Here is a 144,179-nt window from a genome sequence, read left to right as displayed (position 1 = left end):
AACAAGCTAACGAAAAGGAGACAAAATATTTGAATAGCCATTTCACAAGAGGAGATGTATGAGTAATCAATAAGCACACAAGAAGATGCTTGATGTCACTAGTAAGCAAGGAAATGCACATTAAATCCACAGTGAGGTACCACTTTGCATCCCTTAGAATGGCTAAAATGAAAAAAACTGACAAACTCTGTGTTAAGATATGGAGCAACTGGATCTCTCATACATTGCTGATAAGAACATAAAATGGTCCAATCATTTTGGGAAAAAGTCTGGCGGTTTCTTGTAAAGTTATACATACAGCAACCCTATACTCTAGCACTTCTACTCTTAGATATTTTTTTCTAAGAGAAATAAAAACACATATTCTCAAAAAGAGTTGTACAAGAACATTCAAAACAGCTTTATTAATAATTGCCCCAAACTCGAAAGGACCAAAATGTTCATCAACAACAAAAAAACTGATACACAAGTTATGGTATATCTATACCATAAGATACTACTCATTAATAAAAAGGAATAAACTACTGATGTGTGCAATGACATGGATACTTCTCAAAAGCACAGTGAGTGGAAGAAGCCAGGCACTTCATGATTCTATATATATGAATATCAAGAACCAGAAAACCTAATCTGTGGTGATAGATATCAGAACATGTGCTGCCTTTGGGAGGTGGGAATTGATTGGAAGTGTCCATGGGGAAACTTTCTGGGATGACAGAGATATTTCATATCTTGACTGAAGCATGGGTTACAGAGGTGTATACATATATCAAAATTCATTTAATTGGATAGTTAAAATCTGTTGATTTCAATATACATATTGAATAAATTTTACATCAACATAAAATTAGAAGCATTCTTAGTGTCAGTCATCCAATGTCCTATCAGGTCCTTGACCCTGGCATAGTTTATCTGTCAAATATATGCATTTAGCTATCTTTGTAGCAATGGTATCATTACAATTAAAGTCTGAGTTTCAGTGCAAGATACCCTGTAGCAGCAAGAGATAAGCATCTCTCTGTATCCTGTCAGAGAGGCCGTTTGGACTGTCAAACATTCCTTGAATGGACAGTTGGTTGGCCTGAACCTGTTATTTTTTTTTCCCCAAGACTTTTGATGCTGGTAAGTAAATTTAGCATTTCCTCTGTCTTTATAATTCTGTTGCCTTCATGTCATTTATGTGCCATGGGTAGTGTGTAAAGGGGCCATGAGCATGAGAAGGAGGGAGGGAGAGTGTGTTGAGGAGAGATTTTGCATCAATTAATTGTATTGCATTACTGGAAAGTTTGCAAGCCAAGATGGATTCTACTGGTTGGGGTTGTCGTGGGCAGAAATAGAATATGTAACTAACCAGGGATTTGACGATATGGTTAAGTCTCCTTTCAGCTCTCATTCATCCCATCATTCCTCCCTGCCCCCACCACTATGCCAGCCCTGGGATATACATGTGATTCTCCTTGACCCTCTGATGCAGAGTACCATTTAAACACGTGGTTCTGGAGGCCCATGTTTATCTTAAGCATGTACATCCACTTCCGTGTAGAGAGAACAGATGTGGCTGGGACATGTGGCCTGCCGTTCTTGCTATCTGATGGCACATTTTCCTGCATGTCTATAAAGTGGATTCCCTGTAGGTGATGCTGCTTTTAGCTTTGGAGTTTCTAGATGGGAATCTTCAGCAAGGTGGAATCAGCTTTTGTGTGTGTTTCTGTGTAGAGTCTGAACATTTTCCTGATCTACTTTGAAAACATTCCACATTCAGGAAAACATCCAGGGAGTACAGGGGCAGTCCCCAGCTGGAGCAATCACTCACCAAGGTGAATGATATAGAGGGAGTTGTGTGTTCCCAGGTGGGAGGGTCCAGGTACTGGCTGGGCCTTACCTGGTGGTGGGACCTTGGGTGATGTGTGGGAGCACCCATAGCTCTGTGTCCTTGTCTGTGAAATGGACATTATGACCTTGTTCTATCCTGAGATGGCCCCCGTGTTCCCTGAGTTCATGTGCACAAAATGCTAAAAGCAGTGCTTGGCACCCTGCATTGGATCGGTGCTCGTTATTTTATTCTTTGTAACATTGTCATCTGAGATAACATGGTAGAGGTTGGAGAGGAATGGCCACCAAAATGTGACTCAGGAGACAACTGGTCTTCACTCCACCAGGGAGGAGCTGGGTGACTCGGGGAGTTATTTCTGGACTCTGTTTTACTTCCTGTGCAAAATAGGGCAATGGATTAGTGGGTTTAGCTCGGAGCCCACCCTGCTCTTTCAGTTGTACTACCTTATTCTGTTATTTCATACTTTATTCAATATCCCAATTAAAGCAGTCCTGTATTTCATCAACTGCTCTCATTTTAAGCAGACCTGAACTTTAAAAACCACAGAAGAAATTAGTAATCAATCATGTGCCTTTGAAATTGGGTGAAAGTAATCATATTAATTCAATTGAATCCCTTTCTGGCACCAGAACTTCTACAGATGTCTGCCTCAATTTCAACTCCGGGAACTGGCCGACATAACTGTGTGCCAGTTACTTTGAAGAATCACCAGCTGATGCAAGTGTGAAGCTAATTACCAGATGCTCCACTAATTAGTAGTTAAATAGGTAAGGAGAGGGATATAAAAACAGGACACTAAACTCAGCATATGAACTCACACGGGTAATGGAGAAATTGAACCGAAGCATATTTCTTGAAAAGAATGTTCCCTATATTTGATGGGTATCTATTGGCTTTAATCTCTCTCTCTGTCTCTCTCATTTTCTCTTCTTCTCCCTTACACCTTCTCCAAGAAAAGCTCACGTGCCCATCACAGGCACAGCATTATTAGTTGTAGAAATGGACGAGAGTTGTCCCGGGGCTCTGAGGTCCCAGCTTGGTGTCAGGAGCAGTGAGTGGCTGGGGGAAGCGAGCCCAATGCTCTGAACCCGATGGGCACAGGGACCTGCTGAAGGGGAACCAAGGCAGACTAAGCCTTGGAGTGACCCTGAAGTCTGGTGAGCATTAACTGAGTCCATGAGGAAAGGAGGCAGGTTCTATGGGACAGAGCTGATAAGGGAACTAAAGCCAGGGCAAGGATGCTCCCAGAAGGACAAGCCTCACCGATGAGGGTGACCAGGATGCGGGGGTCATCTAAGCCCCTTGATCCATGCTGGGGAGCTCTGCTTTCATCCTGGGGGTTGAACTCCCATCGAATCTTTTCTCCTTTTGTTTTATTTTATTTTTTTGTAAAATATGCACAATATGTAAAACCTATTTATACCACTCAAAGAATAATGCTAAAATGAAAACCAAAGGACACAAAGCCTAGCTTCAGAAGGAGAGCTTAGCAGAGCTTTTGAGCCCCTGTTGAGGCTACCCCAATTACTTCCCCTTCCCCTCCCCATGTTTTGTGTCTCTTTCCCCCTACTCTTTAGTTTTATCACGTATATATTTCTCTAAGCAAAACATTGCCTGACTTGAGTGATGATGAGCTTTTATGTAAGTGGCATCATGTTTCATGTGTCCCTCTGACACTTGTGTTTCTTTCTCAAATGCAACATGTATTTGAGATTTATCTCTACTGACTTTGTAGCTGAGATGCATTCGTATTCCCTACCTTATACTAACCATTGTGTTAACCTATCACAAGCCACTCATCCGCTGTACAGTATCTTGGTAGGCATTTGCGTGGTCTCCAGTTTTTATTTTCATCAACAGTGCTGCTCTGAATGTCCCTTAACATTGCTGCCTCTCAATGTTCAGCTATGCTAAGTAATGGAAATCATTCAACTGAGTACCACCAAGAGTCCTGACAACACCCCGTAAACGGTGATGTTGTGAGTTATTCACATTCCTTTTAAGATGAGTGACACATTGGAGAAGACCATTCTGGCTGTGGGTTGAGGGCTGGATTGGAGCAGGACCGATTTACAGTCAGGGAGACCAGGGAAGAGGCTGTTGAAGGGTCAGGCTGGGAGGCCCAGGGACCTAGAGAAAGCAGCGGCAATGGGAATAGAAGTCAATGCATTCAGAAATACCCGCAATCAGGCTTGTGGGTGGATTTATTGGTTGAGAAGTCAAAGCGGAGTCCAGAAGGATTTCGAGATTTGCTACAGACACTGGCTGCAAGGTAGTGCTGGCTGCTGAAACAAGAACTCCCAGAGGAGCGGGAGAGTGAACCAAGGAAGAGGAGGTGGCATCCCCTGGACCCTCAACTCTCCTGACAGCGTAGTTAAGAAAGTTAAATATGATTTCTACAGAATTATACCCCCTTCCCCAACCACTTAGCCCATTCCCTGGAACACAGTAGGTGCTCAATAAAAATGGATTGCTGTTCTTATTCTCACAATGTCTTAGGAGCAGATACGTTGCCAGGAGTGTATACTTTAGTTCCCAGAGCTCCCAAGAAAAAATTGGGAAAATCAGTCTTTGAACATAGCTTTTTTTAAATAAAAAAAAAAGAATAATAATATTTATTTCTTCACCAGAGCTGGTTGTTCTCTAAATTAAATTTGCTGCAATGGAGTTTATGAAAAGTGGGGGAGTCTTTCACTTTAAGAAGGACGGAATGGAAAATAGGTGAGTGGAAAACCTAGCTGTACTCTTCGTAGAGTTGACTGTTCCACTTCTATTTTGCATAATTAATGACTTAATTATAAGAGGCTATATTCTGGTTATTTTCCATTTGTTCTGAGTGCTGGAAGGTTCACCTCCATGGACTGTACCAACTAGGCTCCCTTAACTTCTTTTTTTTTTTTTTATACAGCAGGTCCTTATTAGTTATTTATTTTATACATATTAGTGTATACATGTCAATCCCAATCTCCCAATTCATCCCCCCCCCGCCCCTCCGCTTTCCCCCTTTGGTGTCCGTATGTTTGTTCTGTACATCTGTGACTCTATTTCTGCCTTGCAAATCGGTTCATCTGTACCATGTTTCTAGATTCCATGCACACAGTTTTTTAAAATGCAAGTGTTTTCATTTAGAGACCAGAAATTGCTTGCAGCTTTGCTCTCTCTACACAATTCATTTCATCTAGAGGCTGATTCTTTCAAAAATGATTTAGAGTAGTTAACTGCATATTTAATCAAATACTTTGCTTGGTTGGGACACAGTCCCATGAATTTCTCACCTATTAGCTTAGCTTTTGCCTGTTTAAAATTGCTCATGGAATTTTATTATTATTATTATTATTATTTTGGCTGCGTTGGGTCTTCGTTGCTGCGTGCGGGCTTTTCTCTAGTTGTGGCGAGCTGGGGCTACTCTTCGTTGAGGTGTGTGGGCTTCTCATTGTGGTGGCTTCTCTTGTTGCGGAGCGTGGGCTCTAGGTACGCGGTCTTCAGTAGTTGTGGCTCGCGGGCTCTAGAGCGCAGGCTCAGTAGTTATGGCGCATGGGCTTAGTTACTCTGCGGCATGTGGGATCTTCCCAGACCAGGGATCGAAGCCACGTCCCCTGCGTTGGCAGGCGGATTCTTAACCACTGCGCCACCAGGGAAGTCCTGCTCATGGAATATTTTTCAAAGGCAAACCCAAAAGCACAACTCTTTAGCCTGCATTGTGAGAGGATGGACAGCTCATTTACCAACGAGTGTAGAAGATTCCTGAAGACCCAGGACGTGGTTCTGAATTAAACTCAAACCTGATGGACCGAGTCAGTCAGCCGGTCTTCACTTGCACTGTGGTCCTTCAGACCCAGATCTCATTCGAAAGCCCACGCCACCCCCCTCCCCATCCCACGCCTGTCTCTTCCTCCTCTGTCTCTTCCTCCTCACGTGTTGCCCCCTTCTCCACGGCCACACGTCCGGCTGGTTCCACCCCAGGAAGACTCGCCCTTCTGTGTCTGCTTCCTCCTGATGCCAGATGTGCTGCTCTTGGATCCGGGAGCGTCACATCGACGTGCCAACTGCTCTTCCTGCCTCCAGATGCAGCCAACTTATTGTCCCCTGTCCTGGCTGCCAGAGTCATCATTCCAAATCTAAGAACCGACTGATCACATCACCGTTATGCTTAAAAGCCTCAGGCTGTCCATCCCTGCCACCTCCCCTCCTTCCTGGCCTGCAGCGTGAAGGCTGAGATCCTGAGAACAGAAGCCCTCAGGCCAAGTACTGAGTCGGTATTTCATACTCCTCACCTGTCCTGAACGCGGGAACCCAGGCAGCAGCTTTCCACCCCTCCTGACTATGCCATGCCTCTCTTTCCCTCTGGGCTTCTGCACTGTCCTTTCTTACTCCTTTCATGCCCTTCCTCCTTCTGCCAACAAGGTGCTAACCATTCTCTAAGACCAGGTAGATGTCACCTGTCTTCCGTTGTGTGCTCAGGTCTGTCTTACTAGAGTGAGGGTCTGCAGAGCAGACACGATGTCTGATGTCTCGTTAACTTTATGTCCCTAGTGTGATCCCAGTTACCGTACTCCATGGAGGGCAGTCCTGGGTGGAAATCTCAGAGCTAACTTTATTTTTCTGTGGGTACTTGGCAAATTACATAACTCATCTTACCTACTTACCTGTAATAAGGAGGATAATGAAGACGACCACTCCAAGCCACTAAGCCAACTCAGCGGGATAATACAAATATGAGTGCATACTGTTCATTCATTCAACAAATATTTGTTAAACACCTATTTTGTGCTAGGTTGAAATCTTCCATAGAGCTTATAGTTCCCAGAGGAATACCCATATAAAAAAACATAATTCCACAAACAATCATTTCATCACATTTTTGAATGAACAATGCAGACAAGCAGAGGGTCTAGAGACATACATAAGAAGCCTACCTGACTTAGTTGGGAGGTGGTCAGAGAGGGGATATGATTTAGGTTGGGAGCAAGTAAGCAACATTGCAGTCGCTTGAAGCCCCAGAAGCGTGTTTCTCATGTGACATTCCTGGACTAGTGTTCTGGTCGGCAGCCATTCTCTTCCATGTGGTCACTCAGAAGCCAGGAGGGCCACTACTCTCTCATTTCCAGTGTGTGACTTGCCTGTTGCTGTGGGTATCACCGCCTCTCAGGAGGGGATTGCAGGACCCAGATGAAAAGAGTCACCATGACTGCTGCTCACATGGCATTTGCCAGAACTTCATCATCGGCCACTCTGGGCTGCCAGGGACGCTGGGACACGGGGCTGAGCTGTGTGCACTGAGAAGGAAGGGAACATGGGTTTGGCGCCCATCCAGCGATGCTGATGCAGAGGATGTTCCTCACCCCTGCAGGACGCTTGGAAGTTGATGGACGAGAAAGGTGGAAGCATGCTCTGGCAGAATCAGTTGTGCCCATGAGTCTGAGCAGAGTGGAGCCTGGCTTGCAGTGGAGTGCAGAGGGCAGTAGGCTTTCACTTACTCCCTGGTCTCCAGGTGGCCTTGTGGGGTCAGCCAGTGCTACAGCCAGTGCCTGGAGAGCAGCTGTGTGCCATTGACACTTGTCTGAAGAGCAAAGTTTTCAAAACAGACATTTCCGTGGGTAGATTGCTTTCGTATGACCCCTCTTGGTACAGGATGAGGAATCTAGGGAGAATCTCAAGGTGGCAGTTCTGCAGTGAGACATGGCAGGTACTTGGGGCATGAGGGCAGCAGGTGGTGGAGGGGTTGGAAACACTGGCCCGTCCAGGTGGCGGGCTGGTGCACCCACTCTGGGCATCACCACAGTGACTGCAACTTTCGTGAGCCATTTATATTATACAAGCATTTCATCCTAGGATGCATTCCAAGTAAAGTGAGATGTGGATCAATTAGAACATGAAGGAAAGACTGTGAAATATGTTTGAAGTAGTCTTCCTCTGGCTAGAGCAAACTTTGAAGAAAGGCAAAACTTTTGAGTCCTTATGACTGTTCTGTGATTTTCTGTGAGAGAGGAAATGCTTTTACAGAATGATTTGATAATAGAATATGCCTTCATGTACTACTGACAAAAGGACATTAGAATAGTCAGTGTATCAAAAAGATATTTTCCAAATAGCTTTGAGTGGAAAATGCTCATTTTCTCTTTTTCTCTCTCCACCCTGTGCAGGCTCTCCCTCTGTCTGATTAACACGAGCTGTGTTTTACGTTTCCTTCCTCAAGAATCACCCTGCTGGCCCCCGTGCAGGTCCTGCTGGGAAGGCTCACTTCTCATCAGCTCAAAAACCACAAGAAAGAGCAGTCGTTCATTTTTTCAGTTGATACGCCACAAAAATGCTCTCTCCCGTGGTAACTGGGTTTACACGCAGATGGCTGTGGCAGAGAGCCTCTGCTGGGGAAGAAAATGGATTTTTCCATTTAGGCTTGTTGAAGGCTTTGGAGACTCCTTCAAAGTTAGCGTTTTGGCTCACAACACAACTACTGCAACTTGGTCTTAAAACTGTACAGATTGTCATTCATCCTTTTCTTTTGTGCAGACTTAACATGGTTGTCAGTATCTCAGCTGGTCCCGACTTGCTGGTACCACAGCTCCGGTGATACCCACAAGGGATGAGTGAAACAGAGGGAAGGCTCTGTAAGGAAGAGCACTCCCTCCTCCCCACTTCCTCCTCTTCTCTTCTCCTCCTGCTTCTTTCTTCTGTGATTCCAGAAGTTTGGCACTTTTGTGAGCATCTCACAGTAACAGCACCCATGGGCTGTATTGTCTGCAGCATCAGTTACACAGCAGGTCAGTCCCACCCCTCCGCTGAGGTGTCCCAAGAGCAGGGAAGTTTCTCCCTCCACTGTTCCATGGCTGGCAGTCTTTGGGACTTGTAGCTCAGACGTTACCAGCTGCTGTGAATTATTTCCATTCAACCACTGACTCTCCGAGCTGGACTCACTTCTGAAACAACTTTCCAAGCCTCCACATCAGCTGTAGGGTCCCTGGGAAGGAAATACAAGTTCTTCCATAAAATAGAAGAGGAAGGCATACTTCCCAACTCGTTTCAGAAGACCAGCATTAACTTAATACCAATACCAGACCAAAGCTCTATAAGAAATGAAAATCATAGAACTAGAGCTCTCATGAAAAGTCACAGTAAAATCCTTCATAAAATATTAGCAAGTAGAATTTATCAAATTGCAGAAAGAATCATGGCCAAATGAGTTTTATTTAGTGAATACAAGATTGTATAAGCATTTGAAAATCAAACAATGTAATTTATCATATTAAAGGAATAAAGGAAAAAAGCCCTATGATTATCACAATGGATGCAAAAAATTATGTATGTATATAATTTTTGTATGTATATTATATATATGTATTTATCTATACATGTATGTAGGGATAGATAGATGATGATAGATAGATAGACAGATAGATAAACATAATTCAACACATATCCATGATTTAAAAAAATGAACTCTTGGCAGACTAGGAATAGAAAGAAACTCCCTCAAGATGATAAAGGGCATCTATGGAAAAGTTACAGCTAACATCAAACTTATCAATAAAAGACCAAATGCTTCCCTTATGAATAGGAACAAGGCTAGGATGCCCACTTTCACTGATTCCATTAAACTGGAGATCCAGGGCACTAAGGCAAGGCAAAGAAACAAAAGTCATATATTAGTAAATAGGATGTAAAATTGTTTTAACAAGTAGCATGTTTAAATTCATGGAAAGTCCTAATGAGTCTACAAAATTCTATTAAACCTAACATGCGAGTTTAGCAAGGACACAGAATACAAAGTCTCTACACAAAAGATTAGCATACATACAATAGTAAAGAACAATTGCAATTGAAGTTAAAAAAATCATACCATTTAAAATAATAGTCAGAAATATATTTAACGAAATATGTGCCAGGTAAAAAAATATTACTCAGAACAATGAAAGATGATCTAAATAAAGAGATATACCATGTTCATGCATCAGGAGACTCAACATTATTAAGATTTTAATTCTTCACTCTCCATTTCTGAGATTCGAAAAAATCCCAATTAAAACATCATTTTTTTTTGTTTTATAATTGACAAGTTGATTCAAAAATTAGAGGGGAAGGCAAATAGTATAAACTATCCAAAAAGTTTGAAAAATGTGAATGAAATTAAAGAGATCACTCCATGTTCTTTCAATACTCATCATAAAACTACGGTAACCCAGACGGTGTGGCGTTGGAGAAGTAAACTTGTAGGTTAGTGGAATAGAATAGAAAGTACAGAAATAGACCAACTTGACTTTTGACACAACTTTCAATGTAATTAACTGGAGAGAAAATTGTCTTTTCAACAAGCAGTGTTGGAAAAACTGGATAAGCATATGTGAGGATAAATGAACCTCAGCCCTTACTTCATGCCATACACAAAACTTAGCTCACAAAAGTCACTCAGAATGAGTCATAGATTTAAAGATAACAGCTAAAACCATAAAACTTCTAGAAGGAAACAGTGGAAAATTTTTTATGACCATGGGATAAGCAAGTATTTCTCAGACAGGGCACAAATTATAGGAACCATAAAAGAAATAATTTCTAAATGTGACTTCATCAAATTAAAATCTTCAATTCCTCAAAATGTACTATTAAGAAAATGAACATATATATGTATTTTTATTACCTATCTGACAAAGGACTTGAATATCCAGAATATTCAAACTCTTACGATTCAGTAAGACACATAATCTGATAAAATGGCAAAGGTTTATTTCACTTAACATAATGTACTCAAGGTTCATTCATGTTGTAGCATGTGTCAGAATTTTCTTCCTAAGACTGAATACTATTCCATTGTATGTGTATATCACATTCTGTTTATCCATTCATCTGTTGATGGACAATTTGCCTCCATGTTTTATCTGTTGTGAATAATGCTTCTATGAACATGCGTGTGCAAATATTTTCAAGATCATTCTTTCAATTCATTTGGGTATATACCGAGAGGTGGGATTTCAGAATCATATGGTAATTCTACTTGTAATTTTTTAAAAATAAATTTACTTATTTATTTATGGCTGCTACACGCGGGCTTTCTCTGGTTGCGGTGAGTGGGGGCTACTCTTCATTGCAGTGCGTGGGCGTCTCACTGCCATGGCTTCTCTTGTTGTGGAGCACAGGCTCTAGGTGCATGGGCTTCAGTAGTTGTGGCTCACAGGCTCAGTAGTAGTGGCACACAGGCTCTAAGAGCGCAGGCCCAGTAGTTGTGGTGCACAAGCTTAGTTGCTCTGCAGCACGTGGGATCTTCCCAGACCAGGGCTTGAACCCGTGTCCCCTGCATTGACAGGCGGATTCTTAACCACTGTGCCACCAGTCAAGTCCCTCTACTTGTAAATTTTTGAGGAGCTGCTATACCGTTTTCCACAGTTGCTGTACCATTTTACATTCCCACCAACAGTGTACAAGGATACCAATTTCTCCACATCCTTGCCAACACTTCTTTTCAGTTTTGTTTTGTTTCATATTAGCCTTCCTAAACGATGTGAGGTGGTATCTCATTGTAGTTTTGATTTGCATTTCCCTAATGATTAGTGATATTGAGCCTCTTTTCATGTAATTATTGGTCTTTTGTATATTTTCTTTGGAGAAATATCTATTAAAGTCCTTTACCTGTTTTTGAATCAGGGTTGGGTTTTTTTTTTTTTTTTGGAAAGTTTTAGGAGTTCTTTATATATTTTGGATATTAATTCCTTATCTGATCTGTGATTTGCAAATATTTTCTCCCAGTCTGTGGTTTGCCTGTGGGATCTCTGTTGGTAGTGTCTTTTGGTGTACAAAATTAAAAAAAATTTTTGTGAGGTCTAGTTTGTTTATTTTTTCTTTTATTGCCTGTGCCTTTAGTGTTATATCCAAGAAATCACTGCCAAATCCAATGTCATGAAGCTACTGCCCTCTTTTAATCCAATAGTTTTATAGACCTTAGTCTTATATTAAGGTCATGGATTTGTTTTGACTTAATTTTATATATGGTATTAGGTAGGAGTCCAGTTTCATTCTTTTACATGTGAATATGCAGTTTTCCCAGCACCACTGGTTGAAAAGATTGTCTTTTCTCCATTCAATGATCTTGGCAAACTTGTCGAAATCATTTGACTGTTCTTGTGAGAAATACTAAACCCTCACTAGAATGACTAAAATTAAAAAGTATTATTAGCATATATATTTTTTGAAAATAGAAAGTGGTACAACATGATGGAAAACAATTTTGCTGTTTCTTTTAAAGTTAAACATTCACTTACCATACAATCTTGAAACTCTATTTTTAGGTAATTACCCAAGATAAATAAAAGCCTATATCGACATAAAATGTATATACAAGTGTTCAAGGCAGCTTAGCTTATAATGACTCCAAACTGAAAACAACTCATGGATGGATAAACAAACTGTGGTATGGTCATACAGCAGAACACCACTCAGCTGTGAAAAGAAATATAATGCTAGAACACACAACAATATAAATAAATCTCAAAAACATGCTCGGGGGGGAAAAAAATCCTGACCTAAAAGTGTGCGTGCTGTATGACTCCATTTTTATTGAGACTGTAAGGAGAGGAAATCTTGTCTTAGTGTCACAAAGCCTATCAATAATTTCCTGGTGCTGAAATAGTTGAGCATTGACTGAGAAGGGATCTTGGAAATGTGTTATTAATCTAATGTTTTACTATTATTATTTGTGGTGGAGATCACACAGGGGTATTGTTTTGAATGTTTTGTTTTTGTAATTATACAGACTCCAGAGGAAAACTTCTAATGGGAACATGGGAACTCCTGTTGGAACACTTACATGTGTGTATACACACACGCACATGGAACCTGTGAAGATACACAATGTAAAGCTGAGAGCTAACACCACTGATTAAAAAAAGAATAAACGACTGAGCACAAAACAAGCCAATAAGGTATTACAGTGGAATTATTTAAAAATCTTTATCATTATTAATAATATTAACGCACGAGTAGCTGCTACTTCTTGGGTCCCTGTATGTACTAGCTCATTGTCACGACAACCTTGCAAGATGGATATTTTAATCCTCCTTTTATGTTTTATTTTCTTTTAACATCTTTATTGGAGTATAATTGCTTTACAATGGTGTGTTAGTTTCTGCTGTATAACAAAGTGAATCAGCTATATGTATACATATATCCCCATATCCTCTCCCTCTTGCGTCTCCCTCCCACCCTCCCTATCCCACCCCTCTAGGGGGATACACAGGGGTATTAATTTGTTTAAACACAACCAAATAATATATATATATATATAATATCTCATCACAAAATGCCTCCAAATAATATTAAAGCACTTTTTGTGTGATGTAAGACCCTTACAACAATATACTCCTATTACATGTCTCCCTACCTTTGTGCTATTTTTGGCATAAATTTTACTTCCTCTTTTGTCATAAACCCCCAAATTCATTGTTAGTGATTTGCTTACCTAAAAAAAGTTAATAATCTTTTCAAGAAATTTTATAAACAAAAAACCTTCAGTAAAGTTGCAAGATACAAAATCATATGCAAAAATCAGTTGAATTTTCATACATCAACAAAGAACTATCAGAAAGAGAAATTAAGAAGTCAATTTCATTTACGGATAGCATCACAAAGAATAAAATACTTAGGAATAAGTTTAACCAAGGAGGTAAAAGATCTGTTCACTGGAAACTACAAAAATTTGATGAAGGAAATGAAGAAGACACAAATGGATGGAATGATATCCCATATTCATGAACAGGAAGAATGAAAATTGTTAAAATGTCCATATTACCTGAAGCCACTTAGAGACTGAATGCAAACCCTATCAAAATTCTAATGTAGTAGGGCTTTAAACTCTAAATGATTTTAAGATTATGTCTAAACCGAGGGTCAGCTAACTTTTTCTGTAAAGGGCCAAATGGTAAATATTTTAGGTTCTGTGAGCCAGATAGACTGTATCGCAATTCTGTATATTCAATTATGTTAGTATAGTGAGAATCAGTCATAGATTTTATGTACATGAATGGTGTTGCTGTGTTCCAATAAAACTTAGTTTACAAAAACAGGTAGTCATGGATTTGGGACAAAATGGCATAAAGTCATCTCTCCTTGCTTCTCTCACTAAGTACAACTAAAATTTCTGAAAATAATATAGTAGAGAGTCAAAAGAAAACTCTGAAGGGTAGAAGGAAGATGTCAGACTGGCTAGTTACCCTGGGACTTGAGAACAATACAGAAACCCAGTGTCTCCTGACCTCCACCTTCTGAGTGGCAGAAGGTAACCCAGATCCAGTATCTCCCAATCCTCCACCCACTGTCAGAGGGTGGCCTGGGCCTGGGGTCTCCCAGTCCTCTACTCAGCAGAGGGAACGTCATGTTTGGCTCCTCCAGAACCTCCACACAGTGTCAGAAGATGAGCTATTAGGCATTTCCCACTCCTGATGGCATCAGCAAACTGGAACAGGAGCCATGCTGACACTGGGTGACTCAGAGAGTGGGTTTGGGGAAATAGTCTCAGACCTCTGGGCTGGCATATCCCCCTCCCCACTTAACAGCACCTCATACCATAGGGAGGGAGTTTTCACCCACATGTGTGGTACCAGCATGGATAGCCTCAGGGCTCCATATGCATTATGGGGACCAGAGGAATCCCTGGAAACATTCTCCATCCTGTGGGCTCCCACTTAGTGGCATCAGGCAGACTGGGGAGGAACTTTTCATGCATTTGGCCCAGTGACCATACCTCCCACTTAGACATATTAGGCCCAGGGAAACACAATTTGTCCTTGAAGCCCAAGTAGGGTCTGAGAGGAAGCCCCAGAAGTTCCAGGTGATTAAAACAGTACAGAATCATATTGCCAGGCATCTGAAAATTGTCATTAGAACCACAGCTCACAAATGCAGCCAAGAATTTGCATACTAAACCTAAGTAGAGTGACTGCCTACTAAAATTGAAGGCCTAAGTATGAGACAGAGTCTCCCAATATAATATGCCAAATTTTGAGGATACAAGGGACATTCATTCATGCTAAGAACCAGGAAAATCACAACTTGAATGCGAAAAGACAAGCAGCAGATGACAACACTGATCACAATCAGGTGTTGGAATTGTCTGACAAAGATTCTAAAGCAGCTTTCATAAAAATACTGCAACAAGCAAAAATTAATACTGTTGAAACAAATGAAAAAATAGCAAGTCTCACCAAAGAAGGCATAAAAGAGAACTGAAAGGAAATGATGGAAAAGAAACGTAACAATTGACATTTAAAACTTACTGGATGGGTTTGTTAGCAGGATGAATATGAAAGAAGAAAGTATCAGTGACTTTGAAGTTAGAGTAGTAGAATTACCCAATCTGAACAATGGTGTGAAAATTGTCTGTGAGACAGTAACATAAGAACTAACATTTGTATCATTGAAGTCCCAGAAGGAGAGAGGAAAGAAATGTGGGGTTGAAAGAGTAATTGAAGAAATAATGGCTGGAAACTTCCCAGATTTGACAAAGGGCATAAATCTACAGATTCAAGAAGCTGAGTTAATTCCAAGCAGGATCAACCCGAATAAATACAAACAGAAACACATCATAATTGGACTTGTGAAAACTAAAGACCAGGGGGAAAATCTTGAAAACAGGCAAAATAAATCATGCATTATTCAAATGACAGAAGATTTCTCATCTGAAATCAGGAAGGCCAGAAGGACATGACATCACATTTTTCAAGTGTTGAAAGAAAAAAAAGAAGTGTCAAGCCATGAATTTTTACATATGGTAAAAATGTACTGTGAGAATAAAGAAGAAATAAAGGCATTCTCAGATGAATGGAAATAAGAGGATATGTTGCTAGCTTACTCTGACAGAATGACTGAGGGAAATTCTCCAAACAGAAAGGAAATGATAAAAGAAGAAGACTTGGATGGCTTCCCTGGTGGCGCAGTGGCTGAGAGTCTGCCTGCCAATGCAGGGGACGCGGGTTCATGCCCCAGTCTGGGAAGATCCCACATGCCGCGGAGAGGCTGGGCCCGTGAGCCGTGGCCACTGAGCCTGCGCGTCCGGAGCCTGTGCTCCACAACGGGAGAGGCCACAACAGTGAGAGGCCCGCATACCACAAAAAAAAAAAAAAAAGACTTGGAACTTCAAAAAAGAAAGAAGAACAACTGAGTGAGTAAAATAGGAATAAATATAATATTCGACTATATAAATAGAATAGACTTTTTATGAATTTCTTAAATCATACTTGACAGTTGGAGCAAAAATGATAGCACTTACCAACGTGATGCTCAAGGCATGTAGAGGAAAAACTGAAAATCCAGCTCAAACGAAGGGAAGCATCTCGGGGCTCAGACGTTGGACTCCTGTGGAGGGAAGATTCCTGAGAGGTGCCTGACTGAGAATGAGAACCATCTTCCAAGTTTCTGAAGAACCCGAGTCCCACAAACTGATATCGAGAGCAGGGATGTTGATGGATATTCCCCAGCACCCTGACTTCCAGGGCAGTTTAGAGAAGCCCAGCTGTGTGACCCAGGGAAGGAAACAAAGTCAAAGCATAGAGGTTTCATAGAGTTGACAGCCCAGGGCCATCATCCTTCGCTATGGAAAGAGGAGTTAGCCAGTATGTTGGGGGAAAAGCATAAAGTCAGCACACATCTCAGTGCAGTTCAGAGCATTTCTAGAAAACAGATGTTTTATACATATGGTGATTGTGGCAGGTATGTCAGCTGATGTTCAGACTTTCACCAGTGCCAGAGGTTGACACGAGAGAAGCTGAAAATCACCCCTGGGGAGAACACTCTACTCATACCAAGAAGTAGGTGGCAAGCCCACCTTCTCCGGCACCAGAAACTTCAGAGTGGAGGGAAGCCCTCTGACTGTGGAGAAAACCTCCAGATACAACTAAAAACGTATTTGGCATCAGAGAATGTAGAGGGTGCAAGACCTTCTGCTGGAGTTGGGTGTTATTCAGCATGAGAGATTCCATGCTGAAAAAAGACTTCTACAAACGTAATGAATGTTGGAAAATGCTCAATGGTGGCTTCTGCTTTATAGCACAGTGGAGAACCACGCTGGGGTGGGCTTTGTGAATGTCAGAAGGATGGGGATGCGTGCAGTCAGAAAACCACCCAGGTTCAGCACCAGAAGTCCCAGCGGGAGAAACCTTACGAGTGTCGGGTGTGGGAGATAGCCTTCCAGTGGGGCTCAAGCTTCAGTTTATTAGTTTCAGAAATCACTCAGTAGAAAGAAAGCCATATACCCTGAGAAAACCATAATTCAAAAAGAGTCATGTACCACAATATTCATTGCAGCTCTATTTACAATAGCCAGGACATGGAAGAAACCTAAGTGTCCATCGACAAATGAATGGATAAAGAAGATGTGGCACATATATACAATGGAATATTACTCAGCCATAAAAAGAAACGGAATTGAGTTATTTGTAGTGAGGTGGATGGACCTAGAGTCTGTCATACAGAGTGAAGTAAGTCAGAGAGAAAAACAAATACCATATGTTAACACATATATATGGAATCTAAAAAAAAAAAGATTCTGAAGAACCTAGAGGCAGGACAGGAATAAAGATGCAGATGTAGAGAATGGACTTGAGGACACGGGGAGGGGGAAGGGTAAGCTGGGACGAAGTGAGAGAGAGGCATGGACATATATACACTACCAAACGTAAAATAGATGGCTGGTGGGAAGCAGCCACATAGCACAGGGAGATCAGCTCGGGGCTTTGTGACCACTTAGAGGGGTGGGATAGGGAGGGTGGGAGGGAGACGCAAGAGGGAGGAGATATGGGGATATATGTATATGTATAGCTGATTCACTTTGTTATACAGCAGAAACTAACACACCATTGTAAAGCAATTATACTCCAATAAAGATGTTAAAAAATAAAAAAGAAAGAAAGAAAGCTTCCCAAGGCACAGGACTGTGTGCAGGGAAGCCCCACTGTCCCATCCTGTCAACCCCTTTCCTCCTTCCAGGTCTCCTATGCACAGCTCCCCTCAGTTGCTGAAATGACCACTTCTCCACCTGCCCTCATGGCACATTTCTCTCACGACCTTGTTTCCCTAGGTCATCGCCCCTCAAACCTGAATCCTCTGTTTCTTTCCCTGGAACTTCCTCATGTTCCCAACACCATTGAGTTATCTGTGCTCCACTGGCTTCCCGACCATGTCTTTACTGATACTCTTCCTGCTTTGCAGAAGTGATTACTGCTTTCTCAACTCTTTTATAATTTCTCACATCAATGACCCTGCTTGATGACTCTCTTCTTATCCCCTGGGAAGGAAATGGCACCATTTGTCTTTTTTTTTTTTTTTTTTGCGGTACGCGGGCCTCTCACTGTTGTGGCCTCTCCCATTGCGGAGCGCAGGCTCAGCGGCCATGGCTCACGGGCCCAGCCGCTCTGCGGCGTGTGGGATCTTCCCTGACTGGGGCACGAACCTGTGTCCCCTGCATTGGCAGGCGGACTCTCAGCCACTGCACCACCAGGGAAGCCCCACCATTTGTCTTTTATAGTGTCCTCTTTTGGCCTATACTTCAGTCTACTCCTGCCTCTGGGGTTTCCGGAGTTGAAAGGGTTTGCAGAACATTTGGGTTCTTAGGGGATCATGACATTACAATGTGATGGGTCATTGAAATTGGAGAAATTGGGGGGGAATGAAAGGCCCCATGGAGGGGGTAGTCATAGAAAGCATCCAACGGTTGCTTTTGGTATGAAGGAGGACGATTTGATGGGTCGGGGGCAAGGCTCACTGTGGGGATCTGAACCTTGGGCTTTTTTTATTGCTTGATAATTTTCATTGCACATTAGGAATGTCCCAGGTGATGTTGCAACAGACCAAGTGAAAAGAATGTGAAGCGATGATCAGGTATTGATAACGAAAATGTTACGTCTTTAATTCTTGGAAAGGATCACAGTGCATCTGTTTGGGTTCCTTCTCTATTCCCAAGCAGATGTTCAACTTCAGCCCCTGCTCCAACATGTACATACAAAGAGTGGCATGGCTGGTGCATTTTGTCTCTAAAAGTGCACTTGGCGTGGGCCTGTGGGCTTCAGGCTGGGAGCATGAGAAAAAAGGGAAGAGAAACCTGACCCTGACCTGCTCAGAGGGTGTCTGTTCCTGCCCCACATACGATGCCCTTCTTCTCTCTGACAGGCTTGAACTCCTCCAGATTCCTCTGTGATCTAATATGAATTTGGGGTTGGTGGTACTGCTGAATTAACTTTATAATGAATTACTTTCATAGCACCAAGAAATGTCTTAAAGATGCTGATGTTACCAGGTGTTGTTTCCTTGCAGTGGTTAGAGACCCTGACCGTCCTGGACAGCAGCTTCTTAGAATCGCTGCATCAGGACAGTGTAGCAACATGGGAAGGTTCTTTAAAAATACATCAGGCAGAAATAGTGTTCTGAGAAGATGATAAATATGTTCTTATTATAACACCACAAGATTGTGTCTGGACACAGGACAGGACACAGGCAGACACAATAGACACAGGCAGACACAATGATTTAAAAATACATTTTGGTCCGGTTTATTGACATATAGTTCATGTTTAGTAAAATTCACAGTTTTATGAAAACATTTTGTTGAGTTTTGAAAAATGAATCTAGTTGTGTAAACAAGTTATAGAAAATTTCCATCATCCTCAATAGTTCCTTCAGTGCAGGAAGAAATTCAAACAGTTACAAATTAGAGTGGTGGGGTATTGGGGATTAAAAAAATTTTCATTCTTCAATAATGTTTGTACACTAAGCAAAATTCAGGAAAAGAAAAAGGAAAAAACAAAAACATGACCCCCAGCTGTCATCAACATTTCCAGGATGTGCAAGGTGGTCCTTATCCAAATCTCCCCTTGGGTGCCCAGAGGGGAGATATCAAATGTGGGGGACCAGTTTTGATATATATGATTTATCCAATTTATTTCCCCCAAACAACTTAGAAGAAAAGCATTAAACAGTAATGGTCTCAGGGTTTCTGCAAGGATTGCAGTTAGGAGGGGATGTAGGGGGAGGGCCTAACTGCCCCATCTTCAGGATGGAAAACCTTCCAGATGGAGTTTGGAGGAGAACACGTTATCAGAAGAGTATCCATGGGTCGGCCCTGGGCGAAGATGTGCCTGTGGAATCCTCGTCGTTAGAGACCATGGGTTTGTGACTTTGGTTACTTTTATTTCTCATTAACTTGTTCCTTTATTAATTCAATAGACATTTAGTGTGTGTGTGTGTGTGTGTGTGTGTGTGTGTGTGTGTGTGTGTGTGTGTATATAAAATCTATACATGTGTATATGTATGTATGTATTTGCCATGCTACTAAATTGTCAATATACTCCTACCACAGCACTTATGCTTTATTCTAAAAGCAGCAAAATGGGTCATTCTTTCGGATGCCTGGCCAGCCTTGTTAGTGTTTGGCACTTAAAAGATATTCAGGTATTTTTGGATAAAGGTTGTATGTAGCTCGTAGATGCGTGAAATGATGTGGAAAAAAAACCTTACATACAACATAACAAAACAGTGTGAGCAAAGAGGGAAATCTGTTTGCTTGCGTAAGTGAGCGACCCAAGGTGGTACCTGGCAAACAGGGCTGATGGAGGTGCTTCTCACGCCCCACCCCCAGAACGGCTTCTCTCAATGATGTTTGCATCCTTCTTGCCTGACCTCTCTCTGGGGTGGAAAGGAAGTCTCTGAACTGTCAGGTCTTCAGAGTCCATCCTGGAAGGAGAGGGGTGCTCTCTTGTCTTCCTCGGGGTTCCTGAATGGACCCCAGTGCAGCCCAGGTCAGGGGACCAGGGGTCTCTGACTGGTCAGTTTCTGTGGCTGTAGACGGTCAGGATTCTACAGTCTACCTGACAGGCCCCACTCCAAACTTACATGAAGAAGGAGAAGAAAATGTCCCTAAAAGCAGGCAAATGTTGGGGACTCATTACTAAATGTAGACGAGATCTTTTATTCTCCTGACTTCTCTGCTGCTGTATTTATTGAGTCAGCAGTGATTGTTTTTATTGGTAAGAATATTCAAATATAGAAAAGTACAGCAAATACTATAAACACACACATATATACATTACCCAGAATTTGCTCTGTGACACTGGATAAGTAGCTGAATTTCTGAGTTTCTTCATAGTTGAAATGAGAACAGCAGAGGCAGAGTGCCGTCCTCCCCGCCTCATATCAAGGGCCCCTGCTGTCAGTGTGACTTGTCACTGCTGATACCATCTTGATCACCTGGCTGAGGTCGGGGCCTGTCGTTTCTCCACCATAAAGTTACAGGTTTTTGCCTAGCATTCCATACTCTGTTCTTTGGCGAGACATCGCTGTGTGCAGGTCACACCTAAGGAGGGGCAGTCATGCTTTCCTCCTAGAGGGCAGAGAATCTACGTAAATTAGTTTGAATGCTTTTGCACTGATGTGTCTCTTCTCCCCCATTTATTTATTTATTCAGTCTTTGATTTTTATCAGTGTGGGCTCATGTTGACTTATTTCCTATTTTGGATTATAATCCAATATTACTTAATTTTGTTCTCAAATTGTTCCAGCTTTGGCCATTGGGAGCTTTCTGGTAGGTTTCTGTGTCCCTCTCACATAGCCCCATCATCGTGTTTGTTGTTGTTATTGTTCTTTTTAGTACTTCCTTACTTTCGGGCTCTATAAGATGTTCAGGCTCATCTTGTGTATTTCCTGCCTTGGCCCTAGAACCAGCCATTTCTCTGAGGACCCTTGGTTTCTTTTATTAGACAATTGTGTTAGAAACCAAGATCTGGATGCGAGGTATGTGTGCTTACTGTTACTGGAGTGTAGTTGCTTTGAGTTTCAGCTCACAGAGCAAGACAATATGTAAACACACTAACCCACGTGTGTTCATCTTTTTCTATAAAAACTTCTATATGTATCCATCTGTATTTATATTAGATTAAGCTAATCGTGAGTTCATACTGTAATCCGTCTCCAACTGTAATCCATTTCACATAGATTGTTTTAGGCTTCTCCCCTTGCTTGTCTGAAACTTCCACCCAACAGTGAGAAACCCAGCTGCCACCATCCACCATCCATTTACTTAATCATTCAATCCCCGTGTGCATTTATAGCTATCCAAGTTGTTCTTTCCACTCACTTTTTAAGCTCTCAGTTCTTTCCTGCTTCGTATCAGTGTTTATGCACTGGTCTTACATACAGGTTTGTACCTGATTCTTCCCTATTTTGTAGGACCCCCTCAGAAGGAGTGCTTCACTTTCTGAGGGATAAATGGATGCAAACTTTAGACTTCTGTTAACAAGAAAAGCATGTGATGATGGGTATGAACATGAGTAGGAGGCAGCTGGAGTGAAGAAGGTGTTTCCAGACTAAAGAATGATACAAAATTAGCAAGGTGGATGACATCTGGGTCATGCGTCATTTCCACATGAAACACGAGATGGCAAGTCTCTAACGCAAAAGTCCTTCTCGCCCTGTGAAAACCCTAAATGACGTTGATTGCTGGCACAAAAATGATGACTTTTCCTGGGCTCATGGGGCAGAGGAGTCTGCAAAGCAGAGAAGTGAAGCAATCACTGGGTAAGTCAGGGGCAAGGGGAAAGGTAGTAAATAAATCATGAGTCCTTTAGCAGAAAACAATTTCTAAAGGCTTGAATATATGCTGTGGCTGTTACTGTTTCCCCTTCTTTTTCTTCTAAATGGCAATATATTACGTTTGTAACATAGAGAAAATATTTAAAAGATATTTTACACTGATATATCACTCGCTGCTAGAGGATATGGTTTGAGTTCAACCCTTTAGCACCAGTGAAAAGACAAACAGACCAAGTGTGCTTAAATATTCCTCTGTGGACCCAGGTTGCAAGTTTAGAGAAGCTGCACTTTTGTCATCAATTTTAAGGCCATATGGCAATAGCTAAATTTTAGCTAAGGAAAGAGACGTTTTGTTACTTCTGAGTATTCTGTACACAAATGGAAAGAAAGAGCTCAGTAAACCCTTAGATATGGTGAGAACACAGTGCAGACCCTTAGCTTTCCTACTGACATATTCCTATGTCTGTTGGTGGAGTGGTAGCGATTATAGAACCATCCCTGCAATGGTAGCGTGCTCGACGAACGAGATATTACAATAATTGCAAAGAACATGTGGTCTGCTCAGGATGAGGCCTGAATGTGTAAGGAATGGAAAATAGAAGGCTGTAGTTGTTGGTGCCTATGCTATAGCAGCACATTATGTATACATTGCTGAGCACATGAATCACATATATGTGTGAATTGATGAAGGATGAGGAAGGGTGATCTATAAATAGGGCTGTTGAGCAGTGTGGCTGGAAGGTGCCCAACGATCTCCATAGAAACAGCTCAAAAGGGCTCTATCCAAGCTGGGCTCATGGGCAATGCTACTGAAGGTGCCAGCGTGAATAGAAATGCTCCACTTTCAAGTGTTCAGCTGGATGAGTTTTGACAAATATTACAGAGGCGAGACTACAACCCAAATCAAGATACAGAATGTTTCCATCTTCTCAAAAATTTTCCTTGTGCCTTTTTCAGTCAGTCATGCCACTGGTTCCAGCACCAGACAACCACTGACTAGATTCTGTCCCTGTAAATTGCATTCTATGTTTTAAATTTCCTAAAGATAGAACTATGCCACGTGGAGTCTCTTATGGCTGGCTTCTGTTCGGAAACAATGCTCCATGAGTGTTTTCAAGTTTTCACGTGATCAGGGCTTTTGAGGAAAATTTTCTGCCAACCAGGGTCGAAGGATGTAGCCATGTCGGGGAGGTGAGAGCCTGTGAACCTCTCCAGAGACATTCACAGTGTATCTCCCCTGGAAACACTAGATTACATTCCAGAAGGTAATGGACCTGAAGCCCTTCCCCTTCCTTCCCAGGAGAGGACCTGGCTACATCAGTAAGATGGGGTTACTCTCTCTTCTTCTTCAGAGGGGAGGATGGACAGCAGTGTCCACAGACCAAAATTATACATTTGGCATTTTGGAGCTCTTCTTCCAGGGTACTACTGATGTTACACGTTTGAACTTTGTCACTGAATATCTTGTGTTGGAGAACTTTTATTCACAGTCCTCCTCACATCACAATGTGGAGGATTCTGTCTTTTTCCAATACGTCCTATCCACGTGAGTATTAGATTTACCAACACGCAACAGGGAGGTACCACACCAGAGATGTAAGCTACCGGGATTTTTTTTCTTTTGCGAATTAACACTTCAGCAGCCTTAATCGTACTTTATGCAGACTTAGTCATAAACAAGGGTTGTTTGTTTCCAGCACATTTCAGATTTTAAATGGCTCTTCTCTTGCAATGTTGGCATCTCCCATAAATATTTGACCATTTTCAGCTCCGCATGTGTTAGGTCTTGTTTCTCCTCATGGAATTAAAGCTAGTCCATTCCAGGTAGCATGACGTGAGGCACATCATTTGGTGCTTCTGAAACTGTGGTCCACACTGTGACATGGGTGCCATGTCTCTGCTCTCTGAACTGGGCACCAAGGACAGGGATCTCTTCACAAGCAAACCTTGCAGGTGTGTGTTACTACCACAGCAGCTACCTTTTGGGAGGAAGGGCAGCTTCTCTAATGTGGCACAAAAGCAGTTTGGGCTGGTCATGGAACTGAAAGTTCTCCACTGGGGTGAATTACTATTCCCACCATGTGCTGGGGGTGCAAGGGGCCACCCCCACCCCTCGAGAGCACTGCCTGCTGATGTGCATTGCCTGGAGCAGAAACGGGGCACCTGGAGCCTTCCAGGGTGGCACCCTCCTGGTATCGCCTGCTTCACAACTAAGGCAGCTGAAACTACACAGAAACCTGCTTTTCTACTCCCCACACTCACCTGTCATTGGAGCTGCGGTGCCCCAGGCAAGAGATTAGTGGGCTTTCACCAGTTAGGCAGGGCTGGCCTTAGTAATGCTTGTTAGGGAGATTTCCAAATGGAGTAGGGAGAAAACACATGGTGCCTCCCTACCTTCCTAGGTGATCTCACCCTTGAGTAAGAGAAAGTAAGTGAGAACCTTAGGGCAAATCAACCAGGATTCCGAGGAAAGAATTTCTGCAAAGCAGAGCAGCACTTTACCCATGGTGTGGAGTCACCAGCAGGGCTCACATCTGGAACTTTCCCTGACCACGAGATCATCGGGTCCTGAATTCATCAAGGGGAACTTGTGGCCAGAGCGGGTGTCAGCTCTGCAGCACAGATGTCTTAGAGTTGGAGTCACTGGATGACTGCTCTTTCACTCTTCCTGTCATCATCCTACTTAGGAAATTTAATATTTACAAACCAACAGTATTGCAGTCTACCTGACTCACCGCGTTTCTGGGTCACTCTCTGCTGCATATGTGCATGGCACAAAATTAAAAAGACGGAGCAGACGTCAGCTTCCACCATTGTCCCAACTGTTAATGAAGTCAGGTTTGGCTGCTAATTGCTTAAGAATCCAGTACTGAGAGAAAAGTGTTGGCTAGGGGGAAAGATAGCTTTATTGAGGAAGCCAGAAATCCTGGGGAGAAGGTGGACTCATGTCCCAAAGAACTAACTTCCGTTGTTGATCAGGGGGCAAGAGTTTTTAAAAGGGAGTTTCAGGGGTGCACAGGCAGAAGGAGGGGGCTACATGCAGAACACCTTAAAATTAGTCATGCAGTAGTCTGATCAATGTCATCTTGATTGTTTTAAGTACAGTTAATCTTCAGTTCCAGGGTCAGTTTGTTCCCATTTCTTTGAGCTCAGTTCTTGGAGTTATGGCAGCTTATGTCATGGCTATATTCCAATCATTATGTAGTCAACTTCTTCCACCTGGTGGGGGTTTCAGTATCTACAGAATGGCTCAAAGGATATGACTCAGAATATTATCTATAGCCCTTGAGGAGGAACTAAAGGTCCTTGATTTTGTTTAATGACTAGACTATTATTATTTGGTCTTGTTTGACTGCTTTCCTTTACTTCTCCATTTTCTCATTACTTCTGCATTTTCTGATTAAATTTATTCTTTGACTAAAGTCTTTCTACAGGCAAGAGACAGGCAGAGGACACGGAGGGGTGGTCTGTCCTGGGAAGGTCTCATAGGGCCCTGCTCTGTTATATAACCATTGTACCCCCTTTCTGGGGACAGTCACCATTATCAGATTCCTATTTATCATTCCAGATACACAGCCCTTCCAAGGGCTCATAACCAGCCTTTCTTTATATGCCAACACTGACACATGCTTCCATGTGCCAAGAGTATATATGGATAACATGCAAGTAATAAACACACTGGACATGACAGTCATGGAACGGTAGCATTTTGTTTAATGGCTTTTTAGAATTCCTTTCTACAAACTGATTATAATTGATTCAATCATTTCCCTTTGATGGATATCTAGGTTGTTTCCTATCTAGTAGTATTGAGAAAAAAGTTGACTGTCATATGCATCAATATAGATACCTAACTTCTCATATGTGGCACTATATGTGTTGGATAAATTTTTTAGAAATGGAATTCCTGGACAAAAACTATATACATGTTTAATTTTTATAAAACAATGATATTTCATTGTTGTTTCAATTTACATTTCTCTCACTACAATGGTGGTTGAATATATCTTTTTTTTTTTTTTTTTGCTGTACGCGGGCCTCTCACTGTTGTGGCCTCTCCCATTGCAGAGCACAGGCTCCGGCCGCGCAGGCTCAGCAGCCATGGTTCACGGGCCCAGTCACTCCACGGCATGTGGGATCTTCCCGGACTGGGGCACGAACCCGTGTCCCCTGCATTGGCAGGTGGACTCTCAACCACTGCGCCACCAGGGAAGCCTGGTTGAATATATCTTTATTGTCTTTTCTCCTTTATGGGCAATTTGGTTCTTATGCCTTCATGCCCCAAATATTCATTTTTATCTTTGAAGTCCAGTCAGTTTATTAATATATTTATAGGTATGCTTTGCCCTATGAAAACTTTCCCTGAGATGGAGTGTTTTTTTAATGATTAGATTCATCTCATGTTATTTCTGGAAACTTTTCTTGAATTATGTCTTCAGTTTTTTTTTCCCTTTCCACCTATATAGTTTGTTTCTACAATTATACCAATTACATATTCATGAAACTCCTTTGTTTCTTTTCCCTTATCTAACATTTTACCTTTAGCTGTTTTAAACATTTATTTCCATTTAATTTTAGCTGCATTTCTCAGGACGCAGAGAAACGTCTCTTTTTAAAGTTTGTTAGTATTTATTTCCCTTTCGCTGCCCCCATTTTTTTTTTTTTTTTTTTTTTGCGGTACGTGGGCCTCTCACTGTTGTGGCCTCTCCCGTTGTGGAGCACAGGCTCCGGTTGCGCAGGCTCAGCAGCCACGGCTCACGGGCCCAGCCGCTCCACGGCATGTGGGATCCTCCCGGACCGGGGCACGAACCCGTGTCCCCTGCATCAGCAGGCGGACTCTCAACCACTGGGCCACCAGGGAAGCCCTGCTGCCCCCATTTTTAAGGGTTATCTTTTCTCTGTTTTATCATCATGTGCCTGCTGGGCTCTTAGGTTTTTACTTTGAGCTCTTGGACATTTTCAAAGCAATTAGTTTGTAAACTGTGACTCATCCTGTTTGTTGACTCTGGTGGGCACTTGGAAATAATTACCAATAATGAATTTCTGAGTTCACATCTATAAAACATAACTAACACATTTTATATGATATTTTAAAATTGAATTTTTAATTATATTTTCATCAAAATGTGGTTTGCAAATAAAATTCTCATTTTCTTCATTGTATTTTTTCAATTTCCAAATGAAGAAGGGTTAGAGACACAAACTCTGGCTCTTTAGAAAGGGTTAAGCATGTTTTTAGAGCACTGATTGTCTTTTTGCCCTACAGATCAAGACAGCTTGCCTTCTGAGATGAGGAGGTGGGCCTCTTACTGTTTCACTCATTTGGATAATTCACAAGATTCTTAAGGCCAAGTTTTTGGATTTGTTTCATATGGGGACACTTCACTGCCTTCTCTCACAACAGACTAATCATCCCTGTCCTAAGAGAAAGCCATACAAATCCACCTAAAGCATGAAAAAGTTTTACACAGAAAGTCCCCTACATATAAATGAGTTCTGTTCTGAGAGCACATTCATAAGTCCTATTTGTTTGTAAGCCCAACAAAGTCAGCCCAGGTACCCAAGTAACAAAATGGGCTATATAGTACTGTACTGTAATAGGTTTGTAATACTTTTCACACAAATAATACATAAAAACAAACACAAAAAATAAAGAAAACATTTTTAATCTTACAGCTCAGTACCTTGAAAAGTACAGTAGTACAGTACAACAGCTGGCGTACAGGGGCTGGCATTGAGTGAACAGGCAAGAAGAGTTACTGACTGGAAGAGGGAGAGGAGGTGGGAGATGGTAGAGCTGAAGAATCGTCAGCAATAGGAGACAGAGGGCAAGGTGCAATTTCATTCACACCTGATGTTGATGGAGCACATGTTTGCATCTTTGAAAGTCTGCAACTGGAATGTTTGTATGTAGGGGACTTACTGTACTTAGAGTTTCAAATCTGCCTTGCCTGCCTTTCTAGGTGAACCTGGGGAGGTGACATTCCTCCCCCAGGCCTCAGACCCTTTATATGAGAATGAGGTCTGGACAAGAATTCCAAGAACTGCTTAATCCTTAACATTCATGACTGTGGGGCATATTTGGTTTGTGCTGGATGTTCTCCACTGGCCCCTCTAGTCCTGTTTCCTACTGGGCTGACCTCTGCAAGTGGCATTACTGGGCACCCTTGACCTCCAGCCACTGGTTGGTTGTGGCCAGTGGGAATTAAGTCCAAGGGATGGACATTTCTCTACTGTTGGCACAGTCAGATGGGGCCTGGAAAAATGTCTCGTGGGTATCATTTAGGCGAGTCTTGATTCCGTATCTAGATCAAATAAATGAAATATAAACACCTTTCAGTTTGAAAGTTCTATGAATTATGAACATATGCAATACAAATTTTAACCTGTAATTTAAATTTCAGGGTTAATTTTCTGAGAATTATCATTCCTTCCTGTGTTGAATTCTATAAAACATAACATTGTTCCTTAAACACACACACACACACACACACACACACACACACACACACTATTTTTAAACTGAGTAGCAAAATAATGAAGATTGTTCCAGAATATTCAAGTCAGACTATACTTTGGACTTATTTTCTCAAAATCACAGTAATTCTCCCACAGTGAAGAGGAAAAACTCCATAATTTAAATCTGTCATTTGAAAGTATATTTTCTCCAAAATGTATATTCTAAGTTTTGCTTTAAAACCATTCAAATCATCTATTTATGAATATTTCTTTGATTTGTCTAAAAATTTGCTTATTTTTTCCTCTTTGGTTCAGAACACAGAGAAATAGTATGTGCCAATTAGCATGGTATATCTGCAGTGTTTATATTCAAAGTTTAAAAAATTGCTTTTCTAAATATGGAACTAGACACCAGTTATGCGAGCTTTCGTGGCCATAGAAATTGCACTCATGGGACCCATAAGGTTAGTATTACATTGGAACAGATGATTACCTATAATTCGCAGCTGTAGGGACAAAGCTTTGTCAGACCACGTAATTGTATAACTTCATTACAAACCCCCTGCAGGAAGTCTGAGGGCCAACATGGGATTCCTGAAATTTATGGACAGAAGCACGTGCAGTTTATAAGAAAACTCAAAACAGGTGGAACAAAATTGGAACCTCACGGGCTGAATGAACTCGCTCGCCCTAAACAGCTGTTGTAGATGGTCACGGTTTTGACAAATAGCAGGCACGTGGCTTCATTCTCACGACTTCATTAGAAAGAACATTGTGTCTTGATGAGAGTTGCTGCTATATTCATCAACTTTTAAAATATGATTACACAGGACAGACTACAACTCATGGGTAAAAGGAACTTTTTTAGAAGCAAATAATATTTGTCAGGGAAAATCTCGAAGAATTCACTCATTCAAATATTGGGTTGACACTGGTTATTTTGATTAGAATAAGTGGAACCAGGTCACGGTTGTGAAGGCTTTCATAAAATGTCTCTTTTTTCTGTTCATTCATAAATTGTACAGGGACCATTTGCTCAATCATATTGTCTTTTACTAGGCTAGGTTATTAACGCTTTTGTCTTAGGTCCATATTTTACCATGTTATAAATAAAAAAGAGTACAAAATATAATTCAAAATATTGCATAAAATGTATTACTTATGTTTTCTAGATAAAAATTCCATTAATCATTCCTTGAGTTTCATTCATTATTGACATCAACTTAGCAATTATTTGCTAAGTGCCCACCAAAATAAACAAACACAGAATGCTTTACAATTTACAAAGCTCTCACTTTATTGATCTCATTTGCTCCTTGCCAAACCCTGAGAGGTCAACAGGCAGGTGCTAAGATCACCCCGTGTTACAGAGAAGGCATAGGGGATGTAGAGCTTGTCTAGTGATGAATCAGGGGTAAACAGAGGAGCTGGGATGCAGACTCAGATCTTTTGGGCATAAAAGAGTTATTTTCCCCTGTACCCTGCACCTCCCAGGACTGCGCTAGAGCTATGAGGAGTGTCAAAATGGAAGATGAGAGGTCTCTTACGTAGAATTGGAGGGGCTTACAAACCAGTTGAAAAGAGGAGCAGTTGGTTAGGAAACAATCCAATGAATATACATGTTTAGAATAAATCAATGATTCAATGGAGATCTTTTAAATTTCTGCATTAAAACCTGTGAGTAAAAATAATACTGACTTTCTAGTCTACCGCTGAGTAGAAGATGGGACATGATTTTGCATTTTGGATCCAGTAACCACTTGCTATGTCTTTTTCCTCAAAGTTACGAAGTTGTACAGAAGCCCAGGTTTCTCATTTATTGAATAAGGAAAATAGTTCCCACCTGACACAGTTGCCATGAGTATTAAAGAAAGAAACTCTTATGAAACATTCTTTGTCCTGCCTGGCACAGCAGATTCCCTATAAATGGTTAGCAGGTTTGTAGTATCAGCTCTAGGGCAGGGGTGTCCCCAGATTATAAAATCTTTGAGCCCTTCGAAACTATGAAAAATGCTTGAAACTGCTCCCTAGATAATGCATGTATCTTTTTCAAAAATGCTTTTGGAGGTACACAGGACTTTCCATGTTTCTACCCCCAGTTTAAAAACTTCCTTAAAGTTTCATCTGATCCAACTATATCAATAATCACTTTGGATGTAAATAATCTAAATGCAACTTTATAGATTCAGTGCAATGTTAATCAAAATCCCATCAAGTTATTTTATGAATATCGACAAAGTAAAGTTGATATACAAAGGCAAAAGACACAGAATAGCCAACACAACTTGTCATTGCTTATAGAATAAAACCGTGCTCAACACTGAGTACTTAAAACAACATAGAAGATACTTCCTAAGGAACCTGGAGTCTGGCAGGTTGGATAGATGGGTAGGTGGATAAATGAAAGGATTCCACTTTCTCTAAACCCCTGCTAAGACCCTCAGGTCAGAACCTCTCTTCCACGGTAATGGGATCTCCACAATGTGGACAGTCATGCTCTGTAGGTGATGTGTGTGTTTTCATCCAGTCACTGGACTCTGAATTCATTCAGGGAAAGGACATCTTTATTCAGTTCTGGGTCCCAACGGATTAGCACAGTGCCTGGAATAAATGTCACCTTATTACCTGAGTCACCCTTCTAAAATGTAATATGAAAATCATTTCATGCTACTGACAAATTTGGGGATGAACTCCATGCCCTACACTGCGCCAGGCAAGGCCCTCATGCCAACTCAGGCTGGCACCTGCTTCCTTATGGACCCTTATTTCTCACCTCGCCCCTCACTGTGCCCCTGGGCCTTTGCACTGGCCAAACATTCTGCGTGTAAGGCATGCCCCTTTCTTTCATTTCCTAATCATTCTACTGGAGCCCTGGGGTCATCTCTCCTGGGAGACCTTTTCTGACTCTCATATCTGAACCCCCAAAATGATCGGGGGTGTATTTATGTCATCTGTCAGATGGGTAGTATGAAATAAACCAATATTTACTGAATGGTGAAAAGGAAATTCAATGTCAACCCTGAAGCTTTCTCCCTACTTCCAGTTTGCCCTTGCACAATTGATTCTTCCCAGCAGCCAGGGCGTCAGGCAGAAGAGGCCACTCCCCCCAGCATCCAGCCCTTTCTACCAAGAGCAGGACAGCAGCTCCCTCTGCAGCCCTGTCTCCCGGGTCCACCTTTGCTGCCTCTCAGACCCTCCTCAGTGATCATGGCGTCCTAGCTGCACTGGCCTCATTCGGCAGCTCTGTGCGAGGCCTTTGCCGTCCCCTCTGCCCGTGCTCTTCTCAGTGTGTCTGTAGGTGATTTGTGGGCTGGCTCTTGAATTCAGATCTCAGCTCCAATGCCACCCCCTCGAGGGGCTTCTCTCCCCCATGCCACCTGATCTAAAGGAGCCCTCAGTGACTGCCTGAGACGGTTCTCACAACTGCCTGAGACTTTCCCTTTTGCTTATTACTTATCCCCCAACCCCCAACCAAAAGAGTGCTGCCCCGGCAGTGCCTCTGCTCTGTCCTTGAGAAGGTGCTGTCCCAGTGCCTGGAGCACTACCCAGAATGCAACGGACACAGAATGAAGGCTTTCACATTTAGGGAACTGCTCTGAGAATATTTCAGATGAACGACTGAGATGTGCAAAGCTTGCCTACCTACCCTTACAGGTCTATACGACGTGGGCTTACGGAGCGAGCAAACAAAAATTCCCTCGTGATAAATTCACCTGTAGAAAGTGCATATCCAGTGACAAATATTCCATAAATTATGCCTCAGTGAAGGGAGAATAGACTTCTTAAATTTGGTGTGATTTGCAACTTGAGAAGACCAGTAATTACGTAGCTTCCTTTTTTTTTTTCTGTTTCTTCCTCCGGATTGATATATTTCTCATGGATTCACAAGGATAAGATAACTTTCTACAAAGGTAAAATTGCTTACAGAAGGTTTTGTCCCAAATAGGTGAGATAAAAAATCCCCCAGACTCAGGCCAGGAGGCTGGAGGAATTTGGAGGCTCGAGAGTGATGAATTCGAGTTCATAAATATGAAGGTTAAATCTGCAATGTTGCCTGCATTGAAGACAAATTCATGCTAGTAAAACTCTCCTAGGTAAGACGGAAAGATCACCTGGATTCAAGTTCCAGCTTCCTCATGTTGTACAAATTGATTTAAACACTCTAAAACTCAGCAAAATGATCAGTAAAATGTGATTATATCCTTTATTCCCAGAGTACTGTTAATATCGAATAGCAAGCTACATGGGAAAACTCAAAATGAAGGTTTATTATATTATTATCCCTTGGTCATAGCAAGTGCTATGAATCTAGTAGATGCTTAATGAATAGTTGATGGTTATTTCCTTTATCTCCTCCAAAGGGTAATCATTCAAAAGCACTTCCTAAGATTTTAATCAAACACAGTGGTGGGAGGAATAGCATTAAGTTTTGCTGGATCATCATAAGGGAGAATTTCCTTGTCTGAGGTGCCAGTGCTGTAGCCTCATCCTCGCTGTGAAGCTGCCCTTGCTTCCATAGAACTCAACGCCCCATCAGGATCATAAGTGGGATAGGCTGGGATTTGTCCTCCTTCCCACACTTCTGGCTGATGGGCTTACTTCTGGTTTCAGTCATAGCTCCACTGTCTGGGGCTATGGTAGGATGGCCAGCCTCCTTCAACTGTGGTGTGAGGACAGGCCTTCCACACCAGTGGATTAGTAGGCACTGAATGTAAACGTGTTTAGCCTGGGGTTTGCCTTTGGGGAGGGACTTTGGAACCATCTGCACTGCAAAGGGGTCAAGTTCAAGCCTAGAACTTCATTGGCTGTTTCTGCCTTTTTTATATGCTAATATAGTCTTTGATAAACTTGCTGGTAGAGTCCCTGTGCTTTAAGTCATGTCTGGGGGGCCTTGAATCACTGCCTGGGTGTATTATTAGTGTTCTGATAATCAGTGTTCTGATAGAAATAGAACTAATCTATCTCTATCTCTATCTATATTTATATATCTAATATCTACATCTATATATGAACTGGTTTTTACAACTATAGACTGGCAAGTCCAAAAGCTACAGGGTGGGCTGGCAGGCTGGACTGGGAACTTGCAGTTCTTGCAGTTCAAGTCCAAAGGCCATCTGCTCACAGAATTCCCTCCTGCTCAGGGAAGGTCAGTCTTTATTCTATTCAGGCTTTCAGTTGATTGGATGAGGCTCACCCACATGATGGAGGGCAATCTGCTTTACTCAGTCTACTGATTTCAATGTTAATTTCACCTAAAATCACTCACCGAAACATCCAGAGTTGTTTGACCACAAATCTGGGCACAAGGACCCAGCCAGGTTGACATACAAAATTAATCGCCACAGTGGGATCCTGGGAGACTCTCCCACTGAGCTGGAAGTGGTGTTCTTCCAACACCATGGCCCTTTCTCGCAGGCCAAGCTTTGACCATCTCCCTATCATATTGGAGAACGGTGTCCTATCCAGAGAGGGCAGCAGTAACTGTCACTCTGTGCCTTATTTCCTCAATGGACATGGAGAAACTGCTGCTATGTCTCCTCAAAAGTGTTCAACACATTTTCTCCAAGGCACAGAACCCTACACACAATGCTACCAAGGGTTCTGCACCCAATTCCAAAGTGTGTTGGGTTTATTTTTCCCATGCATCCATGCTGACACCAGCTGGGTGTCCTACAATTCAACTCCATTCTGATACCATCTACCTGGAGATAAGGTCAGATCCCACAAGTTAAGGACTCAGTCCCACAAGACTGCCCCCCCATTCTGATGCCAATCTCAAGTCCAGGTTGTCACCTGTGCTTCTGACTAACTGGCTATAGATTGGAGGTTCCAGTGATCCCCAATTGGGTTTGATTAACTCAGAGAGACACTTTTTAAAATTTTTTAATTTTTATTTTTTTACGGTACGCGGGCCTCTCACCGTTGTGGCCTTTCCCGTTGCGGAGCACAGGCTCCAGACGTGCAGGCTCAGCGGCCATGGCTCACGGGCCCAGCCACTCCGCGGCATGTGGGATCTTCCCGGACTGGGGCATGAACCCGCGTCCCTTGCATCGGCAGGCGGACTCTCAACCACTGCGCCACCAGGGAAGCCCTGTCCCATGGTGTTTGCTTTATGTGTTTAGGGATTACAACGTTGAATGCAAAAGTGAATGTAAATGTTGAATGTTAATTTAGTTACAATGACGAAAATATGACCTAGAAGGATTGAGGAGGAGAGTACTTAGGTCCTGTCAACAGAAAAAGTAATCTAAGAAAGAAATGGAAAATTTTATTCAAGCCAATTTGAGGACTATAACACAGCAACAGCCTCTCAGAAAACCCCGCTGGTTAGAGGTCGAAGCACAGTTATGTAAGTTTTAGAGACAGAGGGCTGTACACTAAATGACGTATTATTGACAGTCAACACCATCTAGCGAGTGGTGGGTCATGCGTCATCATGACCCCTTACAAGATAAGGAAGGAAGGTTATCGTTTAAGGGGTAGTCTTGTTGGTGCTAGAAGAATGTTGCTTTTTATGGTTGAGCAGGTATTTCTGCTGATGGGGAGGTCGATGCATAATGCAGACACACAATGTACAGTGGGGGGGGGGCAAAGGGCAGAGAACATTTTTTATGTTTAAATTTTTCATGTCTTGCCATAAAATATGAATTTTATTTCACAGCCCAGAGTTTGAATCAATGCAGTAACACACACTGGCCTTTCAATCTGTGAACTGGAATGAAGGAATAGAGTCAACGGGCCCATTCTAGGTCTTTGCCTTCTTCAACATCTGGTATCTGTGAAAGATGGCCATCTGTGGTGCAGAGTAATTTCTCTGCTACTTCAAATTTGCTTCCTTTTTTATCTGAAAATAGGCTGATTTGATTAAATTTGATTAATCTGTGGAGTACTGAAATAGCCACCTAAAATTTTTTTCCTCTAAAACCATGAGTAATACGACGAAATAAAGTCCTGCCCTGGCTTGTCCTTGGCAAGGTGGCCGTGAGCAGAGCCCTGTGTGGATGACTCATTTCTCAAGCTCAGGAGCCTCCTGCCTGCCCTCCTGCCCTGCGATTAGACTGAGGCCCTGGGGGAGGGGACCAATGCATCACCTGGTCTGAGGGCTCAGACCCCAGAGTTGCAGTTCTACCCTCCCAGGGTGGAAGGGTAGCAGGGCATGAAGGTCCTGGCAGTCAGCATATTGGTCCTGGGAGGTGGTTTAAGTCACGATGAAGGTGACATAGAACACCAAAGTGAGCTTATCACATAACAGGAACAATTTAATTTTATTTTACCTGAGTTAGTTCTTAATACACTTGAATGTTTTACAGAATTAAGCCCAGCCTCACAAGGTGGCTCTAGCTCAACACGGGGCTGAAGGAGTCCTGGACCCAGAGGTGCGGGACCACGCTCAGCTCTCGTCTGCCCTCCTGCGATGCTGGGCACCATCGCCTGAATCTCACAGTCTGTTTTCTCATTGTCACGGTGTAGACACCAAACCTCTATGGCCTCCAGAAGGGCTAAGGGAGGTGGCAAACAGCTCCTGGCCCAGGCATGGGTATCAAGGATCTCACATGCCACCAAATCTGTAGGTAATTCCTTAAGAAGAGTTCCTGGAATGTTCAAGTCCTGATTAGGGCTTGAAATCAAATATATGAAAAATTAGGCTGGAAGGAACTTATAAGTCTTATAACCAACCCTTATATCCAATACTTGAATCCTTACCCTTATCCCCACCAAGTTCTCCTCCTGACTTGGTTTTAAACTCTTTATACTGGTGAGCTCACCCACCCTCCCCTCCTCCCTTCCTTTCTCTCTTCTCCTCCTTATATATTTATTAACCACATGCTACATGCCAGATAGCATTGGCACATGGGTCCTGAAGAAAGACAGAAGGAAATACACAGACACATTTAAAAAGAAAAATAATACATTCCTCGTCTCCTGAAGTAGGGACTGGATTGGTCATGGTGGGGAGGGAGGGGAAGCTGAGGCAGAAGGCGGACCTGGACTTGACCTCCAAAAGCCTGGATGTGATCCTAGGCTGTTCGTGCTTGGAGTTGGTCCTCACACCTGGTAGGAAGTGGCCTGGCTTAGAAATAACTCTGAGAACAGGTGCTGAGTGCAGAAATTCTACTCCCAAAGACTTTTTCCTCTGCTTTTTATCACCTGGGGTCAAAGGACAGAGCCCTTGCCTGCACTGTGGTCTGATTTTCTGTGGGTTTGGGGGTGACAGGAAGCAGGCAGACTCTCTCCCTCTCACTGAGTGGGAGTGGCACCCTGTCCTCGCTCCAGAGGCCAAGTCCCGATCAAACCCAGTGGTTCTACCAGCACCACAGATCCACTGAAGCAAGATCATCCTCCCTGCGCCCTAGGCATCTCCTTTCTTCATGTTTTTTGTTGCGGACCTGCTCAGTTTTCTTTCCGTTTCAATGGAAGAGTTGCCCTTCCTTGTGTCAGAGCATCGAAGCCCTTTTCTCCCTCGTCCTTCCTCTCTGTGCCCTGCGTGTTGGCTCTTATTCTGGGCTTTCACATACAATTGGTGTTTTTTCCCTTTCACCTCTGTCTGCTGCCCTGATGCTCACATTCTGAGCCCTTTCTCTCATTTATGGCCAGTCTTTCCAACATGTGGCCTTTCAGTGGCCTCTCTTTTGTCAAAGTCTAGTTGGCTCTGAGCCTTCACTGGTTTGTTCACTGTTGTCTTCCAGCACTGAGGGGATGACAGCTGGTCTCCTGCTGAGTTCAGTAAGTATTTGTTGAAGGAATGGAGAGACTGGGTGGCAGCCTCGTAGTTGCACTGTCCACCTTCACGTCGTCTTCCCCTTCTGGGATGAAGGTCTAGGGATTTTGCGGCTGGAGCTGCTCCAGGTCTTTGCTCAAAACCTGACAACCCCCATCTTTAGCAGGAGTTAGCATGAATCTTTAGCTTAAAGGTCCAGAGAGAAGGAAGCTATAAACAAACAAACAAAAAACCCAGATGGAACCAGCTGGGACCACGATGGTGATGAATCTGACCTCCAACAGACCCTGAGTCTCATTATATGCTGATTTTACTACATTAGCATATTAAGTGACACACCTACCGGTGGCCATGACGGGGCATTAAGGACCAAAAAAGGATAAAAAGGGAGTGGTACCCCACTCCCTCAGAAAAAGCCCTGCCCCTTCCCTGGTAGACTAATGCATAACCTCCCCATCATTAGCCTCATTCCTCCTCCCCTTGTCTTTACAAGGGGACATGAGAACAAACCATGGTGAGGAATAAGCACAGATCAGGCTGGAGGGAGGCATCCTCACGGACCGGGGGTGGAGGCTGAGGGGGCTGAGCTGAGTCTTCCTGGAGCCTGGGCCTTGACACCCAGGCCTTCCTCTCTCAATGCAGCTCCTGCTTTCTCCCTCCACAGCCAGAAATAAGATGAGTGATTACGTCTCCTTACACCCTATTCATTTCATAGAATGTCCTTATACCATTTCCTAGGTAAATGGGCTCATTTGGGGCTGGCTCTAGTAAGATCAGTCCTGTTAACACCTCATTACTTGAGCTCTCACAAGGCATTGCTGAGTTCTTTGGTCTAGGACATGGCTTTGCTATGTGCGTTCCGAAGACCTTAAGCTATTTTGTCTCCATTCTTTGCTGATTGTTTGGCTTTCTGAAGGCCTCTTCCCCTGGCCTCGTAGCCTTTCATCAGAGGTCCTAAAAGTGTGGTCTCCAGACCAGCAGCCACAGGTTCACTTAGGAACTTCATGGACATGTGAATTCTTGGGCCCCTCCCCAGGCCTATGCAATTGGAAATTCTGGAGATGCCACCAGCAGCCTGGGTTTTGGCCAGCCCTCCTGTGACTGGATGCAGGCGAATCCTGAGAACTCATAAATCCTCGCAGGTGAGTGTAGGGAGGATTGGAATCTGGGAAGTACAGAGAGGGGGCATCTGAAGTCAGGAGGACCCGTTCGGAGGCTGTTAATTGTTCAGACCAGAGAACATGAGAATCTAGGCTGGGGTGTGAAAGGTGTGAATTGGTTCATTATGTATTCACAAGGGGAACGGCCCCCCTCTGGTCAGGGTCAGTGGTGTCGGCCCTGCTAGTCAGCCATGACCTTGAGTGACTTTGATCCTTCCAGGCTGCCCTGGATCCAGGCTCCAGACCCAGGAACTTTTGCCCTGCCCAGCCTGTCACTGGGTCAAGGCCCATCCTCTGGGATTTGCTATCATCTTCTTCCCCCGCTAGCAAGGCTCAGCCAACCTACCGAGAATCAGATCCTTGTCAGTTCCGTCCCCTGGCTGAAGTCTACCTGAACCCCTATAGAGGGACCAGTTTGCTTTGACTGGGTCTCAGGGTGTACCCCCAGCTGCCACACTTCCTCCTGGTCTGTGCCTCCTGCTTGGACCTCTTTCTGATCTCTTCTACCCAGCCCTGCTCTGGACTTCTCAGAGCTCTTAGAACATTGGGCTTGGAAGGGAAAGAGGGTATTTTCTAGGGCGATACTAATAACCCGCCTTGTTTTCCATTGTTTCTATTTCCACAGTTATTCAAAGGCATGTCAGGCTAACTACCTTTTATCCTTGGAATTAATTCGTAATGTATTGAGACTCAGGGTAATCTTAACTATCTATGTGACTGTCTGACAGCCGGGCTCTACTCCTGGCATCTCCATTATGGATGTATGAAAAGAGGACAGTGTGGGGTTCATTGTGCCAACGGTTAGGGGTGAAGCTGGGGTGTAGCTGTTTTCAGTCTTGACCAAGCTAGGAGGGCAATAAAATCAGGCTTTCTCATGGGGTTTCTGGCTCTGCTGTTCCAAGTTACAGCCAAATATGCTTTTCTGGGGGAGGTTTGACATTTCCATTTCCTCTCCTGGCCAGAAACCAGATTTTATTAATTTTTTTAAGGAATTAAAGTTTCTGCAGAATTTGAAAAAAAAATGGTATAATTCAACTTTGTTTCCTGATATCGGCAAATGTTTGAGAATTTATTATGACTTCATCAATCAATTATTTCATCTCTAATAAAGAAAAACAATAAGAACCATACTCTCTTCCTCAGAAACTAGATTTGTCAGCAATGAAAAGAAATGGATTTTCTTCTATAACGGATATATTTTTCAGTTGTAACCCTAAAATATATAGACATTTCAGAAAGTGGGGTAGGGAGAGAGACAAAGGTCAAAGAGCACATTTATGAAAAGAAGATGCTGGGTGGCCACCTGTGTGTTTGGTGCATGCGGGTCCAGTGATTGTGTTTCACCTTCCTGGGGCAGCAGAATGACCCGGAAGTCTGGTATTGCTGTTGTTACTATCTCCTCAGATTTTGCATCGTGAAGCCTCACCTAGAACCATGCCCAGGTTGTGTGCTGCAGGCTTGCTTCCCACAGGCCAAGTCCAGCCCACAGGAGTGCTGGGCTTACAGCATCCTTGGAGTACGCCCTCACATCCCTCCTATGGTGTAGATTGATTTATCCAACATATTTTCCCCAGGTGCCTATTACGTAGAGGTCTCTACTGGGGGCACTTAAGACACACTGCTGAACAAAAGAGATCCCTGCTTTTACAGAATTTAGGTTCGAACAGGGAAAAAACCCTCAAAAACCATAGACAGGATACGTGAGTGAATCACAGAGGAGCTGGCAGGTGCTGAGCACCAGGGCAAAAAGAAGCCAGAGCAAACTACAGGGATGAAGAGTGACTGTTGACTATTTATTAGTGAGAAGACGTGCTTAATGTCAGCAGTATGAGCTGGTCCACCGAGCCTGTACAGGCAGAAAGTCGGCAGCTCTGAGAACTGTCCAGCAAATTTGAGTTCTGGAGGCGCATCATAGCACCTTCTCTGGTAGAAGTTACTTTTCCATTCTTTAGGATTCTGTAGCATCTCTAGTTCAATGACTTTTTAAAATGTTATTCATACACACACACACACACACACACACACACACACACACAAAATCACACCACTGTCAATTTTTATTCCCTTCCTCTTCAACATTACACAATATGATTTTACTTGTTGCCATGCAGGAAGAGTTTTTAGTAACACCTGTGTCAAAGAATTCTTAAAGGGATGAAATCCATTTCAAACACAGTTAGGACAAGGGCCATGATAATTATTCACTTCAACTCAGAATTCCTTTTTCTGTTTATAAGCAATGTTGTTCCTTTTAATAATAGCCTTGGCACTTAAAGGGATGCATTTTTTGTTCAATTATTTCTGTCATGCATTCAACAGATCCCCTTTAAGTGCAGTAATGTTATTTGTTTATCTTTGGCAGCAGAAATCTTGAAAACAATAAACAAGAAACAGGAAGACTTCACTCAATGAATTATTTAAAAAGTCAACATGAATTTAGGGACTTTTCTTCAGAATTAAAGTATTAATTCACTGCTTCAGGTAAACTGAAGATTCTCTCAAGGGCATTTGTTAAAGAGAGCCAAGTGGTTTTTAAATGTAAGCAAACACTAAATGCCAACAAAGTCACCAGGGTCCTTTAGCTTGCCCAGTTTGAACCATATAAATGCTGAAGTTAGAGAACCATTCCATGACACCGACTGTGATGTCAACAGAAGAATATCAGATGCTGTCTGAGCAGCATTATGCAGAGTCTGGGAAGGACAGCCCACACCTTCCATGGAATTGTTCATGCCTTGCTTCAACTTTGAATAAACGTCGCACCTCTGTGCAAACATCCACCGAATGAAAGCAGTACCATTTTTTTCCCCCGTTAACTCATGACTCAATACGAGAATTTCTGCAAAAATTTCTATTCTATATATGAAGTCTCATCTGGAAGAGCTTTTACTCAGAATAGTCTCATAAGCAAGGTGTTGTCACAAGAAAAGCTATTGCACAAGCAAAGGGAAATTTTTCCTGCACTGTGATTTTTTTCTATCTTTGGCTATGCTTTAAACAGGTGAGGCGTTGAGATCCTTAATAATCTGTCATGGGAAATGGAGGGATTACATTTCTAATGACTGCAGTCAGTTCCACCCTGAAGTTTTCTGCCATCTACCCTGGAAGAGAAGCTTGGTTCTGAAAATATCTGGGCAGCTCTTGCTGAATGTTGAGCTTACATACAGGTAGGGCTGCACAGACCAGTGTTTGATTTTAGCCAGCTTGATTGGGGCAATCTCTTTCCGTGCTGTTATTTGGTGTTCACAGTGAGTGTTTTAACTTCTTGCATTCCATGAATTGCAGAGAGGAGAGGAGAACTAATCTGTGAGCCAGAGGTATTTTCTAATTTTCATAGCTCCATTGTCAGAACTTGTGTGTTCTCTCCCGACCTCAATGAGCTATTACACACTGCTATTACTTACTGCCCTGAGCCATCTGTGTGTTACCCACAGGCTCAGTTGGCAGGTGCTTGGGCTCTCACTGCTTCTTTCCATGCACCTCTTCACGGAAAAATTTCAGGAAAGATATACTATCTGAGCATATTAGAGAAGCTGTCACTGCTCACAGCTCAGCTTTGTTGGGAGGATCAAGGTTCCTCGCGGAGATCAAGAACACCTGCCGTGGGTTCTACATGCGTCAGCAGAATCCTCCTCTGAAGGTGAACAGTGAGTCATGGTGATGTGTTAGGTTTCATATGATCAGAGATCACGCAAGTGTTGTCTCCTGGAGATGAAAGATACCCTGAGGGCATCTAATCCAATCCTTTTCAGATGCAAGAGCCCTTCCAAGGTGTACAGTGAAGCACCACCATGATGCTTACGCAGAACCACCGGCTTGGCTACACTGTGTTCTGCACAACTCTAGGGGGTGCTGTACATGCTCTGGTATTGTGTGCTCTAAGCCTGTGTGGTCCTGTCTGACATCTCTGGTTGATATCCTCTTACAAAAGTTGAGAAGTCTGTCACGTGTATGTTTATGCCTGAGTTGATGAACACCTACCTCTATGGCTGATGTCACTCAATGGAGTGCCCATGGTCAAGTCCAAAATGCTCTGAAATAATTATTTTTATGTTTGATTTGATCATAATGGGCCAAATGGTTTCCTCGTGTCTTGAAGCCTCCAGTGATAAAGAAAACACAATTTCTTTTATCAATGAGTCCATGAGAAAGGTAGTTCGTATTGGGTCAAACACACTCTACTCTGTTATAGCTTCCCTGCCCTTTAAAGCTTGTGTTGGATCAAGTTATCCCAGAGCAGACACTGAGCCAAGGCTTCATGTATAAAATAATTATTAAGCATCTGCTCCAAGAAGAAACTGGAAAAGAAAAGGGGCTGGGGATGGATGGGGTATAGGAAGGAACCAATTAAAATCCAGGCAAATATCCAGGCTCAGGTGACACTTGGGGACTTTGGGGGAGGAGCAGTGTGTTTGCAGAAATTCTTCCCCTGAAGGAATGAGGTAGGCTTTTATTCTCCTGCTGGAATGAGATATTAACTGGGGCCACCCTGGGGATGTCAACTGCCCTGTACACTCAGTCCAGTAGCCTGAGGGCAGTCCTCTGAGGAAGGCCCCAGGTGGCACTAGAATCAGCCCCCATGGAAGCCAAGGATGGTGCTCAGAGCTGGGAAAAGGATCTGAACACACTCAAGGCCCCTTGTACAGTCACAGAGTCTAGGCTGAATACCACCTTGATTCAGCCTTTTATGTATTTTAGTGCCACTCTTATCTTGAGGTATAACATTTTGCTCAGGAATATATTATGGTGCGTGAACGTAGCATGACCAAGGTTGCAAAGTTTTAGCACTCCTGACTTGGCTGACTTCAAGTCCAAATCTAGCCCACACCCTTTGAAAGTGTGCCCTTTACAAGAGGGTGTCTGGTGTAAATGGCTGAGTTTATAAAGTGGGAATACACTTGGTTTATGAGCCAGACTTGATGTTGAGGTAGACAGAAAGCCAACAGGAATGGCAGAGTTTCACCGTAACTGTCTGTAGAGTTCTGACCAAACACTGTCCTGTTTCTTCAGGGCTGTGAGAAGTCCACTCAGACCATATAGGTGTGTCCTCCACACTGCGTGGTTGCTGTCTCCATTTCCAGGGGTCTGAAGGAATGTTACTTTGTTCTAACTTTGTACATAAATATGTACCACGTGACCCTTTAAGAATGGAGAAGACATTTTCTGTAAGATCCTATTATTAAAATGGCAGGGTTTATTTTGTTTCATTATTTGCCTCCCAAGATGTAGAGAATTACTGCAATAAAAAATTATTCTGCTCCTTGAAGAAGGCTGCATGGGTCTGGAGAGAAAATTGGATTGCTCTGGCCATAGAAACGTCCAGTTGGGAAATCTCCCACCGGGCCTGCAAGCAACACACCACGGGCAGCAGAGTACAGCCTTCCCACAAAAAAAGGAAAGCACTCAGAACAATAATTCAGTCGACCAAAGGGCCTCACAAGGAGTGCAATTCCTGTCACATCAGCCTTCCGTTTGGTTCTTTTGTTGCCCGTGTCATTTTCTCTGTTTGGAATGTGATTCCTTCAGGTTTTACTATTCTGACCTCCTCTTCCCCAGATGCTTCTGTTTAAAGTTGTCTCAACAAGCTGACTCTCCAACAGCCAATGGACAGTCACGTTACTTACCACTATCATAGAGATGTGCATCTGTGGCTTGTCAAGGCAAACTAGACATAGAATAAGACAATTTTGTTCTTAGAGATAAAAACAAAAAAGAGACTATGTTTGTGGACAAGAGGGAGGAGATATGGACAGAATAAAGTAAGCCTAGGAGGATAACTATGTACTTCAGGGAGCCAATGCCACTTCCCTGGACCTCAGAGTGTTTGTGTGTCTCATGCAGGTATAGGGAGACTTAAGGGAGCTGCAGTCTCCCCACTGTGTTGTGTGTACAACCCTTCAATGCCAAGGGCAGTGCTTGAAAGAGAGGCAACATGATACCATGATAAATAAGGTCCTATGAGAAACTATTGAGAAAAACTGGTTATAACCACGGAACAGTTATTCTAAGAGGCAATGAAAATTTGAATGACGTCATATAAGGATAAATGTTGACATTCAAGAGCTATACGATTGCGAAATATTAGTGTCTTATGTTTATTGAATCATGTTGTCTCATTTTTACAGCTCCCCAGAGAATTGAACTGGATGAGAAACAGCCCTTGAGGAAATACTCCCAAGGAGATTGTGGTATATCATTTGCGACAATATTAAATTTGACCTGTGGTATATACGACAAGAAACTTTTTCTCTCCCAATCTCTGTCTTTTACTTCTGAAAGTACATCACGTCATCGCTGGAGTTTTGTTGTTTTTCCTAAGTGTAATTTTAGCCCATTTCCAAGAAGCTTGTATTAACATTTTGGGGGGATTCTGAATATTGTAATATTGTATTGTATTGCTTCAACTACTAGAATCTGAGAATCATGTCACTGGCCACATGCAGTTATAGCCTAAAGCATCATGAGGAGGTGGGATCTGTAGGATCTTGAAGGGATGTGAAATGGGGTCTGTGGAAGGCATCTTAGGCAGGGGGGCAGTGGGTAGAAGGAGACAGCAAGTCATTCCATGAGGTCAGAGAGCAGGAAGGGGAGAGGGCAAATCAGACCACCCTCTCTCACTTAGAAGGACCTTGAACCTCATTTTATAAGGAAATCTGCATTTTGACCTGGTGTGTAGGTCAGGAAGATTACTCTGAGTATTTGTGCAGAGCTGAATGGAGGTAGGATCATCAAGAGAATAAGACCTAAGTAGGTGAGGGTGGTAATAATCTTGACAAAGTGAATGGAGACCCAGAGGGAGACTAAAGAGGAGGGGATAAGTGGATGGAAGTGAGGCTTGAATTTGCAGGCATGGTAACAAGGGAGCAGGTTGGATCTATGTATGGAGGAGAGGAAGGAATCAGTGATGGTTCTGTGGAGTATTTTCCATGGAATACTGACGCTATCCAAGGGGAAAGGACGAGAGAAGGAAGACCAGGGGCAGCAGGCACAGGTGAGGGCCATGTTGGATGTGTTGGGCTTGCTAATAACTCAAGGGGAGAGGACCCCAGGGCAGGTGCCTTAGGATCCTGGTGTTTTGGGGTTTGAGGACCATTCGCGGGCGGCAATGAAAGCCTGGACGAGCTTGGCCAGGAAGAGCATGTTTAGAGTGAATGAAAAGGGGATGAGGATTGAATTGGGTGAGTCCACATATCCAGGACATGGGCAAGAAGGGGGTTTGCCTAAGCGTGTCCAGAGAGGAATGTGTTGGAAAGGAGGGTTTCCAGAAGAAAGGTGTGGTCAGTAGGACACATTAGGGGAGGGGAGCAGTGAAGAGAGGACACTCCTGTGTCAGGCCTGGGCCTGGCAGTCCCACAGGAGGTTTGCCTGGGGGGAAGGCTTTGGATGAGGGGAAGCAGGTCACTGGCCTCGATCCATGCTCCCCCAGCCACGGGCTCAGCAGCCAAGAAAGAGTATCCAGGGCTGCTCTTCCTGGCTGATGCTGATGTGGGAAAACACGTTTCAGCTTCTTGTCACTTCCTCCCTCAGTTCCTGCTGTAGGGAACCCTGCCCTCCTGCCTGAGTGGGCTCAAAGGGCAGGAAAAAGAGTTTTCCAATGTGTTTGGCAGGAAAGGGGCACCATGCTGAGGGGAGAGCCCTGGGCAGGAGGAAGATGAGTGGGCATCGCCTCTGGTCCTCATGGCCCCTAGGAAGATGTTATAAGATTGCGGTGTCTTAATACTAACGTCTTCTGAGGAATCAGAAACAACTGAGGGATCTTGGGTGGTCACTCCTCACTGTCGGGGTGAAGAAGTGAGGTCCAGAGGAGAGCTGAGTGCTGGGCCCCGCTGCACCTTCCTGCTTTGGGTCATCTGCTTGCACTCTTGTGGGGCAGGAACAAGGGGCTTCCCAAGAGGTGCCGCGGTTGCCTGGGGGTGTGTGGAGCTGGGGTTTTGTGTGCACACACTTGTGCGCTGACACATGCTCCCTGGCATGGGGTTGCGAAGCTGGGCCTATGAACCAACGGAAAGGCCCATACCTGCAGTTTGCCTGTTAGCTCCAGGCTCTGTGGTGCTGCTTGTTCAATGTGCCTTGATGTGCAGGGCCACCTGGCTTTGGCCTCAGTCCACCACCCTGAGCCTGGTGCTGGGACCCAGGGGCATAAATTCTGGGGAGGAGAGACTAGGGATAAAGAAACCTGGGGAGCCTTCTTTCCTTTATGCCTAGGAAAACCATTCACTGTCCACATCAGAGTGAACACTATAGATGATGTAAGTACACAGCTCGTTTCTGCATTATTGTATTTATTTGTTTTTACTTTTAAAATTTAATTTTTACCTTTAAGACTTTACTCTTGGAGGGTGGAGTCAAGATGGCGGTGTGGTAAGACATGGAGTTTGCATTTCCCCATAAATAGGGCACCTGCCAGATGCTGGTGGGAGACCTTGATGCCCGAGGAGATGGGAGGAACCCCCAAGCGAACTGTTCTCTTTTTTTTTTTCCTGCCCTGCATGGCTTGGAGGACCTTTGTTCACAAGACAGGGGTCAGGCTGAAGCTCCTATGGTGGGAGCTCTGAGTCTGAACCACTGGACTAACCGAGAACCTCAGACCCCAGGGAATATTCATCAGAGTGAGGTCTCCCAGAGGTCCTCATCTTGGCACCAAGACCCAGCTCTACCCAACAAGCTACAAACTCCAGTGTTGGAAGCCTCAGGCCAAAAAAACAGTAAGACAGGAACACAATCCCATTCATTAAAAAAAAAAAAAAAAGAGAGATGGTAAAAAAATATGTCACAGATGAAGGAGCAAGGTAAAAACCTACAAGACAAAATAAATGAAGAGGAAATAGGCAATCTACCTGAAAAAGAATTCAGAGTAATGATGGTAAAGATGATCCAGAATGTCAGAAACAGAATGGAGGCATGGATTGAGAAAATACCAGAAATGTTTAACAAAGATCTAGAAGAACTAAAGAACAAACTAACATAGATGAACAACACAATAAATGAAATGAAAAATACACTAGAAAGAATCAATAACAGAATAACTGAGGCAGAAGAACGAATAAGTGAGCTGGAAGACAAAATGGTGGAAATAATTGCCGAGGAGTAGAATAAAGAAGAAAGAATGAAAATAATTGAAGACAATCCCACAGACCTCTAGGACAACACTAAACACACCAACATTCAAATTATAGGGGTCGCAGAAGAAGAAGAGAAAAAGAAAGGGTCTGAGAAATATTTGAAGAGATTATAGTGGAAAACTTCCCTGACATGGGAAAGGAAATAATCACCCAAGTCCAGGAAGCACAGAGAGTTCCATACAGGATAAACCCTAGGAGAAACACACCAAGACACATATTAACCAAACTAACAAAAATTAAATTCAAAGAAAAAAATATTAAAAGCAGCAAAGAAATCCCCATAAGGTTATCAGCTGATTTTTCAGCAGAAACTCTGCAGCCCAGAAGGGAGTGGCAGGATATACTTAAAGTGATGAAAGAGAAAAATCTACAGCCAAGATTAACCAGCAAGGATCTCATTTGGATTCGATGGAGAAATCAAAAGCTTTGCAGACAAGCAAAAGCTAAGAGAATTCAGCACCACCAAACCAGCTTTACAACAAATGCTGAAGAAACTTCTCTAGGCAGGAAACACAAGAGAAGAAAATGACCCACAAAAACAAACCCCAAACAAGAAAATGGTAACAGGAGCATACATACGATAATAACCTTGAATGTAAATGCCCCAACCAAAAGACACAGACTGGCTGAATGGATACAAAAATAAGACCCATATATATGCTGTCTGCAAGAGACCCACTTCAGACCTAGGGACACATACAGACTGAAAGTGAAGGGAAGGAAAAAGATATTCCATGCAAATGGAAATCAAAAGAAAGCTGGAGTAGCAATACTCATATCAGATAGACTTTAAAATAAAGACTGTTACAAGAGATAGGGAAGGACACTACATAATGATCAAGAGTTCAATCCAAGGGCTTCCCTGGTGGCGCAGTGGTTGAGAGTCCGCCTGCCGATGCAGGGGACACGGGTTCGTGCCCCGGTCCGGGAAGATCCTACATGCCGAGGAGCGGCTGGGCCCGTGAGCCATGGCCGCTGAGCCTGCGCGTCCGGAGTCTGTGCTCCACAACGGGAGAGGCCACAACAGTGAGAGGCCCGCGTACCACAAAAAAAAAAAAAAAAAAAGAGTTCAATCCAAGAAGAAGATATAACAATTATAACTGTTTATGCACCCAGCATAGGAGCACCTCAATATGTAAGGCAAATGCTAACAACCAGGAAAGGGGAAATTGACAGTAACACAATAATAGTAGGGGACTTTAACACCCCACTTACACCAATGGACAGATCATCCAAACAGAAAATAAATAAGGAAACACAAGCTTTAAATGACTCAATAGACCAGATAGATTCAATTGATATTTATAGAACATTCCACCCAAAAGTGGCAGTATACACTTTCTTCTCAAGAGCACACAGAACATTCTCCAGGATAGATCATATCTTGGGTCACAAATCAAGCCTCAGAAAATTTAAGAAACTTGAAATCCTATCAAGCATCTTTTCTGACCACAAACCTAAGAGATTGGAAATCAATTACAGGAAAAAAACTGCAGAAAACACAAATGCATGGAGGCTAAACAGTGCACTACTAAATAACCAAGAGATCACTGAAGATATCAAAGAAGAAATAAAAAAAATACATAGAAACAAATGACAACAAAAACACAATAACCCAAAACCTATGGGATCCAGCAAAAGCAGTTCCAAGAGGGAAGTTTATAGCAATTCAATCTCACCTCAAGAAACAAGAAGAGAAATAAGAAAAACCTCAAATAAACAATCTAACCTTACACCTAAAGCAATTAGAGAATGAAGAACAAAGAAAACCCCAAGTTAGTAGAAGGAAAGAAAGCATAAATACAGAGCAGAAATAGATGAAATAGAAACAAAGAAAATAATAGCAAAGATCAATAAAACTAAAAGCTGGTTCTTTGAGAAGAGAAACAAAATTGATACACCCTTACCCAGATTCATCAAGACAAAAAGGGAGAGGACACAAATCAATAAAATTAGAAATGAAAAAGGAGAAATTGTTGAATCCAGGAATCTAAACTGACACATCATAATCACCCAAAGCTCGCTCCTGGCATTGTTCATTCTATGAGTTTGGACAAATGTATAATGACATGTATCCATCACTACAGTACCATACCGAAGTTTCACTGCCCTAAAATCCTCTGTACTCTGCCTATTGATCCCACCCTTCACCCATCCCTAGAAACCTCTGATCTTTTTACTGTCTCCATAGTTTTGCCTTTTCCAGAATGTCATGTAGTTGGAATTATACAGTCTATAGCCTTTTCAGATTGGCTTCTTTTACTTAATAATATGCATTTAAGTTTCTTCCATGTCTTTTCATGGATTGATGCTCATTTCTTTAGCACTGAATAATATTCCACTGTCTGGATGTACCACAGTTTGTATATCCGAACCACATTGTGCTTCCAATTTTGACAGTTACGAATAAACCTGCTGTAAACATCCATGTGCAGGTTTTTGTGCGGACAGAAGTCTTTCACTCCCTTGGGTAAATATCAAGGAGTGTGACTGATGGATTTTTGTTAATTTTTAAAGCTTGATGTATAACATAACTATAGCAATGACAAACTATACATTTATAACACAAATAGTGGAGATTTGAGATTATTCTAAATTAGCACAGAGAGTTGAGCTAGAAATACCATTCATAACAATCCCTTATGGTTTCACTGTACTTTCAAGAATTTGCTCATTTTCCCTTTTCAAACCCAAGGCTACCTGAGGATGAACTCAGCATGGGCCTTCATCCCATTTTATGAATGAAGAAACTGAGGCTCAGTACAAGTAACCCCACCTGAAGGCCTAGGTGCCTCCAGTTCCTGTGGCTGTCAGCCTTGACGTCGTCCACTCCTGTCTGGTGGGTAGGGGGATGGGAAGGAGAGCGTTCCAGATAAATGCCCTGTTCTGGCCCTTCCTGAGCATGCCTGAAAGGGCAGTCAGCTTCCTGTCATGTGGTGTGCGGTGCCCAGAGAAGGTTCTATGGAGGAACAGGCTCAAGCTTGGAAGGGTCCCCTGGTTGACATCAGTGTGCAGCCCACTGGAAGCCACGAAGACAGAGCCGAGATCACAGCCGAGCCGCTCACTTACCCCAGTGGGGACGTGTGGTTGCTGCCTTGGTCCTGAGGGACGCTTCCGGGTGGTCCTCAACTTGATTTGTATGTTCGGCTCTTTGTTTGTGATCTTGTTTCACAGCTGTGTTAATTTCCTTTTCATTGGCTCCAAGATGATAACTTGAAAGGCAAAGCTCCTAGAGATGGGTTTGGGACTCTGACTATACTGTCTGGGTCCATTCCTAATGATAAGTCAGTGCTGATTGTAATTTCTACTCTAGGTTGCACTGCTAGTTTCTGCATCCAGATGTATTTAGTTTGACCAAGAATGTGTGCTACGTGACTTTCAGGAAAGCATATGACATTTCAGGAGAATACATTTCCTTATGTAGGAATTTATACCACTTGAAAGTGAAACCTAAAAATGGAGATTTTTATACTGAAATAGCATGATTTCCAGCCATAAGTTTGCCTCTGATTTGGAGGCAAGCAATGAATTAAGATTTTTATTTATGCACTCTGGGACAGTGGATCAGTTATCAAGTAATGGGTAACAAACGACTCCGTAGTTTAGTGGCTTAAAACAGCCGCATCAGTCTGTTGCGCGGGTCAGACATGTGGACTGTACCCAGCTCTGTGTTTCTTTGCTGGTCTCGCCTGGGGTCACTGGCAGCTCCAGTCACCTGAAACTATGCTGCCTGGTACAGTGGCCACCAGCCACACGTGGCTCTTAAAATTCAAATTAGCTTAAAAAATAAAATTTCAGATCTTCAGCCAAACTAGCTACACAGGGCCATGGAAAAGAGCACAGCTATGGAACATTTCCACCAGCACAGAAAGTCCTACTGGACGGACTGACCTACAGTCTTGATTGGGGCCGCCTGGATTAAGATGGCCTCTGTCCTGTGTCTGGTGCTGGTTACCCCATGGGTTATAGATGTCGGAGGCTGGTCTGGGCTCCTTCTCATGGGGGCTGGTTTCAAAACCAGCAAGAGAGGAAGTGACTCCCGATGTCCAAGGTCCTCAAAGCCTCTGCTGAGATCGTGTGTGTTCATAATCCGTTGGCCAAGGCAGTTCGCAGACCAAACCCTGAGTCAACCATGGAGGGGCCCCAGGAAGGGCACACATTCCCAAAGGCATGTTGGAAAGGAACCTCCCAATCTACCAAAACACTAAGACTCGCACGCTTTTTGGAATTCTCAATAAGCACTTTTTTTTGTTGAGCCCTGGGCAGTTTTTAAAGCTTCATTAAGCTCTTATCTTCACTGGGCTCACGGTAGCCAGTTTCGCAAGGCTGCCACATCTCCGCTCCATGCATCACCTTCCCTCCAGTATCCTGGCCAAGAGGCACCCCTACATGGGACACACCATTCCACAGCTGTGGGAGGATAGAGTGGTCAAAGCACACAGTGGCTGTAACTCTTCTGCTTGCGTGCAAATGGTACTGTCATCACCCCTTCCAGTGGGCAAGCCAGTCATATGATCATGACCATCATTCACCATCCATGGGGCAGGGAAGACTCGTCCCACTGGGGCCTGCAAACAACACACCACGGGCAATGTGCTGATGGGATTTATAACAAGAAATATATATTTGGTCTTCGTCTCTGTTTCTGGCACAGAGCTAATTAAACCTTTGGAACTTCCTAGTGCTGAGAAGATCTAGGTGTCTTCTGTTATGTTAAACGAGGTAACTTTTGGAAAGCCTCTAGGTAACCTAAGGTTGGAGGCTGGTTGTCAAGAGAAACAACCACGTGATTAGAGGGTTGGAACTTTCAGTCTCACCCCCAGCCTCCAGGGAGGAGAGAGGTACTGGAGATTGCATTCAATTGCCAACTGCCAGTGATTTAGTCAATCATACCTGTGTAATGAAGCCTCCATAAAAACTCAAAAGGACGGGGTTCAGAGGGCTTCTAAGTCGGTGAACATGTGGAGATTCAGGGGGAGTGGGGTGCCTGGAAAGGGCGTGGAAGCTCTGTGCCCTTTCCACATACCTTGCCCTCTGCATCTCTTCTATCTGGCTGTTCCTGAATTATATCCTTTTATAATAAACTGATGATCTATGAGTAAAATGTTTCACTGAGTTCTGTGAGCTGCTCTACAAATTAATCAGACCCAGAGAAGGGGTTCTGGGAAACTGGGATCTATAACTGGTCGGTCAGAGGCACTTGGGCTTGCGATTTGCGTCTGAAAGGGGTGGGAAGTCTTGCAGAACTGAACTTTCAACCTTCGGAATCTGAAGCTATCTTTAGGCAAGTAGCGTCAGAATTGATTTAATTGTAGGACACCAGCTGGTGTTGGAGAATTGCTTGGTGGTGTGGGAAAAATCTCCACACATTGAAATTGGGTACAGAACCATCGGGCAGGGATGTGGACACTTCCCGCAGGAAGAGGAAAATCCACTCAGAACAATGAGTGAGTGAAATCCCCGTCACAGTCGCCTTCCTTTTGGTTCTTTTGTCGTCCTTGTTATTTTCTCTGCCTGGGACACAATTCCTTTAGTTCTTAGTGTGCAACTTCCTCTTCCCTACCTAACCCTTCTCTCTAAAGTTGTCCCAAAAAGCCTGCTGCCCAACAGCCAATGGCTATGCACGTTACTTATCACTATCTTAAAATTGTGTATCTTAAACATATGTTGTTTGCACTTACTATAATTAAGAAAAATAATTTCATCACTCTATACTTTGATGGCAGAAAAATCGATATTTAATAAATATTTGTTTAATAAAATGAAGGTGAGAAGACAAATTATTATCCCATTTTCTTAATGAGTAAATTGAAGTTGAACATTGTCTGTACATAAGAAATAAAGCCAAATGGTACATAAAGAAGAAAAGTCAATAATCTACCCAACAGCCTGGTAATAACAACTTCTAATATGGCATCTTCCATGTGGTGTTTCACTTCTCACGTGCAGTTTCACAAGTTCAGCACAGGTGTATTACTGCCTTCCATCAAGCTTTGTTTTAGGTGCTCAGACACCACCAATGAGCAAGATGGGTAGAGATCACCACCTTCCTGCACTTAGATTTTTGGGGGGAGAAAGGCAATAATAAAAAGAGCAGGTAAATGATGTGGTAGGTCGGAGGGGGAATGGGCAGAGCAGGGATGACATAGGGTCTGGTGCCTGGGGCTGGCTGGGCTGTAGTTTCCTAGTGTATTCAGGTGGGCCTCGCCTGGGAGGTGAGGGGTCAATCCAGCAGGCGTTCTGGGAAAAGGGCACCAGGCAGGGGAGCAGCTCAGGACAGTGGAGGGAGCTGGACTGGGAAAAGGGCACCAGGCAGGGGAGCAGCTCAGGACAGTGGAGGGAGCTGGAGGGGGGAGCAAAGAGGTTAGGGGTCAGCGCCCTGGAGACCGTCCTGAGGACCCAGTTCTTCTCAGTGACAAAAGTGATATGAGCTTCCTTACATTTTGCAAGTTTCATTCTGGATTAGGGAGAACATCTGTACCTATAACTATAGCTGTGTCTATATCTACATCTTATTTTTATCCTGTCTTCAACTTTTAACATTAACATAGACATCAGAAGCCTATGTCATTTATAAACCCTTTGTATATTTTACATGATGACCATAGAAAGCACTCAACAGTTTGGACTTTGGGAAGTGCACAACTCTATTTGTGGAATTGTCTGTTTAGGGCCATGGAACCAAGATGGCTGGTGTCAGTCAACTGGGGCCTAGTCTTGGGGCTAGAAAAGGTAGCACTGAGGCACTGACTGTGTACCATCTGTCTTTTAAAATCTGTCTATCTATCTATCTATCTATCTACCTATCATCTATCTATTATCTACAAAGGAGTCCCTGAAACTCACAGCTACTTCATGATATTTGGTTATTAGATAACAATAATCTCACAGAATACAAACTTGAGACAAAGTTACTCTGAGACCACAAGAAAAGGAGACAGAATAAGGTATCTTCAAAACTGTGTCTATATACAGACAAAAATGAGGTCGCTGCAACCCGCAAAATACTAATATCTCCCTTTTACAAAACAAGTGACTTCTACTTATTTATCCAATCCTAGAATTGCCCCCGCTGTCTGACAGCATCCAATCTAGAGCAAAACCCTGTCTCTGTGGACCCTCCCCCAAGTTGCCCACCCAGCCCAAATCCTGTCACAGTTTCCTTCTTACACATTTAACCTCCCGTTAGAACAAGTTCACAGTAAATGTTGCTTACATTGGTGTTGCAGAAAAGCAAAACGCATGGCAGCTTCCTCACCTCTTCAGCTTAACAGTTTGCCACGTGCACTAAGTTCCGTCGGTGACTGTGTTTGGAAGAGCAACCTTGAGTAGAATGCGTGGCTGCATTGCCTTGAGCCCTGGGTTCCCCAGCTTTGAAGGAAGCTGATGCTCATCACCTGTCCCATAGTGTGAGTAAACTGGGCGGCGAAGGTAATGGATAGAGATGGACGTAAAGAACAGTGGAGCATCAGGTGTATGATGGTCGTGGACCTGGGGGTGAAGGAGCCTGTCGTCGGGGGGACAGTACCCGGCAGTGGCAGGCATCTGGATCTGGGGAATGAAGAGGTCGGTAGGTATGTGGGACGGCAGGAATCTTCCCAGAAGGAGCCTTGGTGAATTGTGTGCCTCTGCTTGGCTCCCTGGAACCTCTTGGTCCCAAGAATCTGCACTTCAGAAAGGGCAGCCTATGTTCAAAGGCGCACACACAGTGTGCTCCTGCCACATGTCCCACTTCCGCTTGCATGTGTTCCTGTTCCTCCAAGATAAGATTTAGCATGAGCCTCTGTGGTTTCAAAGCCAGTTTGTTTATAAAGAACTGAGGTTTAGACAGAAGGTGAGAAAAGAGAGAGACACTGAATTTCTTCTCTCAAAGGATGGGTGCCATTGATAAAAGTCAACACAGAATTTGGGGTGGGGGACTCCTCTCCCATGCTTTTTTTGTTTGTTTGTTTGGTTTTGCAGTACGCGGGCCTCTCACTGCCGCAGCCTCTCCCATTGCGGAGCACAGGCTCCGGACGCGCAGGCTCAGCGGCCATGGCTCACGGGTCCAGCCGCTCCGTGGCATGTGGGATCCTCCCGGACCGGGGCACGAACCCGTGTCCCCTGCATCGGCAGGCGGACTCTCAACCACTGCACCACCAGGGAAGCCCTCTCCCATGCTTTGATACCCACTCACACACAGGGCCAGCCTCTCTTCTCTCCCACCACACTCACGCCAGGGGCCAAAGCCTAGACTGATCATAAACCTGCCCCCTGAGTGAGGATGGTCCTGACCTGTGCAGTTACAAATATGCAGAGAAAGTCACCTATGAAATAGGAGGCTCTGGAGCAGACATGGTCCGGTGGGGTCACCTGCTGAGGGATGTGCCAGGATGTCCTCACACCTGTTGATGCTCTTGCATGTGTCCCCCCTTCATAGGTGCACGGCAGTGTAATGCTTTGGTGAGCAAAAATAAAAAGCAGGATGCAGGTCTTATAAGAAAGTAAGTTGTACCGAGGGCCAGAGTGAGCAGTAAAGGAGTATGTTTTGCTCCTATCCTTTCCTAAACACTAAAGGGCTTCCCAAGCCTAAGCGTGAAAAATATGAGTGCTTTCTTAGCTTTTAATTTTTTAAAAAGCAAACAGTGCTGCCAGTTGCCCCACTCACGATGTGGCATTTTGGCTGGAAGAGGATCGCTTCACCTCAGACACTCAGATCTTGCAAAGGGATCCTGGGCCCGAGGGCATAGAAACAATGATTGCTAGTCAGAGGGACCCTGAGGTGAGATTCCATGGGATGGTTGGGTTCCCAAACCCCGCAACTCACCCACAGGGTCATCCTGGACCAGTCACCATGAGCTCTGGGGCCCTCATCCGCTGTGTGTGGTTGTTGATAGCTTAGGGTGATTCTGAGAGGGGAGCTATCCTGTGAAGTTACACAGTAGGATGTGTATCTGTCTGTGTCTGTATCTCTATCGTTTATGTATCTATATCTCTGTCTACATCTATATCTATATCTATACAAGAGGAGATTTATGATAAGGAATTAGTTCATAACCTTAGGGAGGCTGAGAAGTCCTAGGAGGTGCAGTCAGTGAACTGGGGACCCCGGAGAACTAATGGTGTGAGTTCCAGTTCAAAAGCCAACAGGCTCGAGACCCAAGAAGAACTGATGTTTCGGGATGAGTCCAAAGCCTGGAAAAGACCGGTGTCCCAGCTCAAGTGGTCAGACAGTAGGAGTTCCCTTTTGCACTGTCTTTTTGCTCTGATTTCTACTTCGATGGATTGGATGAGGCCCACCCACATTAGGGAGGGCAATCTGCTTTCCTCAGGCAACAAACTCACATGTTCATCTGGTACAGAAAAAACACCCTCCCAGACACACCACGAATAAGGTTTGACCACTTGTCTGGGCAGCCATGCCCAGTCCAGTTGACGCATAAAATCAACCCTCACAGTCACCTAGCGTGTCTGGGAAGAAGAACAAGTGAACTGTAAGGATGATGCCTGCAGAAGACATAGGAGTGAGTGCTGTGTGTGAAATGGGCCGGACACATGAGTATCTGTCCGGCAAAGTCAACAGAAGCTGAGTGAGGGCAATGTAGCTAGTACATGGCCACGCTCCCCACCCTGCTTTCCTGTAGCGTCTCTGTCAAGTTGTCCCAGAGCAGCATCATTAGTAGTTACCTCCTGAAGCATGAGAAACAGCCAGACATATAGTGGTGGCTGATATCACTACAAATGTGTCTCAGAGCTCGCCCCGCTCCTGCCTTGTTCGGAGGGGCCGGCACTGGCTGGGGAAGGCTGGGATGTCAGCACCACAGTGTTCTGATCAGAATTCGCCTGCCCTTCCTAAGGACCTGCCTGTTAGGAGTCCATAGCTTTGTGAGTAGAGAAGAAGCAGTTTTGAATGGAATCCTCCCCAACATTGGAAGGTAAAGGAGGCGTTTTCAAGAGAACGGCTTTGAAGGAGGGGACAGCACAATGCAGGATGGGGTCTGTGTTGACAAAGGCACTGGGCAGAAAAAATGGAAGTAAAAATTCACCCTTCGTGCAGATACGGTGCGAGCCCAGAGAGGTCGGTTTCGAAGGGCAAACATTCCATACCACCTTATTTTAATTCAGGGTCCTTTTCCTATAATGCAAAGTTACATGTGTGAAAACATGTGTTTCCTCATCTCCAGAATAATGAACACAAGTAAATTCTCACGGTTACTCAATACTTAAAAGCTTTTGCAAAAGACAGCAATCTGTTTTAACTTTTAAAGTTAGTTTACTGAATCTGTGAGAAAATGTGGCCTTTTTCTTGATGACTTTTTTTTCCCTAATGCTTTGCTTAGCTTTTCAGTAGGAATTATGTTTGTGCTCCACTGCTTTTCAATGGAAAATTTACTAAGGAAATTGAAAGTTGGATGTAACATTTGTGGAATTCAGTAATTCAAATGCCTCATTTGATGAAATTACATAATGCTAAGATTCAGTTGGAAGAATTTGCAATTTCAAAAACTTAGAGCACATGATGCGTTTTTACTGTTTCAAGATGGAAACCAAAATTTCAGTTGCTTTGTTTTTGCTCCAGGGAGAATACAGATGGTCCATGTGGCCGGTCAATTTAGTGGCCCTTTTTTGCCCCATCCCTTCGAAATGCAGCCTGGTATGGCTTTTCATACCAGCCTCAGCACATCTTAACTAACTTTATTACTGGTGCCTGGTTTACAGAACCCACTCAATAAATGGTTGTTGAGAAGAAGTGAGCAGATGCACAGAATCACACTGGCTATTGACATCAGGAGAAAAAGGAGGCCGTGGTTGAGTAGACTTTTCTTCTGCTTGTGTGCAGCCCGATGAGGAAGTGCTGTGTGAGCCCAGACTGGAAGGGAGCTGAGCCTGGATCGATATGCGACTTGGAGACAAAAGATAGCTTCCTGTGGTTTCAGTAAAAGTCAACGCTGCCTGGGAATAGGTTCCCTTTGAAATAGGTTATCTTCAAAATCCCATGGTGGTTGATGTTTTCAGCCTACTAATGTTCATAGACATACACTTTAAATTTGGTTACCCCACCCTCGCGGCATCATGCAGAAATGGAATTCTCGCTTGTAACTTGTTGCAGGAACACCCCTTGGGGGGCTCCCTTTGGGAGTTTGGGAGGATATGGGCTTGGCCCAGGTGGAAACACCAGCCCTCAGGATTCACGGCATGTCTCCTGGCTGACCAACTCTTTGCGGGCTTCTGTCTCCCCAGCCTAGGTCTGGGAGTGAAAGCAGGTCCCTGGATCAGGAGAGGTCCTGATGACAAAGACCAGAGGACACTTGGCATTCTCTCAGGCCCTCTGTTTCACCATGGCTGACCTTGACAGCTTCATAAAGTTGTTGCTGGCTTTGGAGATGGAGGAAGAGGCCACAAACCAAGGAATGAAAATAGGAACAGCTCTCAGCTGACAGCAAGCAAGGAAATGGGGCTCTCGGTCCCATAACATCCAAAGACCTGAATTTTGCCCATAATCCAAATAAGCAAGAAAACATCCCCTAGAACCCCTGGAAAGGACACCTTGATTTTAGCCTGGCGGGACCTGTACCAGACTTCTGATCTACAGGACCGTAAAATTGTAAATCTGTGTTGTTTTGAAGCTGCTACAGTTGTGGCAGTCCATTTCTGCAGTGTAGAAAGTGAATACAGTTATGAATATTCCCTGTTCCCTGAGGAGGACATCCTTGTTCAAGAACATGCTCGACACTGTTGCAGGTATTGATGGCGATGCCAGGATGTCCCACTTCCGCCCCCCACCCCGTGGCTTGTCCCTCACTGCCCTTCACACCCTGTGAATCAAGTCAGTATCTGAAGTGTGTGGAGATGCAGAAAAGAGGGTTCTCCGTGCAGATACTCTGCACTTAGCTCAGACACGTGTCAACATACACAGGCAAGGGAAAAGGCGGGGGTATTTGTTGATTTTCTGCATGGTCACGCCAAAGGTGTGTGTCTCCTGATTTGGGGTCATCCTTAGGAGCTATCTCCACATTTGAGAGGTGATTCAATGGGAAATTCAAGTAGCAAGAATAGAATTGACATGTGTGGATGGCTACCATGTGTCTGGAACTTCTAGATATTTTCACTTTCATTATTTTACTTCAGTTAGTCACTAAGATATCATTCACTCATTCATTGTATCCATCCGCTCAACAAACATTTTTCTGATAAATTTCTATGAACAAGGAATGATTATGCCATGTGCTCGCGGTTCCATGATCTACAACAGATATAGGGCTGATCTTCAGGGAACTTTCACTCAAATATGAAATAAATACACTAGTAATTTCAAGTGGTGGTGAGTACAATGAAAAGAACTAACAGGGTGATGTGACAGAGGCCAGAAAGAGGGATCTTTATCATTTCATCTCAACATGATGAGAGTGAGAACTGTGCAAAGACTCCAGTCAAAAGAAGCTCTACGGGCAAAGGCCTTGTGGCAGGGGGGAGATTGCTATTTTTGAGGTCCCATGCTTGTTGAACAAAAAGAAAGCCAATGTAGTTAGAGGGCAAGCAAAGAGGAATAGATGAGGAAGGAGAAATTGATATTACTTTACAAACGATGCAGCCCACATTTAGACAAATTAAGTTGGCTAAAGTCACATTACTGGGTGAGCATCTCTTCATTTCTTGTTCCTGTCTCCTGCTAGATTTCCCAGGCACATTCTAGATTTCTTCCCTTCTTAAGATCTTAAGATATCAATCGTCTCTTCTTTCTACTTTGTCTCAGTTGAGTGTGCCAAACTTCTATTTTAAGCAACCCCTCACTCTAATACATGTTCCCTCAAGCCATGGGACCCTGTGCCCTCTTTCATGTCAAATGTTTTAGAGCGAGTTTCCTTTGCTCGTTGCTCTCCCTTACAACACTCCAGGGGCGATTTCCCTCGGAGTAAACGATATTCCTTCCACTTGACAACGCCAGGAATACAGTGGTTATTTCTGGGTCCTGGTTCTACTTCATCTTCCAGCTCCCGTCAAGGCTGGACTTCCTTGGCTCCTATTACATCGCAGGGTCCTGGCTTTGCTTTTACTCTTCGGGGCTTCTTTGACGTCCTCTGTGCCTAACTGGAGATCCTGAAGACAGCCCCCAACCCCTTCTCTGGTGGGCTCTCCTGAGGCCTGGACGATGACTTTTGGGTGCGTTTTTGGAAATAGAACCTCTCCTCTGAACTTCACGGGGGCACATCCAGCCGGGGCTCGCTGGACATCCACACTTGGATTTCTCCAAGGCTTCGCTAGCTCATCAAACAACCTCATGAAATCCTGCCCCAGATGTGGTCCTTTTCCATGGTTTCCTGATCAGTGGATAGCAACCCATGCGCCTGTTACTCCAAAGTTTGAGAGTCATACTGGACATTGCATCTCTAACCATGATCATGTCCAGCTGATTTTTCTTCCTAAGTGTCTTTCAAACCCATCTGTCTCTCTTCACCACCACTATCTCCATCCTGGTCGTGCTGCTATCACCTTCAACCTTGAGGTCCCAATTGTTGATTGCCCCTCACTGACTATCTTACCCCCAGAAGGCCCCCTCGTCCAATCCATTCTCCACATATGGCCAGAGCGATCTTTAAAAACTATAAACACATATACACACACACTCACACACTAACACACAAGTACACATTCACCCATGTGTGTGTATGTGTGTGTGTGTATATATATATATATATATATATACACACACACACATTTCATTGCTATAATTACCAGCAAATTCTTGTATAGTTTACATGGTTTAAAATGTTTCTTCCTCTCTAGATTATCTTTCCTCCCTTACTATTTTATACCCATGATGTGGACTGTGAATAAATGAATTAAAAGGTGTGTTTCTTCAGGGGTGATGATATAAGATGATAATGTTGTAATTTTTGAGTTTGGTTTCTGGTTAGTCTAGTCACTCTGCTACTGGCTGAACCACGGTTTTTATTCTAAATCGAAAGCTTTCTTGGAGTAAACACTTTGATGATACGTTCCCACCTCTGGGGAGAAAGGTTACAGTGGTGCTCACACCCCGTCATCCCTGTGTCTGCACGTGCTGAGAGCTGTCTCCTCACCCTGCTTGCTGACCTGATGCAATTATCAAGGAATCGTGTGTGGCTTGCTTGCCTATTCATTTATTTATTTAACTTTATTGAGATATAATTGACATAAACATTATGTAAGTTTAAGGTGTACAGTGTGATGATTTGATACGCTTACCTATTGCAATGTGATCACCACCGCAGGGTCAGCCAACACCTCTATCCATCAGATTTTTTTTTTTTTTGCAGTGAGAACAATTAAGATCTAGTCTCTTAGCAACTTTGCTGGCAGCGTCTGGAAGCCGTTCCATCCAAATATCTAGACAGCAGGCCTTAGGGGCCAGAACTTGATATATAAATGGTCTGTAACCACCTGCCCTCCAGTGGCCCATTGACTTGTGCTGATTGAGATGCACAATTTGTGACCAAAATGAGAAATCCTGAGCATTTTACTTGGGGCTAGTCACATTACTCCCTGCCTGAAATTTTGAAAATAAATAATATTCATTTCTATTTCTAGAAAGGCAGGAAGCAGCCAGATTTTAAAACCCCCCTCCATATTTTTATTTTATTTTTTTCTCTCAAATCTTGCCCACAGGGAGTTGCGGGTCAAAGCTGTGAGGCTCTGCTCTCAGAGCTGATTTCCAGCTTCTCACACGCTGCGATGGGCCGGGTGCAGGGGACCTGAAGACGCAGTGGGGACACAGCCCCTGGGGCCCCTTTCTACCCCACCCCGATGGCTGGGGCTCATTCTCAGGGCACGTGCTCCTGTGAACTCCGAACTCGCTCTGACTACCTGGCAGAGTCACGTGGTACCTGGGGGTGGGGGCCTGGCCCCTGCACTCTTATTGGAGAGCAGGGATCCCTCCACACGTCTAGGAAGGAACCCGCAGCAGCGCCTGGAACTGCGGCGTCGGACACGGGAGCTCTCCTGAGTGAAGCAGCATCCTGACATCAGCACCAAAGACCTTGGGCAGGCTGGGCTGACAGTCTGTGTGCTTGCCGCCCGTTTTGACAAGATCACGGCATCTGGGGCTCTTGGACTGAGCCCCCTCGGGACTGCGGAGAGGGGAGAGCCAAGGTCACGAGAAACCAGCTGGTGATCGGGTGGTGAAGGGCCGGAAGCAGGTGCGTGGGCATCTTAGGGGCCCGGTGATGCTGGAGGAGGCAAGTTTCCGGGGGCCTCTGTTCCTCACCTTTAAAACGGGTAACAACACCCACCTTAGAGGTTGACAGTGAAGCAGCAGCTGCGACCGTGCCCAGCGCTGGAAGTGTGCAGGCTGGAGCCTGTTTGTTGAGGGAAAGCGAGACACGCTGCAGAAAGAGGGGGTCATTTTTCCCTGGAGCAGGTTCTGGGTGGGAGGGCAGGCATGTAGATGAGCGCTGGGTAGGATCCCCACCGCTCCGCTGGTAGAATTGGGGACACCAGCTCTGAGTGGGGCTTAGAGGTCCTTGCGGCCAGGATGCCGCTCTCCTATTTTCACAGACAAGGAACTGGAAACGGAAAGGGATGAGATGAGAAACCCCTGGCTTCAGAGAGAGCTGCTCCCGGACGTGAGCTCGTGTTCATTTCAGGTGCTGGTGGCCACATCCTAGGAATGAGTGCCTCCTTCCTATTCACGGAAACAGAACACATGGATGGAAACAATTTCATACCTCATGATTTCCCTGTTTTATGTTTTGCTAGCGGTGCATTTTGGCTTGATTTTTTAAAAAAAATTATTATTATTCCTATTACTGCTAATCCTAACAATGATGGTCATTTCTAAAGAGTCAAGAATTCGTCTCGGTGTTTTAACATCTTTAGCTCTGATGATAAGAGCAAGTCTTTGACCTGAAGTTTATCCTACTTAGTATGAAAGAGTGAAATGATACCAAGCACCAGGGTGCTACTGGGCGGGGATCCGTGTTTGCAGGAATGGCACCTTGGATGAATGCTGGGGGGAGATGGGGAACCCGGGAGAGGCCCTGTGTGCGCTGGCACGTGTGTGGGGTTTGGGGTGGGGGTGGGAAGCTGTGTGGGGGGCTAGGAGGGAAGAGGGGGAAGGTGGAGACGAGGGGGGGAGTTAGTGCAATGGGCAGCCATTCTCACTGTCAACCGCTTTTTTTTTAAAGAATTTATTTATTTATTCATTTATTTAATTTTTGGGTGTATTGGGTCTTTGCTGCTGCACAGGGACTTTCTCTAGTTGCTGAGAGCAGGGGCTTCTCTTGTTGTGGAGCACGGGCTCTAGGTGCACGGGCTTCAGTAGTTGTGGCACACAGGCTCAGTAGTTGTGGCTCGTGGGCTCCAGAGCGCAGGCTCAGTAGTTGTGGCGCACAGGCTTAGTTGCTCCACGGGTATGTGGGATCTTCCCAGACCAGGGATCGAACCTGTGTTCCCTGCATTGGCAGGTGGATTCTTAACCACTGTGCCACCAGGGAATTCCCAACTGCTTTTACAAAACCCATGGATGCAGTTAACAGGTTGAAATCAGTGTAGTTCTGTGGGAACCAGGGGGTAGACTGTGTATGTACTGGGGCGCCTTGGCACTGATCTTGACCCTGTGGGCAGAGTGGGAGGTGGACAGAAGTAAAAAAACGAGTAAAGTTGTAGGAATCTTCAGAGGTTCAGGAAAGGTGACGTGAACCATCAAAGGCTGTGAAATTCGGTTTGGCCAACTTCAGTCTGATGTTTAAGTGACAAATTAAGGGTAAGGCCATGCAGGGAGGAGGGAATAGAGGTTCTGAGTATTTAGGTAACAACTCACACTTGCAGAGAAACACTGGGCTTAAATTCAGTGTTTTTATTTTTTTTTAAACCCAAAGCCCGTCTTCCTTCCATGAAGCTATTATAAATTAGCATTTTTCTAACATATATGCACTAGTTGGTGTCACAAAGGATGTATATGGCCACTGGTTTACGGCTATAGATCGTGAAAATGGCTGTAGTGGCTCCACCCCCATCTTGCTGCTCTCCACACTGTGATGATGCAGCCCTTCCCCTTAAGAGGTGGAGGCCATCGCTCACCCCGAGTCTGGCCTTGTGATGATGCCCTATGATCAAAAACCCCAGCAGAAGTGACGCTGGGACCATTCTGAGTTTAAGCTCTGCACACGTGCCCCCCACTCGCTCTGACACATTTGCCAAGTAAATAACCCCGTGCTAGTCTGTTGGGTGATCAGAGACCTCGTGGAGCAGACATACCCTTCCAGCTGAGGCCCACCCAGGCCAACTTGCTTCCAGCTGGCCAGCTGCTGACCTCAGACATCAATGAGACCAACTGAGATGGGAAGAACCACCCAGCTGAGCCCACCACCTTTTACCATCCCCACATCAAGAGACGAGTAAATGATAGTTGTCTTCGAGTCACAGAGCTTTGGGGTGGTTTATTACACAGCAGAAGCTAACTGGCATAATTCTAGTGCTTTTTTTTTTTTTTTTTAGATTAACAAGAAGAGTTAACTTTAGGGATCAGTGTTAGAAATTATTGGGTCTTCCTCATCTCAGTTAAGGGTTTTTGGGTTTTGTATTAGAGCTCCCTCCACAAGGATGGCTGTTCTTTAAAATATTACTACATCATGAAGAATTATGAGGACTTGTTCAACACGTCTGAGCGTGTCGGAGATGGAACTCACATTGATGTCTCGAATTTAATCTTCTTTCACACTTATTTTACAGATAAGAAATCCAAGGACTCCCTGTCACGTGCTCTGTTTTCTTTATTTTATTTTATTTTTAATATCTTTATTGGAGTATAATTGCTTTACAGTGGTGTTAGTTTCTGCCTTATAACAAAGTGAATCAGTTATACATATACATATATCCCCATATCTCCTCCCTCTTGTGTCTCCTCCCACCCTCCCTATCCCACCCCTCTAGGTGGTCACAAAGCACTGAGCTGATCTCCCTGTGCTATGCGGCTGCTTCCCACTAGCTAGCTATTTTACCTTTGGTAGTGTATATATGTCCATGCCACTCTCTCACTTTGTCACAGCTTACCCTTCCCCCTCCCCATATCCTCAAGTCCATTCTCTAGTAGGTCTGTGTCTTTATTACTGTCTTACCCCTAGGTTCTTCATGACATTTTTTCCCCCTTAGATTCCATATATATGTGTTAGCATATGGTATTTGTTTTTCTCTTTCTGACTTACTTCACTCTGTATGACAGACTCTAGGTCCAGCCACCTCACTACAAATAACTCAGTTTCATTTCTTTTTATGGCTGAGTAATATTCCATTGTATATATGTGCCACATCTTCTTTATCATGTGCTCTGTTTTCAATATCAGGTTTAGATTTCTAGGCTCAGTTTTAGTAAACCCAGTAAAAAAAAAATATTAGGGAAATATCCTCCTTCCGTCAACTAAGTCAGGCTCTGTGTTGTGGCCATTTCTCCAGGAAGAGCTCTGTTAAGTGATCTGTTAGGCAGACATGCAGGGCCGACCTGTCCCATCCCTTGATCCCTATGCACAAGTGCAGGCTTTCCTTCTTGGAGGAAAGGACATTGACTCTCAGAAGCTCAGGCTTCACGCAGGCAGACCAGCTCATAAAGGACAGAACTGCAGCCTGCACCCAGCTTGAGAAGCAGACAGGCAGGTCTGCTGCATCCACCACACTAGGATTGTGGGGTTACACACCTTCAACTCCTTACCTCAAAGAGCCATGAACTTACTTCTCAGCTTGTGAACCAGTTGATTTGGGGAATTTGGGACACAGAAGACTGTGGGTTCTTTGAAAACCAGTACATGTCCCTGGAAACCAGATTCTAGACACCCTAGATATCTCCTAACAGCAAACAGCTCCTGTTTCCATGGAAACACATACCACCCTGTCCCAAATGGGATTTTTTTTTTTTTTTTTTTTTTGCGGTACGCGGGCCTCTCACTGTTGCGGCCTCTCCCGTTGCAGAGCACAGGCTCCGGACATGCAGGCTCAGCGGCCATGGCTCATGGGCCCAGCTGCTCCGCGGTATGTGGGATCCTCTCGGACCAGGGCACGAAGCCGTGTCCCCTGCATCGGCGGGCGGACTCTCAACCACTGCGCCACCAGGGAAGCCTGGGATGAATGTTTCAAAGTAAACGTAACACAGTGGTTGTAAACCCTTGCCTATTTTCGGGAATCTGGCATCAGTTTCTATAGTAACTCTTGTAGCATATTTCAACATCCGCCAGGTGAAGGTTACTCGTGGGACCATTGGCTCTGTTTTTGTAAATTGCATCACTGCCCTTCTCACCTACACATTCCTCTTGTTGACAATAAAAGTAAAATTGCGAATATAAAATCATCGCTACTTTTTCAAAAGACTCTATATTCGAGATATAGAGTAAGTAGTGTAAAAAATTGGCTATGTTTAACTATTTGCCTGCATTGTTACAGCTGGTATTTTCAAAAGGAAAAGACACTGGTGTACGAGACTGGTACTTATTCCATTTCCACAGTGTTGAGAGATCTAATACCTGCCACTCATGGGAGGTATTACAAAGCACTTTGATTCTGAATCAGAAGAGAGGATAGTTATTAGAAAGCAGCCATCTTGTGACAGGCCAGCCTCTGAAGCATGTTATTCCTTTAATTTCTAAGTCAGTTTTGTTCTGCTCAATTTCGGTGAAGGGAACTGAGGGTCCCCAACTTGAAATAATTGCCCCGGTTGCACAGCTAGGACCTTGCCTTTTATTCTTACCAGTTATCTCTCGACCTGAGCTCTTTCTTCCACACCTTTGCGTCCACCTAGCCCCACAGTTATGCCCAGCTAAACTGGGGCAATTACAACCAGATTACTAACTGTGTAGTCTACTTGGTCAGTTAAATGGATTTTATTTGTGTTATGTACTTAGGTAACGTACTATCAACCATATGGAATGTAAGTGAGGTAATTATTTTAAAAGCACATGCTTGTTAAATCGGAGAAAGGGAGATACCGAAAGCTCCATTTTACAAGCTGAGCGGCATCATGACGGTACATTTCTGAATGTTTACTGATATTGCCGATGACCAGGTACATTTAAGGAGAAATATTTGGAAGAAAATTATACCTTACCTTTGATTCAAGGTGCACATGAACGATTGTACACATATAAATGTGAGCTAAGTGTAATCCTTTTCCTACATTGTTTTCTTGTTGATGTCTTCAAGACGGACAGGCATGGCATGTGAGCCTGATCCTGTCATTTCACACTCATCACGAGACACCTCCTTGGATTCTCTCTATGCAGCTCTAGGCAGGTTTTATGTGCCTGGTTCTCAGGGGTGTGGCTCAGATGGCTGGCTGTGAGAATTCTTTCCATTAAACCACAGGTGCCTTGTAAAAACGCGTGCTCATCACAAGAGCTGTGCCCTGGGAACGTGTGTCCTGGAGAGGTCCAGTTTCTGTAAGAGGGACAGTGGCCAGCACCCCACTGTCTCTCAAGGACTCGGCAAAGGGTTTAGGGGATGCATTTGATCAATGATGTGGAGTTGTCATCTTTTACTCACTTGTGTCTGCAATGTAACCAAAACATACCGTTAGGTAAAAGCGTGCAACTTAGTTAATTTCTCCTATGGACTCATCCAGCACTCTTAGAAATGTGTATGTGCTTGAATAGAAAACCCGGGCATTTGCTCACAAGTAAGAGGTACTTCTCAGTTCTCCCAGAACTACCCCCGTACCCGGGGTTGGCGGGATTACACTGCTACTCTTCTGCCATTTCAAAAACAGCTTCGTTCATCAGTACCTTTTTTTTTTTTTAGATTCCATATATATGTGTTAGCATAGGGCAGGAATAAAGACGTAGACATAAAGAATGGACTTGAGGACATTGGAGGGGGAAGGGTAAGTTGGGACGAAGTGAGAGAGTGGTATGGACATATAGACACTACCAAACGTAAAATAGATAGCTAGTGGGAAGCAGCCGCATAGCACAGGGAGATCAGCTCGGTGCTTTGTGACCGCCTGGACGGGTGGGATAGGAAGGGTGGGAGGGAGGCTCAAGAGGGAGGGGATATGGGGACATGTGTATGCATATGGCTGATTCACTTTGCTGTACAACAGAAACTAACACAGTATTGTGAAGCAATTATACTCCAATAAAAATCTGTTTTAAATAAAAGCTTCGTTCTCTTGAAAATATATGCTCTAAAGATTTCTTGGATAGAAGTAGTTGCTCTGCCAGTGATGGGAAATCCTAGCTCAACTGCTGTTTTTATATATGTCTTTCCCCAATTCCAAGATTATTTTCATCCCCTGGAAAGTGTGAAGCATTTTTCAAAAGAAATGTACCAAGAATGCTAACATTCTGAAGCATGGGGTTGGGCAAGTCCAGTGTGGAAAGGTGGTGTGTCAGCCACGGCAACGTAAAGAGCAGTCGTCACAGAATTTGTTTTAAAAACATGATTCTTGGGCCACAGTTATGCATGTTCATTAGTAGACATTAGAAAATCTAATAGTTATAAAAGTAATACAAAGGGTATGTCATATCGCTGCTCAGGCAAAACCAGTACTGACACACCATTTTATTTTCTGACCCATAAATGTACACACACATGAAAACAAAAATAGGGTTTATAGTGAATATACATAGCCTTGTCTCGTGCTTTTAAAAATATCACATTGCTTAACTTGTGAGCATTTTTGCACATTACTTTTTTTCCTGTCTTGTTTTGTTTTAATCTGTCACTCTGTCACTGGAGACCGACAAAGCTAAACTGGATGATAGTATAAAATATACCGGTGATACAGTTGAGCTAGATTTGACATTATGTGTTTCTTTAATTGGAGTCAGAGTTATTCTCAGAATTTTGTGAGATTTCTAAAAGTTAATTGTTCATTTTGATAATACTAAAGAATAAATTAAAATGTAAGCATACTTTGGATTATGTGGATAAAAATATCATTTTCCAGCACTGCCTTGTGGTTCCAAAGACCAAATTTGTGCCTCTGTTTAAGATTGCTTTGTTGTCAGGAAGCATTAATTTCATTAGAATCAGTCATTTAAAAAGAGAAGGGGCAGAGTAGCAGGTACTAATCCAAGCCTATTTCAAATAAGGCCAGTATTATATTCACCATGAAATTAACTCAACGTTACATTTGCCTTGGTTGGTCTTCTGGTTTGTAAATTTAATTATGTTGTATAGAAGGGTATAAACCATAACCCACAGTGTCTTTTCTTTACTTTTTATTTATAAATAATTACAGATTCACTTTAAGGGAAGTTGCAAAGATAGTACAGAGAGGCCCTGTGTTCCCACCCAGTTCCCCCATTGATAACATCTTACATAACTACGGTACTGTATCAAAACCAGGAGACCTATGTTGGAGCAATCCACAGAGCTAATTCAGATTTCACCAGTGTGTGTGTGTGTGTGTGTGTGTGTGTGTGTGTGTGTGTGTGTGTAGGTCTATACAATTCCATCACGTGTGTAGATTTGTATAACCAACAGTACCATCAAGATACAGAATTGTTCCATCACCACAAAATCTCCCTCATCCTAACTTGGTGAATGTTCCAGGTGCTTGAAAAGAATTTGTATTCTACTGGTGTTGGGTGGAGTGTTCTATAAATGTCAGTTAGATTCTGTTGGTTGATGGTGTTGTTAAGTTAAAATTATCCCACTCTAAATCTCAGTAGTTCTATGGTTGAAAGACTCTGATCAGTCAGCTTTTTCTAGACATTGAAGCACAAATAACCAGGGGCATGCAACAATAACAATGTTTCTCCTGCATCTGGGGGCTTAGCCTTTCGTCCCTTCTGGCTGGGCTCACTCATCGTTCCGGGGATCAGCTGAGGGTTGGCTGAGCAGGTCTTGGTGAAGCTTGGGGTGTCTCACTGCACATGTCTGTCGTAATCTTCTGTAACCAAGGGGCTAGCATAGGCAGGCTCTTCTCCTGGTGACTGCAGAGTACAAGAGGGAACAAGCAGTTACCAAGACTCTACTTATGTCATGTCTGCTAGTGTCTCATTGGCCAAGTGTAATCACATGACTCAGTCTGGGTTTGGGGAATTATGGGACCCATAGTTGGAGAGCTTGCACCTTGCCTTGGCAGAGAGCATGGGTAGAACTTGTGCAGAAGATTTGGGACCATTAATGCAATCTACCATATCTAATATTAAGTTTGTATTTGTTGTATATTTTCTTTTTTTGTGGGTGTACAGTTTATAAATGATAATTGGTTTTACTTTTGCCTCAATATAAAATCACTTTTAATGGAGGAATATGACACATTTACATTTTGTTGTTATAAGTGATAGTTGTATTATTACTATTCAATCTTATGTACCTTCTTTCCCCACCACCCTGTTCTGCTCAGTTGTGGAATATGTCTCCTTTCTTATATATTTCTCTAATATTCTGGAAGTTATTTATTCTTTTCCACTCTAATATTGAATACAGTTTCCCTCTAATGCCCAATGTCATTCAGTTTATATTAAATTCCTCTGACCAGTAAATAAGATGAATAATTTAATAAGCTATTATTTCTATTAATTTCCCCCAGTAATGATTTCCATTACAGTTCTTGATATCACTCATTCCCCTAGGGACAGTTTAATATTATCTTGTACTTTTTAAACTTTTTAAACATTCATTTCTCTCAAGAATTATTTTGTTCCTTACATTAGATTTCCAACCAAAATGTTTGCCATAACTTAGTTTCTCTTCCAGTCACTGTCATGAGTTCTGTGCCTTGATTAACCTTTTGCTTGGCTGGTGTTAATTTTCACGCAGCGATACTCAGGAAGCGTATGTGTTGATGTTCTATGCCCTGGGTACCTGAAAATGCCACTCTTTTGTCTTTATTCATGAAAGAAAACTTATCCAGAAAATAAATTCTAGAGTGAAAATAGTTTCTCTTAAAAATTATTTTTAATTTACAACCTAGTGGAATTGGAAACCAATACATATGTATTTTGTAGATGACTTTGTTTCTTTATCTATACACCTTCATTATTTTTAAAGACCGTCAAGGTGGTTTCTTTTTTCATTGAGTTATGCCCGTACCTGGTACTTGAATTTTCTTTGGTTCAGATATTTGCCCTCATTTCTTTGATCATCGATTTGGCTGCATTTCTTCATGTTCTTTCATGATAAGAGCCAACGTGGCTTCCCTGGATCCATTCTCCTTATTCCATGGCTTTTCCCAAACTACGCTCCTCTATTCATCCACCTTCCTCCACATTTTACATGAATGCTTCATGTTAGCCTTTTGTTTTAATAGCTCAATATCTCACATTGTCTATTCAACTTTGTGTTGTCTCTGTCATTATTTCTAATTGAGCTTGCCTGTCTCTGTCTACTTCACTTTTTGATTCCTAATTTTCTTTTCCTCCTACTGAATACTGGTTCTAATTGGGTGACTATAATATCATGTTGTGTTCATCTTTGTTGAGAACATAATTAGGAAATCTTCTGCTTTCCTGGGGAAGATGTTTTCAGCATGGAGCATTTCTTTAGATTCATAAGAGCGTCACTCTTAACAGCAATTTCTTTTTTGCCTTCATTTTTCACCATTTTGGAAATGGCTTTGACCATATTTAGTATTGGGTTACAACTCTGGGAGCTGAGACAGAACATTTATAGTCTCTGAGTGGTGCAGGCATCCACTCAGGGCCCCAGTGTGCCATTCTCTCTGCTCAACAGTGTTGACAGGGTTGGGACAACTAGCCAGTATCCTGAAATTATCCAGTGCCTTGGTGGGGTCCAATTACTTCTAGATCACAGAGGCGAGAAGGGATGTCTGGTGTTCCTCCTGTCCTGCCTCATGGACCTTTGCAAACACCCACCTTTTCCCCTCTAAGCTCAGGGATGTCAGGGAGGTCAATATCTTCCCAGACAGCCTCATGGCTTTGTACTCACCCTCTTGGAAGTCCTTCATATTGGACCCATGAATTAATTTATCTGGCATCAATTCCTCACTGTTTCTGGTACATGGATTGGTCATTCCCAGCATTGTTTTAAGATTTTCTATATTGTATATTCTACTGTGGCAATCTCAGAGAAGACTAAGTAGAGAGACACATGTTACTGCCTGTATCTTGCCAAGAATTCTTGACCTTTTTCTTTATTAGGAATCTCTTTGGAAAGCTTCTTGGGAAAACATGTGAAGTGGAACAAAGTTAACTGACCCAGAAAGGTGATTAAAAAATCCCAGAATTCTGTGAAAGTCCTGGAACCGAGTTCTCCCGTTGTTTACACAGGTCTGTCTGGCAACACAGACAGGCATGTCCTCCCTTAGCTCTTTTCCTGTACTTTCTCTCTATTAGATGGATGGTTGGAATACCTATGTACAGCCCCACAAGCTCTGGTTGTAATGTTTGCTACCTTATTTATGTCTATAACAATTCTACACGTCCTTAAGATTCAATTCTAGTGCAAGTTTCTCCATGAAGCTGTCTGCTTCCTCTCCAACAGTCAAAAATAAGCAGGTGGCTGGGGAATGTCCGTACCATACTGACAACTATATTTGGGTATTCCTTTATCCTTCCCTGTCAGGAGAGGTAGTAATGATTTTCTTAATTGATTATGTAAAAAGCTCTATGGTTTTGCACAAGATATAACCACGAGGTCCTGGCTGACCCTTTCACAGGAGTTACGTGTGTTTCTCTCACACGAAATTGGGCTTCTAACTCAAAGACATCACACAATACTCAGCCTAGGAGTTATGAGTTAATGTTTCCTGTTTAAGCATAGCTTGTTGTCAACACTTCAAATACTCATAATGAGCATGTGAGTGCTTTAGATTGTTCTTCACATGCCTGTCAGAATGGCTTTTTTTAAAACAAAGATCTGTGTTTTTTACTATTCATTGTAGCAAAATTATCGTCTCCTTAATTCCATCATCACTTTCAGAGTGATTCAGATAATCAGAAAACCTTGCATTTTGAAGCAAAATCTTGACGTACGTATCATCGGCATAAACGTACCTTTATAATCTCTCTCTCTTTATGGTACCTGAACAGACATAAACATGTGTCTTCCAGAATCAGAAAAAAATTAAGGCTGGAAGGTACCCTTGCACACATCTGATGAAAGAACAAAGGTGCCAGGAAGTGAAATGCATTTCCGGGTCACAGCGACTTCACGGTGGAGACCGGCCTCTTGGGGTCTATTTGGGTCATGCAGTGAATGACTGCAGGGGATGTGCAAATCAAAGCCACCACTTTGGGACACTCTGGAAGTGTGTACTAAAGATGAACACATGCACACCCTTGCACCCAAGCTGTTGCACTTCAAGATCACCAGCATATGTATAGAATCACCAAAGACATTTCAAGAATATTCACACGAGCAGTGTTACACTAGCTCCCAACTGGAAAGGATCCAATGGCTGCAAACTTTAATGGATATGTATATCTTGTTGTAGGCCTACAATAGAATACAATGCAGCTGTGAAAAATAACAAATTACTCCTTCTTACAACTTGTATGAATATCACAAATGTGATGTCGAGAAAAAGATTCACACTGTATGATTCCATTTATTTAAAGTTCAAAAAGTCAGAAATGACCAGTGGCACAAGTGGTCTGCAAAGTGGTCATCTCTGTGGGGACTGTGACAGAGGCAGCATAGCCAGCACTTCTGTATCTAGACGTGTGGGTGGCAGCGGTGCATTGACAAATCCTGCACTTTTTTCAGTGTGCATTATACTTCAATATACACAAATATTTACAAAATATTCACAAGTATAAACGCACACGATCTGTGACTTTTGTCAAACCCCTTTCCCTCTCAGGGCCTCGGTGTTCCCATCTGTAAAATGGGATGGATACATGAATTATTTCCCAAGGCCTGCCTGCTCTAACGTTCCCTGTTTCTCCGCTCTCAGTTTCTGTTGCAGACTCTGTGGGCTGGGCGAACGCCAGTGGCACATGGCGGGGAGGGCTGAGCTTCCCTGGAGACACCTGTGCTCTACTTAGTGCTGCGACCTCTTCCCCAACAGGTGGCCGTTTGGCTGCTGTTGGGGATTTCCCCAGGGTGAACAAGCCCCTCTTCATTTTGAGAAGAAGTCTCATCCACTTCAGAACTGTTCTAATTATTGAAAACCCGTCATACATTAACGTGGAATGTTCCCTCCTGTCACTTACTCTCCAAATGCACCTACCTCTGATTTCTGACCCGGAGCAAAACAAAACCTGCTGTCCGGGGCCTCTCCGGGGCTGGACACAGGACAGTGAGTCCCCCCTGGTCTCCTCCGTCGGGGCAGGTGCCCTCACGGGACACCCACTTGCCTGGCCCCCCCCAGGCTACATCATTCATCCTCATCATCCAAGCATCACCCCTGAGGTCAGCTCACTCTCCCGCGTACACCTGCCCATCACATCTACATCGAATCCACATGTGGAGCGCAGACGGAGTGTGACGACAATGATGCACAGCTTGTTATTTGGCACAGTGGATGGGGTTGAAGTGTGTGTGCGTGCACGCATGTTGTGTGTACACGTGTGTCCTGTGCTCCGTGGGTGCGTTTACGTGTGTGTGCACTGAGTGTCCACTGAACCGAGGAGGCACCCCTGTCACACGCCCAGCACAGGGCCTGGCACAGGGCACGTAACAGCAAGTATTTGTGTGAATGAATTAAGCACTGCACAGTGTGACATGTGTGCTCTATTTTCTCCCTCTGCTCAAATATAGAATTCTTTAATTTTTCTAGGAGAAGCCAATGGGGCAGGTGGAGTTGGTGAAGCGGATGGCCAGGACCACGTCCCCCCACCGGGAAGCCCACTGGCCCGTCTCTCTTCTCCCCGCCTCTGGTCCTCCTCTGGCCCGCAACGCCTTCCAGCACCGTCTGCTCAGGGTATTTATCTGAAATTACTCTCATGCAAACTCTGGCACCATGATTCGAACCTTGTCCAGAGGTTGGCGACTGTGGCTATAGAAGGTGACATCCTAGGGAAGATGAGGTGGGTGGAGCTCTGAGGACATGGCTCTTCCTGGTTTGGTCCATGCATCCAATGTCCTCCCTCCCCACCTGGTTGCCTGTGGCTGGAAGGGATGGATCACTTGGCTGTGAGGCTTCGGCCACAGAGACACTAGAACGAGGCACTTCCCTCCCCACTGCATGACTGGGGAATCATGTGACCAGCATGAGCGCCGCCTGTGTAGACACAGGGCTTTGTCTGGCCAGCTTTTCTGTCTACATCTCAGACAGCATTCTGAGTGGAGGGCTTGTTTCCTTCTGATAACCTGCTTTTAACTACAAATTGGCACTATTAAAAAATATCCATTATCATCTTTTAAAAAAAAGTAGCATCGTGTGCAGTCACCCTTTGGGGCTGGGCACCCATGGGGACGGGGGTGACGGGTCCAGCGGGCATCGGCCTCCCCCTGCAGGCCACGTCCTGCTCTTCCTCGAAGTCTTGCTTTGAGTACATACAGTGTTTTGATAACACAATTTCCTTAGTTTTTAAATTCTAAGAAGGTTTGCAGTGAACCAGATTGTGGAGCTGGGACCGTGATAGTTTAATTTATCCTGTGGAATACTGAGAAAAATTGTCATATTTCGGGTCAGTTGAAGAACTTTGTTACCAAAACACGAGGCAGTGTGATTTCGCTGATCTCATTGAGATCAGGGCTGTAAGAACTTCAGCAGGAGTGTCACCACAAAGGCTGGATGCTCTCTGAGTTCAAATAAAAGAGCTTGCGAGAGTCGCTTGGGAAGGCAGTGTCTGGCAGATCACACCTTTCCTTTGGCCAGCCACCCCACTCTGCTTTTTTGGTGTTTGCCCTGCCAGACATGCCATGCTCTCCCCTGAGGAGCCTTCAGTGGCTCCCCGTTGCTGGTGGGATGAAATCCAGGCTTCCTTCTCAGCCCTGCTCAGTCTGGTCTCCTTTTCTATCTGGCCTCTCCCCCGATCACACATTCGAGAGCCAGCCTCCAAAATTTGCCATTTCTTGAGCTACACCTTCAACTTTCCAATTTCAAGGCATTTTTATGTTTCTTGGCTCCAGAAAGCCCTTGTCACCATCTGCAAATACCATTGTTCCCATCCCGCCCTCACGATACCATCTCAAGATCCTCCAACTCCATGGCAGAGCCCTCGTCTCCTTTCATCAGAATTATTAATACATGCATCTGTTCTTCCAGGAGCCTGAGTCCCTAGATGCTACTTACTAAAACAAAGGCTTTGACATTATCCACACTGCATAAATGTTAAGGACTTCACGAACCACCCACTTTTCTGTTTCATGTCACAGTTTGCAAAACTGCACTTCACAGCAATCGTGGGAACATTCATTTCATCCTGACTTTGACACGTGGGGCTGGTAGCTGGGTGGGGTGATATGCTGCTCAGAAGGTGAGGGGTAGTCTGGTTGCAGATCAGGTCTTTGACTCTCGAGTTCCCTGCACACGGGGCTGTTCTGTGTTATCACAGGATCAGGCATAGCTCAGGGGAGTCTTGCTTCCTACCACGTGAGTTTGCAGGGGTGTGAGAGGGCAGATCTTACACCAGAGGAGATGCTTCTTCTGCTCCTTGGCTTGGATAATTCCTGGAACCTGAGAGAATTGGCTTGAATACTCAGGAAATCAGATTAGAGGGTGATCTAGAGAGAGCATCTAGAGTATGCTTTAAACTCTGGACAGAAAGACACCAGAATCCACCCAGATGAGAACAAGTCATTTTTAAAACCTCTGCAGAAGTGTTCTGTATTCTCTTTGACCAAATGGCTTGATCTGTATTAGTCCTGAGAAAGGTGTCACATTCTACCTTATTTCCTTTAAATCTTCTTCATATATTTTAATTTACCTTTGACATTTTTTTTTTAAACATCTTTATTGGAGCATAATTGCTTTACAATGGTATGTTAGTTTCAGCTTCATAACAAAATGAATCAGTTATATATATACATATGTTCCCATATCTCTTCCCGCTTGCGTCACCCTCCCTCCCACCCTCCCTATCCCACCCCTCCAGGCGGTCACACAGCACCGAGCTGATCTCCCTGTGCTATGCGGCTGCTTCCCACTAGCTATCTACCTTACGTTTGGTAGTGTATACATGTCCATGCCTCTTTATTGCTTTGTCACCGTTTACCCTTCCCCCTCCCCATAGCCTCAAGTCCATTCTCTAGTAAGTCTGTGTCTTTATTCCTGTTTCATCCCTAGGTTTTTCATGACATTTTTTTTTCTTAAATTCCATATATATGTGTTAGCATACGGTATTTGTCTCTCTCTTTCTGACTTACTTCACTCTGTATGACAGACTCTAGGTCTATCCACCTCATTACAAATAGCTCAATTTCGTCTCTTTTTATGGCTGAGTAATACTCCATTGTATATATGTGCCACATCTTCTTTATCCATTCATCCGATGATGGACACTTAGGTTGTTTCCATCTCTGGGCTATTGTAAATAGAGCTGCAATGAACATTTTGGTACATGACTCTTTTTGAATTATGGTTTTCTCAGGGTATATGCCCAGTAGTGGGATTGCTGGGTCATATGGTAGTTCTATTTGTAGCTTTTTAAGGAACCTCCATACTGTTCTCCACAGTGGCTGTATCAATTTACATTCCCACCAACAGTGTAAGAGGGTTCCCTTTTCTCCACACCCTCTCCAGCATTTATTGTTTCTAGATTTTTTGATGATGGCCATTCTGACTGGTGTGAGATGATATCTCATTGTAGTTTTGATTTGCATTTCTCTAATGATTAGTGATGTTGAGCATTCTTTCATGTGTTTGTTGGCACTCTGTATATCTTCTTTGGAGAAATGTCTGTTTAGGTCTTCTGCCCATTTTTGGATTGGGTTGTTTGTTCTTTTGTTATTAAGCTGCATGAGCTGCTTATAAATTTTGGAGATTAATCCTTTGTCAGTTGCTTCATTTGCAAATATTTTCTCCCATTCTGAGGGTTGTCTTTTGGTCTTCTTTATGGTTTCCTTTGCTGCGCAAAAGCTTTTAAGTTTCATTAGGTCCCATTTGTTTACTTTTGTTTTTATTTCCCTTTCTCTAGGAGGTGGGTCAAAAAGGATCTTGCTGTGATTTATGTCATAGAGTGTTCTGCCTATGTTTTCCTCTAAGAGTTTGATAGTTTCTGGCCTTACATTTAGGTCTTTAATCCATTTTGAGCTTATTTTTGTGTATGGTGTTAGGGAGTGATCTAATCTCATACTTTTACATGTAGCTGTCCAGTTTTCCCAGCACCACTTATTGAATAGGCTGTCCTTTCTCCACTGTACATTTCTGCCTCCTTTGTCAAAGATAAGGTGACCATATGTGCGTGGGTTTATCTCTGGGCTTTCTATCCTGTTCCATTGATCTATATTTCTGTTTTTGTGCCAGTACCATACTGTCTTGATTACTGTAGCTTTGTAGTATAGTCTGAAGTCAGGAAGCCTGATTCCTCCAGCTCCATTTTTCGTTCTCAAAATTGCTTTGGCTATTCGGGGTCTTTTGTGTTTCCATACAAATTGTGAGATTTTTTTGTTCTAGTTCTGTGAAAAATGCCAGTGGTAGTTTGATAGGGATTGCATTGAATCTGTAGATTGCTTTGGGTAGTAGAGTCATTTTCACAATGTTGATTCTTCCAATCCAAGAACATGGTATATCTCTCCATCTATTTGTATCATTTTTAATTTCTTTCATCAGTGTCTTATAATTTTCTGCATACAGGTCTTTTGTCTCCTTAGGTAGGTTTATTCCTAGGTATTTTATTCTTTTTGTTGCAATGGTAAATGGGAGTGTTTTCTTGATTTCACTTTCAGATTTTTCATCCTTAGTGTATAGGAATGCCAGAGATTTCTGTGCATTAATTTTGTATCCTGCTACTTTACCAAATTCATTGATTAGCTCTAGTAGTTTTCTGGTGGCATTTTTAGGATTCTCTATGTGTAGTATCATGTCATCTGCAAACAGTGACAGCTTTACTTCTTCTTTTCCGATTTGGATTCCTTTTATTTCCTTTTCTTCTCTGATTGCTGTGGCTAAAACTTCCAAAACTATGTTGAATAAGAGTGGTGAGAGTGGGCAACCTTGTCTTGTTCCTGATCTTAGTGGAAATGCTTTCAGTTTTTCACCATTGAGGACGATGTTGGCTGTGGGTTTGTCATATATGGCCTTTATTATGTTGAGGAAAGTTCCCTCTATGCCTACTTTCTGCAGGGTTTTTATCATAAATGGGTGTTGAATTTTGTCAAAAGCTTTCTCTGCATCTATTGAGATGATCATATGGTTTTTCTCCTTCAATTTGTTGATATGGTGTATCACGTTGATTGATTTGCGTATATTGAAGAATCCTTGCATTCCTGGAATAAACCCCACTTGATCATGGTGTATGATCCGTTTAATGTGCTGTTGGATTCTGTTTGCTAGTATTTTGTTGAGGATCTTTGCATCTATGTTCATCAGTGATATTGGCCTGTAGTTTTCTTTCTTTGTGACATCCTTGTCTGGTTTTGGTATCAGGGTGATGGTGGCCTCGTAGAATGAGTTGGGGAGTGTTCCTCCCTCTGCTATATTTTGGAAGAGTCTGAGAAGGATAGGTGATAGCTCTTCTCTAAATGTTTGATAGAATTCGCCTGTGAAGCCATCTGGTCCTGGGCTTTTGCTTGTTGGAAGATTTTTAATCACAGTTTCAATTTCAGTGCTTGTGATTGGTCTGTTCATATTTTCTATTTCTTCCTGATTCAGTCTTGGCAGGTTGTGCCTTTCTAAGAATTTGTCCATTTCTTCCAGGTTGTCCATTTTATTGGCATAGAGTTGCTTGTAGTAATCTCTCATGATCTTTTGTATTTCTGCAGTGTCAGTCGTTACTTCTCCTTTTTCATTTCTAATTCTATTGATTTGAGTCTTCTCCCTTTTTTTCTTGATGAGTCTGGCTAATGGTTTATCAATTTTGTTTATCCTTTCAAAGAACCAGCTTTTAGTTTTATTGATCTTTGCTATCGTTTCCTTCATTTCTTTTTCATTTATTTCTGATCTGATTTTTATGATTTCTTTCCTCCTGCTAACTTTGGGGTTTTTTTGTTCTTCTTTCTCTAATTGCTTTAGGTGCAAGGTTAGATTGTTTATTCGAGATGTTTCCTGTTTCTTAAGGTAAGATTGTATTGCTATAAACTTCCCTCTTAGAACTGCTTTTGCTGCATCCCATAGATTTTGAGTTGTCGTGTCTCCATTGTCATTTGTTTCTAGGTATTTTTTGATTTCCCCTTTGATTTCTTCAGTGATCTCTTCGTTATTAAGTAGTGTATTGTTTAGCCTCCATGTGTTTGTATTTTTTACAGATCTTCTCCTGTGATTGATATCGAGTCTCATAGCGTTGTGGTCGGAAAAGATACTTGATACAATTTCAATTTTCTTAAATTTACCAAGGCTTGATTTGTGACCCAAGATATGATCTATCCTGGAGAATGTTCCATGAGCACTTGAGAAAAATGTGTATTCTGTTGTTTTTGGATGGAATGTCCTATAAATATCAATTAACTCCATCTCATTTAATGTATCATTTAAAGCTTGTGTTTCCTTATTTATTTTCATTTTGGATGATCTGTCCATTGGTGAAAGTGGGGTGTTAAAGTCCCCTACTATGAATGTGTTACTGTCGATTTCCCCTTTTATGGTTGTCAGTATTTGCCTTATGTATTGAGGTGCACCTATGTTGGGTGCATAAATATTTACAATTGTTATATCTTCCTCTTGGATCGATCCCTTGATCATTATGTAGTGTCCTTCTTTGTCTCTTCTAATAGTCTTTGTTTTAAAGTCTATTTTGTCTGATATGAGAATTGCTACTCCAGCTTTCTTTTGGTTTCCATTTGCATGAAATACCTTTTTCCATCCCCTTACTTTCAGTCTGTATGTGTCTCTAGGTCTGAAGTGGGTCTCTTGTAGACAGCAAATATATGGGTCTTGTTTTTGTATCCATTCAGCCAATCTGTGTCTTTTGGTGGGAGCATTTAGTCCATTTACATTTAAGGTAATTATCGATATGTGTGTTCCCATTCCCATTTTCTTAATTGTTTTGGGTTTGTTATTGTAGGTCTTTTCCTTCTTTTGTGTTTCTTGCCTAGAGAAGTTCCTTTAGCAGTTGTTGTAGAGCTGGTTTGGTGGTGCTGAACTCTCTCAGCTTTTGCTTGTCTCTAAAGGTTTTAATTTCTCCATCAAATCTGAATGAGATCCTTGCTGGGTAGAGTAATCTTGGTTGCAGGTTTTTCTCCTTCAACACTTTCAATATGTCCTGCCACTCCCTTCTGGCTTGCAGAGTTTCTGCTGAAAGATCAGCTGTTAACCTTATGGGGATTCCCTTGTGTGTTATTTGTTGTTTTTCCCTTGCTGCTTTTAATATGTTTTCTTTGTATTTAATTTTTGACAGTTTGATTAATATGTGTCTTGGCGTATTTCTCCTTGGATTTATCCTGTATGGGACTCTCTGTGCTTCCTGGACTTGATTAACTATTTCCTTTCCCATATTAGGGAAGTTTTCAACTATAATCTCTTCAAATATTTTCTCAGTCCCTTTCTTTTTCTCTTCTTCTTCTGGAACCCCTATAATTCGAATGTTGGTACGTTTAATGTTGTCCCAGAGGTCTCTGAGACTGTCCTCAGTTCTTTTCATTCTTTTTTCTTTATTCTGCTCTGCAGTAGTTATTTCCACTATTTTATCTTCCAGGTCACTTATCCGTTCTTCTGCCTCAGTTATTCTGCTATTGATCCCATCTAGAGTACTTTTAATTTCATTTATTGTGTTGTTCATCGTTGCTTGTTTCATCTTTAGTTCTTCTAGGTCCTTGTTAACTGATTCTTGCATTTTGTCCATTCTATTGTCCATTCTATCTCCAAGATTTCGGATCAACCTTACTATCATTATTCTGAATTCTTTTTCAGGTAGACTGCCTATTTCCTCTTCATTTGTTAGGTCTGATGGGTTTTTATCTTGCTCCTTCATCTGCGGTGTGTTTTTCTGTCTTTTCATTTTGCTTATCTTACTGTGTTTGGGGTCTCCTTTTTTGCAGGCTGAAGGTTCGTAGTTCTTGTTGTTTTTTGTGTCTGTCCCCAGTGGCTAAGGTTGGTTCAGTGGGTTGTGTAGGCTTCCTGGTGGAGGGTACTAGTGCCTGTGTTCTGGTGGATGAGGCTAGATCTTGTCTTTCTGGTGGGCAGGTCCACGTCTGGTGGTGTGTTTTGGGGTGTCTGTAGACTTATTATGATTTTGGGCCGCCTCTCTGCTAATGGGTGGGGTTGTGTTCCTGTCTTGCTAGTTGTTTGGCATAGGATGTCCAGCACTGTAGCTTGCTGGTCGTTGAGTGAAGCTGGGTGTTGGCTTTGAGATGGAGATCTCTCGGAAATTTTTGCTGTTTGATAGTATGTGCAGCTGGGAGGTCTCTTGTGGATCAGTGTCCTGAAGTTGGCTCTCCCACCTCAGAGGCACAGCACTGACTCCTGGCTGCAGCACCAAGAGCCTTTCATCCACAGGGCTCCTTAATTTGGGATGACTCGTTGTCTATTCAGGTATTCCACAGATGCAGGTACATCAAGTTGATTGTGGAGCTTTAATCCGCTGCTTCTGAGGCTGCTGGGAGAGATTTCCCTTTCTCTTCTTTGTTCTCACAGCTCCCAGGGGCTCAGCTTTGGATTTAGCCCCGCCTGTGCGTGTAGGTCGCCGGAGGGCGTCTGTTCTTTGCTCAGACAGGACGGGGTTAAAGGAGCCGCTGATTCGGAGGCTCTGGCTCACTCAGACCCGGGGGTAGGGAGGGGCACGGAGTGTGGGGCGGGCCTGCGGCGGCAGAGGCCGGCGAGACGTTGCAGCCTGAGGCGCGCCTGTGCGTTCTCCCGGGGGAGTTGTCCCTGGATCCCGGGACCCTGGCAGTGGCGGGCTGCACAGGCTCCCCGGAAGGGCGTGTGGCTAGTGACCTGTGTTCGCACACAGGCCTCCCGGTGGCGGCAGCAGCGGCCCTAGCGTCTCATGTCTGTCTCTGGGCTCCGCACTTTTAGCCGCGGCCCGCGCCCGTCCCTGGAGCTCTCTCAAGCAGCGTTCTTAATCCCCTCTCCTCGTGCACCAGGAAACAAAGAGGGACGTAAAAGTCTCTTGCCTCTTCGGCAGTTCCAGACTTCTCCCCGGACTCTCTCCCGGCCAGCCGCGGTGCACTAACGCCCTGCAGGCTGTGTTCACGCCGCCAACCTCAGTCCTCTCCCGGCGCTCCGACAAAAGCCGGAGCCTCAGCTCCCAGTCCCGCCCGCCCCGGCGGGCGAGCAGACAAGCCTCTCGGCTGGCGAGTTCCGGTCGGCCCGATCCTCTGCGCTGGAATCTGTCAGCTTTGCCCTCCGCACCCCTGTTGCTGTGCTCTCCTCCGCGGCTCCCAAGCTCCCCCACTCCGCCTCCCGAAGCCTCCACCCGCGAAGGGGCTTCCTAGTGTGTGGACACTTTTCCTCCTTCACAGCTCTCTCCCGCTGGTGCAGGACCCGTCCCTATCCTTTTGTCTCTGTTTAGTTTTTTCTTTTGCCCTACCCAGGTACGTGGGGGGTTTCTTGCCTTTTGGGAGGTCTGAGGTCTTCTGCCAGCGTTCAGTAGATGCTCTGTAGGAGTTGTTCCACGCGTAGATGTATTTCTGGTGTATCTGTGGGGAGGAACGTGATCTCCGCGTCTTACTCTTCCGCCATCTTCCCGGAAGTCTACCTTTGACATTTTTATTTGTGGCTTTCCTCTTTCATGTTAACACTAAAATATACCCTCTGTTAAATAAAAATTAAGCCCCTCCCAGAAATCACCTATAATTTCTACATCTTAAAACACCTCCTATCATTTTTCTCAGATAAGCACTTTTTTTTGAATACCATTGAGAAAAGGAAATACGAGTTTGTAACCAGTTTTCACTTAAATGGTAGAGTACACGTTTCTACCTAGTCTTCCTAATTTTCTCCTCTGCCACAGTTGTAGCTCTTCCTTCCTGGCTGAGTCTCAACCCCCGCCCTCTCCCGCTGTCCATCCTCAGGGGTCTCGCACATGCTCTGGGGGCTCCTCGGCTGTGGTGCATGTTGCAGTCTGTTGTATGGATTTATTCAGTCTACTCTTCTCGGCATCCCTGTGTCAGGAACGCTTCTCCCAGTGCCTGTGTCCTCTGGGCTGAGTACGGTGGAACCCAGGTTCCCTCTGTGCTGAAGGATGAAATACAGAGATAGAGGATGCTGCCCGTTATTTAAGAGATGCTACTGGCAATGGTGTGATGTCTGGTGACTGACTGTCCTCTTATTCAGCTTTTGGGGTAAAACTATATGTAGATATATATCCTTGTAAAGGAAGACAAGATTCATGTGTTTCCTCAAACAAGAACATTTACTTTTTTTTTTTTTTTTGCAGTATGCAGGCCTCTCACTGTTGTGGCCTCTCCCATTGCGGAGCACAGGCTCTGGACGCTCAGGCCCAGCGGCCATGGCTCACGGGCCCAGCCGCTCCGCGGCATGTGGGATCTTCCCGGACCGGGGCATGAACCCGCGTCCCCTGCATCGGCAGGCGGACTCTCAACCACTGCGCCACCAGGGAAGCCCCAGAACATTTACTTGTTAGCGAATAAATGTACTCCTAGTTGATCACGGCTACACAATGAGAAAATATCTGGAAGAAAAGTGAAAATTGAAAATCGAATGATCGTGACGTTTAGTCTAGAAGCCGCCACACACCCGGCTGTAGTCGGATAGGTTTTTCGGTTTGCACGATTGTTCTGGCATGTGGAGCTGACCCTGGAGAGAGCCTGTGCTTTCACCCTGCCCGCCATCTTCATCAGAGAGCTGACAGCTCATGGTCAAAACGCTCACCTCTGCAGAAGGCCTGCCTGCCACCCCTCTCCCCTCAGACAATGGCTGCACCAGAGGAAAGACACTCACAGACGGGTCAGGGACAACACTGCTTGCCAAGCCCCATGGTAAGTGCTTAGTGTTTGGACTGACCTTATTCCTCCAGAGAGGAGGAGTAAGTTATTAACTTTGAACTTGTCTGTATCCATTATGAAATTGTTCTATCCCAAATTTCATATAAATTTAGCATGTGATCATTCGCCCTTTCTTTTTTTTTTTTTTTAAATAAACCATGTTATTGAGGTATGGTTGACATACAAAAAGCTGTACATACTTCATGTACACAACTTGATGGGTTGGAGATAAGTATACACCTGTGAGACCATCACCAGCATCAACGCCATAAACACAGCCATCACCTCCAAAAGTTTCCTCCTACTCTCTTTAGTTATTGCGATGAGAACACTCAATATAAGATCTACCCTCTTAGCAAACTTTTAAGGGTACGATATGGTGTTGTTAACCACAGGCACTGCTTTGTACAGTCAATCTCTAGGACTGATGCATGTTGCATACACCGAACTCTGTCCCCTTAGACCAGTGGTCCCCAACCATTTTGGCACCAGGGACCTGTTTCGTGGAAGACAATTTTCCACAGCTCAGGGGTAATGTTTCAGGCGGTAATGAGAGCGATGGGGAGCGATGGGGGAGTGATGAGGAGTGATGGGGAGTGATGGGGAGCGATGGGGAGCGATGGGGGAGTGATGGGGGAGTGATAGGGAGTGATGGGAAGTGATGGGGAGCGATGGGGAGCGATGGGGAGCGATGGGGAAGTGATGGGGAGTGATGGGGAGCGATGGGGAGCGATGGGGAGCGATGGGGAAGTGATGGGGAGTGATGGGGAGCGATGGGGGAGTGATGGGGGAGTGATAGGGAGTGATGGGAAGTGATGGGGAGCGATGGGGAGCGATGGGGGAGTGATGGGGGAGTGATAGGGAGTGATGGGAAGTGATGGGGAGCGATGGGGAGCGATGGGGAGCGATGGGGAAGTGATGGGGAGTGATGGGGAGCGATGGGGAGCGATGGGGAGCAATGGGGAGTGGCAGATGAAGCTTTGCTCGCTCACCCGCCACTCACCTCCTGCTGTGAGGCCCAGTTCCTAGCCCTGGCCAGGGGGTTGGGGACCCCTGCCTTAGACTAATACTTCCCACTATCCTTCCCCCCAGGCCCTGGCGACCACCATTCCACTCTCTGCTTCTCTGAGTTTGACTTAGATTCCTCATCTCTGTGGTGTCATGTAGTGTTTGTCTTTCTGTGTCTGGCTTATTTCACTTAGTATAACTCCTTCCAGATTCATCCATGTTGCACCAAATGGCAGGCTTTCTATCTTTTCTGAAGTCAAATAATATTCCCCTGTGTGTATAGACCACATTTCCCTTATCCATTCATTTGTCCATGGGCACGTAAGTTGCTTCCACGTCTTGGCTGTTGTGAATAATGCTGCAGTGAGCATGGAAGGCTTTCAAAGCCATGTCTGCCCTTTCCTCTCAAATGAAGAGGAATTTTAATACTCAAGTAGGACTCTTTCTCTTCAAGGTAAGGGCAAACTTGGGGCCCTGAAGGAAGGATGGGGTGAGGGTAGGACACCCCCTCCACCTGCAGTTTCTGGTCTCAGGTTCCTAAGTTGTAAAGGGGGTGGTGCGTCTCAAAGCACAGGGTTGGTTCTCCACGTGCTTTTCCTAGGCTCTTCTCTCTGGTCGACATACTTTGGCCCTTTTGGTCTTCTGGAAGCATTTCTAAATATTCAGCTTCTTTGAAAGCCCACCTCAGATGCCATCTTATCCAGAAAGCCATTCCAGACAGTTTGTTAACAGAGGCCTGACCCGTCTTCTCTTTCTCTGCGCTTTGCTGGAATCCAAGCCCCTATCTTGCTCCGTGTTTTCATAGCACGTATTAATGGGCACATGGTATGTCATTTACTTATTCCTTACGTTTGTTACTCAATGTCCCCTGCTGGAAGGTAAGCTCCATGGAGACACAGATTTCCTTTTCTTGGCTACTATTTATTTGTCCATTTATAAATTTTGATGGTGCGGGTATATCATAGGCAGTTAAATAAAATCTCTGTTGAGTAAATATTGTCACCTTTATATAGAACAGCACTGTGATTTATGAATTGACATACTTGTCTCCTGAGCTACAGTGAAAGCTATGTGAGGACAGAGGCTGTTTTCCTCCTCGTTGTACACATGGACATTCCTAAAATGGGTGAGAACCTGAACGGAAGAACCAGGGGTACAACTTGTATCTACCAGCTCAAGGCTGCTCCAATCTTACTACAGGAGCTCTCAGAATTTCAAGTTCATAGCACAAATTACAATACAGATTAAAAAAAAATTTTTTTTGATGTGGACCATATTTAAAGTCTTTATTGAATTTGTTACAATATTGCTTCTGTTTTATGTTTTGGTTTTTTGGCCCCGAGGCATGTGGCTGTGATCTTAGCTCCCTGACCAGGGATTGAACACGCACACCCTGCATTGAAAGGCGAAATCTTAACCACTGGACTGCCAGTGAAGTTCCTGATTTTTTTTTTTAATAGCGCACTTGAAGGGACTAACGACGTACCTTACAAGTAAACAGTAGTAACAACCCTAGTCTCCTCCAGCAAGTGGAGTGTCTCCCGTATCTCTGAACTGCTCACAGGGTAGGGCTCTGTCTGGGAAATCTGTCTGGATACTCAGGGACTGTAGGAGAAGACCCCCTTCCTGTGGCATCTGCTCAGCCTGCAAGATTCCCAGGAAGAAATGATGAGTTTCTACTGATGCCCTGTCATGCCATTCTTCCCCTTCCATCATTTCCGAGCTTCAAGTAAAGACTTAGTCTATACATACTGAGGTGCATGATCCTCTAAGCCCAGCTCTGTCTTATAGAAAGTTCAGCGAGAAATGATTATGTGCTGCTCCTGTAACGAGATTCACTCCCCTGGAGCGGATACTGTCTTAGAGACACAGCACCCGTCACCTGGAGAGGGTCACGGTCACTTAGAGACCAAGAGTGCCCACGACACCTGGGGATAGAATCTCTTCCCCACGCTAGACCTCCTGAAAAAGCATCGACATTTAAAAAAGAGCCAGAGGATTTAAATGCCCACTGAAGTTTGAGAAGCACAGTGATTCAATGCAGGCTTTACTGAGCTACATCCTTCGTTCAAATTAGCTAACTCTTAGGTTCATTCTCACTGGCTTAAAGACCCATCCCCACTTAGCTCACAGCTTGAACTTATGACTTGAGCAAATGTGTTGAAATATGGAGGGACCGTGAAACCTTGACAAAGACAAACAGGCAGCTGTGCAAACGTAGAGGAAACTGTTCAAATGAGATTAGTACCTGGAATTGCATTCATCAAACAACGGAGCATGGGCATTGTTTGTAACAGGGAAGTGACGAATGACTCATGCGTGTCTAGAATGGGCTAACGGGAAATGGCTTCCTCAGTTCCAGTCAGGAGAAAAGGATGTGGATGTGGATTCTAACCACTATTTGAATAATTTATTTGAAAGAATGGGGGTTGTAAACATCTAAACAGAAGGGCTTAGGACTGAAATGTACACCCACTTTAAATAGAAAAGTGCCTGGGTCCCATTGCAGACCTACTCAATTAATATCACCATAGGTGGTCCGGGGAATGGTAATTTTAAAGAACAACTCTTTTGGTTTTAATGCACGGACAAGCACAGAAGCACAGACACGGTCTGGCACCCCCTCCTATGGGTGAGACACCACGCAGGCAAGGACTCCCACGTTTGCTGTTTGCATAATGCCCCTGGTGACTGGATGTCCTGCTCCCAAGGCCGTCCATTTAGCTTCCTTTAGCAGTGCTTTGAATTTTTTTTTTTTGTTTTTTTTTGTTTTTTGCGGTACGCGGGCCTCTCACTGCTGTGGCCTCTCCCATTGCGGAGCACAGGCTCCAGAGGCGCAGGCCCAGCAGCCACGGCTCACGGGTCCAGAGGCTCCGCGGCATGTGGGATCTTTCCGGACCGGGGCACGAACCCATGTCTCCTGCATCGGCAGGCGGACTCTCAACCAAGCAGTGCTTTGAATTTTTATGTGGAGTTTAAAATTTCTCAATTTTATTTTCCCAAGCTGATTAGAGTTCCACCACTTAAGGCCAACAGAACAATTCCTATTCCATGTTCTGCCCTGCTTTAAATTGGCTATGAAAATGCTTCTCTTCTCTACTAAAGAAAGGATCACATCACCTTCTTTTAAAAAAATAAACTGTTAATTTTAGAATAATTTTATGCTACGGAAAAGTTGCAAAGAGAGTAGAGAATTCCCATCTACCTCACACCCTTTTCCCTTGTTATTAATCTCTTACCTGACCATGGCATATCGGTTACTACTAATGGACCTGTAAGATGTTGGTTGCACGTTTTTATAAATGTTCTGTATCAGGTTGAAGCAATTCCTCTCTGTTGCTAGTTTTGTAAGCGTATTCATCATGAATGGGTGTTACATGTTGTCAAATGATTTTTCTGCTTCAATCGTTATGATGATATAATAATTTTCTTCTTCAGTCTGCTGATGTGATAGATTACACATTAATTGATTACAGACCTTAATTAATGGTTACAAGCATGAATTTCTTTTTGAACCTAGAACAAGTCTTGCATACCGGAAATAAATCTTGCTTGGTCATGGTATATAAGTCTTTTTGTACATTGTGGTATTTGATTTGCTAGTATTTTGTTGATGATTTTTGTGTCCATGTTCATTAGAAATATTGGTCTGTAAATTTCTTGTAATATCTTAATCTGGTTTTGGTATTGGGTTAATAGTGACATCATAAAATGGGTTAGGATGTGTTCCTTCTGCTTCTATTTTTGGGAAGATATTGTAGAGAATTGGTATAATTTCTTCCTTAAATGTCTGAGAGGATTGACCACTGAAACAATCTAGGCTGGTGCTTTTATTTTGGGGGCGGTTTCTAATAATTGATCCATTCAGTAGATGTCAGATATTCAGGTTATCTATATCTCCTTGTGTGTGTTTTGTTAGTTCGTGTCTTTCAAGGAACTGGTCCATTTCATGTAAGGTATCAAATTTGTGGGCATGGAGCTGTTTGAATTTTTCCTTTATTAACATTTTCACATCAATGGGGCCAGTATTGATAATTCCTCTTTTATTTCTAATATTAGTAATTGGTGTTTTCTTTTCTTTTTCTTGGTTAAACTGGTTAGAGGTGTATCAGTTTTACATATCTTTTCAAAGAATCAACTATTGATTTCATTGACCTTTTTCTCTATTGTTTTCCTGTTTTCAACTTCATTGGCTTCTGCTCTAATTTTTGTTATTTCTTTTCTCCTACTTGCTGTATGCATAAATTCCTCTTATTTACTGGTTTCCTAAGATAGATTATTGATTTCAGATCTTTATTCCTTTCTAATATATGCCTCAGTGTGATGTTTCCCTGTAAGCACTGCTTTGCTACATCCCACGAAGTTTGATAAGTTGTATTTTCATCTTAATTTGGTTTGAAATATTTTAAAATTACTCCTGAGGTTCTTTTTTGACCCATGAGCCATTTGGAAACGCGCTGCCCTCTTATGTTCTGTCACTGTGCCTAAGCATTAGCGTTAGCCCATGTTCATGACCGACACACGTGTCTTTCAGCTCAGGCTTGGAACTTCATCTTGTGACACCACTGGCTCCTGGACCTCCTTAGGGTGATGACAAATATTTTGAGCCCTGCACCACTCTATTTTCCCATGTCCCAAGCAGAAGTTATCATCAAATTCTTTAATATTCCTTTATCTGTATAGTTTCAGTGTCGTTTGCTGGGCCTTCTTCCAACTAGTCACTGAAGATAGAAAATTAGATCTCATTCTTGACTCTAATTCTATTCTTTACCCTGTATATGTAATAAATTCCCAAGTCCTACTCATTTTAATTCCTAAACATTTCTTGAAATTGTCCCTCTTTTCAATCCTTTTATGACTCCCCGGTAGAAACACTCTTCATCTCTCAGCTCTGCTACTGCTCAGATTAACTGGTCCTGGCTTCCAATTCACCTCTCAATTCTCTTCTCCTTATAGCCACACACCAGTGATGCACAGACAGCCATTGTGATGTGCTGCATCATTACTGAAGACTATTATCTGGGTTTCTAGAGATGGACAGAATATGGTCCAGTCTCCTTGGCATCATGAACTTGTAGCATCTACCTGCTCACTGCTCCTTGGTTCTCAATCTGCATCTGGCAGCAGTAAAAGCATTGTCACTCTGTCTTCACATAGGCTGTGGCCTGGCTGTTGTTTATGCTGCCCTGTATTGCCTACCAACTTCTTTTCTTCCCTTCTTTATGTTTTTCTCTCTGACGTTTCATCTTTATAAAGTCTCCTGACACTCAAAGCAAACATCACCATCTTCAGTTCACTTCCCTGGAGGGTCACAGGCTGGATTAGGTGATGCTAAGTGGGGTTCCACACTGTGCCAGAGATGATGTTTGCAGAGAGAGCTTCACCATCCTGAGACTGAGGTTGGATAAGGCCAGTGGGCTCGGAGCAGCCTCCAGAATCTGGGAGTCTGGCTGAGAAGCAGGATCCATAAGCCCAAGGGAACTTCTAAAGGGAACAAAGCTAAGCACAGGTGGGAAAAAAAAGGGGGAGAAGAGAGGACTGGAGCTGGCCGAGCAGATAGAGAGAGGAGCCTTGGGAAGCAATCCTTCTGGAGAAGAGTGTAGAGAGACATTCTGGGTCCTGCATGATGGGACCCCTCCTAGAGAAATCCTGGAAGGCTGGAGATGACAGGAAATGCTGGGGAAAAAAAGAAGTGATTTCATTTGCATCCAAATGCCGTCAGTTCCCATGGTGGGGCGGGAGGAAATGACCAACTGGTATTTGAGTTCTTTGAGCATCCTTTAGCATGTCTGATTACCTCCTTAGACGTAAGAGAGTGACTTGAACTTAAGAGCTATATAGTATTTATTGCTCTTTTCCTAGCCTCTGTCAGACTTCCTGGCAGAGAGCAACTCGGTAAACATCTGTTAAATTGAAAGAACATTCAATGCCTTATTCCCACCTTTCATGATGCCAAGAAGACTGGACTATATTCTGTCCATCTCCAGGGAGCCATTTCATGTTTTTAAGTAATGATGAACCAAGGTCAACAATGAATGTTGAAGGTGTTTGTTGTGCTCCTGGTCATACTTGGCACTTAACACTTCTAATTTTCTCCCCCTTCTCAGATCAACTTTACTGCCTAACTAGTCAAAGTGTAATTTTACCTATTTGCTTTAAAGAGATAGCCATACAATATACTTTCAGTAATTCCAATAATATCATAAGTCAATTTTCAGATTTTACTCTTACCATAAGGGTAAGAGTACCATATGAGGAACATTCAATTCCAAGTCTCCGTCCTTGGAAAATGTGGGCATTTTGTTTTGTTAATAAAATTTTCTTTGCTAGAGTAATGTTGCAGCGTAAAGAAGAAAAGTTGTGTGTTAGTTTTCTTTTTTTTTTTTAATAGATCTTTATTGGAGTATCATTGCTTCACAATACTCTATTAGTCTCTGTTGTACAACAAAGTGGCAGCTATATGCATACATATATCCCCATATCCCCTCCCTCTTGAGCCTCCCTCCCACCCTCCCTATCCCACCCCTCTGGGTTGTCGGTTAGTACTATAAACTTCATGGCTTAAAACAATACAAATGAATTTTCTTCCAGTTCTAGAGGTCAGAAATCCAGTATGATCTCACTGGTGTAAATTCACCGTGTCAAAAATAAATAAATAAAATCACAGTGTCGGGGGGCTGATTGCTTTTGGAGAGTTCAGGGGAGGATTCGTTTCTTGCCTCGCCCAGCTTGTAGAGTCTGCTGGCATGCCTCGGCTTGTAGCTGCATCTGACCGTCTTCACATTCCCTCCTCTTTCCTCTGATTTCATGCCTCTCTCTTATAAGGACACTTGTGATTATTCTGGGCTCTCACAGATGATCCAGGATAATCTCCCATCTCAAGTTCCTTAACTTAATCACACCTGCAAAGTCTCCTTTTACCTTAGAGGGCTACATTCACAAGTTCTGGGGAACAGGACATTGAATACTTAGGGGGCCTTTACTCAGCCTACCATGACCTTGTCCAAACTCTCATTTATGGTGAAAAAATGGAATATGGGGATGAAAAGACTCCACTCAGATCACAGAACCAAGAAAAGAACTTATTCTCCTGTTCTTATTCTCCTAGTTCTTCCCAAAGCACCACTGTGGCCTCACCATAAATGTAACTAACACTCATCTGTGGATGAGAACCTTTCATAAGCACTTTCAGAACCCATGAAGGCAGCGTGACTTTTGTAAAAGAGTGAGCAGTATTTTAAAGACTGCTTCTCCAGCATGTTGTATAATACTACGTTGTAGTGCAATACCAAAATGTCCCCATAAATTAAAAAGAAAAAAGCTTTTAAAAACTCAACAAATAAGCATGCAAATATCTTATAATGGCTAATAATGGAATCCTAAATGGTTCTAATTTTGGAATAAAGAGAAGGGCAAATATGTGCTTAAAACAGAACCACATGTGAATTAAGATAATGACTGGCAAGGCAGGGATGTCAACTCAGGTCATTCCAGGCCATTCTCAGCACCCTTGTGGCCTATGGAACACAGGAGGGACCTACTTCTGTTTCCCAATGACCCCTATTCTTCTAAGATCCTCATCCATTCATCCTTGAGAAACACAAGCAAAGGAACTCAGAGGTCCAACCCCTCTTTTCAAACGGGGTTGCTCTGGACAGTCAAGGAACAAAGGTGGGAGGACTTTACTTCATATTGGAGAGTGTTTCTCTTCTGCCCGACAATCATGGGATTTGAGAGCCTGTGGGTCCTGCTCCATCCCTGTTAGCCCCAGATGCTCTTGGGTCCCACCAAAAGTAATGGCTGGTCTGCAGTAAAGACAATTTATCCTGACTTGTGGCCCAGGAATCTTCCTACATTGTGTTGACTCAAGTTGATTCCAAGTTCACAAATTAGAAGCTGAGGTCTACAGAGACTAAGCCAACCCTCACCCCCTGCAAGGGGTGCAGCTAGTAAGAAACACATCAGTCTTCCACTTCCGGTTAGTGTCAGTGCAGCGTTCCTTGCATCCCAAGACTAAGGAGTGCATTTCAGTTTTGAAAAACAAGACCATTGAAGTGGTTTAACTTGGAGCTGTCTGTTTGTGTCCTGGACTCATCATGCTATTGAATCCCAACTACTAGAACCTTGACCTGGATTTTGATTATGTCCTTGGTCCTCCTGATGCCAGCTTCATACCCTGACTGCCCTCCCTCACATTGCACTTACTCCTCACTTTGTCCTGAGCTCTTCCAGCTTTCCTTTCTGGTTTCCTTTCTGTGTATACTTTTGCTTGCATTACTTTCTTCTTTTATTTTATTTAGCACCCAGTCTATGCCTGCCATTATGCCAGAACTACAGAAATGTATATGCCACAGTACTAGAACTCAGAGTCCCTGGATTAAAGCCCAGGATGGTAAGAGTTCTCCCAGAGGCAGGTTTTTTTTTCCTTCCAGTTTTATTGAGAAATAATTGACAAACATCACTGTGTAGGCTTAAGGTGTACAGCATGTACAGTTTGATTTACACATATTGTGAAGTGAGTACCACAATTGTTTTAGTTAAGATCCGTCATCTCATATAGATATAATAAAAATAAAAGAAAAATACTCCTTGTGATGAGAACTCTTAGGATCTACTTTTTTTTTTTAAATAATTTTCCTATATATCATACAACAGTGTTAACTGCAGTCACCGTGTTACACCTCTAGTACTTAGTTATCTTATGACTGGAAGTTTATACATTTTGACCACCTTTCTCCAATGTCTCTCCCCTGCCCTTCATCCTCCGCCTCTGGCAACCACAAATCTCTTCCCTTTTTCTATGAGATAGCTGGGTTTTTTTGTGATTTTTTTGTTTTTAGATTCCACATATAAGTGAAATCATACATATATGTATTTCACTGACTTATTTCATAAGCATAGTGCCTTTAAGGTCCAACTGTATTATTTCAAATGGTAAGATTTCCTCGTTTTTTATGGCTGGATCTTCCATTTTATATACATACCAGAAATTCTTTATCCATTCAGCCACCGATGGACATTTAGGTTAGTTCCATGTCTTGGCTATTGCAAATGATGCTGCCATGAACGTGGAGGTGTATATTTTCAAGTTAGTGTTCATTGTTTTTTGATATATTCCCCAAAGTGGAATTGCTGGATCATATGGTCATTCTGTTTCTAATTTTTTGAGGATCTCCCATACTGTTTTCCGCAACGGCTGTACCATTTTACGATCCCACCAACAGTGCACATGGGTTTCCTTTTCTCCACATCCTTGCCAGTATTTGTTATCTCTTGTCTTTTTGATAAAGACCCTTCTAACGGGTGGGAGGGTGATATCTCATTGTGGTTTTAATTTGCATTTCCCTAATGACTAGTGGTGTTGAGCATCTTTTTCCATGTCTCCCATTTTTTGGTTGCAAATTGGATTTCTTCATTATATTTTCTATCTTATTAATATTCCTATGGGAACATATTGACACTTCTGGATTTATGTAATATCTAGTAGTTTTACTGAATACCTTTGTTTTTCTATGACTATTTTGTTGGATGTTTTTGTAGGTAGTCAATGTGATGCCATATTGTTTGAAAAGTAGTGAGTTAGACCTTTTCAATAATCAGTCTTCTTATATTTTAATGTAATCACAGTGATCTCTACAATTCTATTAAATATTAGCAGCGCAGCTTAGTTTTTATTAAATCTCTCCATAAGCAAATCACATAAATCACATACTAGTTCCTTTTGAGAAGGTGTGTTGTTTGGCTCTGTTAGTCCTTTAGGAGACTTTACGCCTGGTACAAAAAACACTGTACATTCATTAGGTCACGGTAATGGACCAGGTGCCTTTCACAGAGAATTGAGCTGAATGCTCAGAACAGCTGAGAAGAAGGTGTCATCACCCAACTGCTGACATGAGAGCAGTTAAGGATCTAGTCAGGGTTGCACAGCTGGTGGGCGCTGGGCCTGGGGTCTCCCCATCTTTTGTTCGTGCTTTCTCAAGGCAGCACAAGACACGGGCGTAGTGACTGCTGGAGCCCAGAAGAGAGAGGGGTGAACCTTAACGTGGGGTTCAAGGACTTCAAAGAAAAAAAAAGGCTTTGGCTAGACCTGGAAACATGGGCATCATAGCAACAGGCTGAGCTAAGGAAGCATTCTGGAAGGGGAGATGGGGGCCGCACTTCTGAACCGAGAAATCACTGGATAACTCTCAAGACTGGTTTCAGTGCAGAATGCAGAATGTCAACTTGTTGGGGGGAAAGACAAAGGAGTCAGGGGGTGCATTGCCCCTGGGAGCTTGGGAGAATTTGGTGGGTACGGGACATTCTGAGCAGGCTGCTGACCTGGTCAGATGGAGGCTTCAGTCAGGTCAAGAAGAGAAGGAAGTCTTGATGGCAGGTGCACCAGCAGTTAGCAGGCTGCCGCCTAAATAAGGGGAAGAGAGGATGAAGGACAGCACTGAATGTCAGTGAGATTTGCAAAGAGTAGATGTGTGTACAGTGTCACAGATGGAAATCTAATACGATTTTTCACTTACACATTCAGGTAATATCGCCTGGACATCGTGAGATTTAAGTTGGTGAAGAGCTTCCACCCTTTGGGGACAGAGGCATCTTCTCCACAAAGTTGGAAATGACAAGCCCATGAGGGATGAGCTGCCCAAGTGCAATAAGGTGGCTTGAAAAAAGAGATACTCTTCAGCTCTTGGGATCCCAGAAAAATACTTAGATGTGGTGATATTGGAGCTGATGTTATGATATGCATAATGGGAATGCTGGAACAGATATTTTAGTTAAGATTAAAGGTCGCTCACCCTTGCACTGGAATTTATGCTCTGGAAATAGATGGAGGAGCAGGTAAAGGCTGGAGAATTGGGTGGAAGTCTTCTGTGCTAAGCGGGAGCTCAGCCGTCCTTCTGGATAAATGTCCTTTCATCTTCCAGGAGGCAGGAGCCAGACTCAGGCTTTGAGACTTCTTGGAATGCAAAGCAGTGTCAGAAGCATGGGGAGGGACACCCTGGTCACACAGATTGGAGTCTGTCGAGCAGCAGAACAAGAAGAGGTCTATGGGAACATTGGGTGGGCTCTAGGGACCCTTTTCAGAACCTACTTCCTCTCCCTGAGGTCCACAGCCCAGAAAAATGACCTCCTGTTTGCTGTTTGGACCACATGGCCCAGTAGTACTAGGGTGTCACTCTGTATCAAATCTGAGAATCGTAGACTGAGTCATGGTCCTTGGAGCTACGACTGAGTGCCGCCGCAGCCGGAGTCACGAGAGCATCCCTGTGGCTCCTAGATCTGTGTGCACTCCTGCATCCTCACCTGGTGATGTCAACTCCGTGCTATTGTCCTCCACACCACCTGTTCTCTAAGCCCCACAGACCATAATTTCAGAGCGGGGAGAGGGTGTGACCTGGCCTGTCCCAGGGTGTCCCTGGATTTGGTGAGTGAATGAGTGGATACATTAATGACTGAACCCCCTTTCAGCTGTTTATTCATAATTTAGATGTTCCTACGTGGTCACCCCTGGACATCCACCCCACTTCCTTCCTCCTCCCGCCCCCCTCCCTTGCTGCAGGGTTGCAGGTGTCCCCCGCCGCTGTCCCTGACTCCTGTCCTGTCTTGATTGTTGGTCACCATCTTCCAAAATCTTGGCCATGTAGTAGACCTTCCCAGTACTTTTCCAGCCAAGAATCATGTGTCATCTGCGACGTTTCAGTGATCAGTCGTGTAAACCCCCCTCGTCCTGTCTCAGTGCACATTGCTTGCTTGCTTGGTACGGCCCACTTGCTCCCCCTTTGCCTCAGTAAATATGCCAGCAACGTTCACAGAGTGGAATGTGTGGATTTGGTTTTCCCGAGCTCTCTAGAACACACTGCTGGGCGAGTTATTCTGCCTGGTCAGTCCGGTGACATTTCTCTGGCTTCACTTTGATGTAAACAGAGCAATTTGTTGAGTTGTGTGTCTATCTTACCATCAGGTGACCAGACTGGCCTAATCGTGATACCAAGACATCCTGCCAGCATCTTTCCATGGAAATGTGGGGATCTTTTGTGTTTCAACTGCTATTCTGACTGGTGTTCATTAAGGGACAACACTGTGGGGAGAGCGGAGGGACAGCGGCTTTGCCTCTGACAGCTGGGCATGCCAGCCTTGTTTCTCCTGCACGGCTGCAGAAGCCCATGGCTTAATATCTCTGAACCCGGCTTCATCCACTAGAAAAGGAGGAATAACAATTAAATCTTGCAGAAATGTGGTGAGGACTAATGATAGAATTTACTCAGTAAAAATAAACACGGATCTCAACCACAAACGATAGCAACAAAATTGACAATAGCAGCAATGGGAGTGGACGCTGATACTTTCAGAAGAAAAATGTGCCCTGTGGAATAAGAAATTATGTTTGTTCACTGCTCTATGAGACACTTCTGTGGCCAAAGGCTTGCCAACAAGTAAGTCTGATGCGATGTCAGCCCCCTTCCCCAGGGCTTACATTAGCAGGGGCGTTAGAGCCCAGTTGGCACTCACTCTTCTTGCCCTGGCGCTTGGGTAGGTTCTGTTGCCCCTGTGCCTTTCTGAAATGAAACATGAGGCTTCCAGCACGTTCTGCCTCTTAGATGGCTGTGTTGGCCAGTTGCTTGGGATCTCCAGGGCTGTCTAAATCCTTCTCAGTCTTTTGGTCCACTTCAGTGCTCAGCTCAGAGAATTGCTGACCCAGAACATCTCTCTTTGGGCATCTCTACCCATCTGTCTTTCTTTAGGGTTAATTTGGTCCATTTGTACCCCCCGCCAAGATTGTGAAACCCCTGCATGCAGGAACTACATCGTGATTTTGTGACTTGTTCCTTTCCCCACCAGCTCACAGGATACCTCTGCACTCATCTACCGGCTCACCTCGTCCAAGTGAAATCCACAGTCAGCAGACAAGGCGCTTCTCAGCTGTGGATGCCTGTGGTTGTCAGATCTCTGGATTCTGTGAGATGAAGTGTCGAGTTACCCCAGCCAGCAGGGCTGGAATATTACTGACACATGGCCGTTGGTCACCTCCCTTTTTAAGGGTCCATGATAGCTTTGAGTGTGTGGGAAAAGGTAAAACCACACAGGGTCCCTGACAGTCCTGAGTCTGCATCAGCTGAATCTAAGGGCATCAGGAATTGCTCTGCCAAAGACTGGCTGAGACAGGGGGACTTTCGTGAAGATTTTTCAGGCTGAGTTCATATATCATGCTAGTCTCATGCCCAGACCCCTGTCTCTGTCTGTCTCTGTCTCAGTGGGTATTTCTGGTCTTTCCTCTCACATGGTATTCTCCGACTTTCTGCAAAGCCAAGAGGTCAGCGTGAGACAGGGAAGTGTTGGGTCACACCATAGACTGTATTCCTGACCCCATCAGGGAAATTGGGTAATGCGGGCATTCTTAGTGAGGAAAGGACCGTTGGCAAGAGAAAGGTGTTCTGCAAATGTGTGGCTGTTTACAGGGATGTTGTCCTGAAGACCTGGGCAGGGTGGGAACCAGTAGAAAATTCTAGATTGTCCCCCTTTCTGAAAGGTGTCAGCCTCTCATGATTGATTCCAGGTTAATATGAGGGACGCTCTTGAGGCTTGTCTCAGGAGTGGACATCGCTGTGAGTACAGCTGTATGCAGGACAAGATAAAGGAGGCAGCTACACCTTCATTCTGGAGGGGAGGGCCCGGGGCTTGGGAGTGGGAGGGAACGGTGGATGCACATTGCTGCCTCCTCCCTCCCCACCCCCGCAACGGGCATCCTTTTCTCACCTATGTGTCCAATTGCTCACTCCACCTGGGCTCTGGGATGAACTTGCCAGGATGGGAAGGTCACAGGAAGGGCACGTTTTTCTTTCTTTTGGGACCCTCCCTAATGCAAGACTGCAAAAGCGCTGCCCTCACCCTCCTCTAACTCTCTCTGCTTTTACTTTCTTTAACTTTTTATTTTATATTGGACTATAGCCGATTAACAGTGTTGTGATAGTTTCAGGTGCACAGCAAAGTGACTCAGCCATACATATACATGTATCCATTCTTCCCCAAACTCCCCTCCCATCCAGGCTGCCACGTAACATTGAGCAGAGTTCCCTGTGCTATACAGTAGTTGCTTGTTGGTTATCCATTTTAAATATAACAGTGTGTACATGTCAATCCCAAACTCCCTAACTATTCCCTCCCTACTCCCTTCCCCCCTGGTAACCATAAGTTTGTTCTCTAAGTTTGTGAGTCTGTTTTTGTTTTGTAAGTAAGTTCATTTGTATCATTTCTTTTTAGATTCCTCATATAAGTGGTATCATATATTTCTCTTTCTCTGTCTGACTGACTTCACTCAGTATGACAATCTCTAGGTCTCTCCATGTTCCTGCAAATGGCATTATTTCATTCTTTTTTATGGCTGAGTAATATTCCATTGTATATATGTACCACATCTTCCTTATCCATTCCTCTGTTGATGGACATTTAGGTTGCTTCCATGTCTTGACTATTGTAAAACTGCTGCAATGAACATTGGGGTGCATGTATCCTTTCGAATCATGTTTTTCTCTAGATATATGCCCAGGAGTGTGATTGCAGAGTCATATGGTAGCTCTAGTTTTAGTTTTTTAAGGAACCTCTATACGGTTCCTCATAGTGGCTGTACCAATTTACATTCCCACCAACAGTGCAAGAGGGTTCCCTTTTCTCCACACCCTCTCCAGCATTTATTGTTTGTAGATGTTTTGACGACCAGTATGAGGTGATACCTCATTGTGGTTTTGATTTGCACTTCTCTAACGATTAGTGATGTTGAGCATCCTTTCATGTTCTTGTAGGCAATCTGTTTATCTTCTTTGGAGAAATGTCTATTTAGGTCTTCTGCCCAATTTTTTGATTAGGTTGTTTGGTTTTTTGATATTGAGCTGCATGAGCTGCTTGTATATTTTGGAGATTAATCCTTGGTCAGTTGCTTCGTTTGCAAATATTTTCTCCCATTCTGAGGGTTGTCTTTTCGTCTTGTTTATGGTTTCCTTTGTTGTACAAAAGCTTTTAAGTTTCATTAGGTCCCATTTGTTTATTTTTGTTTTTATTTCCATTTCTCTAGGAGGTGGGTCAAAAAGGATCTTGCTGTGATTTATATCATAGAGTGTTCTGCCTATGTTTTCCTCTAAGAGTTGTATAGTGCCTGGCCTTACATTTAGGTCTTTAATCCATTTTGAGTTTATTTTTGTGTATGGTGTTAAGGAGTGTTCTAATTTCATTCTTTTAGACATAGCTGTCCAGTTTTCCCAGCACCACTTATTGAAGAGGCTGTCTTTTCTCCACTGTATATTCTTGCCTCCTTTATCAAAGATAAGATGACCATATGTGTGTGGGTTTATCTCTGGGCTTTCTATCCTGTTCCATTCATCTATATTTCTGTTGTTCTGCCAGTACCATATTGTCTTCATTACTGTAGCTTTGTAGTATAGTGTGTAGTCAGGGAGCCTGATTCCTCCAGCTCCGTTTTTCTTTCACAAGATTGCTTTGGCTACTCAGGGTCTTTTGTGTTTCCATACAAGTCGTGAAACTTTTGGTTTTAGTTCTGTGAAAAATGCCATTGGTAGCTTGACAGTGATTGCACTGAATCTGTAGATTGCTTTGGGTTGTATAGTCATTTTCACAATATTGACTCTTCTAATCCAAGAATATGGTATATTTCTCTATCTGTTGGTATCATCTTTAACTACTTTCATCAGTGTCTTATAGTTTTCTGTATACAAGTCTTTCGTCTCCTTAGGTAGGTTTATTCCTAGGTATTTTATTCTTTTTGTTGCAGTGGTAAATGGGAGTGTTTCCTTAATTTATCTTTCAGATTTTTCATTGTTAGTATATAGGAATGCAAGAGATTTCTGTGCATTAATTTTGTATCCTGCTACTTTACCAAATTCATTGATTAGTTCTAGTAGTTTTCTGGTAGCATCTTTAGAATTCTCTATGTATAGTATCATGTCATCTGCAAATAGTGACAGTTTTACTTCTTCTTTTCCTATTTGGATTCCTTCAATTTCTTTTTCTTCTCTGATTGCTGTGGCTAAAACTTCCAAAACTATGTTGAATAATAGTGGTGAGAGTGGACTACCTTGTCTTTTTCCTGATCTTAGTGGAAATGGTTTTAGTTTTTCACCATTGAGAATGGTGTTGGATGTGGGTTTGTCATATATGGCCTTTATTATGTTGAGGTAAGTTCCCTCTATGCCTACTTTCTGGAGGGTTTTTACCATAAATGGGTGTTGAATTTTGTCGAGAGCTTTCTCTGTATCTATTGAGATGATCGTATGATTTTTCTCCTTCAATTTGTTAATATGGTGTATCACGTTGATTGATTTGTGTATATTGAAGAATCCTTGCATTCCTGGGATAAACTGCACTTGATCATAGTGTATGATCCTTTTAATGGCTGTTGGGTTCTGTTTGCTAGTATTTTGTTGAGGATTTTTGCGTCTATGTTCATCAGTGATATTGGCCTGTAGTTTTCTTTCTTTGTGTCATCTTTTTTTTTTTTTTTTTTGCGGTGCGCAGGCCTCTCACTGTTGTGGCCTCTCCTGTCGTGGAGCACAGGCTCCGGATGTGCAGGCTCAGCAGTCATGGCTCATAGGCCTAGCCGCTCTGTGGCATATTCCTGGACTGGGACACGAACCTGTGTCCCCTGCATCGGCAGGCGGACTCTCAACCACTGTGCCACCAGGGAAGCCCTCTTTGTGACATCTTTGTCTGGTTTTGGTATCAGGGTGATGGTGGCCTCGTAGAATGTGTTTGGGAGTGTTCCTCCCTCTGCTATATTTTGGAAGAGTTTGAGAAGGATAGGTTTTAGCTCTTCTCTAAATTTTTCGTAGAATTCACCTGTGAAGCCATCTGGTCCTGGGCTTTTGTTTGCTGGAAGATTTTTAATCACAGTTGCAGTTTCAGTGCTTGTCATTGGTCTGTTCATACTTTTTATTTCTTCTTGGTTCAGTCTCAGAAGGCTGTGCTTTTCTAAGAGTTTGTCCATTTCTTCCAGGATGTTCATTTTATTGGCATATAGTTACTTGTAGTAATCTCTCATGATCCTTTGTATTTCTGCAGTGTCACTTGTTACTTCTCCTTTTTCATTTCTCATTCTATTGAGTTGAGTCTTCTCCCTTTTTTTCTTGATGAGTCTGGCTAGTGGTTTATCAATTTTCTTTGCCTTCTCAAAGAACAAGCTTTTAGTTTTATTGATCTTTGTTATTGTTCCCTTTATTTCTTTTTCATGTATTTCTGATCTGATCTTTATGTGTTCTTTCCTTCTGCTAACTTAGGAGTTTTTTTTTGTTCTTCTTTCTCTAATTGCTTTAAGTGTAAGGTTAGGTTGTTTATTTGAGATGTTTCTTGCTTCTTGAGGTAGGATTGCATTGCTGTAAATGTTCATCTTAGAACTGCTCTTACTGCGTCCCATTAATTTTGAGTTGTCGTGTTTTGATTGTCATTTGTTTCTAGGTATTTTTTAATTTCCTTTTTGATTTCTTCACTGATCTCTTGGTTAGTTAGTAGAGTTTTGTTTAGCCTCCATGTGTTTGTATTTTTTACAGGTTTTTTTTTCCTGTAATTGATATCTAGTTTCATAGTGTTGTGGTCGGAAAAGATACTTGATACAATTTCAATTTTCTTAAATTTATCAGGGCTAGATTTGTGACCCAAGATATTGTTTATCCTGGAGAATGTTCCATGAGCACTTGAGACAAAGTGTATTCTGTTGTTTTTGGATGGAATGTCCTATAAATATCAATTAAGTCCATCTTGTTTAATGTGTCATTTAAAGCTTGTGTTTCCTTATTTATTTTGGATGATATGTCCACTGGTGAAAGTGAGGTGTCAAAGTCCCCTACTATGATTGTGTTACTGTCGATTTCCCTTTTTATGGCTGTTAGTATTTGCCTTATGTATTGAGGTGCTCCTATGTTGGGTGCATAAATATTTACAATTGTTATATCTTCTTCTTGGATTGATCCCTTGATCATTATGTAGTGTCCTTCTTTGTCTCTTGTAATAGTCTTTATTTTAGAGTCTATTTTGTCTGATGTGAGAATTGCTACTCCAGCTTTCTTTTGATTTCCATTTGCATGGAATATCTTTTTCCATCCCTTCACTTTCAGTCTGTGTGTGTCCCTAGGTCTGAAGTGGTTGTCTTGTAGACAGCATATATACAGGTCTTGTTTTTTTGTCCATTCAGCCAGTCTATGTCTTTTGGTTGGAGCATTTAATCCATTTACATTTAAGGATTAAATGTAAGGATTAACAATTATCGATATGTATGTTCCTACTACCATTTTAAAAATTGTTTCAGGTTTGTTATTGTAGGTCTTTTCCTTCTCTTGTGTTTCTTGCCTAGAGAACTTCCTTTCACATTTGTTGTAAAGCTGGTTTGGTGGTGCTGAATTCTCTTAGCTTTTGCTTGTCTGTAAAGGTTTTAATTTCTCCGTCGAATCTGAATGAGATCCTTGCTGGGTAGAGTAATCTTGGTTGTAGTTTTTTCCCTTTCATCAGTTTAAATATGTCCTGCCACTCCCTTCTGGCTTGCAAAGTTTCTGCTGAAAGATGAGCTGTTAACCTTATGGGGATTCCCTTGTATGTTATTTGTTGCTTTTCCCTTGCTGCTTTTAATATTTTTTTCTTTAATTTTTGATAGTTTGGTTAATATGTGTCTTGGTGTGTTTCTCCTTGGATTTATCCTGTATGAGATTCTCTGTGCTTCCTGGACTTGGGTGACTATTTCCTTTCCCATGTTAGGGAAGGTTTCCACTATAACCTCTTCAAATATTTTCTCAGACCCTTTCTTTTACTCTTCATCTACTGGAACCCTGATAATTCAAATGTTGGTGTGTTTAATGTTGCCCCAGAGGTCTCTGAGACTGTCCTCAATTCTTTTCATTCTTTTTTCCTTATTCTTCTCCTCTGCAATTATTTCCACTATCTTATTTTCCAGGTCACTTATCCGTTTTTCTGCCTCAGTTATTCTGGTATTGATTCCTTCTAGAGAATTTAAAATTTCATTTATTGTGCTGTTCATCATTGTTTGTTTGCTCTTTAGTTCTTCTAGGTCCTTGTTAAATGTTTCTTGTATTTTCTCCATTTTATTTCCAAGATATTGGATCATCTTTACTATTATTATTGTGAATTCTTTTCCAGGTAGACTGCCTATTTCCTCTTCATTTGTTTGGTCTGGTGGGCTTTTACCTTGCTCCTTCATCTGCTGCGTATTTCTCTGTCTTCTCATTTTGTTTAACTTAATGGGTTTTGGGGTCTCCTTTTTGCAAGCTGCAGGATCATAGTTCCCGTTGTTTTTGATATCTGCCCTCAGTGGGTGAGCTTGGTTCAGTGGGCTGTGTAGGCTTCCTGGTGGAGGGGACTACTGCCTGTGTCCTGGTGGGTGGGACTGGATCTTGTCTTTCTGGTGGACAGGCTCATGTCCGGTGGTGTGTTTTGGGGTGTATGTGAACTTAGTATGATTTTAGGCAGCCTCTCTGCTAATGGATGGGGTTGTGTTCCTGTCTTCCTAGTTGTTTGGCATGGGGCATCCAGCACTGGGGCTTGCTGGCTATTGGGTGGAGCTGGGTCTTAGTGTTGAGACAGAGATCTCTGGGAGAGCTCTCGCTGATTGATATTACGTGGGGCCAGGATGTCTCCAGTAGTCCAATGTCCTGAACTTCGCTCTCCCACTTTGGAGGCTCAGGCCTGATGACCAGCCAGAGCACAATGACCCTGTCAGTCACATGGCTCAGAAGACAAAATATAAAAAAAATTAAAAAAAGAACAGTAAAATAAAAAAAAAATAGAATAAAGAAATAAATTTAAAAAAGAAGAGAACAACCAAACCAATAAACAAATCCACAAATGATAACAAGCACTAAAAACTGAACTAAGATAAACATAAAAATCAGAAAGAAGTCAGATGCATACAGCAGACCCCAAGTCTACAGTTGCTCCCAAAGTCCACCACCTCAATTTTGGGAACATTTGCTGTCTATTCAGATATTCCACAGATGCAGGGTTCCTCAAGTTGATTGTGGGGATTTAATCTGCTGCTCCTGAGGCTGCACAGGGAAATTTCCATTTCTCTTCTTTGTTCGCACAGCTCCTGGGGTTCAGCTTTGGTTTTGGCCCTGCCTCTGCGTGTAGGTCGCCCTCAAGCATGTTTCCCGCCCAGACAGGAGGCGGTTAAAGCAGTGGCTGAGTAGGGCTCTCTTGCTCTCTCAGGCCGGGGAGAGGGAGGGGTACGGTAGTCATAATTGGAATGTGGGGCGAGCCTGCAGCATCAGAGTTCAGCATGACATTGTAACAGCCTGAGATGTGCTGTGTGTTCCCCCGGGGAAGTTGTCCCTGGATCTCAGGACCCTGGCCATGCGTGCTGCATAGGCTCCTGGGGGGTGTGGATAGTGACCTGTGCTTGCACACAGGATTCTTGGTGGCTGCAGCAGTAGCATTAGAGTTTCATGCCCATCTCTGGTTGTCTGAGCTGATAGCCATGGCTCACACCCATGTCTGGAGCTTGTTTAGGCGGTGCTCTGCCTTCTGTGGGCAGATGGGGAAAGAATTCCCCCTCCTCACACACCCTGAAACAATGGTCTCTTGCCTCTTAGGCAGTTCCAGACCTTTTTCCGGACTCACTCCCAGCTAGCTGTGGTGCACTAGGCCCCTTAAGGCTGTGTTACATAGCCAACCCCAGTTTTCTCCCTGGGGTCTGACCTTCCAAGCCCAAGCCTCAGCTCCCAGCCCCCACCTGCCCCGGCAGGTGAGCGGACAAGCCTCTTGGGGTGGTGAGTGCTGGTTGGCACCAATCCTCTGTGTGGGAATCTTTCTGCTTTGCCCTCTACACCCCTGTTGCTGCACTCTCCTCTGTGGCTCTGAAGCTTCCCCCCTGCCCACCCCCAGTCTCCTCCAGTGAAGAGGCTTCCTAGCATGTGGAAACCTTTCCTCCTTCACAGCTCCCTCCCACTGGTGCAGGTCCCATCCCTATGCTTTTGTCTCTGCTTTTTCTTTTTTCTTTTGCCCTACCCAGGTACGTGGGGAGTTTCTTGCCTTTTGGGAGGTCTGAGGCCCTCTGCCAGCGTTCAATAGGTGTTCTGTAGGAGTTGTTCCACATGTAGATATATTTCTGATGCATTTGTGGGGAGGAAGGTGATCTCCATGTCTTACTCTTCCGCCATATTGAAGGTCCCCCCTATTTTCCTTTCTTGCTTTTCTTCCATCCTACCTCCCTCTCCCCCCACCCCTCCCCTCCTCCTGTTTCCCCCTCTCCCTGCGTTTTGTTTTAATTGCTTCACATTTACAAACTGAGATTATCTGAAGACTTAGTCTCAGGTTCTTGTTTTGCATTGTGCAATAATAATTATGCAGAGATAACAATATGGTTTGTGAATCTGCCTTCATTGTTTCTTCCAGCCAAAGCTGTCCTCCTTTGAGAATGACTTTTATGTTGCTAGTTTATAGTCTTGAATAATGCTTTTAGAAAGGGTCTGTGTTTGGTAGGTTTTCTGAGTCTCTGTATGTGTAAGGCTTTCCTCCTCCCTCCCCCTCCTCCCCTTCACAGATGAGCTCCAGAGAAGTTGCATCAGGAGTATTAGGTTCACAATCATTTTCCTTGAGGACTCTGACCTGCCCTCCTACAGTATACAGTGTTGTGGATGACAGCTAAGGCCATTTTATTCTCATTGTTCTGAAGATAATATGAACTTCTCAGAGGCTTTTAGAAATGTCCCTTTATCCTTGACATGAAGAAAGCTCCCTGCATCTGGCTGAATCCCCCAGAAGCAGAGGCTGATGGAGGTGAGGTGCCAGGTGCTCACCTGAATTCAGCACTTGTGGGAGGAGGGGAGAAAGAGGATGGGGCTTGACAGAGCCTTGGGCCACCTGGGTGGCACTTGATATTTCTTCTATCAAGTCAGTGGGATTTAGATTGAGACAAGAGACAGAAACGTGCACTCATTCCACACGTTTGGTCCATTCTTGTCTCTCCCGAACATGTCCATCTTCTGCTGCCCTTTACCCATCACAGAAAAGCAGGCTCTAGCTTCAGCTCCTAAAGCTTACACACACACACACACACACACGTGCACGCACTGCCAGTCTCCTGGCTCTCTTATTACTCATGGGGCTCCCTATTTCTTCACAGCCCAGCTCTGTGGACAGAAACCTTGCCTCCTTTATGCCTCCCATGCTGCCCTCCATGATGTCCCCATGGAGCAGGTGGGCTGGCCTGTGAAAGATGCTGGGGCACAACTTGACCGGGACCCAGGTGTCCTGCTGTGGCCGCTCTGCTCTTGACTCTGCACTTTCAGCCATGTCTTTTTATTTGGGAAAGGAAAAAAAAAAAAGGTAAATCAGAGAATTATCTTCCTGAACTTTGAAATTAGAAAAGTTACATTTCTACCTTCCACTCATTTAAGTGCACCAGGGACCACAGTGCCCACGCTTCCTGCACTGATGCTGGGGTGCACTCGGGCGTGTCCTGACACTCATGGCCATCCATCCATCCAAGCGCGTCTCCATGGGGATGCCCCGTTCCACCCCACCCTGGAGCCCTAAAAGTCTTTACCGCTTCTCTAGAAGTTGCCAAATGAAATCACTGCTTGCTAAATACAGCCCAGAGCATGAGCTATTTTCTTAGATGCCTGAGTGAGTGGAGTCAGTGCCTGCGGCCTCCCTCTGAAGAGAGTGAAGATAAATGCCTTTACTTATCTCTAAGAATTTGCATAGCACGAAACTGCTTGGAGAGATGTATTCCAACCTAAATGATTTCTTATTACACGTTCCAAAAAAAAAGACAGAGAAAATGATTCAGGACAGCATTCTTAGGTTTTCTTCTTGATAGAAACCTTTCTTCTTCTTTTTTTTTAGTATTTTTTAAAATTGAAGTGTAGTTGATGTACAGAGTTGTGTTAATTACTGCTGTGCAGCAAAGAGATTTGGTTATACATATACATACATTAAAAAAAATAGTCTTTTCTACGGAAACCTTTCATGAGCAATGACTACATGCAAGGCATTTTGCCAGAGCGTAGGATATTCAGAAGAATTTGGTTTTGACACTTCCAGGAACTTATGGTCAAGCAAGGTTGTGGGGCATGTCTACGAGCTATGAAAATGGAACGCAAGGATGACATACAGATAAGGGTAGGAGTTTGGAGAAGGAGAGATGGGGTGTGAAAACTGGGTCAGATCATCCCTGCATCCCCATCTTTCTCCAAAGTCCCCCAGGCCGGAGATTGATTCCACCCACCTTGCACCTGCCTCTCCTCTCTCCCTCCCTCCACCCTTGCCTGTGTTCCTGGAGCCTGCAGTCACCTTGGTCAGCCAGATAGTCTGGGCTCCTCATCTGCTCTGCCCACCCCTGGGTTCCTCTCCTGGCTCTCTGCCCCACTTCACAGGTGTCCCCCTGTTTGAGACCCGTGCTCATTTCCCTCCTCAGCGGGATTCCCTGAATATCTGTGTTTGCTGTCTCATCCCCTGAAATGCAGGTACCTCAGGACAGGCCTTCCTGCCTCCCGCTCGCCCAGGTGGTTACCAGGAAGCAAATGGGGCTCTAGATTGTTACCCTTTCTGGGACCCTGTGCCTAATTTTGATTTCATCATTTGTGTCTTTTTCCTAAGGACAGCCCCCAATCCCCAAATTATGTCAAGGATCCCACAGAAACCGTATCTGCGTCACCTGCATTCCCAACTCCTGAAATAGTGCTGGCGCTCCCAGGGTGCTTGCTAAATCCTGCCGCTGTCCCCACCTTCCTGACTCAGTGCTTCCTCTGTCTGTCTCCTCCACCAGCTCCTTGGAGACCATGTAGGGGTCAGTGTGCACGAGGCCTCCTCCAGGGGCACACAGCCAGCGAGCCTGTCACGACTTACGTGGGCCCCAGGAGCTTTCCGAACTGCAAACACAGGGTGCAGCCCTCGCCCTCACGGCTCTGTGAGAAGGGCGAGCCTCGCTCTTGGCAGAGCTCAAAGGACTGACATGTGGGGTCAGGCAGAGCTGAATCTAGTCTGCACAACCCTGGGTGATTCCCTGAAAGTCCCTGGGCCTCACCATCTCATGGGAACCGGGCCATCCCAGCACCCACAGCAGGAGTGGTTGGGGAGGAAGAGGTGACGCTGGGAAGGAATGCAGAGGAAGACAAGCTTGTGGAAAGGCAGAAGCTACATTAGAAAATGGTTTTCTCAGCATGTCTCCCAGGAGATTGAAACAGTGAACAGCACCTATGCAATGTCAGCACAAATTTGAGAGAGGCTGAGTGAGAAGGAAGCCTAGGGATGCTCTTTTCCCACTGGCTCATCGGACAGTTGAAGGAACTGAATCTTGTAGCAGCCAAAGGTCAAGGAGGGTCACCCAGCCTCACTGTCCAGGGCTCAGGCCCCTGGACACCCAACGTGGGAGCAGGACAGGGACTGTGGCCGTCAGTGGCATCCATTTACTTTACGGGGTGCTGAATGTGAGAATAGTGCCAGGGTGGGGATGCATGACCAGGATGTGACGTGTGGCCCAGGAGGCCAGACATCAACTCAGGACACATGAGACAGAGCTGGAGGTGGAGCTGGGCATGTGGCAGCCAGGGTCCTGCACGGGACCCCCGTGCTCGGCCCTCCACCTGCAGCACGCTGACCTGACCCCACAGCTCCTCTCCTCCTGGCCCTGAGATGTGGCCGTGGTCCCCAAACCTGTCATCACAAGTTGTACCCAAAGACTGAGGGAGATGAATTCAGACAGAAGACCCCATTCCTGTTTGAGGGAACAAAGGTCCTGTCTCAGACAGACTCTAGTTACTGGTTGTTGAGGAGTGATGTGGCCTGGGGCCTGGGCTGGGAGCCAGGTGAGAAGGCTGGGCACACTTGGGCGGTAGTGCCTGGGGGGCGGGCCAGCCCCACACGCCTGCCCTGTGCTCCCGGCCTCCTCTGGCCTCGACATCATCTCCTCTTGACACCGTTTCTGTGTGGAGGTGGGGAAGGCGAGGTGACCTCCCCAAGCCATAAGGGAGAGAGGGAGAGCCCAGACATTGCAGACGCATGGCCGGCTGGTGAAATTCACCATCTGAAAGGAAACCCCATTTGTCTCCAGACTGGGCAGGTTGTCTGTTCACGATGCCTTTGGGGCCGGCCTACTATGCCCGGTGGCTCCAAGTTCCTTGAGGGTGTCCCCATCTCCATCTGGTCTTCCAGGGGCTCCTAGTGCCTGCAGGGATTCTGATCCGGTGAGGGAGCAGGAAGCCTGCATCTGAAGAGGTGTGAGAGAATGTGAGGCATGCTCCCTGTGCAGCCTGGCTCCTCTCTGGGCTGGGGTCCTTCTCTGAGGATGGATGAGGATGGGGGACCCATGGCCAGAACACAGATTTACAAAGGAGCGTGGGTCTCTCTGCTTACTGCACATGTGGAACCAGCTAACCTGACTTACTATGTTTGCAGTTCTGTAGTGGCCATTTGATCTCGTTTTTCCTTTCTGAGCCCTCATGTGACAGTTCTGGGATCCTGCACCTGACCTGCATTATGTCCTGGAGAGGGGGGCTCCTGCCCTGGGCCACGGAACTCAGGCCATTGTCACAGGACTTACTGCATCCTGGAATAAGTACTCCACCCCATCCTGGTCTCTTAGAAGGTCACAGACAGACAAACAGGGCAGCTTGCTCTCGGGACAGACAGGAGCATCTGCTCTGGGGACACCGTGAGAATGGGGCTGCCTTTATCTATTCAGGCTGCCATGATAAGTGCTATAGATCAGGGAGCTTAAACAACAGAAGTTTATTTTCTCACAGTCCTGGAGTCTGCGAGTCCAAGATCAAGGCGTGAGCAAGGCTGGTTTCCCCTGAGGCCTCTCTCCTTGGTGTGTAGACGGCCGTCTTCTCCCCGTGTCCACATGTAGTCATCCCTCTGTGCTCGTCTGTGTCCTGATCTCTTCTTCTTTTTAGGACACAAGTCCTATTGGATTAGGGCCCACCCTAATGGCCTCGTTTTACCTTTATCACCTCTTTAAAGACCCCATTTCCAAATACAGTCACATTCCGAGGTCTTGGGGTTTAGGGCTTCACCAATGGATTTGGTGTGGCATGATTCCTCCTGTATCAAGAACCACGCAGTGGTCAGGATTCCAGAGTGCTGCCCCTTCTGGTTATGCAGCAGGAGTGCCTGGTGGGCCACCCTGACTTCTCAACCCAGGCACCTCCTTTCTAAGCATCAAGCAGCTTGTGTTTCCTCAAAAGTCACGCTCTTTCCCACCTCTGAGTTGTTGGACAAGCTTTCCCTTCTCTCACTCTTTACCCTCAGGGTCCGCCTAATGCACTGCCGCCAGTGGCCACTCCCGACTCCTCAACAGCCACGTCAGGGGGACCTGGGCCAGAGGGGCCACAGGTGCCACGAGGTGTCTTCCTCCCCCGTGAGGCGGGCAGGGAGTTCACCCCAATGTCACGTACACGATATACGTGCTTCCTAATGAAAAAGCTTATCTCTGGTGGTGTTTCCAGAGCATGCATCTGAAGTTTGCTCCTAGAAGGGTGTGCTGGGTAAGTGAAGGGAGTGAAAGCCACTGCTCTGGCCACCCAGAGAGCCCAGCCCTCCCACAGACTCTTCTGCCCGGGGGTTGGCCCAGACACACCAGGAATCCAGCAGAATCTTGGTATCAATTCCAGGTCTTCACTAGGAAATGCTACGGAAATGGAGATAAAGGAACTGGGGCAGGCCATCTCATTTCAGTGACAGGGTTCTGTTATCTCCCAGTCTGTGTAGGTCTGTGTTTCCATCTCTGGTTCCCTGGTCTAAGGAGAGGAGGTGCCACCCCAGGACCTGGAGCAGGATGTGAACGTGCACGTGGCAGGTGAGGGGACATGTGCTTCTGTTGGTGGGAAGGAGGCCTGGCAAGCAGGGGACAGGGCCCGAGCGGCTGAGTGAGCTGTGGCCTGGTGCCGCGTTGTCCTCTGATCCTGATGGGCGGCAGCTGCTGCTTGTGCCCTGATGGGACTCCAGTGTCAGGATCATCACCGATCTCCAGGGCACAGTGTCTTTGGGGAACCAGGCTACAGGGAGGAAGGGCATGAAGAAGGCATAGCAGCCCAGGGAGTCCTGAGCCAGTGCGTAGAGCTGTAAAGGCATGGCACAATGACGAATACACACAACATTGCAGAAACCACGCGTGGGTGTGCAGTGTAACCTGATTTGGCTGAAATATCACAGGACCCTTAGTCCTAAGCTGTTTTTCTCCACTCCTGGGAGGACTGGTGGCTGGCAGTCCTGGTTGCTGGGGGCATCCCGCAAGCCTCTTTCAGTGTTTGTGGTTTCGAGAAGCTGGCTCAAGCACTGTGTCTTCCCTCAGCACCCCAAGAAGGATGAAAGGGGGGCTTGTCTTCCCTTCTTTCATCAGGGAGCATGTTTGGAGGCAGCTCCAACATGCTTACCCACCGGCTCACAGCTTCACACCCTGCCAAGCCCTGGTCCAGGTGGGTGGATGGCCTTGATCGTGCCCTTCCCCATGCAGGAGCCAAGTTGGGGCCTTTTGTAAGGAAGAGGGGGAGCAGAGGGTCATTTGGTAAGAAGCAGCAGCGTATGACAACAGGGAACATGGCACCGAGGCTTTTTAAAAAGAGCTGAAAGCTCACCAGGAAACGTATCACCTCACTGAATTCACACAAAAATCCCGCCGCATTAGGGAACCTGGAGGCCATTCTGCCAGAAGTAGGGACCTCACCACACTGAAGCAGCCCCCACGTCTGAGGGAAAAGTGTGGTGGCAGACATCCACACGGGGGTCCTGGCTGATGCCCTGGGCCTCACGTCCACCACCGTCCATCCCAGAAGTCTCTCTCCACAGCTGGGGAAACCACCACCGGGTAGGGTGGTGACAAAAATCCATATACAGGAGCACATGCATCCTCACATAGCCCAGACATGGAGCCAGCTGGAGGTCAGCCCTTTCTGGGGCTCCCGTTACAAGTCCTGCTACTGTTCGCTCCCTTTCTCACCAGCCAGGACTCTCAGAAGACAAATGGCACAGGAGCCACAAATTCCACTGAAGAGAAGCCAGTGGCAGAGCCCCGGGTGCGGGGCTGAGGATGCCTGGAGGGGCGGCATCCCTCCCTGGGGAGGTCGGGAAGGCCATGAAAGGTCTTCAGGGGCTGAAGGAAGACAAGTGAAATCAGGAAAGAGGCCAGAGGCAGTGGGGATACCCTGGCCTCTCCAGGCTCTCTGCACCCGTCGAAACCAGTGACCAAGGTCAGTGCTGGTCCAAAGACAGCATGGGACCGGGGGAGAGGGGCTTTCTGTAGCCTTGACTATTGTTTTAAGATATAGGTTTTATTCAGGTATGGTGAGGACCACAGGTCAAGAGATAAGTGCCACAGAAAACAGAGTTTAAGACTCACAGATCCTAAGACGAAGGGACACGCCACAGCAGGAAGTACCACGTGGGGAAGCACCAGGGCCAGTCAGGAAGAGGTGGGGTGGGGGAACATGGCAGCGGCCTTTCCTGTGGCTTCTGCAGAAAGGGAGGGGCAAGGCAGGTGAGCAGGCTCAGGAATGGCTAGTGTGAATAATTTCAGCTGGCTCTAGAGCATAGGGATGTTTTGAATTGTCTGGTACCTGGCCCTGCAGCGATTAGGGCAGAGGAGATTGGACCAGAGTATAAGAACCTGATGAGAAGAGGTGGCTGGGGGTTGAGATGGAGACTGAATTGGTTGGTTTGCAAATAGAAAACACACAATTGCAGTAGAGTTATTTACTATCTCTAGGGATTGGTTAAACCTTGGAAGGGCCATCTTTCTAGGGCCAACAAGGCCCCAAGATGCCAAAGCCTCAGAACACAGGGAATAAAAGACATTGTTAACACATCTTCAGGCCTCAGCCATTTGGGTGGTTCAGCTTCCAAGTCCAGACCACAGGGGCCAGGATCCCCTTTGCTTCAGGAAAACTAAGCAAGCAAACCAAAAATCAGCCCAAAGAAAGCTAGGCTACAGTCAAGGACAACGTCAACCCTAGTGAACAGGGGTCACGGGCACACACAGATTGCTGTAAATCAGGGCTGAGCAGGCATGTGGACCCAGAGTGGTCATTAAGGGCCAGGTTTGAGATACAGCCGCATTGCTCACACCAGCACTGACACTGGAAGCAACCAAATGGTGGGCTAGTTACCCTCAGGAGGAAAATTCAATCTATGTTTTCTCGTGATGGTTACCCGGCCATTGATAAACAGCTAGGACGTGAAAATAAAGCAGGACAAGGTGACTTAATGATCAGTAGTGTTTCTTTCTTCCCATCTGCTGCCATTGGCACCAGGCAGCTTCCAACACTCTGGTGGGTGAAGATATGTACCCAAATGCACTGGGCCCAGAGCAGCAAGACCGCGGGGCAGACCCCCCTGTAGCATGTCCTCCGGAGGATGGCTGCTGTGACTGTGAGGTCAGAGCCCCTCCCCCTCCCAGTCATCCGGTGGTTGCCTGGCCCTAGGCCTGTGCCGAGCTCCTGCTGGGTGTTGCTTCTCTTCTACATCCCTGTTAGGACGTCGTTTCCACCCCCTTTTACTCCGAGGTGGGCTGTACCTCTGCCTGCTACGCAGACCGCATCTCACCCTTGTTTTGCTTCCCTGAGCTCCCAGCCTGGGACCCCAGCACCAGATATATTGTGCCCTTGGCATCCCAGCATACAACCTGCCCCTGACCTGAGAGGGCTCTTCCTTCCATGCTGAGATCCTAAGCAGGGTTAGTTTGGTTTGGGGGTTCTTCCAATACTGTAGAGAACCTACTACATGTAGATCCTCACAGTAGTGTTCTCACCATTCCCTTTTCCCCACAAATGTCCTGGGAACCACTGGCACACCCATTCTCTGAATGAGGAAACTGAGGCTCCCAGGTTAGGGATTTGCCGAGTTCCTTGACCCTGTAAGTGGTGTCGTGAAGATTCACATCTGTATTTTCCATCAAGCACTTTCCTCCATGCCCTGCATGGTCCACGGCTAACCCTTCCCAATGGGCTCTGAATCCAGGACACCCCCCAGAGCTGTGACTGCCGTGTCCAGAGCGCATTTCTTCTAGAGGCTGGAGAAGGGATCCTTGGCCTTTGCTTAAGAAGAGATTCTAATAAATCTGTTAGAGAGTCCTTTCCTGGGAGGAGAGACAGAGATAGTGACAAAGACAAAGACAGACAGACACCAAGACAGAGACAGAGATAGAGGGAGAGAGACAGAGACCCTCTGAGGAGCGATCTGGGGCCTGTCTTGGTGGACGAACCCAGTGCACAGGCTGGTGTGTAAGAATGACCTCACAAAGGAGCAAGGGGCTCTCATGAACAAGGTTCCTGCTGGGCCTTAGGCAGAGAAAGGCTTCCCCAGTGAGGAGAAAGGATATTGTCAGATTCTAGTGGCCCTGAAACATCTTCTTTGACAACTGAAGTTCCAGTGGGCCAGCAACGTCGGAGGCCGTCTGTTGAGTGCCCTTGTTATCTGACCTTCCTGTGAAAGTCTGGGGCACCTGAGCCAACGTGGAGGCTTATGTAAGAGGATTTTAGAAAGGAAAGCTTTTTGAGGCAGGTAGTCAGGACTTACCCACAAGGAGGCGGGACTTCCCTCCTTTCCTCGTGGCTGAGGGATGAATGGCCCAGGATGATGGTGGAACAAAGGCCCATTCACGGCACAAGCTCCACTGTGCTCCTTGGATAACCAGGACTCTGACCCTCAGAATCCCAGCACCATGGTCCTGCCCCTGCTCCAAGACCCCAGGCCCACCACCTGCCGCCCTTCTCTGTTTAAGCTGCAGTGCGATGCTGCAGCCAGGGGCCGAACCTGCTTTTCTCTGGTGGAGACAGTGTGTGGGTGCCTGGCTGGTCCTTTATCCAGAAATTCTCCTACAGACAGGTCCTCAGCCACTGAATGGCTGGATTTGTCACTTAGGTTCGGCCCAACAGCAGCGCCTGGGCCTCTGGAACTTTCTACACCATCACCAGGCATACATTCAGCAGCAGGGCCAGGGTTGGACCAGGAGTGTCCTGCTCTAGTCTCGCACCCCTGAGCCTTTTCACGCCTACAGTGCTTCCTGGCCTTTCTTGCCCTGTTTTCCTGAGAAACCCCAATTCACCCTCAGCTCTCTGTGCCAACAATACTCCCTGCCCATGTCCTCCCCCGAATCAACCTGACTCTGTTCTCACACTTGGCTCTATGTTCCCGGCGAGTGAGTCTGTAACCCTCCAGGACAGCTGCGATCCCTCCTTCAGTTGTTGGATCACAGCTGTAATGTGATATCTATGTGTGGTGTTTTTAATCATCATCTGGAGAAGACCAAGGAGAATCTAACCCACCTGCTCAGCCAACCCGGGAATCCCCAGCCTCACACTTATCCTCATGCCTTGTCTTGGCTTGTCCTCTCCTTGGTGTACCCATCCTCATGTGCAAGCTCTGATCCTCGGGAGAGAACTAGAGCTCACAGTCTCCTTCTAACCCAGTGGCCTGTGTGTTCACAATCATTTTCATCCTAGTGGCGAATGCTCACACACTTCCCTTTTGTGCGTGTGTGAGGTCACTTAGTCCCCATAGCAGCCCATGCAGGGGGAGGCTGACACCATCCTACACATGTGAGAACAAAGGACCCAGTGGTTCAGGAACCTGTGGGGCAGCCACACACCAGGGATGGAAGGCTGCCTGCCTTGGACGTGTCCTCGGACCCATCGGACCCGTCCTGCGCACAGGTGTTGGACAAGAGGTAAGAAGGAAAAGATAGTTCTCAAACACAGCGAGAAAAAAAATGGAAATAAAGTAGCAGGACATTAAAGAAAGGAAATCTCGGAAGGTAAGGAAAGGTGTCACGTTGCTACGTCTAAGGGGGGACCACACCTGTCATGAAGTGTCAGGTCTGAGAGGTACAGTCTTTGTTCTGATTGAGAGAAAGAGTCAGGACTTGGGCTTAGGATGGAAAGAGGGTGGTGCTCCCGGAAAGACCACACTGAATCGTGAGACTGATCTGCAGCCAGAGAAGGCCATCCTATCCCAGGTAGGTCTGGTGTCACCTGGCATCTTGGTTTCTTAATCCTGCACGAGGGACAATCTGGTCTCTGGGTTTTTTGGATCCAAGTGAAAAGGCTCTTCAACTGCTCCATCAATGGGTCCAGAGACATGTCCTGTACTGAAGTCACGTTCACTATAGTTCAGAATCTTTGAATCGTCATTTCTTCCTCTCATTCTCTCTCGTTATTATGGCCTATGAATTTCATAGGAAGATGAATATTGTTCGTTATACATCTTTGTTAAAATATTGCATGTTTTTGCCACTAGGATTTTGCATCCTTTTTAGTACTTTCTGTTATGACCTTTTTATCTGACTTTAACTTTCCAAGATTTCTGTCTCTGTGGAAAACAATTGCTTTTCTGTCTCTCAATCCAGGGTTTCTCACTGCTCTCTGAGGAACCTGCTCTTCTGTAACAACTGTGTCAACATTTCCATTGCCTAATATTTAATGAACATGTTTCATTCATCTGTTGCAATTACAGTCCTTTTTTCCTACAAAAACCAACAGCTAAGTTTTAATATAGAACAGTTATACCACGATTATTAGAACCATGTAGCACACTATTCTTGGAATATCCTTTCACAATTTTAGCATCATATAGATTATCTGAGTCTCAAAAAATGAATTTTATTGTTACTACTGAATTAGCTGGAAACATGACTCTTAGAAAACACCTGGTGTGCCCCTTTCCCCGAATCCCTGTCCCTCGGGGATTTCTTTGTCCTCCAAGGTCGGTCAGCCCACAGGAGGGGATATGATGGGAGTGGGAGGGTGTAGTTCCTTCAGCCTTTCTGAAATGCCCCTTCTGAGTGCTCTTTGATCTCTTCCTCTCATTCTGTACAGCTGGACAGTCACCCAATTTTTCCTGTCACTTGAAAATAAAACAGATGTGGTCCCACTGAACACCACGTGGTCTCCCAAGAGCGACAAGAGAAAGGCTGTAGGTTCTGCCCTTTGACTGGATAGGTGTGAATGCTGCTGCTGTGTTTATGAATAAGACTCCCACCCTCTAGGCTGGAGATGAGGGGACAAGATGGAGACTCTCAGTGCAAGTGTTAAAAGGGGCCTTTGCCTCCTCTGCAAAGGAGGACTAACTCGCCTCTGGGTTCGTGGAAGTCTCCCTAGAAGAGGGGAGATTTCTTTGAAGAGATATTTGCACGGCAAGGAGCTTTGGAGGTGGGCACCTAGCATCTGCATGTGGACTCAGCTGTAGTTTACCGGGAACAGAGTTAAGGTTTCCCAGGTCACAGTGCTTTCCTTGGCTCTGTTTAAATGCTCTGGAAGTTTTCTGTTCATGTGCATCATTGATCCCGTGACAAAATGACTCTGACCGGGTCACTCCTGGGTTGGGAAGACAAGAATCGCTGTCCTTGGAGCGAGAGCCATGCCAGGAGACCCGCAGTCCCTGCAGAATCGGCTCCCCGTGCCCACAGTTCACATCCTTCATCTTCTCTGGAGGTCCCCTCACTTCTGCTCGGGCTCTGCCTGCTCCCTGCCCGGGGTGCCCTCTGCTCAGGTTCTCCTGCTGCCTCCACCTTTCAGAGCTGCCTTCTCCACCCACCCTCCTACCACTCCCCACCCCTGCCCAGCACTCACACCCTTCCTAAATTCCCCTTCCTTCATGGGTTTCTTCCTCACATCTACCCTGGCTCCTCTCCTCTGTACATTTCATATTTTAACCTCACTTAGGGTCTGTCTCACCTACTAGAATGTGACCTTTGGGAGGGCAGGGATTCTTGTCTCTTGTTTTCTAAAGTATCTTTGGCACTGGTGACCTGGATGGGCATGTAGTAGGGGGTGAATAAATAGGTGTGGAGTGAAGACGTGGATAAGGTCCTGATGAATTATTCCCTGACTTAATCATCACAGAGGCTGAAGGTGAAAACAGGTGTTCTCTGTGGCATCGGTGTGGTGTTTCCATCCCTGACCCACCGTCCAATGCGTCCAGCTCCTGTCCTCCTTATCTTCAGCTGGAGGAGAGCCAAGGTGTTGCAGTCTGGCTCCTCCCTTTCCAACCAGGAGCAGCTGATAAGGAGAAAAATGGCAGGAGGACTTCTGTGTCCTGTTAGGTCAATTATGAGGCTGCCTAGACTTCACCTGAATCAAGGGGTCTTGTTCTGCACCAGAAACCAAGCAGATCACAGAGGGCACACACTGACCCAGTAGGTGGACTTGTCCACTGATGCCTGAGCTGGTCAGTAGCCTCGAGGGCTCAGTCCATGTATGGATGGCAGAAAGGAAGCCCATTAGTCTTTCCCTCCCTCTTGCCCCTGCCACTTGTCTCTGTAGCATCTGAGCTGGAAAATCAGGAAAATCAGTAAGCTTTCTATAGGAGCCAAGCAAGCAATAAGGGCCAAGGAAGGAATTAAGTGTCGCTAGTGTTGGTAACTTGACTGAAGTATCATGAACTCTGGGCAAATGGAAGCCCTGGAGCCTCCTGGGAGTGAGGGTCCAGTCCCTCTCCGCTCGCTTTCCAGGCCCGGTTCCTGTTTGCCGGGTTCCTGTGAGGTTGCTGTCAACCTCAGAGAGGGTACTCTTTACCAGAACTTCCAACCCCCATTCCTTGAGGTCACCTGGTTGCAGAGGAGGAAGGAGCTGTCCATGGGGTCAGAGGGATGGAGGGAGGGGCACAAGTGGGCTGTAAGCAGAGCCGTGGACGTGGGCCTTACAGAATGCACGAGTTTTCGGGAGATGAGGGGAGGGTGGCATTACAGCCTGCAGAGAAGTCATCATCTTCTTCTTAATTTTCCTGAAAATCATTGTTTCAGAATGAGGGGCACCAGACTGTGATGCAAACTCAGGACTCTGACCTTGGAGCCTAAATGGAAAAGAGAGCATGGATGGAAGGACAGCCACAGCCCAGGGAGACCAATGTGCTGCGGTCCAGTGTGAAAAGCTGATGACTCCGTGGCAGACCTGCATCAGGGCTCTCCCACCTTCAGCAGCAACCTCAAAACCACCTTGCCAGGTGGGTGCGTGTGACTTTGTTTCACAGATGAGGGGACTGAGGCACCAAGAGTACGATGACCGTGCTCAGGCTCACATAGATCCCAGTGACTCCACAGATGCCCAGTAACCCAACAGCTCTGACCTTTCTTTCCTTTCTTTGTTTTTGCGTGCACCTCTTCAGGGCTGTGCACAGAGCAAGTTAACCGACACCTATGCAAATGGCCGAGCCCACTGGGACATGAGGCAGAGAAGCAGAGTGATGAAAGTGCTGTCCTGAGACACATAATCAGGAGTTGTACCCATTCCAAGAAAGATCACCATTGATGGCTTGACTCTGGGAAGGTCACATGGACGAGTTGACATTGGATATGAGCCTTGAGGGTGCATCAGGAATGCATGAAAAAGAGATTTCTGGTTCCAAAAGTCCCATCACCCTTGATATTGTCAAGTAAAAAAATGCACAGCCTAAAAGTTGAGTATTATGCAAAAGTGAGGACCTATGCCTGGGATGCAGCCTCTCACCTCTGAGACACTGCTCCCAAGAGGTAAGGGAGGAGACAGGATATATAGGAGTTTTTGCAACAAAGACCAGGTACTTGATTTTCTATGTACAGGAAGATGCAAGAGTCTGGGCTCACTGAAATCATTCCTTTGATATGCACCTTGGCTATCTGGAGCCGGTATCCTGTTTTCCCAACCTGAGTCTCCTCAGGGTACACCATTGGGGGGTGGGTGCCGTGGCTGATGGCTTGATGGTGGGCATCCTGTTTCCATCCTGAGTTCCCGCAGGGCTCACTGTTGGAGTAGCTATAATGTGATGGCTTGATGGCTGCAACACCCTTTGTTTACTGGTATGGCAGGGAACATTGTTTTCATTGACAATATTTGGTAGCATTTTACTGGTTGCAAGGTGTCTCGTACTTATTTTGTCCTCGGGCATTACACAGTGATTTTCATGGAACCACACAGGCACGTGGGCAGAGCTGGGAAAATGTGTGATGGGCAAGGAGAACAGCAAGGAATCTGGAGAGAGAACAGAGCAAAGGACTTGCAAGTGCTTGGGGCCTGGGCTGGCCTTGGAGAGTGGAGAAAAGGAGCTACCGTAATCTACCACCTGCAGTGAGAGCAGTCTGGAACCAGTTCTTTGAAAAGATGAATTAAAGTGATAAATCTCTAGCTAGGAGGGAAGGGGAAAGGGGAGAGAGAGAAAGAAAGAGAGAGAGAGGAGAGAAACAGTGATAGAAATGAAAAAGGGGCACCACTAAAGATCCAACAGACATTAAAAAAAGACAATCAGGGAATACTAGGAACAACATTATGTCAGTAAATTTGACATTTAGTTGTCTAAAAGACACAAAAGATCCAAACTGGATTTTATTCTAGTAATATTAAAAAGTCATCGAAAGGTGTTATTTTGTGGCATATTTATCTGCAAGTCATCCAGGGAGTGCAGAAAGAGACTTGAACAAGGGAGGCTGGCAACAGAGGGAATTAAATGTGGGAGGGGTTAAATGTGGGAGGGTCTGGAGGGAGAGAGGAGACCCCGAGGACACGTCAGCTGGAGAAAGGTGTTACTGCTACAGGGGACCTAGAGGCAGGAGCACACGTGAGATGTTTGGGAAAACAACAGTTCAATGTTGGAGACAACGAGGGCTGACATAGCTATTATCCAAATATGGAGAACTCATTAAGGGGTTGTGTGTCTGACCCTGCACAGGAGAAATGTTGGGCAGGGATTCACCAGTGCGGACATTGTCAGCATGTCGGGCTGATGTTAGATGAGTGAGTGTCCTTGGAGAATGAAAGGGGATTTGGGAGAGGGGTGCATAAGAGAGGAAAGCCAGGAGGGTGTGAGGTCTGGAAAGCCACACAGAGGAAATGTTTTCTTAAAAAGTGCTGCATTTACTGTGTCAAAGTTGATAAAGTTGAATTTATTAGGGACCCTGGTGAGAACATTTCCACTGGAAGAAAGAAAACCTAGCCTGACAGGATGAAGAATGGAAGGACAAAACTCTGAGACAGAGAGCATCATCAATTCTCTTACAGGGTTTCACTGTAGGGGAGGAAAAAAAAAACGGTGCAAAGGTGAAGAATATTTAGACCATGTTACTACATGATGAGAGAGAAAAGTTGTTTCAAAAGCGAGGGAGAATACGGATCTTATGATGCTGTTGGTAACTGCTTATTAAATATTGATGGGGTTGAATTGGAAATTTTCTACAGAAATCAAGTATGCAGAAATTAAGCTATATTTTAGATGCCGGGATGCCCTACTTAATCGCATTACGGAGTGAATTCTGCAGAGTGAAAAATCTTTTATGAAAGAACTAAGCCCTGTGCTGCCTTTCTCTTGGAGTCCACTTGCCCTCTACCTGGCAGGGCATGGCCCACCTGTGCTGGCTCCCTAGGTTTGCACCTCTAGTTAGTGCCCAGGTTGGCTTGCAGATGCTTTGATACATTTTCTCTATAGGGAACTTGAAACAAAAGGTCAGACAGGAACCTGAAGTCATTCTTAGCATCAAGGAATGTGTCTGAATGAACAAAGCCGTTTTCCAAAAGCTCGTTTTACAGTGATTAAGACATTTCTTGAGAGAAAGTCTAGAATTTAGAAATCTTTTGGCATTTCTGGCGTAGCAGAGCTTTTTCCGTTCAGAAGTTCTTCCACTGCCTCATTATTTTTAAAATAAATGTTTACGGAAAGACATTGTTAAAGAAAAACAGAGCTTAGCAATTATCGCTATTCTGATTCTTTCTCCTTAATTCCTTAAGATTTTAGGTTGGACCTATCCAAATATTTTCAATATCGAACAACATCGCTTATCAGTGATTCTCATTGCCAAACGAAACTGATTTTAATCTGTATTAAGCATTCGAGGAACTTTGGTTGAAAGTGTTGGGAAAAGAATATAACTCACTCCTCACTCTCATTCCATCTTCCTTTGTTAAATATTTTTTGAAAGCAACCGTGTAGTGAGAACTGTGCTACCTGATGGGGATTCAAAGATGAATCCAGTACACGTGCTGCCCTTTAGGATTTCTGTGAAACCCTGAAGGGCAGTTACAGAAAGAAATGACCACCACCACCACCAACACTGGGAGTAGTAATGAGCTCCTTCTACTTAGTGAGTGCCAGGCTCTCTGCTAAGCACTGTACATGGATTATTCCCTCACTATCAAAAGCACTTAGCATGATTACACTTATATATCTTAGATGAGGAAACTGAAGCTCAGAGAAGTGACATTTCCAGGCTGTCACATGGCTGATGAGCGACAGATGTGTGGGCCACTAGAGGCCACGCTGAGCAGAAAGACCCAGAGCCTAGCTAAGGGGAGAGCCTGGACGAGGTGGCACCAGGGGAAATCCTTCAGAGATAAGTAGGAATAAGTCCAGAGAAGAGGGGCTGGGCAAGGCATTCCAATCAGCAGGGAGAAAATGATGGAAGGCCTGGGGGTACAAAAAGTGGGTGGGGAGGGGATACCACATGAGTTACTGCTGCTGCTGGGAAGCCGGAAAGGGATGGGGGTGACCGAGGAGGATGGAGAGGTTCATGGGATACAGGGCTTTGTCAAGAAGATGGGGTGTAATCTAGTAGGCATTGGGAGGATATCTGGGTAGGGGAGGGCATGATGGTCAGATATTCCTTTGCAAAGAACATTCTGGATGTTCCACAGAGATGAGCCCCAGGACAGGGAGGCAAGCTAGTGCAGGGTCTCCGTGGGCTGACCAGGTTGATGTCCTAGATTGGAAAGGGCAATGAACAAACACTTGGAAATAACGATGATACAGCTGGGGGAACACTTGCTTCTGGAAGGTGAGGTGGGAAAGAACCAGGAATGTCTCTCAAATTCCCTCTTTGGGTTCCTGTTTTTTTTTTTTTTCCTTTTTCTATTTTATTTAATCCTCATGTTAACTCCTTGTTACATGTGAGGGTCCAGTCAAAGAAAGGTTCTGCTTGTGGAAAGATTGGTCCTTTCTGAGCACACTCCCAGCTTCAGAGTGATCCCATGGGAATGTGAGAGGGTGGGGACCCCTGCCCAGGATGCACACCAATGACCAGGTGACAGGTTTTGCAGCCAGAGCCTCTTATAAGCTCTTTGGGGATTGGACCCTGTTATTTTTCATTTCATGGCACACATGTTGCCTGAGAGCCTGCTCTCCTCTCTCTTGATCTTTTCTTTATGATACAAATCTAATTCTGTTAAATGTACAAGGGCCCTTCAATACTTGAAAACAGTGGTTTGGGCCTCTCTGTAGCGAGCATTCTCACCTCCATCGCTGCTCTCCTCCACTTGTGATTTCCCTGGAAACCCCACCTCTTTCCTCCAGAGCCCATGCTTCCCCTGATACAGCCAGGGACACAAATTTATCATTTTTTCTTCTTTGTTTCTTTGGTTTGGAAAGCTGCTTTCTACTCCTAAAATGTACTAATGATCTACTAACGTCCAAATCCAGGACACAGTGTCGATTTCGGTTGGTGCCAATTGCAATGGCAGAAGGGACGCTGTGGGTTTAGGGTTGGGGTTAAGGTTGGGGTTACGGTTAGGGTTAGGGTTAGGGCCAAGCCTGCTGTCTAGAGGACTCTCATTCTCTACTACGGAGCTGAAAATTTTTTTTTGGAGGATAGGACTGAATCAGAAGGAGGCAAGTGAGTCTAGGCTCCATGCAATAATACTCTCTAATATTATGTAATGCCACTGGCCTGTATTAAATACACAATTTTCTGGGTCCATACGTATTTTATTGGAAGGGTATAAATGGGGATGTGAACCGTAAGTTGAATAGCATGACTTATGGAATGTCATCAAACTTCAATCTTACTTTTATCTGTTACTGTCATTTAAAATTTTTATTCAGTGTGAGAAGTTTTCTGCAAGCTGCTAGGTAAAAACTCTAGCCAGATGTAAGCATTTTTTTTCTGATTCCTTGAAAGAAATAGGGCGTTTTATGTTAATGTTTTATGTTAATAGGGAGTTTTAGGTTAATTTTGATTTGCAAAGGAGATTCTCAAGTCAGAAATTATTATCCTCCCAGTCAAAAATAATTATTAACAGTTTGATCTTTAACCAAATTTAAGCCTTTTCTTCCTGGCAATGCAGACTGAGAAGGGCCAGTTAGTGAGGAGTACATTTCCAAAAATATATTTTTCTAAATTAAAAATTATATATGATTTAACAGTATTTTAAAATATATTATTTTAAAAATATTTAATAATTTTGAAATAAATTTTAAATTATTTTAAAAATATTACTTAAACATTTTCTTTAGCATCTACTGAAATTAGTGCCTCCGCTGGACTTTCAATTTCTTATCTTTTTATACTGGCTAAAAGTAAAGCATCTACTTAGATCACCATATTTATTGCTTCTTCTTCTTGTTATAGATTATATCGTTGACTTTGAAACATGTCACCTCACTTGCTTGCCTCTAAATTATATTGATATTTAATGAAAGCCCCCAAATTAATTATATCACTATTTAAACTCATCAAGAATGGAGAATACTCTCTAATAACTAAACCAAACCCTGAGCAATGATTTAATGAGATGGCCTCTGTAATCCCCTCCAACCCCCATCTCTACCTGAAGTTTTATGAAAAGCTAAAGGATAAGAAAGCCTTTGATGCCTATGAGCCAGATGAAAATGTTCTGTTGGATGACTTGAAAAACAATAGCTATTACGCTGCTTATGTAAAACCGTACACTTTGCAATTTAGGACGAGACAACTTGGCATCCATCTGAGGTCACAATCACCAAGTTAATTACGATTTTTTTCTTTTGTGAAGCTCCTACTTTTGCTTGGTTTTTTTTTTTCAAGGAGAAGGGTGGAGAACACATATCATACATTACTCAGGGCCAAGCAAATTAGTGTTACACAATCTCAGTTTATCAGCTCAATTATCTTGTATCAAGGAGGGTGTGTTCAGTTATTCAAATCATTATGAAAATTCTTTTCCAAGCTGCTGCCAAATGCCTATTCATGGAAAACACCTTTTCTTCATTTAACTTAACCCTCATTTTCCTTTATGTGGAACCGATATCATATATATATATACGGATTGCTCCTTTTTGTCCAGCTGAATTATTATTTTCTTTGAACGGACTGTCAAAGAACTGGCAATCCAGGTTGATTAATAAAAGGCAATAACAACGAACAGCAGAGATTGTGGAGGCACCTGCCTCCCGGGAGGATCACATCACCCAATCTAAACCATGTCGTTGTCTTCCAAAAGCAAGGGAGAGGAATTCCAGTTTCTTCCACTGACTGCCTTCTTAGGATCTGATACAGGACTGTTGTAGTTACTCCCCTGGAAGTAGATAGGACGGCCTGGGAGCAGGATGGAGGGGCAGCCTGGTCCAGTGGGAAAACCATGGGCTTTGGGGTTCAATGGGCTTGATTCCATCACTTATTCAGGATATAAACTCGATCTGATTCTCAGTGTCCAAAACTAAGAACTAGGAATAACAATTACCTCATAAAATTGTGGTGGAAGCCTGTCTGCTCCGTGAGGTCACTCATTGAATGATAGCTGAACTTTGAAAACTTAAGTACAACTCCTACAGATTCCCTTAAATTATCACCAGAATACAGCCTACTCACACCTTCTACTCTGCAAAATGGGAAAGTGTTCCCATCATAAATTCCCCTATGCCATCTTGCCCATTTAATTTGAAATAGCGTTCCTTTTAAAAATGACTTTAGTTAACAGACATCAATGATGCTTTCAGACATGATTTAATAATGGTTTTATTTGGTGCATTTCTTTTGTTTTCATCATGCCCTGCATTCGTTGTTTATGGTTACCTCACCTGAGCATGGAGTTAGCAGGATTTAGTCTGGGCCTCTGCTGCCGCATAACGTTAGTTCAGTTCCCACACCCACATCCATATTCTGAATGATTAATGATTTCCCTCTTTACCTTCCCGATCATGATTTATCAATATATACCATTGCCCAAACCTGTGTCTTTAGACCAGACCTGCCTTCTGAGCTCCCAGTATGTCCCTGCAGCCTTACACTTGGCCTCTCCTCTGTGATGTCTCATGGACAGCTCAAATCAACATACACAAAGTTGTTCTCATTGGTTGCCCTCCAAACTGTTTCTTCTAGTAGGGTCAGTTGGCTTTCCCCTTTAGGGAATAACACCTAGCTTCCTATGCGTGGGAATCATCCTAGATTCTCCTTTACTCCTGTTCTTCCATCTGAGCTCTCTCTGTTATGCCTGTGAGTGTCATTCTTGTTTTTAGTGTTTTTTTTGGAACATATTGTTATTTTTCTTTTTAAAAATTTTTATTTTATATTGGAGTATCGATGACTTACAATGTGTTAGTTTCAGGTGTACAGCAAAGTGATTCAGTTATATATATACATATACCTATTCTTTTTTCAGATTCTATTCTCATATAAGTTATTACAGAATAGTGAGTAGAGTTCCCTGTGCTATACAGTAGGTCCTTGTTGATTATCTGTTTTATATATAGTAGTGTATATATATGAATCCCCAACTCCTAATTTATCACTTCCCACCACCTTTCTCCTTTGGTAATCATAAATTTATTTTCAAAGTCTATGAGTCTGTTTCTGTTTTGTAACAGAAACAGTTCATTTGTATCAGTTTTTAGATTCCACCTGTAAGTGATATCATATGATATTTGTCTTTCTCTGTCTGACTTACTTCACTTAGTAAGATCATCTCTACGTCCATCCACGTTGCTGCAAATGGCATTATTTCATTCTCTTTTAATGGCTGAGTAATATTCTATTTATGTATGTACGACTTCTTCTTTATCCATTCATCTGTTGATGGGCCCTTAGGTTACTTCCATGTCTTGGCTATTGTAAATAGTGCTGCAATGAACATTGGGATGAATGTATCTTTTCGAATTATGGTTTTCTCTGGATATATGCCCATGAGTGGGATTGTGGGATCATATTGTAGCTCTATTTTTATTTTTTTAAGGAACCTCCATACTGTTCTCCTCCATTCCCTCTCCTTCCTGCCTCTCCCTTTAGCCAAGATTCTTGTTAAACTCTTACTCTGTCGTGACAAGATACTGCAAAAGTAGCCTAATTTTCCTCCTTGTTTCTAGGAATTCACCATACAATACACCCTTCATATTTCTATGATAGGTGACTTTTCCAAAATAGAAATATGACTTCAGGTCTCCATGCCTGCTTGAGATACTTTTATGAGCTTCTGCTTCTGGCCAAGATGGAATAGCTGGGATTAGATTAACCTTTCCATATGGAAGAACTAAAAAAATGGATAAAACATAAAAAGCAATGGCCTTCCAGACATTGGGCATGAGACAATGGATAGCAGTGGTATCTAAGAGACAGGAATCACCTTCACACCTGGAGACAGTTAGTAGGACAGGACATAGGGAGGGGATCTCAGCAGAACCTGGCCATCTTGCTGAGCAGAAGACATGAAGCTTGGAGTCCAGGGAAGGCAAGTTGCCCAGACTTCTTAAGACAGAGTTCCAGAGGCAGAGAGCTTCACCTAGAGAGGTCGCCTGACATCTGTAGATGTTCTCCTCTAGATTCACCAGAGTACTGTCAGCAGGTGTGTGAGGGGACTCTGTGAAGCTAGGGAAAGAATAACCTGCAAGGATGGAAGAGAACACGAGCTGTCACAAAGGGCTCAGAGTCACAAGGCATCCAATTGGACGTCATTAGAGTGGGAAGATACAACCCAGGATGCAGAGAAAATTAATCAAAACTGGCCCAGAAATGACAGAGATGATGGGACTATTAGTCAAAGGCATTAAAACAGTTATTCTATACCTTTGAACAGTTATTATAACCTTATTCTACATGTTCAAGAAGATAAAGACAGAATGTGTTAAATAGAGACATGGAAATATATTTTAAAAATCCAACTTCTAGAGTTGAAGACTGTGATATCTGAGATGGTAGATACACTGATGGGTTGAACGGCAGATCAGACAAAGCAAAAGTGAAGATGAGTGAATATATAACAATAGAAGCCTGTCGTGGGTAAGATTGTGTCCTCCAGAAAGATATGTTCAAGTGTTGGAAATAGAGTTTTTACAGATGTAATCAAATTAAAATGAGGTCATCCTGGGCTGAAATTTAAGCACAGGCACACAGACTGAACACCATGTGACAACAGAGGCAGAGATTAGAGCAATGCAGGCACAAGGCAAGGGACGCCAAGGATTGCTGACAACACCAGAAGCTGGAAGACGCAGGACAAAGTGTTCCCCGGAGCCTGCAGAGGGGGTCTGGCTCTGTTAACACCTTGACTTCCAGCTTCTGGCCTCTAGAAATGTGAGACAACGTGTTTCCATTCTTCTAAGCCACTCAGTCTGTGGTACTTTGTTACAGCAACCTAAGAAACTAACACAGAATTATTTAAAATTTAAAAAGAGATAAAAATACTGAGAAAAATTTAGTGAACAGAGTATCCGTGAACTAGGAGACAGCTTCATGCAGCCAAATATACATGTGACTGTAGTATCCAGAGGAGGGGGCTGGAAGGAATATATTAGAGGAAATAATGGCCACAATTTTTCCAAAACTATAAACCCGCAGATCCTGGAGGCTCAAAGATACAAGAAAAATGAAGGAAACTGTACCAGGCACATCATTATCAAATTGCTTAAGAACAGGTGATAAAGAGACCATCTTAAGAGTACACAGAAAAAAAAAGGTATTTTAGGTACAGAGGAACAAAGCTAAAGATGACTCATCTTTAGCTGTGATGGGAAAGAGGCTCATCAGAATGATTTCTCATCAAAAACCACTCATGCTAGAAGTCCATGAGAAAATATTTTTAAGATATTGAAAGAAAAAAACCAAATCAATTAACATAGAATGCTTTAATTTACCCAGTGAAAATATCTTTCAGAAACAAAGGAGAGAAAATGAGTTTTCACATATCAGAGCAGAAGGCCACAAAGAGCAGACCCACACTGCGAGAAAGAAAGGCCTTCCGGCAGATGGAAACTGGGCCTTCAGATGCACTGGAAATGATGAGACATGAGTGAATGTAAAGATGTTTTCCTTATCGTTTTATTCCCTTTGAAAGATGATTGACTTTTTAAAGCACAAGTAGTAAGAACTTACGGTGCCATTTACCACAAATGTAGAAATAAAATATATAACAGTACTAGCACCAAGGCTGTACATTTCTTTTACTCTACATGAAGTAGTATAACACCCCTTTAAACCATGGTGAGTTGAAGATGTATACTATAAACCCTACAACTACTGTAAAAATAGCAAAATAACATATCAGAGTTACTAAGTCCACAAAGATGATAAAATAGAATCTTAAAACTGCTTAAAATGTTTTCAACTCTAACACAGAAAGAGTTTGGAAATTGTCACAAACATGATTAACACACGCACACATACACACACACACACACACACACACACACACACGGATGTACGAACTGAGAAAAATGCCTTTTCCTGGGCCCATCAGAGAATTAAGGTTATAGGGCAAAACTTTATCCTGAAATTGCGAAAAATAGTTGAATACAGACTCAGAATCAATATTGGCTCGTCTGGGGCAGAAGCCGCTGGGCCATAAGCTGGTCATTTGAGAAATTTCTGGAGGTGGATTGCACATGAGTGTGGTCGTAAGGAATTCCCGGGGGTTACACACTTAGGGGACACACACTTCCATGGGTTTTACCTCCAAGAATCCCAGCAGGTTCTCATTATGAAGAGCCAAGAAGAAAAAACACCTCCTGTTTCTGGCAGGAAACAGATGGGACAAGTTATCATTTCCCCAGAGTGTTCTCCTCCATCACAGAAGCCTACTCTGCAAGGGGAAGGACCTTACCCCAGCTTTATCAGACCAGGGTTAAGTACAACGACCTAACTTCACCACCCTCTCTAAGAGGAAATAAAACTGAAGGAAAGTTGTGAAGGTCATGTCCCAGGGGCACGGAAGCAGTAAAAGCTGAGATTTATAAGATTATAGAATGCTTCCTCTCTCCCACACCTGACCACCACATCCCCAGGGCTCTAATATAATATAATAACAATGGGTTATGATTAAAAGAGCCGCAAGGCTCAGACCCTATTTCAGAGACAATTTAAGGGAAATCCTGAAGCTGTGGGGGAGACAGAAACAGGGACACTGGAGAAAATGGAAGCTCTGGTGCCTGCAGGGACAGCAAATACTAAACTCAGCTCAACTCTTAGCCAAAGGAACTGAAACCTCACTCTAGAATTATATTTACTTCAGTTCCTATTACTGACATATCATATTTAGGTTCCAATGAAAAAAGTTCCAAAACAGGCTAAAAGGCAAGGAAAAAAAATAGTATGAAGAGACAAAACAAACATCAGAATCAAACTCAGATGGGCAGAGATTTTGGAATTATCAGACAAGGAATTTAAAGTAACTATGAATATGTTGAGGGCTCTAAAGGAAAAAAATAGACAACATGAAAAAACAAGTGAGTAATGTAAGCAGAGAGATGGAAACTCTAAGAATCAAAAGGAAATGTTAGAACTCAAGAGCAGCAAAACATAAATGAAGAATGTCTTTGATGGGCTCATCGGTAGACTGGGACATGGTGAGGAAAGAATCAATGAGCTTGAAGATATGTAAATGGAAACTCCCCAAACTTAAATTCAAAGAATTACAAAAGGAAACAGAACACAATATCCAAGAATGGAAGGATAATTTCAAAAGGTTTAACATATGTGTTATTGGAATGCCAGGAGAAGAGAGAAAGATACAGAAGAAATATTTGAAGTAATAATAGGTGCAAATTTTCCAAAATTAATGACAGACACAAAATTACAGATCTAGGCAGCTCAGAGAATATACCACATAAATAGTAGCAAAAACCTGAACCTCAGCATGTCATAATCAAATGGTAGAAAAGCAAAGGCAAAGAGAAAATATTGAAAGAAGCCAGAGGGGGGAAACATTTTACATAGATTTGAACAAACATTAAGAATCACATGGTACTTCTCATCAAAAACCACACCAGTGGAATACTGAAAGTGTTAGGAAAAAAAAACAACAGACAAAAACCTAGCAACCTAGAATTCTATATCCAGTGAAGTGTTCCTTCAAAAGTTTTGTCAAGGACTTCCCTGGTGTTGCAGTGGTTAAGAATCCACCTGCCAATGCAGGGGACATGGGTTTGAGCCCTCGGCCGAGAAGATCCCACATGCTGCAGAGCACCTAAGCTCAGACACCACATCTACTGATCCTGAGCTCTAGAGCTCATGAGCCCCAGCTACTGAGCCCACGTGCCACAACTACTAAAGCTCGTGTGCCTAGAGCCTGTGTTCTGCAGCAAGAGAAGCCACTGCAATGAGAAGCCTGAGCACTGCAACGAAGAGTAGCCCTTGTTTGTTGCAACTAAATAAAGTGTGCGTGCAGCAATGGAGACCCAAAGCAGCCAAAAATAAATAAATTAATTAATTAAGAAAAAAAATGTTTTGTTGAGTAAAAATTATTCACAACCTAAAAGTTGAGAGTTATGTTTTATTCTGCAGGAATTTTTAGCACTTCAAGCCAGGAGGCAGCATCTCAAGTAACCCTGAGAGAACTGCTCTGAGGAGGTGAAGGGGGAGCTAAAATATATAGGAGTTTTGCAACAAAGGGCAGGTAGTAGGAACAAAAGATTACTATTAATAAAAGAAAACTAGCGCTTTTCTATGTATGGGAAAATGCAAGAGTCTCGGTTCACTGAAATCATTCCTTTGATATGCACCTCAGCTATCTGGGGCCAGTACACTGTGTTTTACATCCTGAGTTTCCTCAGGGCTCACAAGTTTACCATCAGCTCTGGCTGCAATCACTGTGACATCGTTTGTTTACTGATATGGCAGGCAATATTCCTTCTATCAGTTGAGAGAAATAAAGAGGTTCTCAGACAAAAACTTAGGGGATTCATTGCCAGTAGGTGTAACCTACATGAAATCTTAAAAGAAGTACTTTAGGGAGAAGAAAAATGTTATCACTCAGAAACTTGGATCTACAAAAAGGAAGGGAAGAATCAGAGGAGGATTAAGTATACGTAAAATAAAATCTTGTATTTTTCTTATTCTTTTTTTTTTTTTTTTGCGGTACTTGGGCCTCTCACTGTTGTGGCCTCTCCCATTGCAGAGCACAGGCTCCAGACACACAGGGTCAGCGGCCATGGCTCACGGGCCCAGCCACTCCGCGGCATGTGGGATCCTCCCGGACCGGGGCACGAACCTGTGTCCCCTGCATCAGCAGGCAGACTCTCAACCACTGCACCCCCAGGGAAGCCTGATTGTATGCACTCTTGATAAGACATCCTGAAAATTGCCTCTGTGATCTTCCTCCTAAATTCCAATCCAAAACTTAAGCATGAGAAGAACATCAGGCTAATTCCAGTAGAGGGACATTCTACAAACTATTTCTTAAAACTGTCAAGGTCATCAATAACAGAAATTTTGAGAAACTGTCATAACCAGAAAGAGCCTGAAGACACACAGGACAGCAAAAATGTAATTCTGTATCCTAAGTGGGATCTTAGAAAAGAAAATATGCATTAGGTAAAAACCTGGAAACTCTAAATAAACTATGGACTTAGTTGATAATAATGCATTCATATTGATTCATTAATTGCCACAAATATATCATCACATTGTAAGATGTTAATGGGGTGAGGTGGGTACAGAGTATAGAGGAACTCTCTGTATAATCTCAGTTTTTCTGTATATCTAAAACTATTCTAGAAATAAAGTCTATTGGAAATTTTAAGTAAGGTAAAAGTATGGCAGAAAAAGAGGACAAAGGAAAAAAGAACACATAAGACAAACAGAAAGCAAAAAGCAAAATTGTAGCTTTAACCCAAGGATGCCAACAATGTCAGATGTAAAAGGTCTGAACACCTTAATTAAGAGGCAGAACTTGGGACTTCTTTCTCTGGATAGGTGCAGGAGATATGCTTTTCCCTACTCCTCCCAATAAATATCATAAGCACCCTGGCATTATATGTCAAACATAAGAAGACTGTGGAAGAGAAGTAGGCAGACTGCCCAGGGACCTCAAGATTCCAGGAAGAACATGCTGGTGAGGCCTCTGAGCTTTCTCATGCCTCATCTATTCTGGACTTGGAACCAAAGGGGCCAGGGCCTCTGAAATATCAATACCAAAAAAATGCCCCCAGAACACCTGCTTTCTCTGGCCACAGGGCCAGGAAAGGGCAGACTATCACACAGAAAACTTTCAGACTCCAGCTTCTCTTCCCCAGCCTCAAACTACACAACAACTGTAGCTCCACCACCTCTGATCCCAGAAATGCCACACAGGAATCCTCAGCATCCACCCTCACCAGGCTGTAAGGAGACACTCCAGCCCTTCTCGGGGAATGTCAAAGGAGGCCAAGCAGGGTCCAGGACACTCATTCCTGGCACTGGTCACCAGCACATATTCCCAGGTGTGTGTGGAGGCCATGCAGGGTCTGGATGTCCTCCCTGGCCCCTAGGTAATGAAGCACCCCTTACCCTCTGCACTGGGCGGTGTCAGAGAGGCCTAATAGAGAGTCAGGACTCTACCACTGCACAGCCGTAATTAAGACACCCCATGGCATCAGTGGAGTCCATGGGAGGAGTGGTGATAAGGTGGTCCTATCCCACCCAAGCAGTGAGGAATCAGTGGTGCCTGAAGACCTTTTGAGGAGACAGAATTCCCACACCCACCCAGAAGTAAAAAAGAACACCCCCAACTTGGGTGCCAATGGAGGGAAAAGGGAAACTGGAACCCCTGCCTGGACAGCAGCAAGGTAGTAACCACCCCTTCCCCTGCCAGACTGATATTAGAGAAAGCCAGCTAACACAGGGAGTCTCAGTAAGGTCCAGAGTTTCATATAATGACCCAAATGCCAATAAAAAATCACTTATCATAACAAGAATCAGGAGATCTTAACTAGATAAAAATAGACAATCGACAGATGCTAACTTAGAGATAACAGAGATGACAAAGTTATCTGACAATGATTTTAAAGCAGCCATCGCAAAAATGCTTTAATGGGCAATTACAAACACCCTTGAAACAAATGAGTAAGTAGAAAGTCTCAGCAGAGAAATAGAGAATACAAAGACCTAGACTGTGAAACTGAAGGAACCAGTGAAATGCAAGATACAACAATAGAAGTTGCCCAATTTGAACAACAGAAATAAATAGAATGAAAAAATGAACAGAGCCTCAGGAACCTGTGGGACTATAACAAAAGATCTAATTCTTATGTCATTAGAATAATGGAATGAAATAAGAGGGAGAGGTAAGAAGTACTTAAAGAAATAATGGCTGAAAACTTCCCAATTTTGGCAAAAGACTTAAACCCACAGACTCAAGAGACTGAAAGAAGTCCACAAAGGAAAAAATCAAATAAATCCACACCAGGACATATCAAAGTCAAATTCCTAAAAATTAATCACAAAGAAAATATCCTAGAAACTGTGATAGAAACTAACACCTAAATTACAGCTGAACTAGAGCAAAAAGAAAAAAAAATTACCAGAGACAAAGAGGGACATTCTAGAATGATAAAAGGGTAAGTCCACCCAGAAGATATAGCAATGTTAGTATAGTCACTAAAGAACAGAATGGTGAAATATGCAAAGGAAAAAGAACTAAAGAGAGAAAGGGATGAATCCACAATTATAGTTGGGACCTCAGCACCCCTCTCTCAACACCTGATAGGAGAATTAGACAGAAAATCACCCAGGACTAAAGAATTCAACAATATTGCCAACCAAAAGGATGTAATTGGCAATATACAGTGCACTGCACCTCAAAAGAGAAGAACACACATTCTTTTCTAGAACTCAGGAAAAGTATACCACAAAACCAATTTTGAAAATGTTCACAAAACGGAAACCATACACAATATGTTCTCCAACTACGATGAAATGAAACTAGAAACCTAAAATAGATGACAAGGAAATCTTCAGATACTTGAAAACTAAACAACACACTTCCAAATAATCCATGGGTCATTCAGTGAGGAAATTTCAAAAGAAGCCAAGTGGAAAATAATTTGAACCGAGTGAAAACAAAATTGCAGTATACAGATGTTTGCAGGACACTGATAAAGCAGTGCTGGGGGATATATTTATATCACTAAATGAGTAATTAAAATAGGAGAACTTTCAAATTAATCATTTAAATTTCTAGCTCTAGAAACTTCAAAAGATGATAAAAATAAATATAGAACAAACAGAAGGAAGAGATAATAAAAACAGCATAAATCAGTGAAATTGAAAACAGAAAAACAATAGAGAAAATTGAGGAAAGAGAGAGGTGTTTCTTTAAAAACATCAATAAAATTGACAAACATCTAATAAGACTGACAGAGAACAAGCAAGTTAAGACACACATTATGCATATCAGGAATTAATCAAGGGGATGTCACCACAGACCTTGAAGACTGAATAATAAGGGAATACTACAAACAACTTTATATATATAAATTTGATAACATAGAAGAATTGAACCAATTCCTCCAGAAGTTAGCACAATTTACCCAATATGAAATTGACAATTTGAGTAGCCCTTTAACTGCTAAAACAAGTGAATTTCCACTTAGAAAACATTTTGAATTTCCATTTCCCCTCTACCCGAATCTCTAGGCCCAGATTGTGTCACTGAAGCATGCTACCAAATGTTCAGATAAGAAAGAGTATTCATTCTTTACAATCTATTCCAGAAAGAAGAAACGGAGGGCAAACTTCCTAAGTCTTATCATGAAGCTAATATTACCCTGTTATCAAAACTAGACAAAGGCAGCACACATACCCACAAAAGAAAACTATAGACTAACATCCCATATGAATACAAATGCAAAACTTCTTAATGAAATACCAGCAATTAGAATTCAGCAATATATAAAAGAATTATGCACTATGACCAAGTTGGATTATTCCAGGTATGAAAGGCTGGTTCAGTATTCACATATCAATTATTGCAATGCACTGTATTATTCATTAAAAGAAAAATCACAGGATCATATCAATTGATGCAGAAAAAGTATTTGGCAAAATCCAACACATATTTGTGATAATAACTTAGCAAGTTAGGAATGAAAGTGAACTTTCTCACCTTGATAAAGAACATATACGAAATAATACAGTTAACATTATTCTTAATGGGAAAGACTGAGTGCTTCCCAACAATTATATACTGCATGTTTGTGTCCCCTCAAAATTCATATGTTGAAATCCTAACCCCCATGTGATGGTTTTAGGAGGTAAGGCCTTTGGGAGGTGAGTAGGTCATGAAGGTGGAGTCCCCATGAATGGGATTGGTGCCCTTATCAAGAAACTCCAGAAAGAGCTCTCACATTCTCCCCCTTCTGAGGATAAAACAAGGAAATGGCCATCTCCCACTTGGAAGAGGGCTTTCACCAAAACCCAACCATTCTGGAACCTTCTCTAGAACTGTGAGAAATAAATTCCTATTGCTTATAAGCCACCCAGTCAATGATATTGTGTTATAGCAGCTGGAAAAGACTGAGGCACCCCCTAAGATGAAGGACAAAGCAAACATGTTTGCTCTCAACACCCTTATTCAACATAATGCTGGAAGCTTTAGTCCGTATACTGAGACAGGAAAAGAAATAAAAGGCATGCATAGCAAAATGAAGAAATAAAAGGGTCTCTGTTAGGAAATGCCATGATTATCTACATAGAATATCCCAAGAAATCTACAATAATATTCCTAGAACTAATAAGTTCCACAATGTCATATGATAGAAGATAACCCTACAAAAATCAATTATATTTCTATATACTAGCAATGACCATGTGGATAACAAAACTACAAACACTGTACTGTTTAAAACCTCTCAGAAATATACATGTAAGTCCTCACAGAAAGGAGGACCCAACATAATTCTGAAGTCAATTCTCTTCAAATTAATATACAGGTTTAAAGTAATATCTATCAAAATCCCAGCAAACTTCTGCAGGTATAGTAAGATTATTCTAAAATTTTTATGAAAATGCAAAGCAACTAGAACAGGTAAAACAATTTGGAAAAAGAAGAATAAAGTAGGAGGAATCAACCTACCTGATTTTAAGACTTATTTACAATAATAAAATTTATTTGGCATTGATTGACAGGATTGAGGTATAGCTCAATAGAAGAGTATAGTGAACCCAGAAATAAGCCTCTCAAATATGCCCAACTGATTTTTTTACAAAAGGTGTAAAAGCAATTCAGTGATGCTGGAGCCACTGGTGATCCATAGAGAGAAAAATGACCTCAACCTGTCTCACACCTTAATTACAAAAATAAACTCAGAAAGAATTTATTAACTTTTTAGCAAATATGCTAGAACATGTGGGTATCTATACATAAAAAATTAACTATTTTCTTTTGCATAATATGCCAAAATTAACTCAAAATTGATCATAGACAAATGTAAAACATACAACTATGAAATGTCAAGAAAAAAACTTAGGAGAAAACCTTTGTAACTTTGGGTTAGGCTAAGAATTCTTGGAAACGACATCAACACATGAGCTGTTAACGAAAAAAAATTGATAAATTGGACTTCATCAAAATTAAGAACTTCTCTTTGAAAGATACTGTTTCAAGAATGAAAAAATAAATCACAGGGTAGGAGGAAGTATTTATAAATCACATATATGATAAAGAACTCAATACTTCCTTCCTCCTAGTCTGTGACATTGGTACTGCTGATCTTTAGACCCCACTGTGTGTAATGCTTAGATTTTCTTAAAAATAAAAAAATCACTTCCTCTTATTAAAAAAAACTCAATACTAATAAAACAAAAGATTTTAAATGACAGAATTTGAACTTCACTAAAGAAAGTATGGGTGGTGCAAAAAAGCACATGGAAATATGCTTGACAGGGCTGGTCTTTAGGGAAAGGCAAATCAGAATTGCAGTGAGTTACACTGCACACCTACTAGAATGTCTAACATGAAAAGATGGTCCATACTTTGTGTCGACAAGGATGTCAAGAAAGTAAGAGTCTCATACCCTCTGAATGTAAACAGTGCCGCCACTTTTGAAGACAGTTGTCCATTTCTTAAAATACTAAACACAGCCTATGACCCAGTCATCCACTTCTAAGTTTCGCTCAAGAAAAATGAATGCATATGCACATATGAAGACTTGCACACAAATGTTTCTAGCATTTTTATTTATAATAGCTCCAAACTATTGAGAAACCACCCAAGAGTCCATAGAGAGGTGAATGGAGAAACAAATTGTAATGTATCCCAGTTGTGGAGTAAACTCAGCAATAAAAAGGAATAAAGTATGGACACATGCAACTCTATGGATAAATCTCAAAATAACTATGTTTAATGAAAGAAGCCAGCCAAAATAGAGTACATACTGCTTGATTTCATTTATAGAAAAATCTAGAAGTGCAGATAACTCTCTAGTGACAGGAAGCAGATCAGTGTGGTGGGGTGGGAATGGGGAGGAGTAGAGGACGATGAGAGGGACTTACAAAATGGCCTGCGGCTCAGTCGTTGCTGTCCTCGGAAAGCCTTTCTGATTACTGTTCCAGCAAGAGGAACAGTGCTTACGCAAATAGTGATGCCCATCACCTCAGCAGCCTTCCCCCATCAGCCAAATATAACTCCTTAACCAATAACATGTCACAAATTTCAATTTACTTGATTATTTTAAACAGAAAAAAACAGTAATGCAGAGAGGTGGATCTTCTTCCCCAGCGCAGGGCTCCTCCTGGGCGCGAGCTCACTCTCTCCCTGGCCCCTGTGCCTGTCTCTAGGGCAGCTTGGGGCCGGGCCTCTGTGCCGGTGGCTTCCTGTTCGTGCCAGTGTGCGGAGAGGCGTTGCCGTCTTCTGCTGCCTCAGTCACATGATGCACATGCGCCGGGCAGGTGCATGGCGACAGATGAGGGTCCAGATGCCGCAGGAGGACCCGGCGGGACCGCCCACATGGCTTCCTACCTCCAGCTCTCTCACCCCACAGCCCTTTTTCTTAAACATCACCAATAACATTTATTTTAAAATTAAAAAAAAAAAAAGCCTTCCTGCAGAGAAAATGCCAATTTCTCAGATATGACCTCTGCACTCTTACACACCAACATAAAAGTCCAGCAAATATTTTAGTCTAACCTAAACCATGTGAATCACCAGTCATCTGCTATTCTGCACACTACTCCGTGTACGGAATAGCAGATGACTGGTGATGCACATGGCTTACGCTGGACTGACTTGTGCCTCTGAAGTCCAAGCGGAACACCTGATGTAGCACTTGGACATTAGCAGCGCAAGTCACGGGGGTCCCCTGTGAAGAACCCAGCCCCCTCTTATGCCTTCTAGGCCCCTTTTTGTAAATTGTTCTAGCAAATCCTTTTTATAATCAGCCTTTGGGGAGAGAGATGATTAGCTTCCCCTCCAAACCATGGACTCCTTCATGTGGGGCATCCTTCCTTGGTGCCTCGCCGTCTCCGTGGGGAGGACCGGCCTGGCCCCTGGGGACTGTGCCCACGTAGGCTGAACCGTTGAGAGGTTCAGATTGAAATTATTATCATTCCTCTTCTTTCCAGCTGCCGGAGCAGCCGTCTAAAATTTAGCCACATGAAAAGAAAGTAAGTAGAAATGTAGCCGTTTGTAGTCCAGGTTTCCTTTTTCTCCAACGAGGCCTTTTTTTTTTTTTTTCTTTTTTTTTAACCACTAAATCCTCTCTGGAACTGACAGGAAAGAAATGAGGCTGGAAACCTGAACTTGCATTGTCTGCCTCTGCAATCAGTGGTGCGTGTTTCCTTTGCGAGAATCCTCCCTGACTTCTCAGGCCAGGATGTCCTCGGCCAGCCTGCAGCTGTGAGGAAGGCGTTAGGACCGGGTTCTGGGAGGAGGGAGGGGAAGCCACGGCTGGGGCAGAGGGAACGCTCACATCCAGGGCAGCCCAGGCGGCCTGCAGCCTCGAGGGGACTTGGGACCGTATGCCCTTCCTCCATGACCCCCTGGGGAAATTCCAAATTCCTCCAGGGCTCTCCTGCTGCCTGCCGTCCATATCTCACAGGCCCATCACTTTTCTGCAGGAACACGCTAATTCCATTCTCCGTGATTTCGTTTTCTATTCCAAGGCAATTCAGTAAATCCTAATGTGCTCCTGCCACTTGTGGGGCAACTTGCTCCGTGTTAGGAACATGCATCCCGCGGGCCGGGGTGGGGCAGGGGTGTATGTGGGTGGAGGAGGGACTCATAGATAAACCGAGTGCTATTCCCCAGGGAAGGGTTATGCCCAGTGTGTGAACCATCAGGGCTGCGGGCGGGAACTGTCAGGACGAGATTCCAGGAGGAGGATTTAGCGGGTGTCACAGTGGAAGAGGGAAGGTGGGCCAGCCCAACAGAGGTGATGACACATACACGTCACCTAGCGGTTCCCTGTATATCCAGCCCCTGTGCGCCTAGAGGGTCAGTAGCCTGCTCACAGGGCCCTGCCTCTCGTCTCTCTTCTGAGGCCTCCCTGCCATCCCGCCCCCGGTTCACTCCATCAGCAGGCCCCTTCCTGGAGTCTCACTCCTCAAATCTCTGTCTCACCCAGACCTCCTTGCTGAGCACCAGGCTACAGGCCATGGCCCAGGGCCTGCTCTGACACCGCCAACAAGCACGTTCACATTCCCCAAGGCTCTTCCCCCTTCAAACCTTGATCTCCCTCCCATTCTCCCATTCTCCCATTCTCCCATTTTAGCAACTGACAAATCTGGAGGGCCCTGACCTGGGCACAAAACCCCACCTCACGAGGCACCACAGGTTCTACCCGCCGAAGACCACACGTGCTCAGAGCACAAAACTCCCTGCATTCAGGATCAAAATTTTTTAAATATTTTTGCAAATTTGAATAATGTTCAGGGATGAAGATACACCAATCAAATTTCTTCTCTTAGTATTCAATACATGAATTTAATTCTATTTACATATTTGAAAGCAAATATTTTATCATCACATTTGCAAGTTTTGCTCTCATATTCTTGCAGCTATTCTGTACAAATTTTTCAAAGACCTTTTAATGGTATGATTACCAGTGTTAGCACTGCTTTTTCTTTTTTCTTTTTAATAGACTATTTTTTAGAGGAGTGTTCCTTTTTAACTTATTGGCATTCCAACTAAGTTGTTTGAGGTATAGTGTTTTCTGCATAATTACATATGGTGAAACTGTAATTTTTACTTCAAGAAGGAATTACCCAACTCAGTAATATAAGGGGAGTTGTTTTTTTCATACTTTCTGTAACTGTGTATTTAACATGTCTAGAAAAAATAATATGACTAGTTAACATTTGTATAGAGCTTACTCTTTGCCAGCCACTTTAAGCACTTTATATATATTAATTCATTTAACCATCACACCTACTCTATGAGGTAAATATTACTGTTATTGCCATTAAATATACCACCCAAAGCATATTTAGTAATTTGTCCAAAGACGCAAAGCTAATGGGTGATGGTGCTGAGTTTTAAATCCATATTTCTCCTGCTCATAAACAATTTTAGTTTCTTTAATGTTTTATTATGAACTGTTTCACATGCACACATTATTTAACTTGAGTTTTCTGGAGTATTTTTGCTGAGGTACAA

Source organism: Pseudorca crassidens, chromosome 8 (genome assembly GCF_039906515.1).
Source record: "Pseudorca crassidens isolate mPseCra1 chromosome 8, mPseCra1.hap1, whole genome shotgun sequence".
NCBI classification, from domain to species: Eukaryota; Metazoa; Chordata; class Mammalia; order Artiodactyla; family Delphinidae; genus Pseudorca; species Pseudorca crassidens.
This window is presented reverse-complemented; position numbering follows the sequence as displayed.